The sequence below is a fragment of the Schistocerca americana genome, chromosome 2, assembly GCF_021461395.2.
Source record: "Schistocerca americana isolate TAMUIC-IGC-003095 chromosome 2, iqSchAmer2.1, whole genome shotgun sequence".
Lineage (NCBI taxonomy): Eukaryota > Metazoa > Arthropoda > Insecta > Orthoptera > Acrididae > Schistocerca > Schistocerca americana.
Window position 1 is genome coordinate 328,530 of NC_060120.1, and position 121,896 is coordinate 450,425.

Sequence of the window (121,896 nt, forward strand, 5' to 3'; positions counted from 1 at the left end):
GACTTTTCACTGTAATAAAGAAAGCAATTTCCAGACTGCATGCAATAGGTTTTAAGGTAGTCTGTGTTGTTAGTGACAACAATTCAGTTAACAGAAGGGCAATGTCATTCTTTGCTTCCCCTCCTCAACTGTCAATTGTGTACAAACACCCCTGTGATGATACTGATCCTCTTTTTTATGCTTTAGATTCTGTTCACATTTTAAAATGTGTCAGAAACAATTGGATTAATAAAAAAGATCCTGATCAGACAATTATGTACCCCCAGTTTGAAACAGATTCAGAAAATACACAGCTGTGTATGGCCAGATTCTCTTCAATTAAAAAACTTCATGACATAGAGTGTACACAGATAGTGAAATTTGCCAATAAGCTTAATTTAAAGTCTCTTTTTCCAAGTAACCTGGAGCGACAAAATGTCAAACTTGTACTTAATGTTTTCAATGAGATGACTGTCCAAGGTTTGCTAGCCTTGGGGGAACATCATCATATTGAAAGTTTTGAGAGCACTGTTAAATTCATTAAATTAATTTGTACATGGTGGGACATTGTTAATGTTAGCTCACCTGGTAAAGATATCCATTTCAAGGATGCAATGCTGAAACTACTCTCGAGCACAAGTAATGAAAATTTCAGATATTTAGAAAGATTTCTATCATGGCTGGATAAATGGAAACATATTTCTGATAGTACATTTGGATTATCCAGTGATACACATTTGGCCATATCACATACCACTCTTGCCCTTCTAGAACTGACCAAGTATTGCACTGAGGGGCTGAATTTTAAATATCTTTTGCCAGGTAAGGTTCAGACAGATGCTCTAGAAGCAAGATTTGAAAAATATCGAACAATGGCAGGATCTCAGTATTTGGTACCTTTGAGACAGGTATTTGAAATTGAATCCAAGCTAAGAATTCATACTCTGCTTTCTTTGAAAATTTCGTCCTCTGCTCTTGGTGTAGTTGGCATAGATTTAGATTCTTTTGAAAGTGATTGTGTGTATGATATTACCTTACCACCACCATCAAACTTTGAGAGCATAATGGATTTCAGTGAAGAACAAGTTCAGTCTGTTCAGGAATACTTGCCTGTTTTCACATACTTGTCAGGATACTGTGCCAGAGTTGTTCTTAAGAAGCAGAGGTGTGAAACATGTAAAACATACTTAGTGCTTGATAAAACATTATCAGTAATAGAAAGTGATAAAAGCTATGAACTTATAAGAAAGGTAGATAGAGGTGGATTGTATTGCCCTAATAATGAGGTCATTAATGGTGTTATTTTCACTTATTTGATTGTTAAAAACTTGGTGTCTGGAGAACAGAGCTCTCCTTCATGAGATGTACATCCCAGAGAAATCTAGTTATAAGATTAACTGTTGATGTAATTAAAAGGGAAGACTTTTTCCTAAGGGAGTTTTCTTGTAGTCAGGTAGATCACACTGATGACAAAGTTCTTCAGTCTGTAGTAAAAGTAGCATGTAATATATTTCTCAATAATTATGTTAAAAAATGACAGCCATATTGGCAGTAAAATGAAAAAGAGAAAACTGTCAACTGTAAAGTAGTTTAGAATAAAGTTTGTGACAGGTTAACAAACATTTACATTTGTCATTCTCTCATAATTCCTACTTTTCCCTACTTGATGTGTGTAGCTGCATTGCTTCAAATGAATGTGCGTAAAATTAGGCCTATATTCTATTTACAATGATGTCATATCATTATCAAGAATATTCTGTTACATATTTGAGAGTTTTGATGAGAGAGACAGACAAAGGTGTCAAACTTACAAAATCCCTGATTTTGGTTTGTGGGTTAAAGGTTAGAGTAGATTCAGTTTTTGTACTGTAGACTCAAAAATGATATGAGTCTCATGGGTGGGGGACATGTCAGAACGTATAACATAAAAACATAGGACACTTTAATGTAATACTCACTTCCCAGATCATTTTGCCAGTAGATTGTCAAGATATCCAGATACTTTACAGTAAACTGAAACTGCTAATATCTACAGAATGTACACAGTCAGAACGAAACATAATTATACACTTTTATTAAATATATCATACACAAATTACCTAATCTTGACTGTTGTGGCCCAGAGCTGTCAGAGCTTAAATCTAACAGACATTTTTACTTCAGCTGTTCTAACAGTCCCTGTTAAAAAAAAAAAATTCATACGTACCAAGAAGCTTTTCAACCTGTGCTTTATCTTAAATCAAGTTTTTAATGGTTGCTGGTAATTTATTGAAAATGTGTATTCCTGAACATTGGACCAAGGTAAGTGATTTTAGGTCTTTATGTAGATTGTTCTTATTCCTAGTATTGGTACTATGCATTGAGCTATTGGTTGGAAGTAGAAACATATTGTTTGCAACAAATTGCATTAAGGAATAAATATACTGAGAAGCAGTGGTCAGAATACCCAGTTCTTTGAGTAGATTTATACATTATGTTCTTGAATTTACACCACAAAGGAGTCTTATTTCACGCTTTTGCATTGGTTAAATGAGCATTTGTAATTCAACTTTTCACTGTGACAATATCTCCAATATCTATGCGATCATTGATGAGCCATTCATGCCGCAGTCAATTACATTTTTGTCCCAGTAATAAACTTATGATCACTACAATAATTTCGTCATCCTGTCTGTTAACCGTTACGAAGTATCTCCGTTAGTGTCATTTGCTGACTAATGGATCTAGGTTTCTGTAGCGACGTTTTTCTTAACAAGTAAGTCAGATTTTGCATACGATTTTAAACACAACAGGAGATCACACTGTGTTGTAATCAGTGTGCCACATTGTGCGCGGTATCATACAAGGGCGGCACAATTTCTCTGTAAAGGGCAAATTTAACGATCAGTGAATTTGTTACGGTTTCACGAAAGAAATACACGTTCATCGACTCTAGCGCACAGGCTGTCTTGCAGCGGCAGAAGGTGTTAGCCTTCCGCTGATGACGTCATAGTTCCGCCGTGAGGCCTGTGTATCAGAAGGTGCTGGCTGGTTCTGCCCGTTACCGCCGCTATCTTAGCGCTGCGAGAGCTCCCTTGTTTTCCCTCAGTGTCGTGTGTGCCCTTGGTACGTCGCATCGTTGTTTGTCTCTCAGCGTCTCGTGTTTGTGACTCAATTCGGACGTGGCGCTGTCTTGCGTCATGATGACGTCAGTGGCTCCCAGGAACATTCCACGTACTGGTACTGGCAGTTTTATTTTTGACAAATCCACACGGCATGTGCAGCCAAGTCCGTTAGAAATTCATGATTGGCTTGTAGACACGGTCAAGGCAACTTCAAAACAGGCTCACATGCTTATTTCGATTCTGAATCGTGTGTGTTTTATGTTAAATTTCTAGACCAACTTCAGGTTGACAGGCTCCTTTTGCAGCACGGCCAACACATTCATCGCGATGGATCCAAGAGTATGGCTGTTCTGGCGAACGCGGAGGGGAATATACGAATGTTAAGGTGTTTAACCTTGTGCCCGAAGTTGATGACAGCTTCCTCAAGACTGCCCTGCCTCTGTTTGGGGACATACGGAATATGCGACGGGAACGGTGGTCCGCTCAACACAGTTTACATACGGAATATGCGATGGGAATGCTGGTCCGCTCAACACAGTTTACAAATTTATAGTGGCGTTCGATCCGTGTACATGGTGGTCAAACGGAATATCCCATCTCATTTGCAAGTATATGGATACTGGGTACATATAATTTATACACAACAAAAAAGGATCTATTTTATATGTAATGAGAGTGGACACCTCCGCATAAATTGCCCAGATCGTGTCGTGGTATTAAAATACACTTACGATCAAAAGTCTGTGATAGCATCTGTGACAACGGGTCTTACGAAGAATGTTAAGAAAGTATGAACATATTTTTGCTTGGCAAGTGACAAGATACAAATTTAAGAGTATCTGACCAGTCAGCATCAGGTATTCGGTGATGGGGACGAACAAATGGCAAAAATTCAGAGGCATCGTGCATTATTATTTAGCGTATGGCTAATACAGACATATCATGATATTACATATACATATGTACATATTGACACACAAGAAACGTAAGTATGACTTTACAACTGAATATCCAGTCCTTCAATCCAGCGCACTGCACCTCGAGTTGCTAGCAGGAAGTCCTCATTGGCGCCGTGATAGGCTCGAATCCTGTATTCACTGACAATGTGGTGAACAGTCTGGTATGGAGCCCCGCAGTCACAAGCTGGATCAGGCAGCTTGTTCCACTTAAAGAGAGCATCCCTGCATCGCCCATGGCTGGTACGGATTCTGTTGAGAGTAGACCACGTCTTGCGTGGTAAGTCGAATCCACTTGGAAGTTTAGCACCTGAGAAGATGTTATGCAGGTGCACATCTGTCATTGCTTCCCATCGACCTTTCCATTCTTCAAGAGGTTTGAAATTCTTAGCAACCATGTCAGCAGCATCGCACAGAGTTGGATGACGTGATTTCAGTCTCTTGCGATTTAAAAGTGGCAGGTCGCTATGCACGGGTAGGTTAGAATTCCTGGAGATCTTGTGGAATTCTCTCATAAGGGCAGTACATCTGCGTAGATCAGGAGGCATTATACCGGTTAACAGTGGAAGCCAATAAACTGGAGTAGATCTGATTGTGCCAGATATTATGCGCATTGTCGTATTCAGCTGGGTATCTACAAGCCTTGTATGATGACTATTCATCCAAACAGGTGCACAATACTCAGCACTTGAGTATACCAAGCCCAGAGCTGAAGTTCGCAGGGTGGTTGCTGAAGATCCCCAGGTAGTTCCGCATAGCTTATGGAGGATGTTGTTTCGAGTCCTCAGCTTTTGAGCTAAGTTAAGAAGGTGTTGTTTGAAGCATAGTGTTCGATCCAGGATGACACCAAGATATTTTGGGTTCCAGTTGTGATGAAGAATTCTGCCTCTGAAACTTACCTCCAGTTTTACGTTCGCCAACTGGTTATTTAGATGGAAGCAACACACTTCTGTTTTACTCACACTGGGTTGGAGTCTCCAGATTTTGAAGTAATTGTCTAATGCAGACAGGTCATTGGCTAAAATCTCTTCTGTTGTCTTCATTTCCTGGTGTTTGACGGCTAGAGCCAGGTCATCGGCATAGCAGTATTTTCTGGACGAAGTGTCAGGTAGATCAGATAGATATAGGTTGAACAGTAAGGGTGAGAGAACTGATCCTTGAGGCAATCCGTTATTCAGCTTCCTCTCCTTACTTATGTTGCTTCCAGTGATTACCTGGAACTTCCGATCACTTAGCATGCTGTTAATCAGCCGAGCCATTGTTCTGCAGGGTATGATGCGGAGAAATTTGTAGATAAGGCCTTCCCTCCACACCGTGTCGAAGGCGGCAGTTAGATCAACAAATGCCACTGATGTTTTCTGCTTCATTTGGTATCCTGACTCTATGAAGGATGTGAGAGACAATACTTGGTCGCAGCAGCTACGCCCTGGTCTGAAGCCTGCCTGATCAACTGGAACGTTCTCTAAGATAGCGCTACTTATTCTGTTATATATTAGCCTTTCAAAAAGCTTGTAGCAGCAGCTGAGTAGGGAAATGGGGCGATAGTTTTCTACCCTGTTGCTGGGTTTGGCAGGTTTCAGAACAGATATTATCTTCACCTTTTTAAACTCAGATGGAAGTTGACCAGTCAGCAGGATGTCAGTGAAGAATTCTGCCAGCCATTTGTTAGCTTTTCCTCCCATATGGACCAGGAATTCTGGGTGGATACCATCGAATCCAGGTGCCTTAAGAGGTTTGAGGTCCTTCAGTCCAGAGTCAATGTCTGAAACTGTGAAGGGATGGGTATACTCAGATGAGGGAGATGCCTTCTTTTTCAGGTCACGAAGCTGTCGTCTGATATGTCTTGTATGTTTCTTGTCAGGAGGTACTCTTGAGGTGGTAATGATGTGGGAAGCAATTTGGTCTGGTGTTACTTCCGAATTTTTTCTGCATGCTGGTGCACTTCCTCCCAGTTTTCTCAGAAGAGTCCATGCTTTCCTGCTCGAGCGGGTAAAGTCCATAGTTTTGACTGTTTCTGCCCATTTCTGCCTCCGAGACATGTCCAAGCTGGACAATAGTTCCGTAGCTATCTCTGGGTCACCACTTTGCTGGAAGTATTGGTACAGTGTTTCACTTTCCTCATTCCATCCTGGAACATATTCTTTTCGGTATCCTCTTGGCATACACTTTTTAGCTGTTGCTGTTACTGCACAAATGAAGCGTTGATAGTTATTATGTGATGGAGGTATCCATCGAATGGTCTTATCCAGTTCCGTTGAAAACTTCATCCAGTCGGCTTTCTGGAAATTCCATCGAGCATGCGGAGTTGATCGTATGACAGGAACAGTGCAGCCAATTTGTATTATTACAGGTCTGTGTTGGCTGTGAGGAAAGGCATCTATCACTTTCCTTGTGGTGTTGATGGGGAAGCCAGTTTCGTTGCAGCTAACAAAGCATAAGTCAGGATTTGAATCCTTGTCCCAAGCAGCTGACCGGAAAGTGCCTTGATCTTTGGCATCAAACACTAGATGAAGATTATTCTCTTCGATCCATTCTGCAAGCATGCTCCCATTTACATCATTTTGAGAGTACTTCCAAAGTTCATGGTGACTATTGAAGTCTCCTATGTAAATTGCAGGATGTTCTGCTGTGTGTAGGACAAAATCAGGCCATGTTGTTTTGGGTGGTTTGTAAACATTTGTAATAGTAATGCCGTGCAATTGTATGACAACTGTATGTATATCTGCCTCCACACTTACAGAAATCAGCGAAGCTTCGTTTATGTTGTTACGGACATACGTAGCAATTCCATACACCTCGTGGTAAGTTACACCAAGTGCAGAATATCCAGGAATTCGACCTCGGCTTCGGAATATTTCTTCGCTGGAAACACGAGTTTCTTGAATGGCGACGACATCGATATTGTTGTCCAGCAAAAATTTTGACAGATAGTCACACTTTGCCCTGCTAATGCTTTCGATATTCAGTTGAAGGAGTCTGATAGTTGGTCCAATGTTTCTTGTTCATGAGCTCTGAAAAGAACTGTTTCTGCTATTTAGTTGATATGTCATTGCCAGGAGATCCTATGGATAGTCTGGCTGCCTGTAATCACTGTTGCTCAATTAGCACCACCCAGGAGGCACGTGTAGGGTATTTTAAGGTTAAACCTACGGACGTGACCAACGCTACCTCCCGGCATCGTGCAATATGCCCTAGACAAGTATGTTCTGAGTAATGTCTTAAGGGATGGGAAAGACCCACCATGGTGTAATAGCCGTATAAAAAAAGAGAACTTCATTCCAGATTCAAGAGAATTAAAAACTTAGCTGACAAACAATTGCTGAACGAAGCGAAAATGAGCGTAAGTTGAGCAATGAGAGAAGCGTTCAATGACTTTGAAAATAAAACTTTGTCAACCGACTCGAGTAAAAACCCTAAGAGGTTTTGGTCGTAAGTAAAATCAATAACTGTGTCAAAATCATCTATTTATTCACTCATTGACCATGCGGGCACCGAAACGGAAGACAACAGAGTGAAGGCCGGAATACTGAATTCGGTTTTCCGAACAGTTTCACGTCGGAAGGTCGTAACACGGTCCGTCCCCCCAATCGTCGTACGGACGTCGGAATGGGAGATAAAGGGATAACCGGTTGCGGAACAGAAGTACAACTACAATCGCTTAGTGGTGGAAAGGCTTCAGGTCCAGGTGAGATACTTACAAGATTCTACAAAGATTATGCTAAATAATTCATGCCCTTTCTAGCACTAATTTATCGTACATCACCCGAACAAAGAAGGGTACCTAGCGACTGGAAGGTCCATCGGACTGGAAGGTCCGCAGGACAGATTCGCACAGTTGTTGACCTATATCGTTGACGTCAGCCTGTTGTAGAATTATGGAACATGTTCTACGCTCAAGAATTATGACGTTTTTGGGGAATGAAAATCTCCTCTATAAAAATCAACATGGATTCCGCAAACACTGGTCCTACGAATCTCAGCTCGCTCTTTTCCCCCATGAGATCCACAGCGCCGTACACGACGGAGCTCAAGCTGATGCCATGTTCCTCGACTTCAGGAAGGCATATGATACCGCCCAAAACTGCCGTTATGTGAAAAAAATACGAGCTTATCGAATATCAGAGCAGATTTGCGACTGGATTCAAGACATCCTTCCACAGAGAACTCAACACGTCGGACATAACGGAAGAAAATTGACAGATGATGTAAAGGTAATTTCCAGAGTACCCAAGAAACTGTCACAGGGCCGTTACTATTTATTATATATATATATATATATATATATATATATATATATATATATATATATATATATATATGATTTATTAGAAAGCATCGCATGCTCTTTAAGGGTGTTCGCAGATGATGCGACTGTCTATAACAAAATAGCAATGGCAGAGGATAGTAACGATTTGCGGAATAACCTCCAGAGAACTGATGAATGGTGCAGGCTCTGGCAGTTGACCCTGAACTAAAATAAATGTAACAAGAATCAATACGCAAAGAAGTGGGATGCGGAAGTACTAAGGAATGACGAGATACGTTTGAAGTTCTCTAACGCTATAGATACAGCAATAAGGAATAGCGCAGTAGGCAGTACAGTTGAAGAGGAATGGACATCTCTGAAAAGGGCCATCACAGAGGTTGGGAAGGAAAACATAGGTACAAAGAAGGTAGCTGCGAAGAAACCATGGGTAACAGAAGAAATACTTCAGTTGTTTGATGACAGGAGGAAGTACAAACGTGTTCCGGGAAAATCAGGAATACAGAAGTACAAGTCGCTGAGGAATGAAATAAATAGGAAGTGCAGGGAAGCTAAGAAGAAATTGCTGCAGGAAAAATGTGAAGACATCGAAAAAGATATGATTGTCGGAAGGACAGACTCAGCATACAGGAAAGTCAAAACAATCTTTGGTGACATTAAAAGCAACGGTGGTAACATTAAGAGTGCAACGGGAATTCCACTGTTAAATGCAGAGGAGAGAGCAGATAGGTGGAAAGAATACATTGAAAGCCTCTATGAGGGTGAAGATTTGTCTGATGTGATAGAACAAGAAACAGTAGTCGATTTAGAAGAGATAGGGGACCCAGTATTAGAATCGGAATTTAAAAGAGCTTTGGAGGACTTACGGCCAAATAAGGCAGAAGGGATAGATAACATTCCATCAGGATTTCTAAAATCATTGGGGGAAATGGCAACAAAACGACTATTCACGTTGGTGTGTAGAATATATGAGTCTGGCGATATACCATCTGACTTTCGGAAAAGCATCATCCACACAATTCCGAAGACGGCAAGAGCCGACAAGTGCGAGAATTATCGCACAATCAGCTTAACAGCTCATGCTTACAAGAATAATATACAGAAGAATGGAAAAGAAAATTGAGAATGCGCTAGGAGACGATCGGTTTGGCTTTAGGAAAAGTAAAGGGACGAGAGAGGCAATTCTGCCGTTACGGCTAATAATGGAAGCAAGGCTAAAGAAAAATCAAGACACTTTCATAGGATTTGTCGACCTGGAAAAAGCGTTCGACAATATAAAATGGTGCAAGCTGTTCGAGATTCTGAAAAAAGTAGGGGTAAGCTATAGGGAGAGACGGGTCATATACAATATGTACAACAACCAAGAGGGAATAATAAGAGTGGACGATCAAGAACGAAGTGCTCGTATTAAGAAGGGTGTGAGACAAGGCTGTAGCCTTTCGCCCCTACTCTTCAATCTGTACATCGAGGAAGCAATGATGGAAATAAAAGAAAGGTTCAGGAGTGGAATTAAAATACAAAGTGAAAGGATATAAATGATACGATTCGCTGATGACATTGCTATCCTGAGTGAAAGTGAAGAAGAATTAAATGATCTGCTGAACGGAATGAACAGTCTAATGAGTACACAGTATGGTCTGAGAGTAAATCGGAGAAAGACGAAGGTAATGAGAAGTAGCAGAAATGAGAACAGCGAGAAGCTTAACATCAGGATTGATCGTCACGAAGTCAATGAAGTTCAGGAATTCTGCTACCTAGGCAGTAAAATAACCAATGACGGACGGAGCAAGGAGGACATCAAAAGCAGACTCGCTATGGCAAAAAAGGCATTTCTGGCCAAGAGAAGTCTACTAATATCAAATACCGGCCTTAATTTGAGGAAGAAATTTCTAAGGATGTACGTCTGGAGTACAGCATTGTATGGTAGTGAAACATGGACTGTGGGAAAACCGGAACAGAGGAGAATCGAAGTATTTGAGATGTGGTGCTATAGACGAATGTTGAAAATTAGGTGGACTGATAAGGTAAGGAATGAGGAGGTTCTACGCAGAATCGGAGAGGAAAGGAATATGTGGAAAACACTGATAAGAAGAAGGGACAGGATGATAGGACATCTGCTAAGACATGAGGGAATGACTTCCATGGTACTAGAGGGAGCTGTAGAGGGCAAAAACTGTAGAGGAAGACAGAGATTGGAATACGTCAAGCAAATAATTGAGGACGTAGGTTGCAAGTGCTACTCTGAGATGAAGAGGTTAGCACAGGAAAGGAATTCGTCGCGGGCCGCATCAACCAGTCAGTAGACTGATGACAAAAAAAAAAAAAAAAAAGATGCGCGTACATACGGAAAGAAACCTACTACTGTACAGCTATACTATTGATGACAAACGGCTGGATACAGTATCTGCCGTAACTATCCAGAGCGACCTTAAGTGGAACGACCACAGCCGGCCGGAGTGGCCGAGCAGTTCTAGGCGCATCAGTCTGGAACCGCGCTACCGCTACGGTCGCGGGTTCGAATCCTGCCTCGGGCATGGATGTGTATGATGTCCTTAGGTTAGTTAGGTTTAAATAGTTCTACGTTATAGAGGACTGATGACCTCAGATGTTAAGTCCCATAGTGCTGAGAGCCATTTGAACCATTTTTTTTGAATGACCACATAAAACAAATACCAGACTTAGATTCATCGGAAGAATCTTAAGGAAATGTAACTTATCCACGAAGGAAGTGACTTAAAAGACACTTCTACGACCGATTCTCGAGTATTGTTCTTCTGTGTGGGATCCCTACCAGAAAGGACCGATACAAGAGATAGACCAGATCCAACGGAGAGCGGCACGTTTCGTCGCGGGATCGTTTAGCCGGCGCAAGAGCGTTATGGCGATGCTCAACAAACTCCAGTGGCAGACGTTACAAGAGAGGCATTGTACCTCACACAGAGACTTACTATTGAAATTTCGAGAGAGCGCTTTGCGGGAAGCGTCCCGGCACATATGTCTCGCGTATTGGCCACGGGAAGAAAATTCGAGAAATTAGAGCCAATGCAGAGGCTTACCGACAATCATTCTTCCCATGTGCTTTCGCGAATAGAACAGGGTAGGAGGGCCCATTAGTAATACAAAAAGTACTCTCCGCCACACACCATTAGGTGGCTTATGGTGTTTGATGTAGGTGTAGATGAACATCGTACAAGGCTAACTTTAGTGGCGTGCCATTGTGCCTAAGCAAGTTTCTGAGGGGCAACACGGGTCATTGCTTGATGGTCCCAGTGCATTTCTGCCGTTAACCTCGCGTAGCGACTTCGCCACTGTAGCTTCCGCGCCACCGCCATGTCCACTTAAAAACAAACGTAGACGGACTCAGGTCAACGAGGAGTGAGACGATTCCTCTTCCCATCTCCGCTCTGCTGAAATTTTTTTTTAAATTTGTGGTAAGGTCTTATGGGACCAAACTGCTGAGGTCATCGGTCCCTAATCTTACACACTACTTAATGTAACTTAGACTAACTTACGCTAAGGATGACACACACACCCATGCCCGAGGGAGGACTTGAACCTCCGACGGGGGAGCAGCGCAGACCGTGACAAGGTGCCATAGACCGGTTGGCCACCCCGCGCGGCGCCGGAAAAATTCCGTCGGAAGAGTCCTTTCTCCTCCGCGAGTTCAGACCAGATGATAACATGTCAGCTGCTATTCAAGATTCGAAAGCGTCCAGCAACCACTCCGATGTGCCCCCGAGAACACCTCTTCAGAATCACATGAGGACAGACCATTTCCGTAGCTCTATACTATATCGACGGACTTACCGGACATCCCTGAGTCTGTAACGTGTTCCCACCCTTCTGCGAACCCAAGCTTGGGGTCCAAACCTCTCGAACGATAACCTCGAGTGAAGATGTGTTCAACATCCAGAGGAGGCGATGCAGTTTTACTTTAATTATGGTCTGCCTCATGTGCCATGATGTCCATATGGTTTTATAAATGTTAATCCACGTTTCAGATCCGACGATGCCACCTTCAGAGTGCTGAAACCGGTCATCTAGTAAACGATATTGAAGCGATCGTGGCTTTTCAATTGTTTTAAAAACAGAGTGATCGCCGCACGACACACCATGTGTTCACTGCAAAACAGTTTTACTGGTTGAGGCACATGATCTAAGATTACAGTTGCGGCACAGTCATCAGTGAAACAAGCGGGTATCACGTCTATCGCTGACAGTTGTCCACATAAAAATTCGGAAAGATAAAAACGATCGAGTTTGCTGTTGGAAGTAGCCGTAAACTGCGTATATCCGACGAGAGTGGAATAGTGACAAATCCATGCTTAGCGTATTTGCGCAGAGAGCACCGAACCTTCTAGGTTCGCACTGATATTAAAACTGGGGGTCTGATATACAGGACACAAAACACTATTAAAATTTCCGCCTAACAGAAGTTTTGCGGAGTTTTGCGAAATAAATAAAGTATATCCTATTCAAAAAACGCGCGCGGATTTTGGAACAGGCAGATCCTGAAGGGGGATAAAGAATAATGAACGTAAAGTCACAAAAGTCCAGCCTATCCCTCGTCCGTCATCCACAACTTCTAAATCAGTCCCTCTCTGTAAAATTACACAGTACCAATAGGTAATTCAGGAGCCACATTAAGGAAAGTAGGAAAGGCGGGTATATTCAAGGTAAGAAAGGTATAGGCCTGCATCTAGTTATTACCAAAATAATTCAGCTGGTTACCTGCAAGTGACATTTAAAGTCGTGTATCACAGTCCATGCTAGAGTCAAAGGATGAATCTTGTTGTAAAGAGGCTGCTCCTTCACTTCACTGGTTGTTTCTTTTTTCGCCATGCCGCACGCTCTGGTTGTAAACACCGCTTGTTGCAGCTTTGCAGGAAGGCGACTGTCGCATTGGGCAACGTGCAACGTGGGGGGGGGGGGGGGGGCGGGGAGGGGGGAGGGGAAGAGGGGCAGAGGGGGGGGGGGAGGTTCTGTGGAAATTAGTATCAGGTGCAGAGGACACACCCCCACTCTTCGACAGGTGGGCCGTGCGGCTCTGGAGAATCAACGGAAACCAAACTTGGCGGTATGTCTTTTACCGTTGCCACGTGTTCTACTGCCACGTTTGTGCCGATCTGGTACCGATACGCAACGGTCTGTGGCATACTTTCCCCATCTGTGGGCGTGAATCCAGCACCAAACGGATTGAACCATCCGGCTTTTCTGCTACCGCGAGGGGCTAGTTGTAAATGGAGGTGGTTGCTGGTTCAATAATGTCATCGCCTAGCATCCTCTTGATCGCTAAGAAAAGTTTACGACAGTAGGTCAGGTGGATCTGGTAAGGTAGCACGAAGAATTTTGTGCGCTCGTGCACTCGAGTGCATATTCAAATTTACGGACAGCTTCCGTTTTTGGCAGAAACACATCCGCGTTTTCAAGTAACATTTCTTTCAGGTCTTCCTTGTCTCTCATTGGAATGTTTTCTAGACTCTCTAACACGTTATAAATCTCATTGCGTAACTCCCTACGAGTTTGTTCATGTTCTTGCACGGTGCGACAACGCTTATCACGCCACAATCGATTACTATCTTCCTCCCGTTTTGTAGTGTAATTTCGGTTGAGGCATTCAGCAGGAATTTGTGCCCGTATTGCAAGATCAGCTAATGTAATTTTCTTGACAACATCTTTCTGCAGTCTGAGCCCTCCTTGACATTCAATACGGCCTGATGTTGGTTCAGGAGAGCCATGCTGAATATTATTTCAATTGCCAGGAAAGTGACGACCAGAAAGTTCGCTTCCAAGGTGTGCCCTTTGCAGCTGAATATCAACCATGTTTGTATCCGCGCTTCCGTGTACTTTCCTCTCAGTGCGCCAGTGATTTTCGTTTGCTTCAGCGTGAGTGCTGGACGTGGATGTTCCGCAATACATCTCTTGTATGCAGAGTCCGATATCGCCGTAACGTGGCTTCCATGGTCCACAGTTCCGGTTACATTCTGTTGCCTACGGTAAATATTAAGATGTAGATCCGGTCGTGTCATGATTTCCTTCTCTTCATACAAAAGCTCTGTTGCGTCTTCATATTCTCGCACGTTGATGTTCTCGTTCCGACTGTTCCTGCGGCTTTGTTTAGAGCCGTGTTGCAGCAGACGAGCACCAGTTTCTATTTAAACTTGTGCTTCGTTTTCTCTGCAACGGATTGGATGGCCTAATCTGAATATTATGATCTTGTTAGTTTTCTTGCTGCTGTCGACTGTTGCTCTCCCAGTTGTTTCTTTTCTGCTGTGGTTCTCCAGTACCCCGCTGGAACTGGTTGGGGTTTTGTTGTTCTCTCCAGTTTCCTTTTTGCCGTTCATTGTAATTGTCGTTGTAATGTCTCGTCTACCTTTGTCCTCCCACGGTAGTTGGTTATTCCCTCTATAGTTCACGTATTTGTTTTCCCGTGATCTATAATTTCCCCCCTTTCGTTTGCTGTCGTTCTTAGGAGTCTTGCCAAATGCGGTCATTGTATCTGTTCCTGTCTCTTGGGTTTTGCATGTTGTAGATATAGTTTAATTCACCTAGCGCGCTCTTGATGCATTCACTGGAACTGTTGCATCTTTCAATGAGGAGTTGTTGGCAGTGCAGAGGTTGTGTGAAGAAACAGCGCCTCATAATTTTCTTGGGACTGTACGGCTGCTCCAAAGACCGATTCTTCTTAAACAAGCGACTCGGAGAACTTCACTGGACTAAGGAATCCTGACGCTTCTAGATGTTGGCCCAGCATAATCTTCCGCTTGATTCTTTCTTGCTTGTCCTGCGACCAACACGTGTTACGGAACGCAACCTTGAATTCTGCCGATGAGCGACAGCACTCAGCAACACTGCGCGTGTATTTCGCGATCGAACCCTCAACAAGGCCGCAGATAAATTCCATCTGGTATTTTGTGGTCACGATTCTGGTAGCACATTATCGTCCTAAGCTATCCAACTATTTTGGATGTAATGTATTGTTATTCTCTGTGTACACTTGGAAACCTTGTATGGAAAAGAAATGTTTGTGGCCGAATGGTTCGACATTTCTTGCGAACGAATTTTCCCTTGTTTCTTCAGCAAATGTCTCTATAGATCGGTGTCCAAACGATCCTTGTTCACTGTTAAGGCCCCTTCTTGTATCGTAAGATTCACGGAGCAATGATTGCGTTCGCCGCAGACGTACACAATTGTGTTCAGGTTCGTGTCTGCCATACTTTCGTCACCGACGGCGCGCGCTCTGTCGTGGGCACTATGATGGCTGGTGTGTTCTCCTTTGTGCCGGTGACGTAGCCTCATGTTGCGCATGACATGTCGTAATACATGCTCTTCCCTCCTTCCCTGATCACGGGGGAGTGCTGGCGTACCAGACCGTGGTTCTAACTGCGCAATCCGCTGACGTGCTTGCTGGACATCTTTTGGTAGGTCGTTTTGCCGTGCGGTGATCCGAGTCTACTCTTCTTTGACCTCTGATACTTCTGCGTGTTTGTTTTCGGTCTGCTCGATGCGCTTGACGTTCTCGATAACCTTTTCTTGCGTTTCCTGGACGCTCGTTCGTCCGCGTTTTTGGAGCGTGGCGAGAATCTTTTTGATTTTGCACATCTCGATTTTGGTATGTTTTAGTTGTTCTTTAGCTAACAAGGCGTTCTTGCGTGCACCTTGGGCTACTAATGTTGCCTCCAGGGCATTGCGTTTTGCCTCGTTCGCGACCTCTTGCGCCTCCGTCGATGTTTTCTTGAAGCATTCTACCTGTTGTTTAACTCCCGCGTTTTCCTTCTTAATCTGCTCTATACTTTCTACAAACTGTTTAGCTACCATCTGATCTCCTTCGACTCCGTATTGACTAATTCCTTCATCTCCTTTGAGGTTACCTTTTCTCTCTCCTGCCTCTTCTCCTCCGCTTTTTGTCTGTCCGCTCCGCTTTGTGCATGAATCGTATGAGGGTCTCAAATTGAGAATTTCCGCTTATATCTCCAGGACTAGAGGAACGCGACTCCATCGCTCTGTGACGTTTTGTTCGTGTATCTGCTACGCTACTCTCACTGACGCTACGTCTTGCCATGCCAGCAGATTCTGTATGGCACTCTGCTACGATTTCACCTTCGTGCCCAATGTCTGACTGAGTTTCCTCGTCACAATAAGAGAATTCCGCGTTTGACATATCCGCAAGGTCAGCTACTAAATTCGCCTGAGAATTCTCCGCAACTTTCTCCTGATCAATACTACCGGTCCGCAATCGATCCACATGTGACGAGATTCGAATATTCTCGCTACCTTGGAGCAAATGTGCCTTGCTTCTAGTGAGCGTCCATTCAGGTTTCTACTTCCCAGAGATTTCAATTGCTCTTTGTCGCAATGCCACACAATTTTACCCTGAAATTTGCTCTAGCGAGCCACTAATTCTAAATCGCTGACAAAGCATATCACATAAAAACAGCCCTAACCTACGATAAAATGAAAGAGCCACTAATAATCTACCATCCCGCACGTTAACACAGCGCCATTCTCCGCCAGGAACAATCAACAAGTGACACAGAAATCACAACAAATGAATAATAATACAAACAAACAACACACATAAAATTTAGAAATCATTAATGTATTTAGCGCTAGCAATTCTTATGGTAATGCGAAACTAATTTACCACAGTGCTCCAACTGAATTTCCACATGTGAAAATAGAAGCCTTGTAACGGAAATTGCATCTCACGGTCACAGAAGATGCCATCAATTCAGGATCCTGGCAGGGGTCGTCAAACTGCAAGACCACAGTGGACTTGCAGTATGTTTTGGAAGACGACAGGAGACTCTTAGTTACCGCCCTGACACTAGTCACGGTAACTAGTAAATCTTTCACTTGGCTACCTGCCCCATGCATCTACTAAATTGATTTTGCCCTTTGACAATGTTTGTTGTTGATAGCCTGCATTAGAAGTTACCATATCTATCAGAATCCAAATGAACTTGAATGCTAAAATAATATTAATGAAATAGTGGCCCTTTCATTATTTTAGTCAATTGTTGATGGATGGTTAATACATCAACACGGGATTGATCTTTCGTAAAAGCTATGGCACAAGTTTATTGATTATAGAATGGGACAAAAAGATACATGTTAAGTGAGATGAGAAAAATAAAACATGATCTGGTGGCAGCATAAATATGCAACGAACACTTAAGCCTCCCTTGGGTGGTGGCTGGTTGGCAAAGACTATGGTTTGTGTAACTGAAGTATTTACTCTGGCTCAAAACATGGATAACGAAATCTGAAATTATCTAACATTGAACAGACTTCGAGGGATTTATTCTAAAGAGAAACTATACTACGCTGGCGCAGCTGAGAACAAGTGGCGAGATTGTGATCCTGTTTGCCCTAACAAGGCTGAGCATCAATACAAGACGCGTTTTCTCGATGTGTGGCGCTGTCTCAGGTGACGGTCACGGTTCCAGCGTCTGCCGTGCAGCGATGTGTGGCGCTTGTGATGCCCTGTCTTGGGCACGAAATATACCAAGTTGCAGCTAGGGATCAGTTAGACGGATCGCTATTATTCTCTAATGGAGCCCTGGAATCTCGCCAGATTTCAGTGTAGTACTGGTGCGAAAGCAAATTCAGGACAAGTGTCCCAAGTGCACACCATTCGTAACAAAAGTCGAGACCAGAATCCTCTCCAGACTGAAGCCTGAATCAGAACACCAGTTTTTCCTCTCCTCACTTTCCGTCAAACCTCGGTAAACTCCACAAAAGCCCTCCCGCAACTGCCCCCACAGGGGTTTCGTGCCAGTCACAAGACTCCATGAGCTCCAAGTCTACCCTCTAGCTCAGCTGCTCTACTCAACGGCCAATTCTAATCAAAGTTAACAATATTCTTCTCTTTTCAGGAGAAGTAGCCAATCCCTGACTCGCAAATTCCCATGCAGACAGGAGATGAATTTGTGCTCCTGCTTTTTTCCATGGACGCTTTAGGCTGCATGTTATTTTGAGTTTATGTATAGCTCTAAAGTGAGCAACACATTTACCTTGGATATCATTATCTGGATCGCCCGAATGTTACCTCGTGTCCAACCAGAAGCCCGGCTAAACTTAGAGAAGTGCTTTTGTGTCCCAACATACATCATTTCAAAGCCGCCATAAATGTTGGGTTCCTTCTAAAATTGTTTTGAAGGCTTGACGTTTCCCAAAAAACTCTGTAGGCTAAGGAGCAACACCACCTGATGGCTCTCTCAATAGCGTCCGGTCCGCTGTGAACATGGAAACTTGTGCATTTTTATGGCCACCATCGTTGTTCACAAAGAGCGTTTATGACACTGTAGTAACTCGTTGGTTGGGCGACATAGCTTTCTCTCACGCCCCCTGCCCCTGAGGCGCCTAGTGGGTAGGTCCACGTAGGCCATTTTTCGCCTCTTCGACCGAATGCATTGTCTGCACGTCGGTGCGAGAAATTCTTGGGCCCAGCATTCTGTACCTAGCAAGTGCTTTGAGATGTTTCTTTCCCTAATAGGTGCACATGGCTTCCAAGCCCCAAATGTCCACTGAAGGATTTGCTGTTAAATGACCAAACTGCCTACTTGTTCTCAAATAACTATTCGAAGGACAGTCACCATAAAGATCCCACAGGCAATAATAATGTACACGCTTCCATTCAATGCGTGCTCATGCTGACAATTTCCTGTCGTCTCATAAACATTATGACTTGGGTGAAAACTCGACATTAAATTGTACCCTTGAACGTGGGGAATAAGACTCGTCCCCTTATCAACCCCGTACATTACATACACAGTATAGTCACATTAATATGAACCTGCCTGTGTTCGACGCCGCTGTGCAGACGACAGGTGGGGGCACCAGCAGTGGAGGGTACATAGACTGTGTCGTGAGGTGCGGGAAACAGTGCGGTCGTTGTCGTAATGCGGAGTTGGGGCGATTTATCTGATGTCCAAGTGGGCATGATCATTGGCTTTCGGTCCAGGGGTCGGAGCATTTCACAAATGGTTAAAGTTTCAAATTATTCACATGCCGCCGTGGCGTGCATGGCAAAATGGCGCTTTAGTGTTTGGACAAATTTACAATGTAAGTTCTCATGTAGCACCGACATGTATGGATATATAAACATTTATGGTTAATTTTAGGTAAAGGTAACAAAGACGAATATGTTGTGCTCAAAAAAAAAAAAAAAAAAAAAAAAAAAGAAATACTTGACTGAACCCAGTATTATATTTTTTATGAGAGACACTAATGATCATGAAGTACCTTGGAAATGAGCGATTTAATCCCTGTTTACATTCCAGAATAACAGATAAAAACGTTATCAGATTTTAATCAATTTGTAAAACAGACGGCAGCGTTCACATGAAACATTTAATACTTAATTAAGTACTAAATGCCTTAAATACGAAATAGATAAAGTGACCAATTTTTAATTCGAAAATGAATTATAGCAGAAAGACCCGCCTAGGAAATACATCCATCAGTCAGTAGATCGAAGGAAACCTCGAGAACTGGACAGCACCATGATTGCAATCTTTTATTTATTAGTCGCCGTTGTTATGCATCACCTGCACTCTAAGAAACTATTACAGATAGTGTTTCACAAAGCACTGCAACAGCTCGTTGCGATAATACCCATAAAGGCCACTAGATCGCAGTCCGATCTAAAGATAGAGCAGAACCTGAGATTTCCCAGATTGTGTCGTAAAATGCTCAAACAATTCGAGTCGTGTTCACACACAGCCCTAGTTGTCACATTAGTGTCATTGGACAATGTACATAAATGATGTAATGAGCTGTCGATTGACGATGCTATTGATTGGTTGGTTGATATGGAGAGAGGACCAAACCGTGAGGTCTTCGGCCCCATCGGATTGGCGAGAGACGGGGGAAGGGGTCGGCCGTGCCCTTCAAAGAGGCCGTCCCGGCATTTTACTGAAACGATTTAGGGAAATTATAGAGGGCCTACACAGGATGGCTGCTCGCGGGTTTGGACCGTCGTCCTCTCGAATCCGAGTCCAGTGCGCCACCTGGGTTATGAAGCTACCAGTCGTTCTCTTGTTCACAACTGATTGTCAAAGAAGTTCTACTGACTGCTGCTAAAAATTCAACTGCGAGAAATTCTGTAATATCAAATTGAATATTTAACACTATTTATTCACGCAAATAAAAAGGGACGTATGTACAGGTATGCGACTGTATCTCTAATGTAGTTATACACATGAAGATCAAAGTTACATTAACTTCTTACAGTCTATTTCTATTCTCTTATTACAGCAGTATGTTAGACATGTCTAAACAAAGATCTAAGGGATCTACTTCTGATAGTCCATCTTCTCCTTGTGTTTTTAGCTGCTGTTAGGAAGAATTCGTCGAATTTAGTGACCAGTGATTTGAATCTAGCGCCATGATATGTGCAGCTATTATCACCAAGGAGATGAACAATATTTGCTCTGTCACGTTTATTAGATTCATGCCTAATGATTGTCGAAACGGTCTCTGCTTTCTTAGCGAAATTCTTTTAGTTTCAGCCCCGGATCACACAAATGATGTGATAACCGATTTCGACTTCCTAATGAATGATCATCAGATAGTGATACCGTTTGTGTGACCTGAAATTGGAAAACAGAATTAAATAAATTTGGTTACAAGGCGGTCACTGTGTTCCCATAGGGTAGTATGCCTTGTCTGTGTAAGTATGCTTTGTTCTTGGAATTTTCACTTTTTTTTTGCGCTGCGCATTGTTCTTGATTGTGCAATGACATGAGGAAGAACTTTGTGGCAGTGTTTGTAGTCCACCCACAAGTCTTGATTACAGCTAGTCCTCTACATTAATTAAAGCTCTCTCTTGTTGCAGGTAGAAGGTACATCGAAGAGAGATGTTAACAATCTTTTCTATAGGCATGCATTACAGTTGCCACGGATCTGTTGTAAAGGAAACCGAAGTTTACAGTGTTGAAAGAATATTTCAAGGGAAGTGCTGAATTTCTCATCTCTCTCTTAGTAAACCTATTCCCACTGATCAACCACAAAGTTCTCCCTGATTAGCGTGACTGAGTCTGCGTGTATAATTGTATGAAACTATATTTTCTCCTTCTTAGATAAACCTAGCCCAGTCGTGACTTGTTGTTGGGGTCTGAGTACCACTTCAGGGTCTCACAATTAATTCTTGAAAGCTTGGGTTAAAAAGCAGTTACATAGTTCAGTGATGAAACTCCTGCCAGCACTGTAAGACAGATAAAATTACAGAGCAAAATTTTAGAGTCCTTTGGGACAAAGACTGACTTCAGATCAAATTATGTACTTAATCCGCTTGTCTTCAATTGTATCTTAAGAAGTATCATTCGAGAATGGAGAATATCGCTGAACAAAGAAGAAGGAAACGCAATCAGGTTCGGTTAGGACCCAAACTCAGTGGACTCTATGTTACCTGTCTGGCTTTTGCGGATGAGTTGGCTACTTTAGCAATCAGGAAATAAATCATCTTAAAGGAAAAACAGAGAGAGAAAAACTATAAATGTGAGAAGGTGAATTACATGATGAACTCAGTGATGGGCCAAAATTGATGGTAACTGACTATGGGAAGGTTGGAAGAATACCTGGGACAAGCAATCCAGCAGAATGGGCTAAAACAAGAAGCGAGTAGTATCCGTTTCTGGATATTTGATCGGGTGTATCAACTGAATAACAAAGTTTCTTACTGAAAGCACAAGTTTGTCGCTGGCATAAATCATTTTTGCAAGGCAGAGAACATGTTGATGATGAACCTCGCTCAGTGAAACCTTCATCTTCGAAAACCGACGAAATCGTCGGACGTGTGCGTGCTCTCGTGAGATCAGGCCGACATTTAAAAATAAGGATGAGTGAGCTGTTAAACACTTTCACTGCACTTCAAATTTTGACCCAAGATTTGCACATGCGAATGGTTAAAGCAAAATGGTGCCAAGAAACCTCACAAATGAGTTGAAAGTCAATCAAAGAAAGGTCTGCTAGATGTACGTGAGAGGATTGCCAATGACGACAAACGATTCAGTCGTGTAATTTTGGATTTTTTAGTAGATCCAAAGACCAAGCACACTGAGACATCTTCTTGACCAAAAAAAAAAGCTCGGATGAGCAAATTAGAGATCGAAACAATGCTGATTTACTGTTTCAGCAGCAGGTGTAACGCGCATAAAGAATTTGTTCCTCCAGGACAAACTGTCAACCAAGTGTTTTACAAAGACGCCCTTGAAAGGTGCATGAATCTAGTGAGGCTGGACATTGCAGACACGTGGATACTGTTTCAAGACAATCCCACATGCCACACAGCCACTTCCATCACGGAATATTTGACCACAAAAGGCATTTATGTTGATCCACAGACGCCCTGACCACCTGATCTGAGTCCCTGTGAGTTTTTTCTTTTCCTGAAAATGAAAAATGTCATAAAAGGACGTCGTTCTGAGACTCCGAAGAACACTCATAAAATGTGAGCGACATGTTAAAGGCTCTACCAGATAATGCCTTTCAGCGCTGCTACCAAGACTAGGAACGACGACTCCGCCGGTACTACTTCGAAGGGGACAATATTGTACACTCCTGGAAATGGAAAAAAGAACACATTGACACCGGTGTGTCAGACCCACCATACTTGCTCCGGACACTGCGAGAGGGCTGTACAAGCAATGATCACACGCACGGCACAACGGACACACCAGGAACCGCGGTGTTGGCCGTCGAATGGCGCTAGCTGCACAGCATTTGTGCACCGCCGCCGTCAGTGTCAGCCAGTTTGCCGTGGCATACGGAGCTCCATCGCAGTCTTTAACACTTGTAGCATGCCGCGACAGCGTGGACGTGAACCGTATGTGCAGTTGACGAACTTTGAGCGAGGGCGTATAGTGGGCATGCGGGAGGCCGGGTGGACGTACTGCCGAATTGCTCAACACGTGGGGCGTGAGGTCTCCACAGTACATCGACGTTGTCGCCAGTGGTCGGCGGAAGGTGCACGTGCCCGTCGACCTGGGACCGGACCGCAGCGACGCACGGATGCACGCCAAGACCGTAGGAACCTACGCAGTGCCGTAGGGGACCGCACCGCCACTTCCCAGCAAATTAGGGACACTGTTGCTCCTGGGGTATCGGCGAGGACCATTCGCAACCGTCTCCATGAAGCTGGGCTACGGTCCCGCACACCGTTAGGCCGTCTTCCGCTCACGCCCCAACATCGTGCAGCCCGCCTCCAGTGGTGTCGCGACAGGCGTGAATGGAGGGACGAATGGAGACGTGTCGTCTTCAGCGATGAGAGTCGCTTCTGCCTTGGTGCCAATGATGGTCGTATGCGTGTTTGGCGCCGTGCAGGTGAGTGCCACAATCAGGACTGCATACGACCGAGGCACACAGGGCCAACACCCGGCATCTTGGTGTGGGGAGCGATCTCCTACACTGGCCGTACACCACTGGTGATCGTCGAGGGGACACTGAATAGTGCACGGTACATCCAAACCGTCATCGAACCCATCGTTCTACCATTCCTAGACCGGCAAGGGAACTTGCTGTTCCAACAGGACAATTCACGTCCGCATGTATCCCGTGCCACCCAACGTGGTCTAGAAGGTGTAAGTCAACTACCCTGGCCAGCAAGATCTCCGGATCTGTCCCCCATTTAGCATGTTTGGGACTGGATGAAGCGTCGTCTCACGCGGTCTGCACGTCCAGCACGAACGCTGGTCCAACTGAGGCGCCAGGTGGAAATGGCATGGCAAGCCGTTCCACAGGACTACATCCAGCATCACTACGATCGTCTCCATGGGAGAATAGCAGCCTGCATTGCTGCGAAAGGTGGATATACACTGTACTAGTGCCGACATTGTGCATGCTCTGTTGCCTGTGTCTATGTGCCTGTGGTTCTGTTAGTGTGATCATGTGATGTATCTGACCCCAGGAATGTGTCAATAAAGTTTCCCCTTCCTGGGACAATGAATTCACGGTGTTCTTATTTCAATTTCCAGGAGTGTAGTTTGACCAAAATAAAACAGTTGTTAAATAAAAGATCTGTCTCATTATTTTTCTCACACACCACCTACATTTATTCATTAGTTTTTCCTCGATCACCGCTAATTTTTCAAAATTTCTGTGGTTACTGTGATGATGTTCACACAGCACGTGGCAACAGTCCATACAGACATTCCCACTTAATACCTCCCACGCTCGAATATGATTGTTGTCTTCTGTCCGAAGGCTGGTTTCATGGAGCTCTCCACACCATTCAGTGCTGTGCAAGCCTCTTAATCTCTGAATAACTGCTGCAAGGCGCATTCATTTGAACTTGCATACTGTTCTCGTCTCTTGCTCACCATCTATAATTTTTACTCCCCCCCCCCCCTCCCAGTACTAAAACGACGATTCCTTGAGGCCTTAGAATGTGTCCTACCAACTTGCCTCTTCTTTTAGTCAAGCTATGCCACAAATCTCTTTCTGATCAGTAACTCCTCATTAGGTCCTTTATGTGATCTACCCGCTTAATCTCCAACATTCCCCTGTAGTACCGCAATTCAAAAGCTTCTGTTGTCTTCTCATTTTCCAAGATTCATTTCTGTACAGGACACATACCAGAAAAATTCCTTCAGAACAGAATTCCGAAACCTTAAATTTATATTCACTGTCAACATAATTGTATTCTTCAGAAACGCTTTTCTTGCCGTCGCCAGTCTACATTAAATATCTTTACTTTGCCGGTCATAATAAATTATTTTACTGCCAAAATAGCAAAACTCTTCTATTACATTACTATTACTCATTCCCTAACCTAATTCCCTCAGACTCGCCTACTTTCCTCTTATTTTGCTTCCCACCTTTCAAGATACACTACGTGATCAAAAGTATCCGGTCACACCCAAAAACATACGTTTTTCACATTAGGTGCATTTTGCTGCCACCTATTGCCACGTACTCCACATCAGTGACCTCAGTAGTCATTAGACATTATGAGAGAGCCGGATGGGGCGCTCCGCGGGTCTCCGGACTTTGAACGTGGTCAGGTGATTGGGTGTCATTTGCGTCATACGCCTGTACGCGTGATTTCCTCACTCCTACACATCCCTAGGTCCACTGTTTCCGATATGATAGTGAAGTGGAAACATGAAGGAACACGTACAGCACAAATGCATACAGGCCGACATCGTCTATTTACTGACAGAGACAGCCGACAGTTGAAGAGGGTCGTAATGTGTGATAGGCAGACATCTATACAGACCATCACACAGAAATTCCAAACTGCATCAGAATCCATTGAAAGTACTATGACAGTTAAGCGGGAGGTGAGAAAACTTGGATTTCATGGTCGAGCGGCTGCTCGTAAGCCACATATCACGCCGGTAATGCCAAACGACGCCTCGCTTGGTGTAAGGAGCGTAAACATTGGGCGTTTGAACAGTGGGAAAACGTAGTGTGAAGTGACTAATCACGGTACACAATGTGGCGATCCAATGGCAGGGTGTGGGTATGGCGAATGCCCGATGAACGTCATCTTCCAAGGTGTGTAGTGCCAGCAGGAAAATCCGGATGCGGTGGTGTTACAGTGTGATCGTGTTTTTCAGGGAAGGGGCTTGCACCCCATGTTGATTTGCGTGGCACTAACACAGTACAGGCCTACACTGTTGTCTTAAGCACCTTCTTGCTTCCCACTGTTGAAAAGCAATTCGGGGATGGCGATTGCATGTTTCACCACGATCGAACACCTCTTCATAATGAACGGCCTGTGGCAGAGTGGTCACACGACAGTAACATCCCTGTAACGGGCTGGCCTGCACAGAGTCCTGATCTGAATCCTACAGAACACCTCTGGGATGTTTTGAAATTCGGACTTCGTGCCAGGCCTCACTGACCGATATCGATACCTCTCCTCAGTGCAGCACTCCGTGCTCTATGTAAACATTGAATAACATTAGGAATGTCTACAATCCTGTCTCATTTCCTTCTCAACAGCTCTTTCGTTTTCACGCCCCTCGACTCTTATAACAGCCGTCTGGTTTCTATAAAAGTTCTATAGACGACAACCTTTCGCTCCCTGTATTTTATCCCTGCTATCTTCAGAATTTCAAAGAGAATGTTCCAGTCAACATGGCCAAACCATTATGCAAGTCCACAAAAGCTACAAATGCAGGTTTCCCTTTCTTTAACCTGTCTTCTAACATAAGTCGTAGGATCAGTATTGTCTCGTGTGGTCAACATTTCTCCAGAAAGGAAACCGATCTTCCACGAGGTCAACCTCTACCAGTTTTTCTATTCTTTTGTTAAGAGCTTGTGTTAGTATTTTGTAACCATGTATTATTGAACTGATAGTTCAGTAACATTCACATCTGTCAGCACTTGCATTTTTAGAATTAGAATTATTGCACTCTTCTCGAAAACGCGTAGAATATTATAAATCTCGGAGACTCTTTTACCGGTCACAACGTTCCGTAAAATTTTTGTAGCCGTTTCGGAATCAGGACTGATTTCTTTCTTGTTTACCATTCTTCTCATAATATTTGTAGTTGAATCACCGAATGGAAGCCGCAGTATGTTTAGATCACTCCGTTCAACTAAGACGGAGGACGAGTACAAAGTGTGATTTTCAGTCTGCGGAGCCACAAAAAGTAAGTTAAGGAGAGTCAGGGAGAGTTTCAAACACGCAGACCTGGCTTCCGGCTCCTTGTATAGTTGATGCCCCACAACTTTTATCGAAAACCATGTTTTACCACCATCAAATGTTATGGTAGCCTTTATTACTCGTATTACTGTCAGGTAACCAATCATCATCAGATACAAGAATTTTTTTTTGTTAATTACAATAGCGACGTGGAACGTGATGTTCCGTGCTAATCTACATAACGTTAAAAACACGACAGAACAACTGCAATCGTAGCAGCCGACGACGGTACAACATGAATTTCGACAAATATCTACAAGTTGTGGGGCAATATATACTGAAAATGTCTTTTCAGTTATTATGGGCACCATAAGATCTTGCTTAAACGGTGGAACAGCGGAAAACCGTGGGTTAATGTGTGGTTTTTATGGAGAATAGCATGAATGTTGTGGATTAAATTGGCGTAATTTACGTCCAGCTGCATCTCTTTATAATTGATGTCAGTCGTCTCATCCGTCCGTGCCAAAATCCAGAATAATGCTACAGGCTTGGAGAAGCATAATGCCGAATTGGGAATGATGGCTTGCCTCCCAAATTGCTGCTTGTCAACCCATCTAAACATATCTGGGATGTAAGTGACTGCCGACTGTTTCATCACGAAACATATCATCGTAATAGGCAGAAACTGTGCGTTAATGCCCGCCACTATCCACTTCTCTCCATAACAGGAAACAAACCCAGTCCGCACTGTTAACGCGGGTGCTTAAACCAATATTCCCACTGGAAAACACTACGCCGCATTCACCGAACGAACCGAATAGATTTAGGGCGATTTCCTTTCCTATACCCGTACAAAAGAGCAAATCTACCGTCTCTAAAGAGTACGCCGTCGACACGATGTGAAATTCTCTGTTTTGACCCTCTTACACTGCTTTAGCTGTACTACGTCTTGTAAAAACTCTGTTACCGGGAAAGCGTCATGAGTCATACCGCACGTGATTTTATCGAATGTCCTAACCTCTTTAGGTCATCAGCAACAGTGAGATCAAATGCGCTCGTCATGTTTACAAATGAGATACTGATAGGCTTTTCTTCGTTACCAGCGGTTGTTTACAGCCTCCGGCTTTAGGCGTCAAGCTTACTGAATTTTCTGTCAACGCATCGAAGATATTAGCAGACGACTGTGATACTTCTATCAGATATTAAGAGTATTGAGAGGAGAGCGGCATGTGAATTGTGTTACAGTGGGTGGTTTCTCCTTTGTTATGAGACACTCATAGTAGATGTCGGCACCCGTGTTTAAGCATTAAGGGACGGGCATGGTAGGAGGATTTGCAACTGATGTGAAACGTGTTAAGTTTCATTCTTTCTTTATCAAAACAACTGACTGCAGTAGTCACAGAAGCTATTCGTACAGTGCGCGTTGCCGCATCGTCATGTTTAGTGATGCCAGATTTACGTGGAGCCCTTTAGTAAATGTCAACGATACAACGAATTTGTAGTTATTACTGAGGAAAATAACGCTACGTAGAGAGCTGAAACTCAAACAGCAGAGAAAGTATTCGTGCAGGAACTTCCTTATAAAGTACAGTGGAGTCAGGTACATACCGTTTCTGATGCCCAGAGATAACATTTTATATGCATCCTTTTCATGCCAATTATTGCTTTAAGATCTCTAACTGCTGACTGAGGAAATGTTTTGGTCTCATTTGACCTCACGTTTCTCGAGTCTATATAAAAATAATCGTGTGGAGTCCATTACTGTGAGAAGTTTTTGAGATTTGTATACAGTGCAAAAAATATGAAAAATTATCTATGAAAAATTTAAGTGATTTGTTGCTCTCGTAAATATACTACATTAAAATAAGTTACAGCCGCCATAGGTATAGCTGGGGCAACTTTGGGACATATAAATAAATACATTAAAATATTTACGACTATTAATGTCGAACAGCGTGATGATATGAGACGTAGGCGCCAAAATATTTATTGAATGAAACAAAATATCTAATATTTTGTATGGGTTCTACACACCTATACCAAGAGAAGATCTGTTTAAGAGTTAAGAGTACAGACACTTCCATCTCACAGTACATTTAATCTATGTGAATAATCATCTTGAGGTTAAAGCTCTTCTGTTTGTATTTGTTTCCAAACAGATTTGCTTTTGTAGAGGGCCTACTTCAGCAAAACCCAATTTTTATCTTTATCTTTATTTCCCAGACATATTTCGCTGAAGTTTCGGTATCATCAGTGAGTTTTTTATTGTCTTCGTCTAAAACAGGAAAAAATACTCTTTACTACTTGTACACATAAAAATTTAAGAGAGTACTTACATATTTGAGGAACCGACAAAGTTTTGTATATGTACCTTGTTACCACAGGCTGCAGTTTTCCTGGATTTTTACGTTTTTTTATTGCAGTTGCTTTGTTCAACAGTTTGGCATTTGCAGCCATATAACTTAATGTAGAATAGTTATTTACTTCGAAATTTTGCGACTGAGAATGTTATGGTTGTGTCTACCATTAACTAATTCTATTTTGAAGATTGTGTATGTGTATGTGAATGTGTGTGTTTGCAATATGTTTCACTTACTTTTTATGGTTTCTCCACTATCTTCAATGCGAAGGCCTGCACTAATAAATTTTTGTTGTCACTGTTTACAAACTGCAGAAACAAGATGGCCGAAAGCTGAACAGTTGAATGTATTTTGGGTGTCAGTTTTGGATGTTTGTGAGCTGTATCTACCGTTTTGTGTGTTTAAATATGTATGTAGATGAATGGGCATGAGCTTCATTTACTTAATTACTACTTTTTATTTTTATTTATTTTTAACTTTTTTTTATTGTGGTGTGTGTGTGTGTGTGTGTGTGTGTGTGTGTGTGTGTGTGTGTGTGTGTGTGTGTATGTGTGTATGTGTGTGTATAGAGGGAGATTTGGGGTATATATGGGTTGGTGTTGTTTGATGGTCCTTTGAGTGCAAAGTACAGAGTTACATTGCACAGAACAGTATATTAATTTACTACTTTTTTCCCTTCAATTATGACTTTTGTGTTTGATAGTCTTCTCCAGTTATTACTTTTTGTGGGAGACTGTTGCTGCATTTGAGCATTTAGAAGTCATTGTTGATGTTTTTCGGCTGTGTTTCATGTCCATAAGATGTAGAATGACAGATGTTACTTTTTAATGCTTTTCTGTGTTCTGTGTATCTGGTATTAAAGTTTATGCATGTATATCGTATGTGAATTGATTTGCAATCCTGGCATGTGAACTGGTAAATACCAAATGTGTTATGTTTGTCTGTGTTTGTAATGGTTGCTTTTAATTTTTTCTGTAGAGAGTTGTCTGTCGTGTGGGCTACTTTATGTCTTTTTTTTTAGTATGTTTCCTATTCTATGGGCTGCTTTGTTGTTGTAAGCCACAGTGCGCTGTTTGCTTGTTGCTATGTGTGTTTCTTGTTCATGTGTGCCTGTGTGTATGTTCTGTGTGTTTATATTCTGTGCCTTTGTGATCTGTGTGTTTATGTCCTGTGTGTCTTGCGTTTGTAAGTTGACGACAGGTTTTTATTATTGTGTGCTAGGTGTCCCCTTTATTTTCGTTTTATTTCGTGATTTAGTTTCTCTATAATGTTTATATCATATCCATTCTCTATAACTATTTGTCTGATTGTCTGTAATAGGTTTTTGTATTTGTCATCACAAAGTGGAGTTTTGTTCAGACTGTGTAGCATACATTGCAAAATGGATAGTTCGTGCATAAAGAGAGATTGTGTATAGACGGTGGCCTTCCTGAATATGGAAAACTGGGTTTGCTTGTTTTGTCTGTTCTGTGGCGAATTTTATTTTTGCGTGAACTGCGTTTATATCATTGTGGAGTTGTTGGATGCGACTGGGTATTTCATCTAGAACGCACATGATATCATCTACATAGCGATACCAATATACTACTCTTTTTGTTTGGGTCTTATTGTTGTCTCAAATATTTTGTTTTCAATGTGATTGAGAAATATGTTAGCTAGGAGTCCACTGACTGGTGACCACACGGGAAACCTGTCCTGTTGTGAGTTGAGCTGGCTGAGTAGAACAGGTTGTCAACGAAAAAGAAAAATTGTGTTTTACTCAAGGTGGACGCTTTCTAGAACCAAATGAATCTATGTGAAATTAGTTTTTAACAATTCATGCAAAACTACTAGCAGGGAAATCTCTGTCTGTGACTTCGAAATGTGTGACATACATAGGTGAAACCCTTAGATGATCTACTAACAGAAATAAAATGCTTGAAAGACGGCAGTATTTACTTGGCAATACATTCTGTACAGAATATGAATACTGGTATATAAACAAGTTGTCAGTTACCTATAAACAAACTGCATGTTTATGTAAATAGCACAACTGCTGTCTTGAGGATTATGTACAAAAATGTGTAATTAGTACAACTACAAATCAATAAAAGTACCACAACGATAATTTAAAAACTATTTATTGAATGTGACAGCAATAAAGTTGAGAGTTTACATTATCATTGTCCAGGTGTTTCACTGAGATACACTCTAGCTGCAGTTTCACAACACTATTTTTTATTTTGTTTTAGATACGAATATCATGAGAAAAGACGTGAACAAATGATTCCTTATACACTATACCTGCATCACAACATAGTTTAAATGCTGACTGTAACACTCGAAAAGGAATAACTCAATTCATATATGATTGGTATCAGTTGATTGCGCCGTATCTCCTTCTCCAAAGCCTTTGCGAAGTATGGAACGAGTTCTGAGTCATCAAGTCATGTACTGGGAGTCATCTTAGTGTCTTAGTTTGAATAGCATCCAAAAACTACCGTTATGACAAAGTCCATTATTTGTTTTCAAAACTGTTCCACTTTACCCTTTTTGCATCCGAACCATAAAGTTTCCTATACTCAAGTCAATAACTGGACGTACAATAGCGATTATCGCTTTTTTCTATGTGAACAGGGACGATGTCGGTGTGGAGGCATCTCTTGGTGCTCTGAATTACCAGTTGAACAATACTGTGAGATCTCCTTCGTTCTGCTGAAAGTGATGTACGTGTTAGGATCTCTGTCGAATGCCAAGCCACGCACCACCCTTTATAGAGAGCGACACACTATTGCCTGGATCGAGTTTTAACGGAATTAGTGTCTTGGAAACAACTTCTATATTAAACTGGGACATGAGGTACAGCAGCAAAGTTTTTGCCTCCATGGTAGCGAATCTCTGGGCTGCAACAAGGAAACATTAACAACGTTATTCTCATATCACATACAATGAGAGCAATATGATGGTAAATTTGTTCATACACCATAGATTTATGGTCTGTGAATTTCTTGCATTTTGAGCTGCTAACGGTGAGAAACTACAATTTTTGTCGGTGTGAAGTTGAAGTATTTGTAAACATGAGTCACAAGAGAAAGCATAGGACTAGCCACTTTACGCTGAGCAGGGCTCAATGTAAAGTGGCTAGTCCTATCCTGTCTGTTGTGACTTATGTTTACAACACAGTTTAACTTCACACCTACAAAGATCCATGCTGAAGCGAGTCTGAAACATTGGTACATAAATAAACCAGTACATGAAGCACGAATGATGACCAGAAATACACAAAACAGGAAAATAGGTTTTGTTAGTGTATAACATTTTACGATACAGACTCAAATTTTCTCTGAATCTAATTACTGTTTTTTAGAAAAAGATGAGTAAATTTACTTTTGCGGCTACACCAGCGTCAGTCCTTGGGTGAAGTGCACGTTTAGTCGTTCAGACAGCTAAATGTATTTACGTTGCATTTTTTTTACCAACAGTTCAAAAACAGCCATGCATCAAATAAGATTGGCGGTGGCGTAACATTTATGGTGTACAAAAGGTCATAATCAACTTTTTCTAGGAATAACAGCAAACAAACGTATCACCTTACGTACTCAAAGTAGGTACAATACAGAGTGGAGTAGTTGCGAATTAACGCGGCGCACAAGTGTGTTACAGGACGGATTTGAACTTCACTGATAAAGCTTCAGAAGTAGTTTAGAGCTGTTTTGCGAAGTAGAACCGTAACACTTCAAAAAATGGTTCAAATGGCTCTGAGCACTATGGGACTTAACAGCTGTGGTCATCAGTCCCCTAGAACTTAGAACTACTTAAACCTAACTAACCTAAGGACATCACACACATCCATGCCCGAGGCAGGATTCGAACCTGCGACCGTAGCAGTCACACGGTTCCGGACTGCGCGCCTAGAACCGCGAGACCACCGCGGCCGGCGTAACACTTTACTTAGTAATTATTTCTTCTTACTGATCTGAATTTGGCCAACTCTGGGCCATGTAAAGCAATATTTATAATTCAAATTGCTTTGAGCACTATGGGACTCAACTTCGGAGGTCATCAGTCCCCTAGAACTTAGAACTACTTAAACCTAACTAACCTAAGGACATCACACACATCCATGCCCGAGGCTGGATTCGAACCTACGAGCGTAGCGTTCTCGCGGTTCCAGACTGTAGCGCCTAGAACCATACGGCCACTCCGGCCGGCAAGATTTATGATTTAGTCTTTCGGTTGCTATTTATTTTCCTTTTTTCAAGTTTTTTTCATTATTTCGCTGTCATGGCTGATTATTTGCATTTTTTTCTTCTTATTCTTTAAAATCCTGACTGTTTTTCATTATGCTCTTAATATTTCTCTGTTTTGAAACTCTTAACCCCGTAGAGACATTTCTTCTAACTTTGGTCTTTTGACGGTTATTGACCCACATTTTTTTTCTTTTTGTTACTGAAATAATTGTTTGCTTAATCAGTGTTATTCCGTTCCTTTTACGTAGACGAATACGTGGGGAACTGCTTACTCTCCAACAAGATCGGCGGTGGTGGCTACTTTACTACCCCTATCTGTACTTCATAGACATCAACATCCTCTCTGATAATGAGTATAGTCTCCTCGGCCTTTACATAACGCATCTACAGTGACCTCTATACCACCTGAACGTTGAACTTCCGCTGTCTGATCGTGCCAGCCATAGATGATTATGTTTCGTTTCTTGCCGAACTACAACATGGATGCTAGGAAATGTCACTAGAACACGAAAAGGAAATACTTTAAGATTCCGCTCTCATATCAACCTGTTATATCACAAATTGACATAAAGTTCAAAACAAGAAATCGGTCTGCAATTCTTTGTCACGCACAGGCCGACCGATATTTCTTGCCAAACTGCAACATGGCGGACGATGCAAAGCACATGAATTTGCATACTCGCTGCAGTTCTGTACTCAGAGACCAGACTTCTACATCCAGGTTGTATAGAGATCTCTGTATTCGACCAATAGAATAGAAATATCTCTGGAGTGAGCATTCAGATGCGCAGAATTGATTTTCTATTATCAACATACTTTGCCACCATTGTCACGGGACGACGTAGATTTGTACGTAATGTGTCCTATAAATTTCGAATAGCGTCATATCACTCGTACCGTTAGTACAAACAGATTAACTTCGTAGGTGCCATGGACTTGGTATAGGCGATTTGTAGACACCATAGCAATATAAATTTGATGCCTGGAATAAGCTGGACTCGTAGTTTTGACCAGCAAAATGAACGGGAATCACGTCACGGTATCGTCACATCAGTTCGCTTAGCCCAGTACCGAAAGACGTAAATATATTTATGAGCCAACATCTGTGATACAAAATGTCAAAGGAATTGAGGAACTAACAACGTCAAAGGTTATTAATGGCCTAAACAAAATTCATAACGTATGTTCTTGACAAGTTTTGTTCGGTAATGTGCTGAAAAGTGAAACATCATTTAAAAACACCGACATTTAATTGCTAGAGGAAATATACACATACAAACACGTCAAGCAATAGCTATAAACGAAGAAATGGAGCCTGTTTACCTCATCCGTTATGTTTTTTTCTAACGTAGCTAATAACGTCATGAACAACTACGTTTTCTCCTTCATTAGAGTTGACGTTTTCACTTAACATGTTAGGTAGTGGAAATTGCTTCGTTAACTTATGTTCTTATTTACATGCATGTCAGCTCTGTTCTGTTATTGTAAAAACTGAATAATTTTTCGCTTTGAGATATCTGACATCGCTGGTGTAAGAACACTCAATATAAAAAGTATCCAAGTCGTCACGGAACATTTGCAACTTTCCACGAATGCAGAACAATAAGAAAATAAATATTACTATATTACGACACAAAAACACAGCAGCGAAAATAGGTTAACTTACGATGTTAGCAGGCGAGGACACCGTCAAAACTTTCTTCGCGAAAACTTTGTGCCGTGATGTAACGGTCCGTTGACGAGCAGTGTGAATGCCTCTATTTGAAATGCATTGTGGAATGTTTACACGTGACGAGACGTGACGCCCATTGAGAAATGGCCTTAAGAAAATAGCGTCGTCCCGAGAGATCACGTGACACTTAATGCTGACAAGATGCTCTGAACGCAATGCTCGAGATATTTCTACTCAACGATTCGACCGACCTTTACATACACAACGCTCCTGCAGCACGAATTACGACAGTCGTTTTCCTTCGATGACGCAGGAGGAAATCACGGAAAACTTGAGTTCTCATTTGAACTTGACACGACACAAAAACCGAGGGAATTTCATCAATGATATTGCACTACTCGCTTGCAAAATCTCTGTAGTGTCTCCTCATACTTTTTGTTTTCCATCGTGTGTTTAACGTGTCTTTAATGTAGTGATGCTGATCCTGCTTTTCTTTAAGAACTGACATAATTCAAAATAAAAAATAAAGTACAGCTTACCTATACAAACACGAGGTCCTGACCCGAATGGAGAGTATGTGAACGGTACGATGAGCTGCTTGTTCTCCGGAGTGAAGCGCTCAGGCCTGAAGCAGTCAGGGTCTGCGAAGTATTTGGGATCGTTGTGGATTCCGTGAACGGGCACCCAGATCCCGTCTCCAGGTCGCAGTTCGACGCTCGGGCACGAATCCGTGGCTGGTAGGCGGTACGTGCGGACGCATTCTCGGTCCAAGAAAGGCGCAGGAGGGTACATGCGCAGAGTTTCTGCAATGTTCATTAAGAAAACCATTGGATATTGCAGCTGTTCCACAACAGTTCTTTTCATTAATGTGAAGCAACGATCCCACAGGATTTACACATAGTAAGTAATAGTATACTAACAATCAGATCAGTTTGTAATTCGTTGTGTTTTCCCTGTGTTGTATTTGACTTTACAAGTGTGCAGTGAAGTTACAGTGTCTTTCTGCCGTTTATATTTTATTTCTTGGAAACTGCATAATCTACGTACTGTATAACCCGTTGCAGCAGTGGATCGTAACATTCTATAAAGTTGGTAAGGCTCTTGTTTTCCAAATACATCATTTTGTCACGAAGAATATTGTTTGACAGATATCCGAGAAGTGTTTAGAAAGACAAAGAGAAGCAGTACCACGTAGGGCTAAAAAGATGTAGAGACCGTCCACTACGTCAGCCATACCAAAATAAAACAACAACGCAACAAAACATCATGTGACATTCCGGTGACGGATTACACTGCAATCATCATATGGCACGCGAGATATCATCTGATTACGAACATGACGTACGTCGCCGAGAAAGTGAGCCTACAAGAGACTATCACCCGTTACACACCGAGGAATGGTTCAAATGGCTCTGAGCACTATGGGACTTAACATCTGAGGTCATCAGTCCCCTAGAACTTAGAACTTCTTAAACCTAACTAACCTAAGGACATCACACATATCCATGCCCGAGGCAGGATCCGAACCTGCGACCGTAGCGGTCGCGCGTTTTCTGACTGAAGCACCTAGAACCGGTCGGCCACGTCGGCCGGCTACCGAGGAATCATTTGAACAAGTTCCTGATGTTACTTGATCGTTGCTAGGAGTAATTCTTGCTCTAGGATCTCGAACAATCGAATTTTGTAACAGTGTGACTCGGGCCACCACAGATCCACTTGACGTTTCGCATCAGGAATTAAGAAGTCAGAGTTCTTCACATTTAAGCGGCCGTGACTAGAAATACGTGTCGTTTAGCCAGATTCCTTCTTTTCACTCGGCAACGAACCAAATGTCATACTTCACGAATTATCTTCTCTGTTATACTTTGTGTTCTGTGATTGTAACTGGTTTAGATGTTGCTTTGCTACAGTGAGGTGGCAAAGCTCATGCGATATGTCGTAAAATCGTGTCGGAGCTCCTTCTGCGCGGCGTATGGTGGTTCAAAAAATGGTTCAAATGGCTCTGAGCACTATGGGACTCAACTGCTGAGGTCATTAGTCCCCTAGAACTTAGAACTAGTTAAACCTAACTAACCTAAGGACATCACAAATATCCATGCCCGAGGCAGGATTCGAACCTGCGACCGTAGCGGTCTTGCGGTTCCAGACTGCAGCGCCTTTAACCGCACGGCCACTTCGGCCGGCGGCGTATGGTGGTACAGCGTGCAATGTGTGGTTTTCATGAGCAATAAAAATGGAGGAAATGATGTTTATGTTGATGTCTCTTCCAATTTTCTGTACAGTTTCCGGAACTCTCGGAACCGAGGTGATGCAAAACTATTTTTGATGTTTGCATTTACCTAGAGAATGCTGCTGCTGATAGTCTGTTCTCTGACATTGCTGCTGTGTGATCAAACCAGGTCAACCTTCGCTCCTTTAGCACTTCTACGATATTACGGTGCTTGTTCAACTACCGCAGTTGTTCTTTCTATCTTATTCTCCGTCCCATGTTATTTTCGTCGAATACAAGCTGATTTTTTAAAAATGTTTTCGTTTTGGATATTAATAGTTTTTGTTCATCTCAGTTTCATTTTCTTCTTCTCTCAGTTTACAAGACGGGGCCTGTAGGAGTTTTTTAAATATTTTTTTGTCTGACGTCAGTTGTGATCAGTAGCCTCATAATTTCTCATGTAGCCTGGGGTAGCATCTTGCATGAAATGGGAATATGGCGACTTAGATACGAGTCAGAAGCAGTTCCTTACTTTTATTCTTGAAACCTAGGGAATGTTCGCCGGCTGCTTTTAAACCTAGCCGGTGGGTACGAATTTCAACTGCAGAGGTGTAACTTCGCGCCTACTTAAAAATCAATCAAGCAATCAAAATCAAGCCTTCGAGAAAATTCTGTAAGTTTTTTCTGTTAAGAAAGGACTTTATTACAGTTTCTGGCGTGCTCTTCCTGAAAACCCTGACTGGGCGAGCAACTGACGCTGTTGTGTGTTGGCCTCTAACCCCCCCCCCCCCCCCCCCCCCCCCACCACGCTCCCCTCCATAACATGTACAAGCAGAACGTCGCGTCAGGGAAGAAACGAACAAGAGATTCTGTGGTCACTCTTCTCAGAGTATCTGGAGAGTACGGACATTATGTTGTAGGGAGGAGACGTAACTTTGAGTCAGCTCTCAGTAAACCCTGTTGGTGTCAGCACCTTTAGCAATAGGTTGTGAATGACGATCGTTAATTTATATTTTGCCGTGTAAAATTTGCTTTCTCGTGTGAAACTTGGTACCATGTACTCAACATGATGTAGAGACTTGCACCCACTCATTTGGACGCCCCTACCGTCTCTGGTAGTCAATCTTGTAATTAGTTATCAGCTACTATTACTAGAGAGATTATACGCCCTCCACCTGTTTATCAATTTTATCGTCCGTATTCTACAAATCCTTCTAGAAACCGACGTGTCCGCCAGTCACAGTTTTCTCTTATTATCTTTCACTGTGCAACTAGGCCTTCATAACTGGTGCGTGAGTTGTAATCCACCCGTACGTACATCTTGATCCCACATAGCGAAGGAGGCTCCTTGCTGCTGATCGTCACCCAAATTGTCATTATCCTCTCACCACATGTGAAACCTCGTGACCTAGTCACCTACGTTTGGTGATAAGATTGCTGGTTATAACTACGAAGGGTTCCGCGGCCAGTGTTATAATGATTAAGATTCTTCTGGGTGTTGTACCGCTTCGTCGAATAAAATACTTTAATTACAAACTTAAAACCGATGTTTCGACTGCATTACAACGCCCTTCCTCAGGGCAAGACTGGCTTTTCTGGAGGAAAGGTGGTTCTGTTTATTGCAGGCGGTCGGTGTCAGTATGACTTATATTTGAAACTTTAATGGGTCGAGTGTATAATAGGCTAGTCATGACGGAAGGCGAAGCGTAGGAAAGAAGCTATTGATTGGCTAGCCTGCTTGTCAGTGGTTGACGACAGTCTGCAAATCAGTGCCTGGCTTCTGGCGAGCACGTTTTCTTCATAGTGCGCGCGTAAATGCCCTGACAGTTCCCCTGTAGCTGTTTGTGTAGGCTGTCCCGATGCATGACTTCAGATTTTTCTATTTGCATCCAGATATTCTGTCTTCTCTTCATTAAAACTTAGTATAGTTTTTTCAGCCATTTTTTATTCTTTTGATTAATTATGTTTTGGAACTACGTATTAATACTATAACATCTACATTGGCAAGTGTAATAATGCTTACATCCCGCAGTTGGGTCCATTAGGGTCACTTTCAGTAGATTATCCATCGATCTTCTGTAAGGCGAGGTTAATATAAGTGAAATGGCGATCCCTTGTCTCAGCCCAGTGTAGACTTTGAAGAGCCTCAATAAATCTGAAGAAGGGCATGATTCCAACAAGCCTTATTTAAATTACTGTATTTGCACTACTAGTTTCAGACACTTTTCGTTTTCAAATGCATCTACATGTGCAGATATGGTCTCATCGTTATCAGTTCGTCAAAAACTCGCGCGTCATGCAGATCTGTGCTCAGCACGGTCGTCATCGATCATCTTATCAAATCACATTATATGCACTTGTGTGATTTGTAGTAAAAATTACTAGAAGATGACCGTTGACGACCGTGCTGTGCACAGATATGCATGGTATGAGGTTTTGTTTAACGAACTGATAACGATGTGTCCATGTCTGTTACTGTAGATGCACCTGAAAATGGGACAGTGTCGGAAACTAGCAGTTAAAGTAATTCAAAACACAGTCGGAAAGAATCATGCAGTTTTTCATCATCATCATCGTCATTGCCGCCGTAGTCGTCATCAATATCTTCATCTTATACTGCTTCTTACTCGTCTTCCTCCTAAAGCCTATTTCCTTCACTACTCCAGAGTCTACCCGACCGGTTGTCGATCCATCTTTTCCTTGGACGTCCAGTATTTCCTTTACCTATTAGTGATTTATTTCTTATGGTTTTCACAATCTTCCGTTTATCCATGCCATCTGTTCGTTCCATTCATGATTTCTGTTATGTACCAACTCATTAAAGGAGCCCAATCTACGTTCTTTTCTAATTCTTTCTCTTCTCTCTCTGTTTCTCAGAGCCTTCCCTGTAATCCTTCGAAGAATGTTCATTTCTGTGGTTTCCAAAAGTCTTTGTTGATGTTTCAGGTCTTGTCTCAGCTGTGTATGCCATAACTGTCTCACTATTGTTTCATTTATTCCTGCCTTTACATCTTTCCATATATGCTTACCTTTCCAATTTATATATTTAAGAGCCGGCCGAGCGGTTCTAGGCGCTTCAGTCCGGGACCGCGCTGCTGCTACGGTCGCAGATTCGAATCCTGCCTCGAGCATGGTTTTGTGTGATGTCCTTAGTTTAGGTAGGTTTAAGTAGTTCTAAGTCTAGGGGACTGATAACCTCAGATGTTAAGTCCCCCAGTGCTTAGAGACATTTGAACCATTTTTATATATTTAAGCACTCTGACACTATTTTTGCTTTTGTTACTTGTTCTCTAACTTCCTTCACGACATTTCCACTGTCGCTGGACAGCCTCTTTCTTCCATTAGCCTATTGTGCCAGGCGGCAGCTTTGAAGGTCTGAGCTGACGAGAGAAAAAGAAGTACTCCCTCGGGCCCCGAAACCTAATGCCGTTGTGGTCGAGAACATAGGAACTGACCAAGAGAGTCCGGCAGGAAAGGCAACGGGAGGGGCTTGACGCCAGTAATTTCAAGTACCGTCGTCAAACTCAGCTCACGGACCTACGGTCGCTGACGCGTGTATTCCCGTAGTTCTTTTTCACATTTTTTTGATATTTTCAGTTTCTCCTACCGGTGTCTGTACATGACATAAAGTTTTCTCTCTACCAATTTCAACGAATCTGGTTAATTTTGAGGATATTTGAAATTTACAAATCGTGCTTAGACGTGTCTAACGGTGTATGCTATCACAGGCCTTTTGAAATATGGAAACATAGGAACATCTGCATTGTAACTTTTCTCCCCGTGAATAAATGATCCAGTGTGAATTTTTTTCTCCGGAAAACGTACTGTTAGTCATCAATTAGTTATTCAGTTAAGTGGAATAGCCTGTTTAACAACCAAATAAAAGATCTAAAGATCTAAAGATATCAGGAAACAAAAATAAGAAATAACGTTCAGAAACGACCGGCTGCAATTACTCGGCTTCGGTGTCATCCCGACTCACCGGAGAAGACCATGTCGAGGTACTGGCAGCCCATGACCTGCTCGTAGCTGGGCTGCCCCCCGCTCTTCTGCATCAGCTCGTCCACCTCCTGCTGCAGCCGCCTCTGGACGTCCTGGTGTGTGGCCAGCAGGTAGCTGCAGAACGTCAGTGCAGTGGACACGGTGTCGAAGCCGGCGAAGAAGAATATCATCGCCTGGGCCGCTATGTCCTCGTCCGTGAGATCTGCCGCAATGAGAGGAACACTGTGGGCCAAGTAAGGAAAAAATAATGCTGTAATAAAGATTCCGTTCTTTATTTACAGCTCTCTCTGGTAACCACATTGCAGAAATAATGAAAGTGAGGTCCCCTCTTATCGTAGAATGCCAATCTTTTTTTCATCTATACGTGTTTCGGGACTTACGGGACAAAAAACGATTCTTTATTTAAGTTTAAAAGAATAAAAATAAATTAGAAAAACAGAAGTTACGTCTTCGCGTTTGCTATTGTCGTCTTCTTATTCCGAGAAGATATTTTGTGTTGTTCAAACCATGTTCAAGTTTACTCGGGCCTCAGAAAGTCTTTTGTTTGTAATGGTGTTTTCGATTTAGTTAAACTGGTCTTTGCATGGTAAATAAGTTCATAAAAGTACTGAGTCCCACTTCTGTACAACAGCCAGTCCCAACTCTAATCCACGTCAATCCGACACTAAATCTTTTAAGATTCTATGGAAAGACCACATCACGACAAAAGACTGTCTCGTTTTAAATATTTGTGATGTGGACCCCCAGGCCGCAACCTAGAAAGCTGTGCATAAATTCGGCCCTGCAGTGTAGAACTGTACTGTGCAAACCAATGTGACGTGCACGGCAGAGGGCACGCCTCGTCGTATACGGCTAATCAGTGGAAACTCGCAGAAAGTTTTACCTGACCAGTGCTGTTCTTAACATAACGTTTCCTCCTGCCGGCTACTTACACCTGCGTTTCCCCTCGGCGGTGCCGTTCTTCTGCCCGTCCTCATGTGCCAACTCGCCACGGCGCGCCTGCATGAGCAGGTGGATCATGTCGTGGCGGATGATTCCTTGCTTCTCTCGAGTCTGAATTGTCTCTACCACCAAAGACTTGAAGAAACTCACCGCCTTCTGACTGAAGAAGGGAATACCCAGCATCTGAAGTTCATAAAGTAAATTAAATCATTCTTTTGCTACACTGTAACTAAAGTGCCTCTACATGCCTGCGTAGTTTACAAACGGTACATATTACGAACCTCCATCATCCTTGCAGATATAAAATAGCCGAAACTGACGAATGGGCTGATATTGGACAGATCTCGGCCCGTGGTGAAGAACTCGTTGTCAGGTTCGGACAATGAGTCCACTTTGACACCAAACGCTGTAGTCGCAATCACGTCGTTAGTGACACGCCTGAAGAAGTCCCTCAGCTCTAGTGCTAGGACCTTCTCCTTCTGGGAACAAACTGGACCAGAAAGAGTAATGATTACATAGAGACAATTCTTACGAGTTGAAATCATAAAAATTCTTGTCAATAGTAATAAAGAAACAAAAATAAAAAAAATCCAATCGCGAATGAATAATGTGTAAGTAGGCCGTTTAGGTTTCTATGTTGGTAACGCCATGTAGCGCTCTGTATGAAAATCACTGGCTGTGCTGTGTGCAGTCTGCGGCTGGTTGGCATTGTTGGAATGTTCGCCATTGTAGTGTTGGGCAGTTGGATGTTAACATCGCAGTTGGAGGTGAGCCGCCAGCAGTGGTGAATGTGGAGAGAGAGATGGCGGAATTTTGAGAGCGAATGATCTGGACGTGTGTCCATCAGAGACAGTAAATTTATAAGACTGGACGTCATGAACTGCTTTTGAACACTATTAAGGTAAATACATTGTTTGTTCTCTATCAAAATCTTTCATTTGCTAACTATGCCTATCAGTAGTTAGTGCCTTCAGTAGTTTGAATCTTTTATTTAGCTGGCAGTAGTGGCGCTAGCTGTATTGCAGTAGTACGAGTAACGAAGATTTTTGTGAGGTAAGTGATTTGTGAAAGGTATAGGTTAATGTTAGTCAGGGCCATTCTTTTGTAGAGATTATTGAAAGTCAGATCGCGTTTTGCTAAAAATATTGTGTGTCAGTTTAGTGTTGATCAGAATAGGTAAAGAGTGAAATGTCTGAGTATGCTCAGTTCTGCTCAGCTGTTTGAAAATCAAATAATGTAAGAGGTTTATCAGCACAGTACTTCACTAATTTTTCTAAGGGTATGTTTCATATGGCGACTTTACCAGGATACCTCACTGGAATCTTCTGATTTTTCTTGTAGTTTCTGTAATTAGTGTAGCTATTGTTTATTGCTAGCACATAATTATAGAGAGAAATTCCTTTGTAGTTGTAGGTTTTAGTTGTTGTACAGTAAAGCAGTTGTGGCATGCATGTACATTTGCACCAAGTATTTCGCAGCTGCGCTTGCAGTTAATGAGATATTATTTTCAATGCTATGTTAATGTGTTTTCTTATTTTGCTCTTCAAATTGTGCTTTTCTGTGTTATCATGTGAAATATTGTGACAATAATGGCGTGTGAAAAACGTAATACTAGGCTCCAAAGTAAACTGAGAAATGACAGTGAAGACGAAAGCAGTGTGTTAGCGCCACCATGTAATGAATCAACTAATGTTCAAAGTAGCAATTTGGTAATTGTGCATAGGGAAATGGAGCGGGCTGCAAATAATGGTGTAGACAGTGAAACAATTAGTGAACAGGGAAGCATTATCGATCGATCGGTCGGCAGCAGCTCGCCTCAGGAATCCGAAATGACAGGACACAATCTCGCAAATACTGTAGATTCAGGTTTTGGGTCCTCACCGTTTTCTCAAATAAGTCAAGACACATTTTCTGCTTGTCCAAATGTGAATGTTGTTGGTGCAAATTCACTGCCAAAAACATTGAGGAACATGTTTCATACACCAGTGCATTGTTATTATAATTAATACAACAAATGGGACAAAAGCTTCAAAAGTTAGACACAATGGAACAAAATCTTCGAAAGTTAGACACAATGGAACAAAATCTTCAAAAGTTAGACACAATGGAACAAAATCTTCAAAAGTTAGACACCACGCTTGAACAAACACGTGAAGATTTAACTACTGAGTTACATAACATCGAATCGAAATGTCAAAAAGTCTGTAATGACGTAAAAACACAAATTTGTGAGCATTTTCAACCTATTTTCTCGCGGCATGAAAATGCATTACAGAATCACGAAGCAGCCATAAAAGAACTGCTAACTATTATTCATGAAAATCATGAGGTTAAGCTACTTGCAAAAACTCAGGAAAACTTAAAGGACACAGTAGATACTCTGAAAATTGGTTTAGAAAGACACATGGAGGAAATTGGTTCATTATCAGAGGAAGTAGTCGAACTTTCAGATCAGCTAAATAATTTATCTACGAAGGTAGATGATAATCTGAATGACACAAGACCGGTAGTCTTTGATGACACAGAAGAGTACTAACAAATTAGGAAATTCAAACAAAATCAGAATCAAATTAATATGCAACACCAAAGAGAAATCTGGGAAGTAAAAGATCAGTTGGCACAGGCAATACAAGTATTACATATTTCAGAGGACACTCGCGATCCAATACGGGAAGAGGGGCATAGAAATACGGAACAGCCACAAAATAATAACACAGGGCACTTCGGAAATTATGAAAGAAATTGGTAAGGTACACCGAATTTTGAGATGGAACCGCCGAAACGACGCAACAATGACCGACATGCGACTCGCCGACATGATTTTAACTATAAGCTGTTTATTACTACACATAAATTCAAAACATTTAAGAATTCCGGCAACGACATTCGTCCACAAGCGTGACTTCATTAATTCTCTCATTGTTTTCCTCCCAACTGGTCACTAGAGCACAGATTAGAACTGATATGTGGCTATTTAGAGACTGAACCAGCTGGAAGAATGCGATCGGTCATTTATGATTGTCACAGTGAAGGAGAATTTTATCATGCCTTCCTCTCAGCATATTGGTCTCAAGCTACACAAGACCGAATAATACATAGCATCATAATGATGAAACATTTCGAACAATCTGAATTTTCCAGTGTTGTGAAATATTTTGAAGACATGTTGCACAAGAGTCAGTACCTGTCAGACCCATACAAGCCCCTCAGAACTCATCCGCATTTGCTTAATCAATTTGCCTGAACATTTACGACATATTATTTTGGCAGGACGTTGCAAAAACGACATTGAAGTTTTTCAGGGACTGTTATAAGAACTGGAAATTGATACTGACAATCGCGGGACGCGATAACAGGAACACAACAATTACAGGTCACATCCGTCACAACTCCGCGATGAAAGAAATAATAACTGGACACGACAAGGCTATTCTTACAACGTAAATCGTGACCAAAACAGACACAACCCGTATGACAACTGTTGGCAGAGTAGTAATAATTACAGGGAAAGATCACCTCTCCGCGGTAATTACTATCACAGAGACAATCAGAGAAACAGACAATATGGGAAAATAATTATTATCAAGAGAGACAGAATAACGTCAGACGCAACGGTTACGGTTACGATTCTGGGAGAAATTCTCCGCGGTAATGACTATCACAGAGACAATCAGAGAAACAGACAATATGGGAACCAAAATAATTATTCTCAAGAGAGACAGAATAACGTCAGACGCAACGGTTACGGTTACGATTCCGGGACAAATTCTCCACCACATGACCGACAAAAAAAAAAAACTATGTAAACTACCGACAAAACGACAGCCCTGAATTTCATCAGAACTGGCGGGATTCAAACAGGGAAGGGCCCTCTTGAAAAGGTGAATTTGTAGAAGTTAGATCTCCAAATCCCAATAACGACGCGCGCCAACAAAGAGACAATAGGCAATGCCTCAGACCGCTGGCAGCCACAAAACGTACTTATGAAGCTGACGACGTAGCTGACGTGGCTAGTAATTACATATAAATGGAAGACATTAGGGACATCTTACGCCAGAAACATTACGTAAAACATAACAACATTGCATATCCTGTGATTCACATTACAGTAAATGACGTAAAATTTATGGCAGTACTTGACTCTGGCAGTCCCGTTTCAGTAATTAGTGAAACAGCCTTTAGCAAATGCAACAAATCGAACGATTGCCCCACACTTCCGTTGCGTAAGATTAAATTACAAGGTGCAATCTTTGGAAAAAGTGTAGATGTACGCCAACAAACCAATTTGAATTCTTTTGTCAAAGCCACAGCTTCTCTATGAACTTTCTTATTGTTCCATTATTGTCGACGAAAATTATATTGGGAGTAGACTTTTTGAATGAATACAGAGCAATCTTAAACTTTCACGATGCTGAAATAAGTTTAGAGAAAGAAGGTAAGTCAATAGCTTTGAAATTTGAAGATTGTCTCTCAAACCATGACGAGGAAATTAATCAGCTTTACCTTCTGTTAGACAACAGTTCGGAATTTTCGACGGAACTAGTCACTAACAATCACTCTGCAAGTACTGACAGGGATGATATCGACGGCATATTTGATATTAATGAGTTAATTCAGTATAAAATTCAAACAATTGAGAACTGTAATGACGCTGATAGGCAGGACCTTTTTGAGATTTTACAAGCACATTCCACAGTTTTTTCTCACAAAACAGGAACAATCAAGGGATTTCAATACCAATTTCGTGTTCGTGAGCATACTAAATTTTGTGTTAGACCATACGTAATTCCAGCACATTATGGGGACCGTGTTAGAACAGAAATACAATCTATGCTTCAGGAGGGCATTATTGAGCCTGCAGTAAGCTCATACAACAATCCATTACATGTTGTTGAGAAGAAAAATGGATCGATCAGGCTTGTCTTAGAATCGAGACAAATCAATACTATCATCATTCATGAAACAGACAGCCCGCAAACGGTGGAAGAACTTCTTCAAAATTTTAATGGTGTAAAAGTGTTGTCTTCTATTGATCTCAGTTCCAGCTTTTATCAGATCGAACTTCATCCAGAGTGTAGAAAATACACAGCTTTTCTTTGTTTCGGCGTTTATTATCAATTTCGGAAACTTCCTTTTGGTTTGAACATTTCTTCGGCATCGTTCATTCGCGGGCTAAATTCCATATTACCTGATTTCTTAAAACGTCACATCACCTTATATGTGGATGATATTCTAATAGCAGAAGCCTCATGGGAACAACATAATCGCATCCTCAACAGTTTGTTACGTATTTTTGCAGAATCTGGAATTACAGTTAACTTGGAAAAGTCTCAATTCAGTAGGTCAAAGGTGAGGTTTTTGGGACATATTATTTCTTCTGAAGGCATTCAGCCAGAGCCTGAAAAGTTAGAAGCAATCAGAGCCATTCCAGTTCCATCCACAAAAAAACAAGTCCGCAGTTTTCTAGGTCTCGTAAACTTTTACCGTCGTTTTCTGAATATGCAAATTCTAGTTACACCAAAACTTTGTTCTCTCACTGGAAAAAATACTATTTGGAACTGGAACGAACAAGCACAGTTGGAATTCAGTTCTTTGAAAGAATTGCTACTTAACGTGTCAATACTAGCTCATCCAGATCTGTCACAAGATTTTCTGCCTTAGCACGGATTCTTCTCAAGTTGGTCTTGGTGTCCATTTATTTCAAGAAGCCATATAAAATGACACTACTGTTCAGAAAACCATTGCTTTTGCTAGCCGAGTGTTAACAAAATCTGAAAAAAATTATTCCGTTACTGAACTAGAAGCTTTAGCTATCGTTTGGGCATTTAACAAATTCCGTTTCTTTCTTTCTGGTAAGTACGTAAAATTATACAGTGATCATCGCGCACTACAATTTCTTATGTCTTCAAAATTAAATTATGACAGATTAAAACATTGGGCATTGTTTATGCAAGAATTCCACTTCACAATAGTCTATATTCCCAGCAAGGAGAACGTTGTTGCGGACGCACTGTCACGCGCACCAGCTGGGCTTGAGAAAAGTAACACAGAAGGCAACCTAGAGAAAAATTTCAGTATTCTTTTCATTCAGAAAGTCGCCTTTGAAAACTTCATCACCACACCTTTAAAGGACATTGCCCATGAACAAGATAAAGATCCGATTTGGAGAGACATCAAAAGTAAATGGCATGAAAAGACACACACCCAGATTCGGCATTATTATCTGGTTAGAAACAACATATTCTTCAAACGCTGCACTGTTGAGGACAAGCTATGGGTACTTTATGTCCAGACGATTTTGTTAATAAGCTTATTTGGTACATTCATTTCAGCTGCGCACATTTTGGTCCACGAAAATGTCATATTGTTCGAACGACTTGTTATTTTAACAATATGGAAAAGAGAATTCGAAGAGTCTTGTCTATTTGTAAACTTTGTCAAAAGGCGAAACCATCTACTATCTCACATCGTGCTCCGTTGTTTCCTATCATTCTATCTCAATTAAAAGAATTTGCTACTGTTGATCTCTTGGGACCCCTTGTCAGAACATCGAATGTATTTTCGTACGTTCTAGTCGCTGTTGAACTTACTTCAAAATTTGTTTCTTTCACTCCGTTACGTAAAGCCACTGGACGGTCTGTATCCAACGCCTTTGTTAAAAATTTCTTACGTGAAGTTGGACATGGTAGTAAAGTCATTTCAGATAACGAACCACAATTCAAATCTGCTGTTTGCTCCCGCATGCTTCGGAACCATAAAATCAAACCTGTTTCTATTTCATTGTACTCACCACATTGTAACCCGTCTGAACGGATTATGAAAGAAATCAATAATTTTTGCAGACTTTACTGTCACAGAAAGCAACAGCATTGGGACAGATATTTACACTTATTTCAAAACGTGCTGAATGAAATGCCTCATGACTCCACTGCTTTACCACCTACTCTTGCACTGAAGAATGAAGAACCACCGAACAGATTCAGAGAGCTTGTACCTTTCCCGAATACACGTAAACTTCGACACAAAGACATAATTGATTTGGCTATTAAAAATATAAAATCTGCAGCAGACAAAAGGAGAAAACTACACGGTAAAGCAAATGCAAATAAATTATATGTTGGTCAGAAAGTTCTCATTAAAGCTCATTCATTGTCATATAAGAAGAAACACTTGAGTCACAAATTCTTTCTGATTTACAATGGACCTTACAGAATCCGATTTATACCACATGATAATTGCGTCGAAGTTGAAACTCTGCGTACCAGGAAGAGTAAAGGATTGCACCACATTTCACACGTAAAACCGTTTATTGAAAGATAATCTGCTTTTTAACTTAGTCTTTGCCATAAAATTTTTCACTTCACGCTACTAGTACGCTTTGTCACACTTAGAAACTGTTATCATGCAACAATGTTTTGAAGTTAACTATCCAGTCTAGAACATAGGGAACATATTTAGACAGTTATTACCACTGCATTGTGATAGTGAACAGAGGACACAGTGTTACTGTGTATGTGTATATTCTTGCTTATTAGTTGCACTATTACGTAATGAATATAAGGCTTACATACTTAGAACATATACTGCTAATGAGATTTTAATGCAACGTTTTGGTCTACTTGAAAAGACATTCTTTATTTGAAGTACTTTCTGTGAGATTAAAGATGACTTAGTATTTGGTTTCTTTGACAGCTACATGATTATATCACGAAAATACTAATGTGTGACACAATTTACATTGTTGCTTTTGTGCTGTATCTGCTTTATATCTGCACAGTTTTTCTGAATTCTTCTGGAATGTAAAACATGTTTTAGTAGTAACTTTTGTGGTATTGCTACAATGAGACAGCCTTTTTTGTAGCACAACAATACGTTACAGTGTAGTACTTTCTTGATCACGGTACTGTATGTAATAACTACGAAATCTATACGCATAGCATTTCGCTTTTGTTTATTACGAGGTAAGTACATTGACTTCCACAGAACTTTGCTTACGGACGACGATAATTACGACACTTGGCACATTTTTTACCCTTAAGTAACGACAGAGAATATGTTACAACAAGACGCACAATTTAGCGCGGCAGTACACGTATTTGAGTGATTAATTTTGTACTTAAAACATTTATTTTTAAAGATTTTTGAATTACAAAGAAAGTTTTTGGTGATACATTTCATTCCATTGCTGTAATCTGTAACACCTGAGGGTATAATTACATTAATTCTCAGGGGGTACACGCTTACTTTGTGTACCATGTGTGTAGCAAGCACAAGGAGCCCTAGCTAATATGGTATTTGCTTATACAACTTTACACATCGGTACCATATTTCTCTAACACATAAATTACACAGCTATCTGATCATTTAACTGAGAGAGACAAACATTTTCTTTACTACATCATTGACAGATGTTTACGTAATTACACAATTGGAAAACTTCAGACTTATGAAATTGTATATAGTCTGTACTGTGTGAACTGTTCATATTTTTTCGGAACCATTGTGATACTATGAGAGCTTTGAATGATGTGTTTGGTATGGGATCACGATTTCAAAGTATGATTGAGGAAGGTGACACTACTGAAATGAGCAGAGAATTTTTTTAGATTTTGGAATTATTGCAGACAGCTACGACGCTTTTGAGATTTGGCTGAGTTTTTATGATGTTATTATTATGATGACAATGTGTATTATGCTGTTGACGTATGTTTATGATCAATAAGCTGATGCTATATGAGGAATTTGATTATGCTATGTATTTATTATGATGAAATATTGAAGTGTCTACTAATATGTATATGTAATAAAGTAAGGAATAATGAGTAGTGGTTAGGGACACTGGTTTGTGAAAAAGAATGTTGGAAACCAAGAATCGTACTTTAAGAGTTATGAAATGTGTGTATATGTGTGAATCTATCACAATGCTGGCGAAAATTTTTTGTACACTGTTAAATTTACAGGATTTTGTTTCTACACATTTGTAACGCAAATTCTCGACCTGTGAAATTTTTATATGAGGCTGTCACTGTAGCGGAAACTGCTGTCGTAAATATTTCGGTGAGAAAGGTAAGTGACGTTGACGTAATGCGTTTTGCGCGCCCAGCTGAGAGATAGTTGCCTGAAAAAAAGAAAGCCATTAGGTGGAGAAAAAAAGAGGCCATTATCCTTGCTATTGACATTTCTTTGTAGAAAGCATCACAAATACGACATGCTCAAACTTGAAAACACATGATTACACTGTGGAGCTCTTAATTTATGATATTTACTAAAATGCCTAATGAAATGATGAGAAACATATTACATCTATTATCTTTCTAGATGAGAATTTTTTTTGCCTTTGGAGACGTCATTTGCCTAGTGAAGACGTTTCATATGTTGCTTTATATATATATATATATATATATATATATATATATATATGATCTACTTAAAAAAAAAGACGAGGGAGCACAAAAAGACACTTCCCTTCATAGGAATTGCATACATAATTTTTGTCAATGACTGGGTAACTTGTTTTGTAGAGTAACTTATCGTGATGCATCAGCCTAGTGTTAAGATGTGACATAGGTATTAGACATGGCCATATTTACTGTAATATTTTCTCTGCTTGAGCTTTGTCATGATTAGATATAAGTTATTGCATTTGCTGCTGCTGTTTTCCAGGCATAGTGCTATTGAAGTTCACTTTGTAGTACTCTGTTAAGCCAGTTTCACTACTGATTTATTTATCTTGTTTTCTGCACATTGCCTTATATTAGTTGTAAAATTGCATTTACTTTGCTAATTTAGATTTACTGCTGCTAGCTTTGCCAATTTGCATTTTTTTCATGCTGTTTGTATAATTGTTTTGTGCTGCTGCATTGCCTCGTCCCTTAGTTTATGCATCTGAGCTCAGTAGATTTACGTTAGCTTAAGAGGGGGTAGACTGTATAAGAGAATGAGTTGCGATGAATTGGAAGAAATGCATTGAGAAGTTATACGAAAAAAGTACAGAAAGCAGGTATAGATAGGACTTTTTGGAAACAATGAAGAACGAAGGGAGATCTCCAAGAAGTAAAGAAAGTTTTGTTTGCAAAATACTGCAGTAAAACAAACCCTGTCCTTTCCTTTTATGTTATTCCGCTATGTGTTTGTGTACCCTTGTGTATTTGTGTTCTTCCTGTCTTTATGTGTTTATCTGATGAGAGTTATGTTGTAGAATTTTTCCAATAATATGTCATTTTCTTTGTAAAGATGTTTCACATTATTAATTCTGTTCTGTTTCAATTCTTATGTGTGAAATTAATGTTTCAAAAAGTATTCTCATTATTTTATTTATTTACTTATGTCATAATTCCTGTAACACTGATGTATATGTCTATTTATATTCTTTTGTAAAGCCTGTATTAGTACAAATGTTATCTGTGTTGTTACATTCTTTAGTGATGTATATTTTACCTTTGTAACTATATTCTTATGTTGTAAATTTATAATTATATAGACACGAGTTCTTCAAATTAAGTTTCCTGTCACTGTACACATTTCACATGTCATAGTATATGAACAATATGTGAAAAAAAGAGGACTGTTAGTGTTTGGACGTGTGTTAATAATTCGGCGAGGGACTGATTAACAGCATTGCTGGTTCTAAGGACATTTCAAAAAAAAATTTTTTTGTGAGTGGACAAGTGGTGGTTTATGGACTTGCTGTATTCTCCGCAAGACTCTTTGATGGTGATTGTGCACCTGCACAGTCGCAACAGATGGCTGCTGGCCGTCTCTACAAGGACTACAGTGGGTCTGCACCTTTGATGACCCACCAATACCATTATTTCTGCAAGGACTGCAGTGGGTCTACACCTCTGGTGGCCCACCAATACCGTAATCTCTAACAGGACTACAGTGGTCTGCTCTGTGATGACCTACCTACCAATATTCTTCAACTCTGACTGACTCTGCTGTGGATTTGCTCTGTTGTGGCCCATTACCTGTCTGCATGTCAAGAGTCAGCACTGTCTTTCTGTTGGAAGGACTACACTACTTCTTCAAGACTGCATGGAAACCCACTACTTCTGTGTGCATTTTCTTTTACTACTCAGAATTTGAGAAAAACACTGCAATTTTACTGTGATGAATGATCAGGACTGTCTTTCTGGACTGTGAGAAAATTTTAGCTCTTGACCAACATTGTATCAATAAGTGTGTGCATTTGATATCTTTGTTATTGTAATTATGAAAAATTTTTTCAAATTTGTATTGGCCACTGCCCAAAACAATTTGTAAAATATTTTGTGGGGAGCATGTGGGCTATGTAAGAAGGCTGTTTAGGTTTTTATGTTGGTAACGCCATGTATCGCTCTGTATGAAAATCACTGGGTGTGCTGTGTGCAGTCTGTGGCTGGTTGGCATTGTAGTGTTGGGCAGTTGGATGTTAACAGCGCGTAGCGTTGCTCAGTTGGAGGTGAGCCGCCAGCAGTGGTGGATGTGGGGAGAGAAATGGCGGAGTTTTGAGAGCAGATGATCTGGACGTGAGTCCATCAGAGACAGTAAATTTATAAGACTGGGTGTCATGAACTGCTATACAGGGTGTTACAAACAGGTACGGCCAAACTTTCAGGAAACATTCCTCACGCACAAAGAAAGAAAGAAAATATGTTATGTGGATCTCTGTCCGGAAACGCTTACTTTCCATGTTAGAGCTCATTTTATTACTTCTCTTCAAATCACTTAAATCATGGAATGGAAACACACAGCAACAGAACGTGCCAGCGTGACTTCAAACACTTTGTTACAGGAAATGTTCAAAATGTCCTCCGTTAGCGAGGATACATGCATCCACCCTCCGTCGCATGGAATCCCTGATGCGCTGTTGCAGCCCTGGAGAATGGCGTATTGTATCACAGCCGTCCACAATACGAGCACGAAGAGTCTCTACATTTGGTACCGGGGATGCGTAGACAAGAGCTTTCAAATGGACTTGGACTGAAATGTGCAGGAGCTCCATCGTGCATGAACCACATGTTGTGTCGTACTTGTAAAGGCACATGTTCCAGCAGCACAGGTAGAGTATCCCGTATGAAATCATGATAACGTGCTCCATTGAGCGTAGGTGGAAGAACATGGGGCCCAATCAAGACATCACCAACAATGGCTGTCCAAATGTTCACAGAAAATCTGTGTTGATGACGTGATTGCACAATTGCGTGCGGATTCTCGTCAGCGCACACATGTTGATTGTGAAAATTTACAATTTGATCAAGTTGGAATGAAGCCTCATCTGTAAAGAGAACATTTGCACTGAAATGAGGATTGACACATTGTTGGATGAACCATTCGCAGAAGTGTACCCATGGAGGCCAATCAGCTGCTGATAATGCCTGCATAGGCTGTACGTGGTGCGGAAACAACTGGTTCTCCCGTAGCACTCTCCATACAGTGACGTGGTCAACGTTACCTTGTAGAGCAGCAACTTCTCTGACGTTGACATTAGGGTTATCGTCAACTGCACGAATAATTGCCTCGTCCATTGCAGGTGTCCTCGTCGTTCTAGGTCTTCCCCCGTCGCGAGTCATAGGCTGGAATGTTCCGTGCTCCCTAAGATGCCGATCAATTGCTTCGAACGTCTTCCTGTCGGGACACCTTCGTTCTGGAAATCTGTCTCGGTACAAAAGTACCGCGCCACGGCTATTGCCCCGTGCTAATCCATACATCAAATGGGCATCTGCCAACTCCGCATTTGTAAACATTGCACTGACTGCAAAACCACGTTCGTGATGAACACTAACCTGTTGATGCTACGTACTGATGTGCTTGATGCTAGTACTGTAGAGCAATGAGTCGCATGTCAACACAAGCACCGAAGTCAACATTACCTTCCTTCAATTGGGCCACCTGGCGGTGAATCAAGGAAGTACAGTACATACTGACGAAACTAAAATGAGCTCTAACATGGAAATTAAGCGTTTCTGGACACATGTCCACATAACATATTTTCTTTATTTGTGTGTGAGGAATGTTTCCTGAAAGTTTGGCCGTACCTTTTTGTAACACCCTGTATATATTATGACTTTTGAACACTATTAAGGTAAATACATTGTTTGCTCTCTATCAAAATCTTCCATTTGCTAACTATGCCTATCAGTAGTTAGTGCCTTCAGTAGTTTGAATCTTCTATTTAGCTGGCAGTAGTGGTGCTCGCTGTATTGCAGTAGCACGAGTAACGAAGATTTTTGTGAGGTAAGTGATTTGTGAAAGGTATAGGTTAATGTTAGTCAGGGCCATTCTTTTGTAGGGATTATTGAAAGTCAGATTGCGTTGCGCTAAAAATGTTGTTTGTCAGTTTAGTGTTGATCAGAATAGGCAAAGAATGAAATGTCTGAGTACGTTCAGCTCTGCTCAGCTGTTTGAAAATCAAATAATGTAAGAGGTTTATCAGCACAGTAATTCATTAATTTTTCTAAGGGGATGTTTCAAATGGCACAGTTTCAGAATCACCAATTTCAATACCGCAATGCCAAAGTTTGCTAGCTGAGACAGTATTGACATGAAAGCCTCAATGTTTCACTTCAGGCTCTGGAGAGTGCACCAAACAAGGTAGTTAAGACAATGTACTCGTATTTTAGAGGAGGGAAGACCAAATAGCAGTCTGATAACCATGAGCAAGATTTCTGGCGGTTCCCGCAAATCGTTTGAGGGGACTGCTGGGATGCTTCATTCATCGAGGTTATGGCAGACTTCGTTCCCACCTACTGGGCAAGGTAGCGCGTGGTTAGCAAACTGGTCTCGCATTCGGGAGAAGTGGGGTTCAAATACCTGTGTTGGCCATTCAGATTTAGCGTTTCTGTGCTTTCCCTAAATCGATGAAGACGGAAACCAGGATATTTTTTTTTTAAAAGCCGATGCCAATTTCTTCATCCAACCTTGTCGTACCAGAACAAGTGCTCCGTCTGTAATGACCTCATCGTTTATTTGACGCAAAGCTACGAGCTTCCTGAATTTTAAAATTTTCTCTGCTAAGGGAGCGTTCGGAGAAATTTCTGGCTTACAGGCGGTCATCGTCACCTACACTCCACGATATTTGAACTTGGCACCAGGTAGTAATCCACACGTGAACCATCGAAGACTGACGAAAACGTCTCCTTCATTCCGCAATATATGTCAGACTGTGAGTATTCCGCGCATGCGTCTGAATCACGTTGACAGACGGACCGCAGCGCCCTCGCTCCTGCAGCCGCAGAACTCACAGTCGGCTGTCCTCGGGTCGCCGCTCGCCGCGTGCGTCGGCGCGCTCTGTCGCCTTCAGTTTGAGCAAATTGTGGAGAGGAGGGGATTCCACGCATTAGCCAGCTGGTAGCCGCTGCCGCCGTTCATCAGATTTTCCGCCATGCGTATTTTCAGTAGTGGGATCCCAAACAGACGTTGCCGTGGCCAAAAATTATTTTTTTATGACACTCCCTCGAATCTATGTTAAATGCAACATTCTTCCACAGTGCATGCGGTCTGACCTCTATAAACCGTACCACACTGGCAACGTATTTTGTAAACTCCATTCTTCCATAATAACAAATGTCCTTGCTGAGGACACTGGTGGGTAAATGCTTACATTTTATACGAAACTCGGCCTGTTTAACCAACACAATGCGGATCATCTGTCTAAATAGTTCGCACCGTTTAATTAACTTTGGTATTATATCACTTTTTTGAAAGGCCCCTCTCGCAAATTCTTTCTACGAATTGGTAATAAGTTTCAGGAGAACGTCCAGGCTTTGTTCTTGTGTGATTTTCCTCACTTTTGTTTTGTTTCCCTCAACTTTTGCTGTATGTTCAACCATGAATATTTTGATCAGACTGACGGCGTCGCCATGGGTAGCCCCGTGTCTTCCCTGGCGTTCAACATTTGTGTGGAGATCATTGAGGAGAGAGAGCTTGAATCAACAGATCTTAAACCAACTTTATTTTGTAGGTACACCACGTGATCAAAAGTATCCGGACACCCACAAAAACAAACGTTTCTCATATTATGTACATTGTACTGCCACTTACTCCCAGGTACTCCATATCAGCAACCAAAGTAGTCATTAGACATCGCGAGAGAACAGAATGGGGCTTTCCGCGAAACTCACGGACTTAAATCGTGGTCAGGTGATTGGTTGTCATTTGCGTCATACGTCTGTACGCGTGATTTCCTCACTCCTACACATCCCTAGGTCCACTGTTTCCGATATGATAGTGAAGTGGAAACGGGAAGGGATACGTACATCACAAAACCGTACAGGCCTATCTCGTCTCTTGACTGACAGACACCACCGACAGTTGAAGGGGATCGTAATGTGTAATAGGCAGACACCTATCCAGACCATCACACCGGAATTCCAAATTGCACCAGGATCAACTGCAAGTACTATGACAGTTAGCCGGGAGGTGAGAAAACTTCGATTTCATGGTCGAGTGGCTGCTCGTAAGCCACATATCACGCCGGTGAATGCCAAACGACGCCTCGCTTGGTGTAAGGACCGTAAACGTTGGACGATTGAACGATTCACAGTACACAATTTGGTGAACGTCATCTGCCACGGTGTAGTGCCAATAGTAAAATTCGGAGGCGTTGGTGTTATGGTGTAGCCATGTTTTTCGTGGAGGGGGCTTGTACCTCTTGTTGTTTTGCGCGCCCGCCACTATCACAGCACAGGCCTACACTGATGCCTTAAGCACCTTCTTGCTTTCCACTATTGAAGAGCAGTTCGGGGATGGCGATTGCATCTTTCAACACGATCGAGCACCTCTTCAAATGCACGGCCTGTGGCGTAGTGGTTACACGACAATAACATTCGTGTAATGGAGTGACCTGCACAGAGTCTTGACCTGAATCCTGTAGAACAACTTTGGGATGTTTTGGAACGCCGACTTCGTGCCAGGCCTCACCGAGCGACAGCGATACCTCTCCTCAGGGCAGCACTCTGTGCAGTTTGGACTGTGATTCCCCTAGAAAACTTCCAGCACCTGATTGAACGTATGCCTGCGTGAGTGGAAGCTGTCATCAAGGCTAAGGGTGGGCCAACACCATACTGAACTCCAGCCTTACTGATGGAGAGCGCCACGAACTTCTTTTCAGCCAGGTGTCCGGATACGTTTGATCACATAGTGTATGTAGAAGATACTTTCATAGTGTGGCCTCATGGAGACCATATATTAATGGACTTCTAACATCACCTCCTTTCATAAGAACCTCTGGTTCACTATGGAATTAGAGAAATGTGGTTGTTTACCTTTCCTGGACATTTTCGTTAAACAGAAGAATGATAGCTCTCTGTGGTATTCAGTTTATCATCGAGTTGTCATCATCCATCGCAAACTATGAGCGTTCTTAAAACATTGTACACAGAGCTCAAGCAGTCTCAGATGCACATAGTCTATTGAAAGTGCTCGCCCACCTAAAGACTGTTCAGGGGAGTTGGATATACTACCCGGCAGATTAACAGGGCACTATCAATTAAAGCCAAGAACCAGGAAGTGGATAAAGAGGAGAGCGCACCTGAAAAATCTGAAATATTATTCCCTTTGTTGGCAATATTTCGTGTAAAATAGCAAGAATCCTCCGTAATTTTTAGGGTAAATCGGTTTTCCCCCCACCATTTAAGGTTGTCTCCCTGTTGCTACGAGGATAATTTGTCGTTGTGGAAAGTTAGAATTTACAAAATACGTTGCCAGTGTCATATGGCGAGTGGAGGTCAGACCGTATGCACGGTGAAAGAAAGTTGCATCAACGTTGCACTCGCCTTTTGCAACCGAGGACTCTGCTGTTGCTGAACATTGCATCTCCACCGGAAATTCAATGGCGTATGATAAAACACCAATTCTGACCACAACAACATATTTTAGTGACCCAGTATTGGAAATAGGCAAGGCGGAAAATCTGATAAACCGTGACAGCAGCTAACAGCTGGATAATGCGTGGATTCCTGTGATCTCCTCGTTTTTCTCACAAGGGGAGGCCTCAACGTTGTCATTAAGGATTTACTTCAAACTTCGCACACCTTTTGTAATCCGACTCCGAGGAAATCGCAAGAAAAGTTTTTAGCCTCTATTATGTAACTGATATATCTATGTGAAAGAGCCGAACGTAGGAAGTCAGTGTGGTCAAGCGGTTAGCGTTCGCGCTTTGCGAGATGGTCGTGGGCGGGGCGACGGTTTGAATCTCATTAACGCTTATGTCTTATGATAATGATTTAATCTGAAGATATGTATTAAAATTTATGCTACGGCCAGGACTTGAAACAAGGTCTCTTTGCTTTTTAGATAGGAATGCTTAGGATTACACCAGCGCACAACAATAGGTAGCATTGTTGCACCGACTACCCAAGTCCCTGTCCCTCTTCAACACAGACTTCATACGTTTAGCTTATTTTCCCCTTGATCGTCACTATCGCCGAGGCCCTCTCGGATTGGAATAGCAGTCCACCGTTGGATGTAATGGGGAAATCCTGTAACACAAATGTAGGCGATCTCTGGTTCTTACGATTAGATTTGAGTCTCATCTTTATCGATGATAACGATGGAAACTGAAGATATGCATTACAATTTTTGCCACAGCGGAGACTTGAACCCTAGTCTCATAAACATACTAGGCAGGAACGCCACGACAGCACTCTGCCGCGCGTTGTTGTACGCACTACCCATTAGACTTAGGTACCACGTGCATTTTCATGAAGTAGTGAATTTAGTATGTTATCAGACTATTTACTATTTGTAATTAAATTTTCAAGGACGCGGTACAGGCTTGGAAAGCCCAAGTCAAACCTCGATAAATATGATACGAATGACGTCATTAAAATCAGTAATATACAGGGTGATTCAAAAAGAATACCACAACTTTAAAATTGTGTATTTAGTGAAAGAAACATAATATAACCTTCTGTTATACGTCATTACAAAGAGTATTTAAAAAGATTTCTTTTCACTCAAAAACAAGTTCAGAGATGTTCAATATGGCCCCCTCCAGACACTCGAGCAATATCAACCCGATACTCCAACTCGTTCCACACTCTCTGTAGCATATCAGGCGTAACAGTTTGGATAGCTGCTGTTATTTCTCGTTTCAAATCATCAATGGTGGCTGGGAGAGGTGGCCAAAACACCATATCCTTAACATACCCCCATAAGAAAAAATCGCAGGGGGTAAGATCAGGGCTTCTTGGAGGCCAGTGATGACGTGCTCTGTCACGGGCTGCCTGGCGGCCGATCCATCGCCTCGGGTAGTTGACGTTCAGGTAGTTACGGACAGATAAGTGCCAATGTGGTGGCGCTCCATCCTGCTGAAATATGAATTGTTGTGCTTCTTGTTCGAGCTGAGGGAACAGCCAATTCTCTAACATCTCCAGATACTGTAGTCCAGTTACAGTAGCACCTTCGAAGAAAAAGGGACCAAAAACTTTATTGGCTGAAATGGCACAGAAAACGTTCACCTTAGGCGAGTCACGTTCATACTGAGTTGTTTCCCGCGGATTCTCAGTGCCCCATATACAGACATTGTGCCGGTTGACTTTCCCGTTAGTGTGGAAAGTTGCTTCATCACTACACACAATCTTTGAAACGAAAGATTCATCTGTTTCCACTTGAGCAAGGATAAAATCACAGAAATCGATTCTTTTAATATTATCAGCTGCAGACAGTGCTTGAACCAATTTCAGACGATAAGGTTTCATAACTAACCTTTTTCGTAGGACTCTCCATACAGTTGATTGTGGAATTTGCAGCTGTATGCTAGCTCTGCGAGTCGATTTTCCTGGGCTGCGAACAAATGCTTGCTGGATGCGTGCTACATTTTATCACTCGTTCTCGGCCGTCCAGAACTTTTCCCTTTGCACAAACACCCATTCTCTGTAAACTGTTTATACCAATGTTTAATACACCACCTACCAGGAGGTTTAACACCATACTTCGTTCGAAATGCACGCTGAACAACTGTCGTCGATTCACTTCTGCCGTACTCAATAACACAAAAAGCTTTCTGTTGAGCGGTCGCCATCTTAGCATCAACTGACGCTGACGCCTAGTCAACAGCGCCTCAAGCGAACAAATGTACAACTAAATGAAACTTTACAGCTCCCTTAATTCGCCGACAGATAGTGCTTAGCTCTGCCTTTTGTCGTTGCAGAGTTTTAAATTCCTAAAGTTGTGGTATTCTTTTTGAATCACCCTGTAGTAACTCACAATGTGCCAGACCACAAGAGCAACGTACAATTACTCGTGAGACGTGTTCTCGACATGACACGTTGCTGGATGGTATTTGACATACAGACATGGGAAACATAAATTGAAAGTTGATGCAAATACTGCATGCAAATACCGTGATTTGTTTCGTTAAATTACTTCTCGAATGTCATGAAACGTAAACAATATGACCAGTGATTAAAAAAAATGATTCGTAATTACTTTTCAGCGGGAGTCGAACCTTGGCGTCGTATTCATTCATCTTACGAAGCTCGAACACTAATTACTTGACCAACAGTAACTCTAACGTCCGGCTTCTACGCACGGAGAAATAAGCACAAAATAGACGCGTGAAACTTCTCTTGAGATTTTCTCGAAATTGCCGCAGTAGAGCACCTTACTAATTGCACATTACTTTGTTTTAATGGCCTCCTAAAGGTGTACAAAGTTTGAAGTAAATCCCAACGTCGTGGCCGGCCTTTGTCAGACCGAAGACGACGGTGCGGCAACTCTGACAGCCGAGTTCCGCCGTTGAACGAGGCGGCGCGCTGCCACGGGGCAGTGGGGGCGAGACCTGTCTGTGTGCGCCTAGTACTGCGCAATACAGGGCGAGTCACTGACTGTTGCCACCAAGAACAACTCCGAAAGTATGAGAGGAGCTGAAAAGCTTGTGGGACAAAAGTGGCATGGGACAACGGGGGCCAGAATATGACGTTGGTGTTTTGTTGCTAGGTGGGGTCGCTTCAGGGATATGAAGGTCAACTTTGTTTTTTTAAATGGGATGCTACAGTTTGGTACTTATTTTCTGATAGTGGCTATCGAGACGAATCCAATGATGTGCAACAGTAAGGTCTTTGAACGCCAACGAAGGTCACAAAGGTGGCATGAACGTCCATTTACAGAAGGTGTTCGAAGTGCTGACCATTGGTATCACGTCTTATCACGGATTGAGTGGTATTCCTTATCACATCGGCACTTATCGAAGCACATGCTCTGACAATTTTCTCTCGCATATCTTCTACATCTACATCTACATTTATATTCCGCAAGCCACCCAACAGTGTGGGCGGAGGGCACTTTACGTGCCACTGTCATTACCTCCCTTTCATGTTCCAGTCGCGTATGGTTCGCGGGAAGGTCGACTGCCGAAAAGCCTCCGTGCGCGCTCGAATCTCTCTAATTTTACATTCGCAATCTCCTCGGGAGGTATAAGTAGGGGGAAGCAAAATATTCGATACCTCATCCAGAAACGGACCCTCTCGAAACCTGGACAGCAAGCTACACCGCGATGCAGAGCGCCTCTCTTGCAGAGTCTGCCACTTGAGTTTGTTAAACATCTCCGTAACGCTATCACGCCTACCAAATAACCCTGTGACGAAACGCGCCGCTCTTCTTTGGATCTTCTCTATCTCCTCTGTCAACCCGACCTGGTACGGATCCCACACTGATGAGCAATAATCAAGTATAGGTCGAATGAGAGTTTTGTAAGCCACCTCGTTTGTTGATGGACTACATTTTCTAAGGACTCTCCCAATGAATCTCAACCTGGTACCCGCCTTACCAACAATTAATTTTATATGATCATTCCACTTCAAATCGTTCCGCACGCATACTCCCAGATATTTTACAGAAGTAACTGCTACCAGTGTTTGTTCCGCTATCATATAATCATACAACAAATGATCCTATTTCTATGTATTCGCAATACATTACATTTGTCTATGTTAAGGGTCAGTTCCCACTCCCTGCACCAAGTGCCTATCCGCTGCAGATCTTCCTGCATTTCGCTACAATATTCTTATGCTACAACTTCTCTGTATACTACAGCATCATCCGCGAAAAGCCGCATGGAACTTCCGACACTATCTACTAGGTCATTTATATATTTTGTGAAAAGCAATGGTCCCATAACACTCCCCTGTGGTACGCCAGAGGTTACTTTAACGTCTGTAGACGTCTCTCCATTGAGAACAACATGCTGTGTTCTGTTTGCTAAAAACTCTTCAATCTTGCCACACAGCTGGTCTGATATTCCGTAGGCTCTTCCTTTGTTTATGAGGCGACAGTGAGGAACTGTATCGAACGCCTTCAGCATCTACATGAGAGCCTGCATCTAATGTTTTCTGGGTCTCATGAACAAATAAAGCGAGTTGGGTTCTCGACGATCGCTGTTTCCGGAATCCATATTGATTCCTGCAGCGAGATTCTGGGTTTCCAGAAATGACATGATATTCGAGCAAAAAACATGTTCTAAAATTCTACAACAGATCGGAGATATAGGCCTATAGTTTTGCGCATCTGCTTGACGATCCTTCTTGAAAACTGGAACTTCCTGGGCTCTTTTCCAATCATTTGGAACCTTCCGATCCCCTAGAGACTTGCCGTACACGGCTGTTAGAAGGGGACAAGTTCTTTCGCGTACTCTGCGTAGAATCCCGTCAGGTGCAGTGGACTTTCCTCTGTTGAGTGATTTCAGTTGCTTTCCTATTCCTTGGACACTTATTTCGATGTCAGCCATTTTTTCGTTCGTGCGAGGATTTAGAGAAGGAACTGCAGTGCAGTCTTCCTCTGTGAAATAGCTTTGGAAAAAGGTGTTTAGTGTTTCAGATTTAAGCGAGTCATCCTCAGTTTCAATGTCATTATCATCCCAGAGTGTCTGGATATGCTGTTTCGATCCACTTACTGATTTAACGTAAGACCAGAACTTCCTAGGATTTTCTGTCAAGTCGGTACATAGAATTTTACTTTCGAATTCACCGAACGCTTCACGCATAGCCCTCCTTACGCTAACTTTGACATCGTTTTGCTTTTGCTTGTCTGAGAGGTTTTGGCTGCGTTTAAATTTGCAGTGAAGCTCTGGTGGTGGTTAGTGTTTAACGTCCCGTCGACAACGAGGTCATTTGAGACGGAGCGCAAGCTCGGGTTAGGGGAGGACGGAAGGAAATCGGCCGTGCCCTTTCAAAGGAACCATCCCGGCATTTGCCTGAAACGATTTAGGGAAATCACGGAAAACCTAAATCAGGATGGCCGGAGACGGGATTGAACCGTCGTCCTCCCGAATGCGAGTCCAGTGTGCAGTGAAGCTCTCTTTGCTTTCGCAGCAGTCTCCTAACTTTGTTGTTGAACCACGGTGGGTTTTTCCCGTCCCTCACAGCTTTACTCGGCACGTAGCTGTCTTAAACCCATTTTACGATTGCCTTGAACTTTTTCCATAAACACTCAACATTGTCAGTGTCGGAACAGAAATTTTCGAATTGATCTGTTACGTAGTCTGAAATGTTCTTCCTATTACTCTTGCTAAACAGGTAAACCTTCGTCCCTTTTTTTAAAAATTTCTATTTACTTCTATATTCACGGATGCTGCAACGGCCTTATGATCACTGATTCCCTGTTCTGCGCTTACAGAGTCGAAAAGTTCGGGTCTGTTTGTTATCAGTAGGTCCAAGATGTTGTCTCCACGAGTCGGTTCTCTGTTTAATTGCTCGAGGTAATTTTTGGATAGTGCACTCAGTATAATGTCACTCGATGCTCTGTCCCTACCACCTGTCCTAAACATCTGAGTGTCCCAGTCTATATCTAGTAAATTGAAATCTCCACCTAAGACTATAACATGCTGAGAAAATTTATGTGAAATGTATTCCAGATTTTCTCTCACTTGTTCTGCCACTAATGCTGCTGAGTCGGGAGGTCGGTAAAAGGAACCAATTATTAACCTAGCTCGGTTGTTGAGTATAACCTCCACCCATAATAATTCACAGGAACTATTCACTTCTATTTTCACTACAGGATTAACTACTACTAACAGCGACAAACACGCCACCACCGGTTGCATGCAATCTATCAATTCTAAACACCGTCTGTGCCTTTGTAAAAATTTCGGCAGAATTTATCTCTGCTTTCAGCCAGCTTTCCGTACCTATAACGATTTCAGCTTCGGTGCTTTCTATCAGCCCTTGAAGTTCCGGTACTTTACCAACGCAGCTTCGACAGTTTACAATTACAATATCGATTGCTGCTTGGTCCTCGCATGTCCTGACTTTGCCCCGCACCCTTTGAGGCTGTTGCCCGAGGCCATCTAACCAAAAAAAACCGCCCAGTCCACTCCACACAACCCCTGCTACCTGTGTAGCCGCCTGCTGTGTGTAGTGGACTCCTGACCTATCCAGCGGAACTCGAAACCCCACCATCTTCAGATGTAGTTGGAACGTCTTCATAAAAAAATGTCTTTTACGAATATCCACAAGAAAAAAATCCAGAGGCGTCAAGTCTGGTGAACGAGCTGGCCACGACACATCTCATCCGAGTCCACTCCAACGATTTGGGAATTGTCTCTGCATCTCATTTTTAGGTATCAGCGAAAAATGTGCCGGACACCCATCGTGTTGATACCAAATTCTGTCCCTTGTTCCTGAAGATATTTCTTCCAATAACAGACCTGATGTTTCTTGCAAGAATGTGGTGTACTTCCTACCATTAAGATTTCCTTCGATGAAATAGGGGCCTATAATTCCATCCGCCAGAATCTCACATCATACATTCACTGACCACGGTTTTTGGTGTGCAACTTGCCGGAGCCAACATGGATTTTCAGTTGCCCAATAACATAACATTTCCATGGTTCGTGAATGTAGCTTCGTCAGTAACTAAAATCAAATTAATCTGAACTTGAGCCCATCGGCAGAATTCAATGCGACGCATACAATCCGTACCAGTTAATTCTTGGTGGAGACGATACGGTAAGGATGATATTTTTGGCGACGCGGAACACTAACAACACTACTCTGGCTCATGCCAGATTCCCTTGCAATCTCATTCGAACTAACACAAGGATCTTGAACACAGTGGGAAGAGTACCAATTTCCGTTTCCTCTAGTAACTTTCCTTCGCCGGATATGTTTCCGATGCGTTAAAGATCCAGTTGTTCTCAATTTATCATACACATATTTAAATGTACGACGTTCATGATGAATACGTTGAGGATATCTTTCAGTGCACAAGTCTCTACCTCTCACTGAATTTCTTTGGTATTCTCTGTAAATGAGAAACGTACAGGCTTGTTCTTCGATGGAATACGTCATTCACATTCGCTTGATTCGACGATACTAGTCTAGTGTTGTATTGCGAAACTGTCGAATGGTGTTTACATGTCAATGGCACGTTAGATGGATACGCCGTATTCGGCGAATATTTACTATTTGCACGATATACGAGAGAGAATTGTCAGAGCATGTGCTTCGATAAGTGCCCAAGTGATGAGGAATACTATGCAATCCATGATAAGAAGATTACAGCACTGCATTGATACCAATGGTCATCACTTCGAAGACCTTCTGTAAATGGACGTTCATGACAACTTTTTGACCTTTGTTGACCTTCGAAGACCTTACTGTTACACATCATTGGGTATGTCTCAATAACCGCTATCAGAAAATGAGTACCAAACTATAGCATCCCTTAAAAAAAAAAAAAACAAAGATAACCTTCATATCTATGACGCGACCGCATCTAGTGAAAGGTCTCTGTTGGATTCCTTTCATGTTTGATTTCTTAAATCTGTTGTCATTTATGGAATAAATTCCTCTTCTAAATTTACTGTGGCGTTTCTGACTATCTGGGAGGAGACTGAGTAGTGGAACGTGTTACCTTTACATGTAAACAAGAACGATCTGTCACACTACTACACTTTAAAACACAGTTTATATGTAATTCATGTCACACAGTCTCATACGGAACCTACATCCGCTTTCTTTTATATACTGTATATGATAAGATACTGTCATCCCCCTTCCCTTCTGTGTGAGAGTATGAATGAGCAAATGTATTTGTAGTTGCATGCTTGAGGGTAGCAGACAAGCCTGTCTGCTAGAGAACAGTAGGACCAACGTCGGAACAGGTAGCTACGCTTCCTAAAAGCAAAGAGGTTTCTATCCTTAGTATGGTTCTGTCCGTCCGTTGTCATGTTGGTATAGGAAGCTGCCCCTCTGGCCACTTCCGTTGGTCTTGGTGAGCCACCCTCAGGAAGCACGCTCGGCTGTAAGGCAGTTGCTGTGGGACCGTGGCGAGCGTCTGAAGTGGTAAGATCTCCGGCTAAGTGCGTGTCTGCTAAGTCCGTAGGACAATGGATTTGTTAAGTTCAGCCTAACTGAAAATTTAATCATCTTTATTTCGGGTTTAGCTCTAAAATATCTAAGGTTATCTTAAATTGCAGCGTAGTGTAATTATAACGTCTCGTCTTGACAACATTTTACAATATAGCAACTTTTCTTTATGCTTTTCGTTATGTTCAACCCACGTGGAGTGTACTTTGCGAGACCAGTACCACGTGCTTATATAACTGTTTGACCCATCAGGTTAATAGTAAGACGTTAGTAACCAGTTCAAGGTTTTTCTTTTGTCAATTGCTTTTCGATCGAACTTATTTTAATTATCAAAATTACTGTGGAGTTATACGCTTTCTGTAAACCAAGTTGACCACGTGGAGCATGTGGTGTAATCATCAAAGTAGCCTTCAGCTATTCCTTTTGGGAAGATTTTACAAAGAGTTGATATGAATTTAGTATACCAGTGTGTGCTAATTACATGACGGACAGGATTGTGTTACGAACGTAATTTCTTTGGGTGAAAACTGAATCTGTTGGTTGTGGTTAATTTCTCCTTGCTTATGTTTCAACGTTCTTTGGGTGTTGTTTTGTGAATGCAGGGTTGTATGCAGTCTCCCAATCTTGGCTCCATATTTGATGTGTTCCATAAGATTAAAATCTCACATTTTTACAATCCTTAAACAAGGCACCAGCTCAGTTATAACTCACGTATAATATGCTGAAATTTCAATGAACAATCTTAAAATAAATTTCCAAATATAAACTGATTTCTTTCTTTTTATTTAAATTCTCCTTTTTATATATAGATATATTACCGGTTGTTGTATGACTGTAAAAGATTATAATCAATGTTAGTCTGTTTGGGAATTTGGTAAACTTACACTAGATACCTGATGAAACAGTTGCTTAGTAATACAAGATTAACTTCGCCAGACAGCTCACAGCTTTTAACCCGCTTTTATTCTACTATTAGCACCCGATTTCAGCATAGCAAATTCATGTAGCAATATTACACATGGCGACCCTGTTCTGTGATTCCGCTAGACTCTGGAATCTCTGAGACGTTAGATTGCAAGCGTTGTATAATCTTAATTTTTTTTCCCTACAGCGCTCAAACAACTTCTGCGTTGTTTCTGAGGAGACTTTCTAAAGATTCACTGCGTTGTTGAGCGGCGTTGTGTTGTTTGTCTTGTTGTTTTATTTTCTATATTTGTGTGTTTTATATGTGTGTGTGGTTTTTTTTCTCGCTTATAAATTCCACTGTTTCGATCAAAGATAAAAATTTGTTTTGCGTGTGAAAAAGTGAGTACTAGGTTGGGTACCTTTCGTGTAACTGTCGAAATTTTTGGGGGATACATTTACTGTGATTAGTGTGTTGCGTACTGGGTATAAATTGAACTAATGCAGACACGTAACCAAACTAAAAGTAAGTGGTCCGACAACTTAAGCAACATGGACCAAGGGGATAATTTGATTTCGAATGTTAACGCGTCGGGCGGTTCCGAAAATGCAATGGGAAATACTTCAGACGAAATGCAGAACAGCACGAACGGGCTCACATCAGAGCCACAAATTAATTTGCCTCCTACTAACCAAAATGATTTGGCAGAACTCATGAAAGCCTTATTGCAACAAAATAAAGAAAACGCACAGAAATCTGAAAAATGGATCCGCGAGCTAGGGGAACAAATGACGCAGAAATCTGAAAAATCGATCCGAGAGCTAGGCGAACAAATGACGCAGAAATCCGAAAAATCGATCCGCGAGCTAGGCGAACAAATAGACGAAAAACTAATCCAGCAGACAAATAAAGTCGACAAGTCGATGCAGAGAGTGTCCGATGATATCTCACAAAGAATAAACAACCTGGCAAGTGAAATAAAAAGTGATATTATGAAAGAATTAGGCCGTACATTTGAACAAATCGATGATCGTCTGCAAGCCTTAGAACAGAGCAAGCGGAGTCGCGATGCCGAATCTAAAGAAAGCGAAAAACGGCTACTTAGGAATTTCCAAGAGCTGAGGGAAGAATGCCAAAGGGAACATCAGCAGGTACTCTCGAGGGTCCAAGATGCGGAAACGCATTGTCCCACGTCCGTTAGCAACACAATAACGGACAACAGTTTAGCGATCCACGCGTTGGAACAGCAAGTAGAACAATTGAAGCAGACTGGGGCGGAGGACAAGAGACAAGTAGATGATAAGATTGCGGCATTAGCGGACATTGTAGGCACGATGAAGCTGACGGAAGGCGAGAACAATACTACACCGGTAGCGGCCGCAGAGACCGAAGAAGTGCGTTCGCTTCTGAGATTTCAGAAGGGACAATTCGAAGTGAACAGGCAACACAAGGCTGTAACAGGCGAATTACAAGAACGCGTGGCGCATCTGGAAAACCGCATGGCGTGTGATTCCGAACTCGCCAATAGCACTAAAAATAGCCGTACGAACAGTGCAGAGAGGGACTCCGGCCACGAGGGAGATTTTGACGACAGGGAAGAATGTAATTTGAGGGGCAGACATGAGAAAAATAGAAACATTCAAGGGCCTCGACAGGAGGAAATGCGGGGATTTGATTTCAAACATTTCCTTACGGTAAGAAAGTTTGAGATATTCCGAAATTCGCAAAAAGGAATACATCCACGAGCATGGCTCGAGCAATTTGAGATCTGTCTTCCTCCCGACTGGGCAAGTTCACATAAGATAGAATATATGTGTGGCTATTTGGAAGGCGAACCGGCGATTCGCATGAGGTCGGCAGCGCGTCACTGCAACTCCACTCGGGAGTTTCGACAAGCCTTTCTCTCCGCCTATTGGTCGGAAGCGGCACAAGATAGGGTCAAACATGGCATAATTATGCTGCCAAATTTGACCCAGTCTGGTTTCGGCAGCCCTGCACGCCTATTCGACCACATGCTGCAGGCAAATCAATTTTTATACGATCCACACCGGCCTGCGGAACTAATTAGGATATGCATCACCAAATTGCCGATGCACTTGCGGCACGTCATTCTTGCGGGACGATGCAAAGAGGACGTCGAAACGTTTAAAACACTTCTCCAAGAGTTGGAATATAATACAGCAGAATGCCCGCCTAATCAGCCACAAAGTTATTACGGGGCACAGCAGCGCGACCGCAGTCGTGGCCGTATTACTAATCAACGGCGTGACTGGTCGTCGCGACGCGAACGGAACAATAATCGGGACCGGCCGTATAGAAACTGGGGTGACAGTCGCGAACACAGGTGGAACAACGGAAATGATCGAGGACGTGGACAAGATCGTGAACGCTACAGGTACGGCAACCAGAATCGATACTACGATGAATACGGTGGGAATATGACTGTAGGCGGAGCACCTCATGATGTTGAAATTCGGCCGGCCAACCCTAGACATAATCCAGCAAATGGAAATGAACAAAACCGACAATGATAAATGATCAGCGCAGAAGGCGCCCAATCGGAACAAATGAGTGACATGGCAAATGAGTAGAAAGGACAGTCAGAAGTAGAGAGGACGGTGAGGAGAAAGAATTGATTAGTTTAAATTTGTGACATGCATTTTGAATAATATGTTGGTAAAAATTAATGATAAAGATGTTTTTATGTGATTGATTGAAGTGATGTTGTTAATTTGTTTTCTTTCCTTGTGCAATTAGGATTTAGTTTGATTCAAACGTAAAGATAAAAGGTTTCCTTGTGAACGAGTGAAATGCTGTTTATGTTTTTTTTGTGTAAATTGAAAAGAGTCGCTCCTGAGGGAAGCAAGATCTGTGTTGAATTAATGCAAAACTCAGGGGAATATCCGATCTGTGGGTATTATGGGTCTGGCAAACCCAGGTCCCCAGCTGATAGTAGCCCTGTTTCCGATTTTCTACTTTCAGTGCTACTATCTATCTATTACTATTCTATATCTGTCAGTATAAATGAGGATCTCTTACTATAGTATGCGTGCTGTATGAATATTTTAAGATAGGAGAACTCTGAGAAAGGAATGAGTAAGTTCAGAATCTTGAAAACAGGATGCGATAATACGATTGTTTAACCATTGGCTTCCCAATATGCGATGATATGTTAATATTGATGATATATGTACTTTTTTGTTCTTTATAGCTGAGTACGGAAAGTGCTGTCTGTGGATTTCGTAAGTAGATTGATTCCCTTCAAGGTGAAAGAAGAATTGTGGTTTGTGTAATTTACGTGGCCCTGAAATATTATTGTGGTAGTCAAATACGAGCAGTTTTTCAGCAAATGGAGACTGGTACAGAAATATGGATCCTTTTTGTAGTCTTCACTGATGTTGAGCCAAAGCCTAAAAAAATTATTCTGCGTTAATACTTGTCCTAGAAAAGCGACGTTTATGTGTTTTGCTGATGCTGTGAGCATTACAGCTTACTGTTTTCGCTGGTGCGGGATGCACTGCAGCCTATATGATTTGTACTGAGGAAATTTCCCTCTTGAAGGTAGAGGATGATTAAATAATTTTGATTATGGGAACGAAGGAAAGCTTGGTTTAAGGTAATAAGGATAAAGCAAAACATTTGTCATTTAAACTACAGGAGGATTCGGATCTTTTGTGTCTGTTGTAAGTTCAATATGTTAAGATGATACTGTTTTACAGAATAGAGGTGACCACAATTTTGCCATTCATGAGAAATGAATCCAGAATAACCACCACAGGCGAAATGACTGATTTGGAAGCGAGAGGTAACTTAAAGAAGGAACGAAATCGCAGCAAAATGGGTAAGAAAATGTAGTATAACCTGTATAGTGCAGACATTTTTACCGTTCTCAGAGCCATCTGTGTGATTAATTCTTGTAATAACGTAATTTTAGATGAAATTTTCTTACTGTTTTATGTGTGAATATATGAGTATGATAAATGTATAACTGCGAGTCTCTTTTCAGGTGTGCGAACTGGTATAAATGTTTTGGTGTGTAAATAACCATTGTTCTTTTTACTGTGTATGTTTAAGGAAAGTTTCTCCATATTTATCATGTGACAAGACGTACGCCGCGAGCGTCAAGAAGAGGACGAATTAGAACAATGTTGTAGTGGTATATACACGGTGTTGAAATAGCATTGAAGTAGCTTATTGGCTTAACTAGTAGTGGATAGAAGTAGAATATTGAGTAATGCATGTTTATGGGTAGTTAGTTTCTAGAATAGACAACAGGTGTGCATGTATGTGTGTGTAAATACCATGTGAACCCTATGCTGTCCTGACCTATACTTGCACAAGGCATAATCCTATTCATTTTAGTGAATTAATAAGTAGCATTGGATTTATTAAAACGTAAGTGAACCGCATTAGTGATGTGGATTTAAATATTATATTGTCAGTACATTTAATTTTTTATTTTTTTTTACATTGTTAAGTCATTTCACTTTTATTTTTTTTACATTGTCAAGTCATTTAAATTTTATTTTATATTGTCGATTCATCTAATTATTTTTATAAAAAAAATAAAAAAAATAAAAAAAAATAAGTCTCACTTTGTTCTTAAAAATTGTGAAAGACAATACTAAGTGGTATTATGTATGACATTGTGTAATCACATAAGGATGATGAAAAATTTCTGTGAATGCAGTTGAGAACGTGAAAGCGAACCGGCAAAACTCTTAAGAGACAGCGGGAGCAGCCGGACTAGTTGTAAACTGGCGGGTTTCCCAGCAGGACACGCTGTCAACCGGGCCACTTCGGGAGCGCGGCCGACAACAAAAGAAGGTACGCGGCAAACACTTTCCCTTGCACCTGGAGCTAATGGGCGGCCGCCCCGTGCGACCCTTCCTGAAGGCGATGACCTGAGATGGGCGAGCGGTCCACCGCGCGGAAATCCATCTGCTGGCAACGCACCACACGCACGCGACCGTGACGAGACGGCCGCGGAGAAACAACACAAGGGGCGTGGAGCCTTTTGACACATACTGTCCAGAGAAACTTGCAGACGTCAACGGCGCCTATCGACATTTCCTGACGGATGCCTACTGTCAAGCGACAGTAAATCGTGGTTCGATGTTCTCTGGTCGCTAAAGGTGGAACAAAAGAAGAGCCATTAAGTGTCATCCTTGCCCAGGAATATCAAACCGGCGAGCCAATTGAGGATAACTCAAGAATGTAACAACACAAAGGGCGTGGAGCCTTTTGACACATACTGTCCAGAGAAACTGGCAGACTTCAACGACGTCTATCAACATCTCCTGACGGATGCCCACTGTCAAGCGACAGTAAATCATGGTTCGATGTTCTCTGGTCGCTAAGGGTGGCACAAAAGAAGAGCCATTAAGTGTCATCCTTGCCCAGGAATATCAACCTGGCGTGTCAGTCGAGGATACCGCACGAATTTGACAACACAAACATGGAACCAAATCGAGATGTACGTGACACAGACCACCAAGAGAAACTTCATGAGAGGGCAGAGACGGCGGGATTGCACGCAACAGATGGACAAAAATCCCTACTGACAGCTGCGGCGACGAACCCCCTCCCCCACCCCTTATACTGTGCCTCGGAACAGTGGAACTAGTGAGTGTATCAGTGAACAGTGATTATACGGTTCTTAGTTCAATGCATATACGTGTGTTTCTGTAACAGAAACTTTGACTCGTGTGTTTTGCAGGGATTCGATTTATTGGTGTTTACTAGACTGACTCTTGTATTTTGCAGGTGTTCTATTTATTAATTTTTTTTAGACTTTGACTCTCGTATTTTGCAGGTGTTCTATTTATAGTTTATTTTAGACTTTGACTCTTGTATTTTGCAGGTGTTTTATTTATTGGTGTTTTTTATTAGATATTGACTATTGTACTGTTTTATTGATCAATGTTTGTTCTTGTGTGATGTATTAGATTTGTGTTATTTTGTTTCGTAAATTCATTCATGTGGCATTGCTTCGTTTATCAGTCAGATTGCTATTCATTCTCATTGGACTGTGATCGATTAGCCTTTGCATGGGGCATATTTATAGTGAGGAACCCCTTAAGGGTAACAATCACATAATTAATTGTATTTTCAGTATAATGACACAGTGCTCATTGTTTGCTAACTAACTGAAATATAGTAGAGTGATTAAATTAATGCCACATAGTTATGTTAATTCTACAAATTATTAGTTTTATAAGATATAGAATTTTTTTTGCGATAACCACTTTGTAAAACATGTTTTTTTTTCTTATCAATTTTTGCTTTTGCGGATTGTGTATTGTAATGTTCTGCTTTATAATACTGATGTTATTTCATGTTCTTTTTTAATTGCTGTGGCACCTTTGCTATTTCCATAAATTTTGCTTGTTAATAAACAGTCATAAATTTGCCTGTGATCAGTTGGCTCTTGCAATGAGCAAACACTGGTGAACTCCATAAGGGTAACAACCAGAAATTGTTTTCATATTAATGACACAGGAACCATTGTTTTTACTTGCTGACCGAATTAGGTCTACACTATCTTTTAAATAGGTGTCACAGATTGTGTTTTTTTTTTGTTTGAAATTAGTAGATTTTAAAGATTTGTTGAAATTATTGTGTTTTAGCAAGTAGCTGGTGACCTTTTGCCTTTTCTTTACACTTTTGGTTTAAGTAGGGTGTGAGAAGCCTGCTTGGGAATGTCCTAGCATGGCCAGAAAATTCCCTGCACAGTCTTTTCCCGGAGCGTTGGAGTTATGAAAGGTCTCTGTTGGATTCCTTTCATGTTTGATTTCTTAAATCTGTTGTCATTTATGGAATAAATTCCTCTTCTAAATTTACTGTGGCGTTTCTGACTATCTGGGAGGAGACTGAGTAGTGGAACGTGTTACCTTTACACGTAAACAAGAACGATCTGTCACACTACTACACTTTAAAACACAGTTTATATGTAATTCATGTCACACAGTCTCATACGGAACCTACATCCGCTTTCTTTTATATACTGTATATGATAAGATACTGTCATCCCCCTTCCCTTCTGTGTGAGAGTATGAATGAGCAAATGTATTTGTAGTTGCATGCTTGAGGGTAGCAGACAAGGCTGTCTGCTAGAGAACAGTAGGACCAACGTCGGAACAGGTAGCTACGCTTCCTAAAAGCAAAGAGGTTTCTATCCTTAGTATGGTTCTGTCCGTCCGTTGTCATGTTGGTATAGGAAGCTGCCCCTCTGGCCACTTCCGTTGGTCTTGGTGAGCCACCCTCAGGAAGCACGCTCGGCTGTAAGGCAGTTGCTGTGGGACCGTGGCGAGCGTCTGAAGTGGTAAGATCTCCGACTAAGTGCGTGTCTGCTAAGTCCGTAGGACAATGGATTTGTTAAGTTCAGCCTAACTGAAAATTTAATCATCTTTATTTCGGGTTTAGCTCTAAAATATCTAAGGTTATCTTAAATTGCAACGTAGTGTAATTATAACGTCTCGTCTTGACAACATTTTACAATATAGCAACTTTTCTTTATGCTTTTCGTTATGTTCAACCCACGTGGAGTGTACTTTGCGAGACCAGTACCACGTGCTTATATAACTGTTTGACCCATCAGGTTAATAGTAAGACGTTAGTAACCAGTTCAAGGTTTTTCTTTTGTCAATTGCTTTTCGATCGAACTTATTTTAATTATCAAAATTACTGTGGAGTTATACGCTTTCTGTAAACCAAGTTGACCACGTGGAGCATGTGGTGTAATCATCAAAGTAGCCTTCAGCTATTCCTTTTGGGAAGATTTTACAAAGAGTTGATATGAATTTAGTATACCAGTGTGTGCTAATTACATGACGGACAGGATTGTGTTACGAACGTAATTTCTTTGGGTGAAAACTGAATCTGTTGGTTGTGGTTAATTTCTCCTTGCTTATGTTTCAACGTTCTTTGGGTGTTGTTTTGTGAATGCAGGGTTGTATGCAGTCTCCCAATCTTGGCTCCATATTTGATGTGTTCCATAAGATTAAAATCTCACATTTTTACAATCCTTAAACAAGGCACCAGCTCAGTTATAACTCACGTATAATATGCTGAAATTTCAATGAACAATCTTAAAATAAATTTCCAAATATAAACTGATTTCTTTCTTTTTATTTAAATTCTCCTTTTTATATATAGATATATTACCGGTTGTTGTATGACTGTAAAAGATTATAATCAATGTTAGTCTGTTGGGGAATTTGGTAAACTTAGACTAGATACCTGATGAAACAGTTGCTTAGTAATACAAGATTAACTTCGCCAGACAGCTCACAGCTTTTAACCCGCTTTTATTCTACTATTAGCACCCGATTTCAGCATAGCAAATTCATGTAGCAATATTACACTAGCAACAAAAAACCGGCGTCATATTATGACCCCCCGTTGTCCCATGCAACATTTGTTCCACAAACGTTTCAGCTACTATCATACTTCCGGAGTTATTCTAGGTGGCAATAGTTAGTGGCTGTCCCTGTATATTGCGGGACGGAGGACGTCTTAGATGGCTTGCTTGACGGTGATTGGCAGGTGACCAGTTGAAATATTATGGAGTTTAGTTCACTACGACCGGGCGGAAACGTGAAATTTCTTCAGAAATGATCTTCCTTCCGTCCTTTAACCCATGTGTAACTCATTTAGCACTCTCTAATCACACTGGCACCCATGGAAAACTTAGTGTCTTCAATAGGAGTGCGATCAGCGATATCAGTTTCATAAAGTGAAATTTTTAATCTCGTTACATGAAAATTGACTCTCGTTTTATGCCACATACGGTCTTCGTTCATGGAAACATCACCAGGTCATTAGCTAAACGGCTAATTTTTTAACTCTTGGAGTGATAAGGCAAATGAATGCAATTCTGCGCTCCACAGGTACGGCAAGAAAGAAGTGATTTTTAGGGTCCGGAGGGGGTTGGGGGGGGGGGGGGGTGGTAAAGGTCAAGAAATGAACCACACAAGCACCTTCATGTTCGAGGAGTGTTCCTCAAAACCCTTACACAATATGGGATCGTTGGTGTGGTGCAGTGGCTTGTTGAAGGTGAATGTCACCTGCAGAGCTTTGTAAGCGAATAAACATATGTACATGATCAGGGCAGAGGTTCCTGCATCGTTCTCCTGCGAATATAGCAGAGGATTAGGGGCCCTCATACATTGCCATGTCAAACCCCACACAGAAAAATATGTCCACCGCCCGCCTGAACAATGAGCTGTTGGAATTAATTCCTTCTGTAGTTTCTGAGACTCCGCATCCTGCAATGGATGTGGACTAACTTATACATCAACTTATTTGTCCGGACAAACTCGTCCAGTGGCAGTGTTCCTGCACCCCTGTTAATCACTGTGCTCTGTGACAGAGATAAAGGTGCAGAATGGTGGTGGCGTCGGTATCCAGTAAGGGGTATGTTTCTGGATGATGCGGCAGCCTTTCAGTTGTTGATGCTCGAGTGCTCAAATGACCCGTGGCTAAAACGATGATACCCATCGGCTAGACAGGCATACGCGTCTTCCTGTCGTCGTAGCGTAGCACAGCGAGAAGGGACGGGGCTTTTGGCTGCGTAAAACCCTTTCAGACCATTTGGGGAGTGGTGAGCCTCATAAACTGTAGAAAGAGCGGAAGGCATATTTCCATTTGTGGAAATAATTATAGAAAAATTATACAGCGTATACTGAATATGTTATATTCGAGACTCTTATGCGTTATTTCTCTGAATAATTTTCAGGATGAAATTGGTGTAGAAACTGAGCTACATCCTTCTGTTAGTGAAATGTTGTTCTTTGTAATCTGAGAATCAGTATTTGATATGGATAGTAAAATGTTGCAGCGGCTTTCATCGTATTCGCATAAATTCTGTAAGGACCTAATGAGGAATATATTCTTATGTTCACACCTCCACATGTACGTGGAACCGAAAGGCTGGGGATTAACAGTGGTCTAAATTACCCTCCTCCAAGAGTTGCACACAGTGCAGTTACTTCCCGAGTGCATATCTTGTTTTAGATGTTGGAAGTGATAAACGATTAGTAAGTGAAGTAAATCTGATTTATGTGTGCGATCAAAAATATAGTGGCAAGTCTTTTCGAAAGCTGACAGTTGGATCAAAGCAATGTGGTCTCTTAAATCCAATGCAGAACGATGTCTTCGTCAACGATCGTATCTTCATTTGTTCAAAGTAGGCTTTAATTTTTTTTTTACGTTGAGAAGACAAATGTAGGACAATAAAGTGACGACAATAACATAAACACTGCACATTATTGCAACAGGATAACAGTCTTGTTTTGCTACTAAGGGCAGTGTTGCTGTCTGACTTAGTCAGCGACACTGCACTAGTAACAGAAGAGTCAACAGTTTAATATGACACATGCAATTGCACTAAATACAACGTGTAGACACTCACTTCTCAGCTCTGCCATTTCTTTCGTTAGGTGCCGGACCATCTGCTGCCCAATCTCTGATATAAGTACGAACATGTTTTTCATCTTCATAGAGGTGAAGGCTGGGCTCAGAGTAGTCCTCATGTCGTGCCACTCCTTCCCTGCAGAAACGTGTTGTACATGGAACTTTCATTTAAAAAAAATTGTTTACTTTAACATAGGTCGGAAGAACAGCTCAACATCGATTAAAAATAACGTATTTGATGACAGATTGAATGTACAGAGGGCTCCCTACTTCATACTAAAGTACTTACCGGCTTGAATCATATCCAGAAAAGATTTAGCGTAATGTTGCAATAAATTTAGCTGCACAGTTACAATGTCAATAAGGGACGCTTATGCTTTTATTTATTAAATGCTGTGCAAGATTTACTTAAAAGCGAAGAGGGGAGGAAGGGGATGGAGTGGGTAGTTTGTTAGAGCGAGTTCAAGCATCCTGCTGGAAAAATCTTTTAGAAACGAACGAACTATGGATTGTGCAGTCATCACAGACCCGTTCTACTCTTCACAAACACCTCCCCATATTTCCGTATCGTAAGCGCTTTTCATTATTGAGTACTGCCTAGGTGACCAGATAGGCGATAGTTTGGCATTTGAGCTACCAATGATAAAATTTTGAGCAAAATTTTTGAAGGAGTGGAGACGTCGTCGTTTGGGCGTTATTTTTGTTGATCAACGCGATTTTTGGACCACACAGGCCAATCCAAGAGTGATTTTATGGACTGATTTTAATTTAATGTTATTTTCAATGAAGTTTACCGCTCCGCAACCTGCTGAAATACTGAAATACGACAAACCCAAAGTTCTACTAGTCTCCAAATTACGATTCCAGCTGCTATAGGTAGGTAATTAGGCTATTACAGTAGTGCATACATATTTTTAACTTACCGTCAAAATCGGTTTTCCTCTTCTTCCTTGTAACAAACCTATCTATAATTAGACAGTATCACAAAGGCAGACAGCACAGAAACGACAGCACTTAACTTGAACTCAACTGCAAGTAAGAATTGAACTGATTATCAAACCAACGGCTGAGCTCAAATAAACCCAAAAATGTACAATGGTTGGTCATGGCTAAATTAGGAATGGGTGGCAGTTGGTAGTGCTATCGGTAGCTTAAACCTACTGACGGCCTGTTGACTATCGCTCGTTGTATGACCGAAAATCAAAACATCTTTCAATTGCGGAGCACGGCAACAGCAGTACACCAGTAGAGAAAACAGCTGAAACAACGCAAAAGAACTTCTTTTTTTGAGAAACTTAATTTAGCACTCTCACATAACTACTCCTCTTTCAACAACAAAATTTACAAGCATGTCCGCGCGATGTAGCCGCGCGGTCTAGGGAGCCTTGTCACGGTTCGCGTTGCTCCCCCCGTCGGAGGTTCGAGTCCTCCCTCGGACATGGGTGTGTGTGTGTGTGTGTGTGCTGTCCTTAGCGTCAGTTAGTTCAAGTTAGATTAAGTAGTGCGTAAGCTTAGGGACCGATGACCTCAGCGGTTTGGCCCCTTAAGAACTTACCACAACTTTCCAGTTTTACAGGCATGAACTAGGGCTAGCAATGCGACGCGTTCTTAGTGACCTGATAGCAGAAATATTATCAACCATATAGTGAATAAAATATTGAGACTGAAACGTAGCATCACAATTTAAGTTAAATCTCATAATAGGTACGTGGATTTGATAGTACAGATCATGACGTAAAAATCCTTGTTAATAAGTTCAATAGCGTGCTTAAAAATATCTAGTTTATCCTTGAGCATGAAAAAAACATCATATCTTTTCTTGATATGAAAATATCAAAAAAGAACTAAAAGTTGCCTTCCAGTATTTACAGAAAGCCTGTTGGTATAGAAAACACTATACCAAACTCCTCTACACGCCCCACCTCTCACAAAAGAACTGCATGTAGGTCAATGCTATACGGAGCCCAGAAATTTCCTGTTCGACACACAGAACACCACCAATATATAGAAACCACAAAATGTACTGAAATATGCATTAGATATGCTCCTACACCCATTAATAGGACGTCACAAGAGATAAAAAATTAATTGAACGAACAACATAACGTACACTCAAAAGCGACAGCACCCCAGCACTTAAATATGTAAAAACGCCTTATCTTGGTATAATGGCTGACAAATTAGCTAGGCTGCTCCAGTACACAGATGTAAAAAATTAGCTCAAGCACCAACAACAACCTAAGTGTGAAGCTTACTCACAACATAAAACCGCCAGATACAGATCTTGATTCACTTGGCATCTACAAAATTACCTGCAGCCAACGCAACAAATATTATACAGAGCAAACACGCAGAAATTGCAGAACTCTATTTAAAGAACATATAGACTGATACAGTCTAGGTAATTGTAATAAATCGGAAGTAGCAATACACATTAAGGACACAGGCCACCCTTTAAAAATTGAATTAGTCTTGAAATTTTGCACGAAATGAAAGTTTACGCTATTAATACAAAACACGGAGGTAGTATTCTTAATGAGTTAAGCGAATTCAAAAACTCGAAATTCTTCAGCAGTCTTAAGCCAGTTTCAACGCAATAGATTTAAGATGTGTAAATGCGAAACAAATCATTACCAGCATCGTGAATATCGCTGAAAAATACGATAATCGATAGGCCTACTCATTCACACGCTGCACGACAGCCGTATTGTATTAAGCGTACTGTGTTTAAATGAATGTAGAAAATTTTGTGCACTGAATTATGTCAAAAAACGGCGACGAAATAAATAATACAATATCGTAATGTTACAAACAACTCCGCCAATGTACTAAGGATGCAGAACAAAGCTCTAATACCCCAAAAATCATAAATGAAGAACTGTCAGGTAAAAAAGTGTATCATACGATTTTCGCAACGTAATAACTGATGCAAGATTCTTCGCATCAAATACCGGCTGTGGTGCAGACAGACAGCTCTGTACCAGCATAAAACATCACTGGACACCAGTTTCTCGCGAACCATTGCCCCCTTTCCCTCCAGTTACCCCAACAGCCACTCCAGCAGCGACCAGTAAACAATGTGTGCTATGTTAATTAAATTTAAGACAATTTGTTTTCAAGTAACAATTTTCTGTATACTTACAAGCCTGGAGATGGGCAGAACGTGCTCGAAACGTATTACAATTTGTTAAATTAAACATAAAATAAATTAAAATAACTTGTAGCAGAAAATACCAATTAATAATAACGAGACAGTGTGTAATTTCATTAAGGCGCAGGGGAGGGGGGGAGGGTCCGGACCCCTTTGACGCCTCCTCCCGCTTTGACGACGACGCTACGTCCTTGTACTGCCGCCCACGTCCTAGCTGGCAACGTCACATTCCTTCGCAATATTCCGGATCTTCAGTTCACATTACAACATGAGAAACTAAATGCTGTAAGTAACGGGTATAAACCACCGCAAGCGGACTTTCAGATTATTTTGTGGAAAGCATGGAATTTGTTCATGCCCCTTTCAACAATACAGCTCGTGGCGCAGTATGAAGATTTGGAGCATTGGCTGAAATACGACTGTGGAGTTGTGAACCGAAAATGTTGCGAGTTTAAACTGCGAGTTACTTCTGTGTTATTGTTGATCTGTTTTTATTAAGGCGAAATAACGACACTGAGCAACTAGGAGCAGTGATTTCCGAAATACGTCCGTCACTACACTACCTTGTCAATTTTTTCGACTAGTAGCTACGATCCAGAGTAGAAGTAGGTGTGACACCGCCGTGTGGAGTATCTCCACAAATATACGATTACCTCGAAAACTGTTGACTAACAGAACCCAGAACGTTATAATCTTGATCATCTTGTGCTACACAGATGATTCACTTTAATATTAAAAGAGAACCACAAAACTTGTGGTAACTCTACGACGCTGTGACGGAACATCCTCCTCTAGCATTACTTTTCCGCAATAGTAGTTGTCGGTACCAATATTATTTTTCAAACTTTGCAGAATTCAATATTATCTCAGTTGCTTTTCTGAAAACTTTCATACAATTTTATACACAGTATGTTATGTTTCAAGCTAAGATTTATGAAAAGGAATTACTTTATAAAATATTTTAGTTTCGCTTTTATAATCGATAAGTACTAGTTCTGAATGTACAGTTAATTGTTTTTAGAAACATTTGAAGTTAAGAACTATTTGCACGCTTAAAATTTCTGTTATTAATTACACAATCCTGTACTGTTAACTATGTTTATTTCTGGATTTATTTATGAAATAATAATCGAAATTAATAATGTAACGAAAACTAGTAGGAATTCATTTGTTAAGAAAAATTGTAAACCCTTTGAAATATTGTTATTTCCGCAGGGTATGATCGGACGTATTTTTGTATAATAGGCGGGAACAATGAAATTTCGACTTTGTTAATGTGAAAAATCAAAGTACTGTATGATATACCAAAATGTGAGAAAATTGTTTAATGCATACAATAGATGGAAGAAGGGAGGAGGGAGGAGATTACAACGCCCAGGCTTTTTTGCGTCTGTAACGGATGCCGAAGGGGGCGCGGGGTGTCGGTGAACTCTCTGGCATTAAAATAATCTGCTGATAAAAAATTATAACTTTCAAGAGGTTTATGTATTATAACTAAGGCAGTAACTTATAAATATTGTTAATAGCTGTGGATGCTAGGCGAGTCAATAAAAATTGGCAAGTTGCAATAGAAAATACAAATGACTGTGCTGATATATTACACAAACTACTCCTCAGCTTCGTGACAGGAGACACACTTCACAATTCTTTCTGAATGTGTGTTACATACGTGATTATGACTCGGTCCACAATACTGTTTTGGTGAAAACCAAAACAGTATTGTGGACCGAGTCATAATGTTGTATGTCTTCTTGTTTGTTTTAGCTTGTTACGCACAAAAAGGCTACAGGCCTTTCCCTACAGGAGGCTGATCTCCAGGTGTTGTCGTTTCTTCGATTTTATTTTGTGGAATACTTTCCACTGACTGGACGATTTGTTTAAAAACCTGCTTACATTGTCAAAATGAAGCAATGGGAACTCCAGATTGGAATATGAACCCTGTAAGGAAAAGACAGTTGCTGTTTACCATAAAGGTGACAGGACGAGTCGCAGACAGGCACAACGAAAAGACACAACATTAGCTTTCTGCCGAAGCCTTCTGCAGAAAAGGAAACGCACACGCACACACAACGTATTCATTCGTAGAAGTAAACACAGCTCACGCTCACATGACCTCCTCCTCTGGCAACTCTGACCGGAATACTTGTTCCTGCTACCTGTCGATACACTGGTTCCAACCTAGCACGTTGAAGGAAAAGTTTCTGATTGCTATGAGTCTTCTCGTTCCATCTTGGATATTGCTGGGTGAAGTTTGTGGTTTGCACTGATAGCAAAGATATCGATGAGAGAGTAAAACATTGATAGAGGCCATATCTTTGTTCTCCTCTCGCAGGCGTACACAAGAGCCATTTGATCAATGGCATCAGTTCCACCTTTCGTGGAATTGTAATATGAATTTACGTGGGTTTTGTACCTCTTTCCTCCTTCAGTGCTTTAATCTTGGCGCGCTGTTGATAATATCAGCAATTTTAACTAGGTTTTGTTTTTATTCTGTAGGATACCAAAATAACTGGTGGACTACCAGTTGTTAGGTCTTGAACAATAACATTGATGAATATAGATCTCGATTTGATGCGTTCTTCATTGTACCTGGAATTTGCTTCCTGTCTGAGTGCAGAGTTCCTGCTGTAGTAAATTTTTATAGCCTTGCTGTAGCTCTTCCGTCAAATCCACCGATGTGTAGTATCGATCTGTAGTAACATTTCGACCAGTATTTTTCACAGACACTGCCAGACGTTTAACGACAGCTGCTGAAAATCGTTCTTTCTCGGACAAACTTTGTACTTTAACTGCATAGCGTTCCATATTAGTGACGTGTCTGTCTATTGCGTCTGACATCACGCGTACAGTGATGCCACACTTGCCCGGACTCTCCTCGTTCTCAGAGGGATTAACGTCCTGTAAACAAGCCGAGCGTCTCATCAATGCTGGGGTGCACTCCTGGTTTATACAGTAGTGGAAACCTATCGTTCACTTCGTTGGAAATGGTTTACTATGAACTTGTCGCTTGCTTGCTTTGCTGGTGGGTAGTTTTGTCATGAAACCTAATGATTCTAATAAGTTTCTTGAAACGTTATCTTGGCATAATATCCCTGTAAACAGGCCGATACATTGGGTTTGATCGGAGATAGTGTAAAGTGACTGAATTGTCCTTATTTGCACCCTTTGTATCAGTATTCCTATAAACAAGTACAATTGTTTCTCATTAGTAGAAGTGACACTCTGCCTAACTACCTCTTCATTTGAATGTTTTAGTATAACATTCAGCATGTTACGTGTAAACGCCAAGGCGTTTCCAAGAGAACACCAAAAGTTACTCCAAGCTCCTCCCTTGCCACATACATCAAAAAAAGTTTTGCATAACCCCGATTCCCAGAACTCCTAAAGATAGACGTTGACTGTGGATATTGTATCACACAGTCCCTTTGACTGTTCAGAGATGTCATTAAACCTGCCCAAAGATATAAACAACCATGCATGAGCAGCGCCTGTTAGACGGAAGGGATTCGACGGCTGATCAGTTCCAGTCATTCCACCAGGAATGAGGTACCACGTCTCGTGTTGTCTGTAGTTCAATTACGCCTAAACGCTCAATACCGCGGTTAGATCACGTCCGTATTGTTACTTTACGCCACGAAGGGGTCTCAACAAGGGAAGTGTCCGGGCGTCTCGGAGTGAACCAAAGCGATGTTGTTCGGACGTGGAGGAGATACAGAGAGACAGGAACTGTCGATGACATGTCTCGCTCAGGCCGCCCAAGGGCTACTACTGCAGTAGATAACCGCTACCTACGGATTATGGCTCGAAGGAACCCTGAAAGCAACGCCACCATAATAAATAATGCTTTTCGTGCAGTCACAGGACGTCGTGTTAACGACTCAAACTGTGCGCAATACGCTGCATGATGCACAACTTCACTCTCGACGTCCCTGGCGTGGTCCATCTTTGCAACCACGACACCATGTAGCGCGGTACAGATGGGCTCAACAACAAGCCGAATGGACCGCTCAGGATTGGCATCATGTTCTTTTTCACTGATGAGTGTCGCATGTGCCTTCAACCAGACAATCGTCGGAGGCGTGTCTGGAAGCAACCCGGTCAGGTTGAACGCCTTAGGCACACTGTCCAGCGAGTGCAGCAAGGTGGAGGTTACCTGCTGTTTTGGGGTGGCATTATGTGGGGCCGACGTACGCCGCTGGTGATCATGGAAGACGCCGTAACGGCTGTATGATACATGAATGGCATCCTCCGACCGATAGTGCAACCACATCGGCAGCATATTGGCGAGGCATTCGTCTTCATGGACGACAATTCGCGCCCCCAACGTGCACATCTTCAGAATGACTTTCTTCAGGATAATGACATCGTTCGACTAATGTAGCGAGCATGTTCTCCAGACATGAGCCTTGGATAGATTGAAAAGGGCTGTTTATGGACAATGTGACCCACCAACCAATCTGAGGGATCTACGCCGAATCGCCTTTGAGGGGTGGGACAATCTGGCCCAACAGTGCCTTGATGAACTTGTGGGTAGTATGCTACGACGAATACAGGCATGCATCAATGCAAGAGGACGCGCTACTGGGTATTAGAGGTAGCGGTGTGTACAGCAATCTGGAACACCACCTCTGAAGGTCTCGTTGTATGGTGGTACAACATGCAATGTGTGGTTTTCATGAGCAATAAAAAGGGCGGAAATGATTTTTATGTTGATCTCTATTCCAATTTTCTGTACAGTTTCCGGAACTCTCGGAACCGAGGTGATGCAAAACCTTCTTTTTATTAGTGTATATTAGCAAGAGACTTCCTAGGTATTCTGGACTGTGTAATTATACACTTTATTCTGAGCTGTGTGATTACATATCTTCTTTCAGACTTGGTCACAGTTACATGCCGATGGTCACTACTTTACGCTGCATTACCTTCATCGTCTTCATCATCTCTAATGTCCACATTACTTTCCCGATCTGAATCATACTCCGTAACACCATCTTTCACTTTCATTCCCTGAGTTAGAATTTTCATCTAAAATATCATTCAAAAATCTTTCCAAAGATGGTTCACGTATTCTTTTAAACATTGCTGAGTCTCGATGTGAACAGTAGTGAATTGAAGCAACTTACTGGAAATATACAAGATAAATACAGCCGAATGTCATCAACAATCACTTCCTCTGAAAATAAACTGATTGCGGAAATTATCAAGAATTCCAGCTAACAAGAACATAGACTTGCATTGTTTCAGACATTGGAAACAAAAAATCTTACACAGAAAATTTTTCTGTATCTTGGAAACCTAATTAGTGGAGGAGAGTGCGGGTTGTTGAACGCATATTAAAAGTTTCATTTTTCTTGTTTCAAAGGACGAGAATCCTGCAAAATTGGCCGGCCGGAGTGGCTGTGCGGTTCTAGGCGCTACAGTCTGGAGCCGAGCGACCGCTACGGTCGCAGGTTCGAATCCTGCCTCGGGCATGGATGTGTGTGATGTCCTTGGTTAGTTAGGTTTAATCAGTTCTAAGTTCTAGGCGACTGATGACCTCAGAAGTTAAGCCGCATAGTGCTCAGAGCCATTTGAACCATTTTTGAACCTGCAGAATTGATGGCCAATTAACGTTTCGTACAATGTTCAATAAACAATAACTCAAAGGGAAAACTTTCTATGAGTAACCCGGGCAACATAAGCAGTAAGGAATATTCCCCCTCCAGCGTCCTAGGGTATGGTCAACACAAGTTTCATTCAGTGAACATCAGGTGACACTGCCAACAGTGAGAATCTGTTATGAAGGCTGTTGGTAGTATCATAGCATGATGTTCACTTAGCAGTGTATCCTCTCCTAGCAACGTGATCGTGGTCTGCCGAGAGTGTGGTTTATCATTCAGTGATATTGATGCTCTCGTTGATCGGGACCTCACCACTGTCGTGTGAGTAGGGAATCGATGGGTTCAAGAGGATCGTACTCAACCCCATGCTGGTTCTTGAAAGCTCCACACGTCCAGTGCTTGGGTTGACAGATATATTGATCGCTTGGACATGCAGTATCGCACAGCCACATCACATTTCCTTGGTCAGGAAATGGGCTTGGCTGTAGCTAGTCAAGTATGCACACTGACAGTCCGAGGTAGTCTGGAGCACCATGGAGTACCAGCGTCGCGATCGCTGTTGAGAGGAGAGAGGGGAGCGTCTACAGTGGTGCGACCAGCAACAACTCTTGACACCAAAGTGGCCCTGCGTCGTCTTTAGAAAAGTCCCAGTTCTGCGTGCAGCGTCACGGCGGTCATGTCTGTGTGTGTAGGCTCCCAAGAAATCGAACACTGTCATGTTTCTGTCGACATCGTCACTTCGGCTCAATACGTTGGCATGATGACACAGTATACAATGTGGTCACCTCTGGTTCATGCAAACAGTAATTTGGAGAGCATGTGATACATTTTCGACTTTTAGAGGCTGGTGACATGAGTCCTACTATTGAGATCTCCGTGACGTTGCCTTCCAATAAGATATTGTTGTTCTGAACTACATTGCTACAGAGGATTTTCTGCTGTTGCCCTGGGCACAGCTTTCTCTAGATCTTTCAGCCACTAGCCGAGAGACTGGCATGTCGCCATTCACCAGCCTCTACAACTGATGAACTCTGGCATCGAGATGAAGCAGCATGGAATCTATTATCTGAACAGTCCGGCTCAAAGCTAGCTGGGTTTGAGCCCTTTTTAGCTGCCGGAGGTTGCTCTGTGATATTTTGCTTCCTATGTTCTTTCAGATCACCTACAAATTTAATCATCACATACACCAGACAGCGAGGCCCTTCAAAGTTAGATATGAAAAGGACCTGCTAAATAACGGTGGGGCAAATGTGCACAGTCCCACCTGTGCTGAACCCATCAGCTTCTTTTCCAATGGACATCATGGTGACTAGAAGACTTAGAACTTTTGTATAAAAGAAAGTACAGGTCACAGGCTTGACCTGTTAGAAGAACGGGAAATTATTAAATATTTTGCTCACAAAGACGGGTCAGTTTCAAATGAATAGGTGTAATTGAACGACAGGAATTTTGTGGATATTTTCAGAGTCCTAATCTCATTAACATACCAGAGAGATTGCTCGATATTCCGGATGACTATGTATATGTAATTTTCCTCGTCTTTTAATGCTGGTGTTCTGCTTATTCTTTGTTACGCTGTTAATGTATTCCTTGAAGTTTTGATGTTCAGATATGTATATTTTTTAATTATATACTGTTTTGTCATCTTCGTTCCCCCTCCCCCCTCTTTGCAGCCTCCTTTTTCTCCCACTGGTTTTTGCTGCCTACCCCTTTGATTTGTTCCCCCCACCCCTTTTTCCCCTTCCTCCTTTTCTCCCCTCCCCTTCATCTTCTTATTGTATTGTTTATTATTTATGATATCTTACAGTATATATGCTTAGATTTTACCACAAGAACTTTCCTTGATGGTAACTTATTAATTATTTGTCATGTTGTAAATTTTACGTAAGTACGTAGCCAAACATGATATGGTCTCAAATGCCATAATTTTAATTTTTAATGTATTAAACTAGTTTAGTGTAATAAAGGTCATCCACTACTGCAAACTCTCCTCGCCTGTAATGTCAGAGTGCCGTTTCTAGCCAGAAGCTTTCCTTAGCCCAAGCGTTACGTAAATGAAGCTAGTGCATTAGCTGTACGTTGTTGAAGTACTGTTCAATGACGAGCACCATGTTGCGCAAGTTTTTAATATTGTTGAATTTTATATTTTACTGACACCGTTCAGCTATACAACGTACCTCCTCTACTACATCCAACACAATAAGGCTGAATAACATTTGTATTCGCAACGAGTCATTAGTGTAGTATGTATAACTTAACATGTATTCAGTGTTAACCGGTTTAGTCACTCTTTTTCTCCTGAAGAAGATATTTTCATAAACTTTGAAGCCATAGTGAAGGGATTTATTATTTCTTCACAAATATTTTATCCTACGGTTGCTGCATCAACCATGTGCAAAATTTTAAAATGTAATCATCTATTGTTCCTACTATATGGTAAACATACAACACGGAAAGTTTTCTTATTTGCTATTTGATATTGCTGTTTTAATGGTTAATAGGGTATGTGAGCGTATTACCTTTCAAAGCGAAAAGCATTCTCGTTAGCAGGGGATTGGCCTTGTCAGTCGTAAAGAAGTCCATGTGGTCGGTGAAGTGGTCGAAATCCTTGACGGTGACAGATCGGATCAGTTCGGGGTCTCTGACCATGACTGCCGGGATCGTGAAGGAGAAGATGCCACCGTACGGAAACGGGTCGAGCTTCTGGTACAGGTCTTGGACGATGTCGGTGAAGGACTTCCTGTAGAGCACCACGTCCAGCATGTTGCCCACGAGGGGCAGCGGCGGCACGGACGGCACCCCGAGGCGGGCAAAGTGCTGGCTGTGACGGCGCCACCAGAGGAAGAGCGCCAGCGCACCGACGACGGCCAGGGACGCACATAGCGTGAGCCAGTCAGCCGTCATGTCCTGCAGGGATCACCAGCAGTCAATCGTTTAGGCAAAAATTAAAATGCACTTTGATTATAAATCAAATGATGATTTTAAAAGGATGTATTTCCGTCAATAAATATAAAAACACGACACTACCGCTGTTACAAAGAGGGAAGTTTGTCCCGATGCTGCCTTTCGTCTGTGTACGTGGTGTTCTCATCAACTCACTTTCTATAATCGAATATCAGCAGCAAGGACGCAGTCTCCAGGGTTAAAACACGCACTGACCAGCCAGAACACTGGGACCACCAACTTAGTACCCGGTACGCCCACCTTTGGCACGGATAACAGCGGCGACGCGTCGTGACCTGGAAACAATGTGGCCTCGGTAGGTCGCCGGAGGGACGTACCACCACACCTGCACACACGAGTAACCTAGCGACGATCAGCTGTCACACCACGTTAAATCTCATCCCGGATGTGTTCAGCCGGGTTCAGATCTGGCGAGTTGGGGGCGCAATACGTCAGTGGGAACTCGCCACTGAGCCGCCAGCTTGTATCCGTCTCGTAGTACAGGTGTCAAGGAGCCGCTGTCCTGGAAGACGACAGATTCGCGCCCTTCCACGGCAAGACGAAGAAGGTGTCGGAAGTCATCAGACTATGCAACGCATCCAGGGAGGATGGTGACGTGTGCATCTCAGCAGTAGCTGCCGATGTCGTGGTGTTAACACTGGCACACGCGTGGGTTGTCTGCTGCCGAGTCCCATCGTTAGGAGTGTTCGGTGCACTATCTGTTTAAACACACTTGTATTATGCGCAGCAAAGTCTGGTGTTAGTTCCGCTGCAGTTCGCCCCCCTGTCATGTTTAACCATCAGAGTACATATATTCGCTAATGAAATTCGTTATAAATAATCCATCTCAATTCGCGAAGAACAGTGATGTTCATACGTAAAACACTAGAGGAAAAAATGACCTTTCCTATCCGTTATCGAAGCTGTCAGTTGCTCAAAAAGGAGTACATTATTCAGCAACATAAATCTTTGATCATTTGCCCAACAACATAAAGTGTCTGGCAGGTAGCAGATCAAGTTTTAAATCTAGCTTCAAATCATTTCTTTTGGACAACTACTTCTACTCCATGGACGAGTTTCTGTTTCAGAACTGGTTAAAAAAAAAAAAAAAAAAAAAAAAAAAAAAAAAAAAAAAAAAAAAAGAGAATTTGTACCTCTAAATGTAGTTGCATGTGTAGAAGTAAAAAGTTCAGTAACACTATTAGCACTATTCGCGTGTGTATGTATGTATCTTCTAATCTGACTCGTTCCCCAGTCTGCCCAGCCTGCGACGTCCGACGTCTTCAATGAGCGGTGGTCGCCCAGCCTCACGTCACCTGGACGTGTTTCCACCCCGGTGTCCCCAGGTGCTGAAGACGCTCACCACAGCACTCCTCGAACACCCGACAAGTCGTTCAGTTTCCAAAATGCTCGTGCTAAGCCTACGGCCCATCACAGTCTGTTCTCGGTCAAACTCAGATAGATCGCAAGTCTTCCCCGTTCTACAAGCGGACAGCACGCTTATGTTATACTAAATGCAATGTATTTGTGTCTGACTGGCAGTCATACCTCGCCAGATGATGCTGCTATCGCCTGGACAGGTTTATATCGACAGCAGGTCGTTGGTCATAATGTTCTGGCTGATCAGTGAATGATAATAGAAGCAAGTTGTTCCAGTAAATATGGGCCCGCAAACAAGCTCTATGCTAGATAATTATGAATATATAGCGCTTTAGTGAGTTAGGTGACTATGGACAGTGTACTGAACATTATTTAATTTACTAGCACGCTGATAATTGTAGCTATTAAGAGTAATATATTTTCAGATTAATTAGTATCTCCAAATACATGTGGCAAAAATAAAACATAGTTCCTTATCTTCCCATAGGCAGCAGGTGGGGTGTTGAAGTGTGCAAGTATGGACGCAAAATGGTTAGTCTATACTGGCAGGCGTAGTCCAATTACAAGGGACACCATTGACCTCGAACGCTCGAGGCCGTACGAAACCATGCCTAGAATAACACTCGATCATGAGAAAACAGTGGTATGTGTCATTTCCAAGCAAAAGGTTGCTTTCCGCCACAAGTGCCATTTTAATACAGAGAAAAAAAGGAAAAAGATATTAATACCATTGGAGGGAAACTATATGTAATTCAATGACGTCAGTACATCATTACATTTTCATTCAACAGTGCCAAAAACCCCCTGCTTAAAATAATTATAATAACGGAAAACACACATATCCTACGCACCTGTCAGTGCTTATATTAATCCTCATAGCGCAGTTTCGTGTTTCCGATTAAGTGGTTAAAATAAAGTGGAAAAGAACATAGTGCACCTCTCGTTAAAGCCACTGTTTTACATTCAAAATCACTTTCGCTTTAAGCAGTCCAATATCAAAAGCCACACTAATTACATTTTCAAATGATGCATGGGTATGTCAATGTCATAACCTGTCTTTCATCAGGTAGGATTCGTTATCAGTAGGAAGGTTTTAGAGAGCGTTACTGTGAACAGTTTAGTGATAGGGTTGGTCTCATCAGAAGCGACAGCAACCTAACACAACATAGACGTATACTTCAGTCCACAAAATTGTTTGTAAATCACAGAGTGAAGTCTGATGATGAAATAACAATCACGTAAATCACGTATCTTCACTTGCGGTGTGGCACATTGTAGCCTTACAGAATTAGCAGTCCTGATACAGAGCTTATATTACCGGAAGAAGTAAACATCGAGAAGTAGGCAATATTTTGTTGTTTTCGGTGGCATTGTCTTCGGCATAACATCTTTATTTGCAAAACTTGCGTTGAGAAGGGTAACATCGAGAAGGGTACGATCTGTGTGACCTGACCAGGAAGCACACAGCAAGAGTCTCTTTTCCACTTGTTCTCCAAGGACTGAAGTTGGAAAACGTTTCATGCGTTCTTTAATCATTTTTCCATTTTTGCTTGCCTCCACGTGAACGTTCCGTGGGTAGATTGTTTCAAGTTTGTTTAAAATATTTGGGCGGAAAGTGTCTTGTGCCTGTTGAAAACAGATGTACAACCTGTTTGCTAGTCGACCTGTCATTGATGAAGCCGCATCAGTTGTGTAGCTGTGGATAGAACTATGTACAGACTTCAGCACACTAGCTGTAGTTTTCTCTCTTCTGTGAGGCAGTGTTGGTGATGAAGACATTGAATTAACTCTGGTCACTGTTACACACATTCTTTATCGCCACACCCAGCTTTATCAAAACCAGTTCACTTTTTCCACAAACCGTTGTGCGTGCTGACATATACTAGTCTCGTCTTCTACGTCCTTATGAGTGACAAATGTAGTAATATGTCTGTACGAAATGCCATATTCAGCCTTAAAACTGTCGATAAAAGAAACTGAAGCTATGAAATTGCCTACGTCAACCATTTTAGACGCATCTAGTGTTCGTATTTGCAGATACCAATACTGAATTGTAGATCTGTACGACCTTGCACAATCGAACTGCGATAATCGAATTAAGAAAAGTGTACAACTGAGACGGAACAATAAATGAGAATTATCTAAAATGCGTACTCCTATGCAGCTACTAAATTCACTCGAGACTATTATATCGGCTGTAGTGAAGACACATTTGTAACGTAGCTATATCATTCACGCAACTCGAGCATTTGTTAGTGCAGCTACGACATACGCTGTGATGGTGCTAGCAGGTAAGTGCGAAGTTTTGTATGGAAGTCACACAGACCACTGTAGTTTTTACGATCGAGTTTTAGTATAAGCATGGTTTCGTGCGGTTCCGAACTTTCGAGCTCCAGCGTGTCCCTTGTTAGTGGTGCTGTTACGATGGTGCAGAAAACACCAAGTAGTAAATTATTATCGTGATATCAACAGCAACAGAGAGTGGTATAACGAGAGTAGGATTCGTTATCAGTAGGAAGGTTTTAGAGAGCGTTAGTGTGAACAGTTCAGTGATAGGGTTGTTCTCATCGGAAGCGACAGCAACCTAACACCGACAACAATAGTGCAGGTATACTTGCCGACGTCGCAAGCAGAAGGTGGAAGAGATAGAGAAAGTACATGAGGATATTGATCGGGTAATTCAGAACGTAAAGGGAGACGAAAATCTAATAGTCGTGGAGGATGAGAATGCAGCTATACGGGAAGGGGTAGAACAAAGGATTGCAGGAGAATATGGGCCTGGGACAAGGAATGAGGGAGGGGTTGCTGTTCCCTGTGGAGCGGTGTGGCGGTGCGTGGCGTGTCGGACACGCAGATGGACGGGCGAGCCTGACTACTTGGCGTGCAGCAAGTTAACACCGTTCGCCACTGGGCTGTGGGGGCCCGAGTTTTCCTGCAGCGTTGACGGTTGCTACCGGCGGCTTTAGTGGACAAGGAGCGGCTCTCGTCGCGTGCAACTGGTTACGACGTGCACCAGTCCACTGTGGAGTGCTAACTACGCCGAGATGTAGTGAACAACCTGTTAGCAGCCACGAGCAGCAGGGCAGTATTATCCAAGGGTTCTGCAGTTCTGAAGCTATTGGCCTCCTTGATATTTGTTTGAAATTATCTATGAGACTGTTTAGTAAGTGTGAGGTGGCCAGGAATCCAGTTTCTTATGCCTTTCGCTGACCCCTTTGGCACTGTGTGTCTCAATCTGGAGGTTTATGTATGTGCCAAACTAGTATTTTGTAATGTTACCTTGTATTTGAAATCATGGTTTGTTATTATTGAGTATTTAATAGTGCTGATTGTAATTTCTGTCTGTTGTAGACCTCATGGCCCTTCCTGGGGCGAGTTGTAGGATTTGGCCTGTAACTGAAGTTGTGTGTGCTCAGCGTAAAGGTACGTATTTGTGGGTCATGTGCATGTGCGTGCTTGTATTTGCACACTCTCTTGCTCCGTGTTGTGAATCACTTCGGGTTATAGATGTAACCGGCCGTCTGCCATTTGGTGCCTATACCAATTACAGCATCTGTTAGCCCCTGAGAGACCCCAGTAAAGGTATACCCTGATTTTTTAAATCTTGCTTGAGTTATTATGTAATTATTCTTTTAAATGACCTCGTGCATTGCTTCTTGTTATGGCTGGTGAGGTAAACTTGCGATGTTATGAGCGGGCCCCTCCATACTGAAGTTCTAATAGTTGAACTATCGATTGCCCGTTTCAGTATTACTATGCACGCTAATTTTCATCAGACATGTTTTGCTGTTTGTTGTTGTTCGGTGTATGTCGGCAGCAGTTGGCGCGTTTCTGCGTCGCTGCTCCGGGGCAGGGACGCATTTTCCTCCTGCTTCGGCGGCTTCCCCGTCGTCGCAAGAGGTCTGAGTACTGGAAGGTCAGACGCGATTCTGCGGTTCTCCAGTTCCAGCCCCAAGTTGAGTGGTTTGTTGTTATTCTTTTGGTATCGTGCCACGGCGGGGGTATCACCGGATATGCAGGTAATTGACTCAGTAATTATGTTATTGTAAGGCCCTTGTGAGAGTGTGATGAAAGCCTGCGCAAACGGAACACTGAGTTTCTTGATTTCTTAAAAAAAAAAAAAAAAAAAAAAAAACTGAGGGTTTCATTGTGATTGTCATTTTAATTGCGTTTTAGGGGACCAGTAGTTTAATTAAGTACTTAACGTGATTTATGTGGAACAGGCTTGTGCCCAATCAGTGAAGCACTTCTGTTGCTTCGGTTTTACATAAGGGTAGCCCTTGAGCAGCTTGGCTGTATCTTGTCCATATGAGAGCAGAATAACCAGTGGACATGTATGCATCTTAATGGTTTTTATGTTCGAGTCCTGTTATGGTATTACCCCACAGCTGTGATCTAGTTGCGGGGACAGAGTACCGCCGCAGGTCTGTTTATTTAACTGTTTGTAGTTTGGCCGCCATTGTGTTGCACAGTTGACATTTTTTGAGTGCTGTTTGTAATGTTATGCGTAATGTAAAGGAACTTATACTTTGTGAATTTAATTTAAGAATCGTAACTATTTGCATGTATCTCCCAAGAATCTTGGTAACCGTCAGTTGACTCATGATTGAATTGTTATTAAATAAAAATACTTGCTTGGGAATGACATTATGACGCATAGAGGTGGGCCACCCTTCCACGTGTTATCCTTAAATTAATCCCGTGCCTTGTTCAGGATATCAGGATCGGTTAGAAAAGTTTATTGAAGACCTCTGTGAGGAGGAGGAATTCTGATTACGTGCAAGAAGAAGAAAGAGGAGTCGATGGGGAGAGACACGGGATCCAGTACCAGAATTAGATTTTAAAAGACTTTTGGAAGACTTAAGATCAAATAACGCAGAATCGAAAGATCACATTCCATTGGAATTTCTAAAACCATTTAGGAACTGACAACAAAACGATTACACACGATGGTGTATAGAATGTATCAGACTTTCTATGGATCATCAGACATGCGGAAGAACATGATTAACACAATTCGAAAGTAATTTTTTCTGTTTTCCCTCTTTCCCCTAGTTGCTTCCCCCTTCCCTCCCCCCCCCCCCCCCCACCCACCCACACACACACACATGAACACATATTTATATATATTACTACAAAAATAAATAAATAAAATAAAATAAAAACATTTATACACAGCAAAACACACACACACACACACACACACCCAAACAAACAAACAAATATCCATATTAAAAAAAAAAAAAAAGAAACATATTGTCAGGAAAGAATTACACACAGGAAATACACACACACACACACACACACACACACACACACACACACACACACACACAAAAACAAACAAATATTCACATTTAAAAAAAAAGAAAAACATACTGTCAGGAAAGAATTACACAATTACACACAGGAAATACACACACACACACAACAAATGGAAAAATTAATCAAACCACAACACAAACAAAAGAAAGAAAAACAGACAACAACAGTTGGCAACACTACACACTGAAAACATATATATCTTGATCACAAAATGGAAAGTGCAAGTTATATGCAATGTGATAAATGTCTGTGAAAGGACGCTAGAAATCGGGCAGCTGGAGTATGGAAACTAACGAATACATCTCCTTTCCAAATAAATGTAGCGAAAACCGTATGGGAACAAACAAACTGCCTTCAATTGGTTGCATAGACTGTACATACCTCCAACAATTTGAAAGATTACAAGAACTGAAAAGTGGGAGAATTGTCACACAATCAGCTTAACAGCTCATGCATCAAAGTTGCTGTCATGAATAATATACAGAAGAATGGAAAAGAAAATTAAGGCTCTGTTAGATGTTGCCCAGGAAAGGTAAAGGCACCAGGGAGGTAATTCTGACGTTTTACTTGACAATGGAAGCAAAACTGGAGAGAAATAAAGACACGTTCATAGGATTTGTCGAACGGGGAAAAGCGTTGGACAGTGACTAATGGGGCAAGCCGTTCGAAATTCTGAGAAATATATGAGTAATCTATCTATAGTGAATGATGCGTAATATATAGTGCGTACAAGAACCAGAAGGAACAATAAGATTGTAAGATCAAGAACGAAATGCTCGAATTAAAAAGGATGTAACAAGGATGTAGTCTTTCGTTCCTATTCTTCAATTTATACATGAAAGAAGCGATGACGCAAATAAACGAAACGTTCAAGAGTGGTATTAAAATTCAACGTAAAAGTATATCAGTCCTAAGATTCGCTGATGACATTGCTATAGTCAGTGAAAATGAAGAATAATTAGAGGATGTGTTGAATGGAATGAGTAGTCTAATGAATACAGAATATGGAGTAAAAGCAAGTCGAAGAAAGACGAAAGAAATGAGAAGTAATAGAAATGATAACAGCCATTAACTTAACATCAGACTTGGTGGTCACGAAGTAGACGAAGTCAAGGAACTCTGCTATCTAGGCAGCAAATTAAGCCACGACGGACGGAACAAGGAGGACATAAAAGGTAGACTAGCACTGGCAAAAAGGGCATTCCTAGCGAAGAGAAATCTACTGGTACCAAATTGACGACTTAGTTTGAGGAAGAAATTTCTGAGAATGTACGTTTCGAGCTCAGCATTGTTTGGTAGGGAAAGATGGACTGTGGGGAAATGTTACGAAACACAATATTCAAATTCGAGAGCGCCATCCACCTGCATCAGTAATTGATCTTAAAATTACGAGTGATTGTTACCTGTAGTAGTATAAAATTGAATTTGAGAGCTATTGGGAAGTAAGGAAACATTTGCAAGCACACTGGGCGACACGGCCAATGAACCGAGCGCCTGAACGGCCAGGTATCCCGTTAGTTAGTTACATGTCCCACGGATTATTGTGCACTCCTCGAGAGTTGGCACCACAAGCAGTGGGTAGGAAGCGGCAGGCAGGGCCGGCCTTCTCTGACGTCTTGTGGCGCCTCTGACCGAATTCTGCAACAGGGAAAGCTGCCTGTGGCATCCAATCGCGAAAAAGTTTAATCAAGTTGTTTGAGGAGGAACCTCAGCAGACAGCGCTGCCGCCGCTCGCACATAGACACGACGTTTGGGGCGGACAGTGGAGGTTGCTATCGGACAGGTGAAAAAGAGAGCCCCTAATCTGTCAGAAAATGTGGGACGTCGCTGAATGCGCAGGACCTACACAATACATCGGTTTAAGGACATAAGTACGATGGACGTTGTATATGAAACTTTCCTCAGAGTGACTGAGAGCACGGCAGTCATGAAAGGAAGCACCCTTATTGGCTGAGGGAAGACTGTTAGGAAGAATTTCACTGGTTAACCAAATTAAACATTGTCCACGAATGGAGACTTGCCTGTTAGAGACCCCATGTTAGTGGTCGGAGATCGCAAGAAATAGAATCCAGCCAATCTGGGCTAGCTCGTAACGAAAAATGCGGTAAAGCGAGGATTTATTGACGGAGTCCGTCGTACGGTACACACAGTTCTCATCTGACTCTTCTGGCCGCCTGGTCGCCCCTTATGACGTCAACTTAGAAGGTGAGGTTGCAGCATTTCTGCCACCAACAGATAGAATATGGCGAGGCCGAGCCACTGAAGCGTGGCAGTAACGAAAGTCAAACAGTTACATCTTAGAGTTTGCTTCCAAATTCCACAACGAGTGAGAGGCACTTTCTTCCATGATACTGCGTGTTACCCTCAGCAGTTCTGTCCTTTAGCAACTCATTACATGACGACCACTCAGTACTTACGTACTTTATTTTCAGTTTCTTCCCCGACCCCCACGTCGGATTAACAGATTTGCGTTCACACAGGTTGCCTTATCGAGATGTTACCATAGGATGCCTTTATGAAATATTATTGAGAAATAAACTTTTTGTCACAGTTGTGAAGAAATAATAATTAATAATACAATGTCATTCATTTTCAAACGACCCACAAGAAACGGAACAGAAGGGAACTGAAGCATCTGAGATGTGGTGCTACAGGAGAATGTTGAAAATTGGGTGGGATGATACGGTACGGAATGAGGTGGTTCTTCGCGCAATCGACGAGGAAAGTAATGTGTGGAAAACACTGATAAGAAGGGACATCTGTTAAGAATTCCATGGAGCTAGAGGGAGCTGTAGAGGGCAAAAATTGTAGAGGAAGACAGAGACTGGAATACATCCAGCAGATAGTTGACTAAGGACGTAGGTTGCAACTGCTACTATGAGATGAAAAGGTCGGCACAGGACAGGAATTTGTGCGGCCGCATCAGACCAGTCACAAGACTGATGACTTGGAAAATACAGTAAATTATGTGACGTGGTTTCGGGAAGACTGACAGAGGGCAGAGAAAGAACAACTAACCCAATGGAGCAGGTATGTATCAAGGTGCCAATGATGACAATGTCTGCACTTATACTCCTCACATCCTGTGCTCTTACGAACCACCATTGGCTTCCGTATAAAACGTTGCTTCAGTCAGTATTTTAAATGTAAACTTTCTGATGAAGTCCCCATCTAAGCGGGCTCAAATTCCACTCATGCTGTATCTTAACAAGGAATACAGTACTGCTTCAGTGCGTCACATGTCACAGTTTACTGTACACCCGTAGCTCACGGAGGAGGAGTTCTACATGTCGTCCTCACATTTGTGTGCGATGCTGCTCTCGCCTCTCCATTGAGTGCATCAGGATCATCTCGTAAATCTTGGCAAGACTGTACAGCTCGCTGCCTCCAGTTCTGCAACTATACCAACAGGAATGTTAATAACAGCAGCGAAATGTGCGGTGCGCCACCGTGCTTGTATCACATTCCCCAAAGATGGGTTAGTAGTGAAATTTGATTCTGGTCAGGTGGGGATGAAATCGAAAAATTTTCGTTTATGATACATTTGCGCTATGTTGGACAATTACTTCCATGAATAATGAAATGCCACTGTATATGAGGAATACTCTTTTCTACTATTAATCACTAAATTACATAGCAAATTAGCCTTAGCATAAGATAATGATGTAGTAAGTATTAGCTGACGAATTTCTCATGTTGTCGTTGTTATGTACAGCCTCTATAAAGCACGAACTGTGACGTGATGAGCCACAGTGGCTGCAAAATAGCCTGCCTCAGCCGGAGTCAATATGCGTATGTTGAAACACGATGTGTGCGGTGTATGTAACTAGAATAGTTGCGTAAGACAACTCTTAAACTGATAACACTTCTTTCAGCCTTGCTTATACAGACTGGCGCAGAGAAACTGGATAATTTTAAACAATTAGCAAACATGAACGATACTTACAAAACTGTATTTGATGCTGAAATGTATTTTGCACAAGAGTGGAAATTTTATTATGTAACACGTTTCAAAATTACGTCATTAAGTGCTGCTCATTTCACCATAAACATTCAGAAGTCGCTGGAGATTTCAAACAATGCGACGCAATGGATTCTCTGCGATGTTGGCGATGTTTTCCTCAATGTGAGTGTTGAGCGGAGTAAGGTTTTTTTTCCCATAGAAAGCTATCACACACAGAGAGGTCTGGAAATCATGGCGGCCAACCGATGTTAGCATTTCCTGAAATTATGCGATCCCCAAACAAAGTTTCACTGCGTACGTGAACAGTCTGCCACTGTGTGATGTGGCTCTATCCAGTTCAGACCATGTGTGCTGAATATCAATATCTGGGAGAGAATGGAGCCTTGGGCCAACAATTTCTCTCTGATATTCAGATAACATGGAGACGTTACACTGACAGTGGGACCTTCTTCACCGTCAAAGAAGTCAAGAAGCATCACCCCACGACACGACACTGCACACCGTACAGTAACTTTAGCACCGCTTAACCGAAGCTTGTGAAGCGCAGTTTTGTGTCCAGTAACGCATGTTCTTTTTTTTCGCTGATGTAGTTAGGTGAAAACGGCTTCATTTGACATCCAAAAACTTTCGGTAAAGTTAGCATCCTCAATTATTTTAACCAAGAGAATTTCACAGAATTGTACGTGCAACAAATGCTCATTGGGATGAATCTGAAGATTGTGGAGTATACTTCGCGCTCTCCGGCGTCAGAACCCCGATGACGAGGCAATTTTCACACCGAAAGACGACTCCTTACCGTTGCATCCTGCGCAGCATCAATGACTTCCGAGCTACGAACGGAAAATAAGAATCTTGTAGGCTTTATTTTTCAGAGCCGATCCATTCTTTTCAAAGAGGGATGTCGAATTAAACATCTTTCAGCCGTCTAGTTTCCAAACTTATTTTATTTGGCTACCAGTTTCACCGATTTGCTACGCCATCTTCAGGCCCGTGACCGACGTGTAGGAAGATTCCACCTCGATTCAGCAGTCCTGCTATTAGCAGATGTCTGCTTGCTATAGCGATACCTGCAACCATCATCTGCCTGCAGCCTGAACAGCCGCTGTAACGAGCAGAAATCTTGTAACACCTGTATTGGTGGCCCCCCGTTTTGATCACAACCGAGGTGGAATCTTCCTACGTTGGTCAGGGGCCTGAAGATGGCGCAGTAAATCGCTGAAACTGGTAGCCAAATAAAATAGGTTTGGAAACTATACGGCTGGAAGGTTTAATTTGACATCCTGTATCGAAAAGTCGAGTCCCGCAACCATCTCTGAAGAGATGGATATACAGAGATTCTCTGCCAAGTTACGAACCCGCGTTTTGATCGTGTGTGCAGAAGGAACTTGACCACAGGCCGAGATCTTATAGAGGCGACGAAACACGCTTTTTGCAGCTGTCACACTGTCACTCAAGAAAATAGAACGGTCCGCGCCGCTCCAGTACTCGACTACAACTAAATATCCATTATTATTCGGCAGTTTGGCATTTTAGCCCCATTTATTGAAATCTATGCTGACGCCAGCATCGGCTTCAAATATTCCCATTTCTCTGAGCCACCCAATATTTGATGCAGTGTCAGTGGTAATGTCTGGTGTTGGTTCAAAGTGATGACAAAACAGGTATATATAAACTGAACCAAGTATTTAATTTACTCGTTAACTGTAAAAGGAAAGATATCTCAGACATGAACAGGACCCGAGGATCTGCAGCCGTAGACATTTTTTTCGTTCCCTTGTTATCATACCATTGCCTCATCCCAGAAGGGCAAGTGTGAGCTGCCTGTGGAAAAATACTCCACTCTTCAGCCAAAGAAGTTTAAGAGACACAATAACGGAAAAAATTTTCAAAATGGTGAGGTGGTTCAAATGGCTCTCAGCACTATGGGACTTAACTTCTGAGTTCATCAATCCCCTAGAACTTAGAACTAATTAAACCTAACTAACCTAAGGACATCACAAACATCCATGCCCGAGGCAGGATTCGAACCTGCGACCGTAGTGGTCGCGCGGTTCCAGACTCTAGCGCCTAGAACCGCTCGGCCACTATGGCCGGCTGTGATTAGATTAGATTAGATTAGAGTAGATTAATACTAGTTCCATGGATCATGAATATGATATTTCGTAATGATGTGGAACGAGTCAAATTTTCCAGTACATGACATAATTAAGTTAATTTAACAACGTACATAAGTTAATATAACAACTTTTTATGTTTTGTGTTTTTTATTTTTTTATTTTTTATTTTTATTTTTTATTTTTATTTTTTTATTTTTTATTTTTAGTTTTTTAAATATTTTTTTTGTTTTTTTCTTTTTCTCTTAATTTACATCTAAAAATTCCTCTATGGAGTAGAAGGTGTTGTCATTCAGAAATTCTTTTAATTTCTTCTTAAATACTTGTTGGTTATCTGTCAGACTTTTGATACTATTTGGTAAGTGACCAAAGACTTTAGTGCCAGTATAATTCACCCCTTTCTGTCCCAAAGTTAGATTTAATCTTGAATAGTGAAGATCATCCTTTCTCCTAGTGTTGTAGTTATGCACACTGCTATTACTTTTGAATTGGGTTTGGTTGTTAATAACAAATTTCATAAGAGAGTATATATACTGAGAAGCTACTGTGAATATCCCTAGATCCTTAAATAAATGTCTGCAGGATGATCTTGGGTGGACTCTAGCTATTATTCTGATTACACGCTTTTGTGCATTAAATAATTTATTCCTCAGTGATGAATTACCCCAAAATGTGATGCCACATGAAAGCAATGAGTGAAAATAGGCGTAGTAAGCTAATTTACTAAGATGTTTATCACCAAAATTTGCAATGACCCTTATTGCATAAGTAGCTGAACTCAAACGTTTCAGCAGATCATCAATGTGTTTCTTCCAATTTAATCTCTCATCAATGGACACACTTAAAAATTTGGAATATTCTACCTTAGCTATATTCTTCTGATTATTGTCTATATTTATTAATGGTGTCATACCATTCACTGTACAGAACTGTATGTACTGTGTCTTGTCAAAATTCAGTGAGAGTCCGTTTACAATGAACCACTTAGTAATTTTCTGAAAGACAGTATTGACAATTTCATCAGTTAATTCTTGTTTGTCAGGTGTGATTACTATACTTGTATCATCAGCAAAGAGAACTAACTTTGCCTCTTCATGAATATAGAATGGCAAGTCATTAATATACATTAAGAACAACAAAGGACCCAAGACTGACCCTTGTGGAACCCCATTCTTGATAGTTCCCCAGTTTGAGGAATGTGCTGATCTTTGCATATTATGAGAACTGCTTATTTCAACTTTCTGCACTCTTCCAGTTAGGTACAAATTAAACCATTTGTGCACTGTCCCACTCATGCCACAATACTTGAGCTTGTCTAGCAGAATTTCATGATTTACACAATCAAAAGCCTTTGAGAGATCACAAAAAATCCCAATGGGTGGTGTTCGGTTATTCAGATCATTCAAAATTTGATTGGTGAAAGCATATATGGCATTTTCTGTTGAAAATCCTTTCTGGAAACCAAACTGACATTTTGTTAGTACTTCATTTTTACAGATATGTGATGCTACTCTTGAATACATTACTTTCTCAAAATTTTTTGTATAAAGCTGTTAGAAGGGAGATTGGACGGTAATTGTTGACATCAGATCTATCCCCCTTTTTATGCAAAGGTATAACAATAGCATATTTCAGTCTATCAGGGAAAATGCCCTGTTTCAGAGAGCTATTACACAGGTGGCTGAGAATCTTACTTATCTGTTGAGAACAAGCTTTTAGTATTGTGCTGGAAATGCCATCAATTCCATGTGAGTTTTTGCTTTTAAGCAAGTTTATTATTTTCCTAATTTCAGAGGGAGTGAGATTTCAACTGTATGAAATTGCATTGGTATGGCCTCTTCCATTAACAGCCTAGCATCTTCTAATGAACACCTGGATCCTACTATATCCACAACATTTAGAAAATGATTATTAAAAATATTTTCAACTTCTGACTTTTTGTTCATAAAGTTTTCATTCAATTTGATGGTAATACTGTCTTCCTCTACTCTTGGTTGACCTGTTTCTCTTTTAATAATATTCCAAATTGTTTTAATTTTATTATCAGAGTTGCTGATTTCAGACATGATACACATACTTCTGGATTTTTTAATAACTTTTCTTAATATAACACAGTAGTTTTTATAATGTTTGATAGTTTCTGGGTCACTACTCTTTCTTGCTGTCAGATACATTTCCCTTTTCCGGTTACAAGATATTTTTATATCCTTAGTAAGCCATGGTTTGTTACAAGGTTTCTTACGAGTATATTTAACTATTTCCTTGGGGAAGCAGTTTCCAAATGCATTTACAAAAACGTCATGAAATAAATTATATTTTAAATTGGCGTCAGGTTCACAGTACACCTCTTCCCAGTCTAACTGCTGTAGGCTTTCCCTGAAATTTGCAATTGTTAAATCGTTGACTGAATGTACTACTTTGGAGGACTGTTTAGCATTGCTGAATGGAGCTATGTCATATATTGTAACTAGCTGTGCACCATTGATCAGAAAGACCATTCTCAACAGGCTGAGCATTTATCTGGTTAAACTTACCTTGGTCTATAAAGAGTTATCTATCAGTGAGCTGCCATCCTTTACCACCCGACTAGGAAAATCAATAATGGGTGTCAAATTGAAAGAACCGAGTAATACTTCAAGGTCATTTTTCCAATTACCCTCTTTCAGAGAATCTACATTGAAGTCCCCACAAATAATAATTTGTTCCCCCTGTCTGACAGATAGCACAACAAGGAGTCCAAATTTTTCAGTAGTAGATGAAAATTTCCTGATGGGGACCTATATACAGTTACAATTATAAATGTGCCTTTATTTAATTTAAGCTCACAGGCACATGCTTCTATATGTTTCTCTACACAAAACTTTTTTGTTTCTATACTTTTTGCACAATGATAACTTTTGACATATATGGCAGCTCCTCCTTTCTCCATATTTTCTCTCATTACATGTGCAGAGAGCTTATATCCACTTACATTTACCTTATCCATATCAGTAACAATGTGATGCTCAGACAGGCATAGTATATCTATTTCATCCTCAGCTTCTAAATCTTCTAAACAAACCAGAAGCTCATCTATTTTATTCTTTAAACTCCCAATATTTTGATGAAATATACTTACATTATTTTTAATTCTACTTTTATGAGAACCTTTCCTTATTCTAACATTTGCAGTACTCTCCTGTCTGAGTTTCTCATTGTGCGTAGGCCTAGTTGCTATACCAGTGGTCACATGGTGTTCAGAGAGGCAGATTATGTCAACTGGGTTGGGTGACTTTAATTCATCAATGCAGTTACCTAGGACTGAGATACAACTTGGTGGAGATAAAATTTCTGGTGATTGGTGAAAATTTATAATTGACAGCTGTGATTGGTGATCCAATGTGCTAGAATTGTGCTGTTTAATGTCTTTCCTAAACTAAAGATTTGTTTCAATCCTGACCTCTCGTAGAACTTGACATCTTTCTGTCTTACCTATCCTAAAAAAGGTGCTGCTCCAACACCTGTAACCACTGGTATTTTACCATTCATGGCAGTGCCTCCCCCCCTTAAATTTCCTGCTATTACCCCAGCCAGTTTCCCCTTCCCTTTCCTGTTGAGATGTAGGCTGTGCCTGGTATAGTCCCACCTACTGAGAGAATCAACAGGAACCACACCAATATGAGCCCCCGCACCCGACCCAAGCAGCCGTTCCAACTCCAAATTAACTCTCCCAACAGAAGAGTTCAAATGAGGCCGGTCATGGCGTCTCGGGACAGATACAAACTCAACATTGGTGTGTCTCGATGCCGACGCAATCTTTACCAGGTCACACTCTATACTGTACCCAGGATCTCCGTCGATGCTGTTCCGTGGCCCTCCCACAATAACCACGGTGTCTTCCCCGGTAAATCCTTTACAGAGTGAACCTCAATCCTCTGTCACCTGATCCAGACTAGCACTTGGTTTGAAAAAATTTGTGACCCGGTATTCTGGTCCTAATTCCTCCTGCAGAAGTTGGCCTACACCTCTGGCATGAGAACTGCCTAACAACAAAACGTTCTTCCTTTTCGATGACTTTCCTACATTCTTTTTCAATTTCCTATTGAAAGCTTGTTGTGTCCTGTCTACACCTACCTCTGCTTGAGGCTCATCAGTTTCTAACTGAAGCAACAGGTCAAACGTATTTTTGACATTCACCACAAAACTGTCAGACTTAGTTCTAGGCCTGTTCCTTCTGCTACCTGTTGCCACTTCCCACCTCTCTTTGCCCATCTCCCTCCTTAACCTGTCCAGATCTTCCCTAGCCTGGTCTAGCTCAGCCTGAAGGGCAGCAATTTCCCCCTCCTGTTCCACTATCTTCCTATCTCTGCTGCAAATCCTACATAACCACTGATGAGCCTGATCCACTTTCCCGACACCCACGCCACTGCAGTCCCCCCAGTGAAAAAAACTACTGCATCCATCACACCAAACCCCGGAACTAACAATTCTACGGCAAGTCAGGCACTTCTCACTCATGGCAAAAATAATACTTTAGCTAGAATAAATCAATTAAATTACCGAAAATCAAAACAATGAAGGTATACGCTATTTATTATATATTTCACTCGATGGAATGAAAAAAAAGGACAATTAAACGAGATACTTTAAGTTTGATTCTCCAAAAACGTTACGAGAATTAGGCCTATAAACAAATGTATATAAGCAAGTTTCTGATATAAAGTTACGCTGTTTATCTGAAATATGTAGTAAAACAATGAAGTTATACGCTATTTACGGTAGTTTACTTATTTGTTACCGAGAAACTAGTTAAATTACCGTGAAACAAGAAACAAACACGTTTACAAAATTTAAGCCTAAGCGCGACTTCGCGAAGTTACGATCTTTTCGTGTTTCTGAAAAAATACGCAAAGAAAAGTCAAACCTTTAACGGCAAGACTAAACGATACACTAATGCACGTATTTAATTTGTTATCGGCGTTAAACTAAATTATATTCCTGTCTAAATCACTTAACTTTCTTGAAATGGTTTTTGGTGTCTCTTACTCGGCGGCGGCCATCTTGGAACTCCTGTGGTGAGTTGTATACAGATCTTTAAAGTCAGTACCACCATTAGACGTTGTTTATTTACAGTGTTACATTTACACTTACACAATCATAATTTCGGCTTCAAAGTGCCGTTATCAAGTGTTTTAAGAATTATAAATTGCCTAAAATGGCATACTGTCGTTATAAATTGCCTAAGATGGCATACTGTCGTATTAAAATACTGTCGTTATAAATTGCCTAAGATGGCATACTGTCGTATTAAAATACGGCAGTATGCAATCTTAGGCAATTTATGACACTTAAAACACTTGATAATGTCACATTGAAGCCGAAATCATGATTGTGTGAATGTAACACTGTAAATAAACAACAGTGTAATGGCGGTACTGACTCTAAAGAAAAATATTATGACTGTGGCCCCGCATTATGAAAAAAATTATTAAGTGTAACCAGCTGTTTTAAAAATATATTAAAAGACGCTTATCACTGATTATACTTAAAACAACTCACGAGAAAACGTCGAGTGACACTCAGAAACGGGAATACCGCAATGAGTTTCGAGTACTGCAGCTTACTCCACTACCACCGAATTGGAAGTACCAGAATTTGGTAGCAATAATGAGGGGAGGGAAAGTGTATTGGTCCTTTGGGGATTATAACTATTTTGGAGGTTTGGTGTAATGTGGGAGGAAGATAACTACGAAAGCTCAGGATTCGGGTGCATGTAGCTAAGATGGGGGGCATGCCAATCTCAAGAGGAGGAAAGAAATGGGAGGGATAGATGAAGGGCAGGGGAAAGGAGAGGGCACCTCTGAGATCGGGAAGGGATAGAAAAGACATGGTTAAATCCAATAGGAGGGACGGATGCCAGGACCAGGGAGGGGTTGATATAGACGATGCAGAACGGCAGGACTGGTAATGATTGAGGGAAGCAGCTGTAGGCGAGACATTGACGCTGAATATCAAAACATAGGTATTCTCTCCACGAGAGTTATGGATCTAAGTTTCTCCTGTTTCCGTATACTGGCGCTCGCAAAACTTGTTAAAGAACTTACGTAAACCACAGTCATAGAGCGCTGATTGCAGCTAGCGTGTTTCTGGATACGCACAAAGAGGCATTGTTAAGTGCTGTTCTTAGGGAACCTGCACGGTGTACATTAAGAAATTTACGGAAGACGAATAGAAATGCGAAAGGAAATAGAAACCATTGCTAAAGTACTAAGATGAAGTACAAGGGTCGTCTTTTTTTCCAACCTCCGATTAGTCGGGAAACGAAAACCATAGTGAAAAATCAAAAATCTTTTATTTGCAATATTTAGCAACACTTCCAGCTATCTCTAAGCAGTCGCCTCTCTGACTTAGACACCTGTCGTAGAGTGGTGCCAGCTTTCCTATACCCTGTTTATAGAAAGCAGCCGCCTGTGATTTGCACCAATTCTCTGTATTGAACTGCAGCTCCTTGGTCGTGTCAAAATGTTTTTCTCATAGGCAGCGGTTCATGTGAGTGAGGAGATGAAGAACAGAGGGAACCAACTCCTGGCTGTTGGTGGATTATCAAGCACATCCCTTCGTAAAACGTTGCAGGAGCATCTCCATTGAGCCTGCAGTATGTGACCGAGAAGTGAGAAGAAGGAAACCCATGAGAGTTACATTATGTGGGCTGCTTGAAATCAGGCGAAAGCCCTTAGCAGGACTTCACACTTGGCAGGGGACGCTATTTTCTGGGCATCTTTATGTGCTCACTGTGCGCTCAGAACTGAAAAGTGTGGTGTGACGCAATACATGGGCATACAAGAGACTCTTCACGACGCATATGCACAAAGCTTCACCGGATTTTGCCCTCGTAGTAGCTGTGACCGAACGTGAGGAAGATTTTGAGTTGTTAACTGGAATGGACAATTTATGTAACATAGTCTACCACTCCAACTGTTGTTATTAATAGTCAAAATAAAAATATTAGTTACAGTGACAAATGTATTGCGGAATATAAAGCTATCTTCAACCCAGGCAATACAAGATGTTTATGAAGGAAATGACAAAGCCATCGCAGCTGCTATTTTTTGGAAATGCTGGCCAGACACGGAAATGAAATGAATGAATCAACCCACGGGTCGATTAAAACACTATAGTGCGTTAATATGAACGGTGCTGTTGGAGATGATATGGACTTGCCGCTTTCCTGCGACCCTTCAGCTGCCAGCTGGTGGAGGAACATACAGTTTAATTTGAATGAGTCTTCTCTTCTCTCAATGTTACATCAATTTGGGTTGGGAATTGGAGAAAATGTTCTTCCAACAGCCACATTCAGCAGAGTTTTGACTTCAATGGAAAATAGACACATGACTTTGACTCATTTGCTAATTTCATCTAAGACTTGAACATCTCTAGCTTTTTCCGTGAGATTAGTAGAATTTCACTGTGTAACTCGTTAAAAAATTTCTTATTGTTCTCTTTGGTTTATGTTATTAACATGGCATTTGAATCCGAGACAATTTCTCTTGCCTTTCGTAGCTGTCTATCAATAAGTTTTTGGACCAAGAGTATTTCCCCACTTCACAAGTTTGTTAGGCATACACTGATTAACCAGGACATCATGACCACAGACCTACTATCGATATAAACCCGTCCACGCGATAGCAGCATCACCTGGCGAGGAATGACTGCTAGCCAGACACACGCAACGTGCATACACTATCACTGAGCGTGCTTTCCGCGTGTGGAATGGGGGAGGTGCACGATCTGTCTGACTTTGACCGAGGGCAGATGGTGATGGCCCAGAGGTTCCTGCACGAGAATTTAGGAAACTGAGCGGCTTGTCGGGCGTTCGAGGAGTGCTGTGGTGAGTGTCTTCAACAGACTGGAGATTAGATTAGACTAGATTAGATTAGTACTTGTTCCATAGATCATGAATACGACACTTCGTGATGATGTGGAGCGTGTCAGGTTAATAAAAGGTGTCTGTACAAGATATTACATTACACAAAATATTACATGACACTTAATATTTTTTTGGGGTGGGGCGTGGGGAAATTACCCAGTTACTATATCCAAAAATTCATCTAATGAGTAGAAGGAGTTGCCATTCACAAATTCTTTTAATTTCCTTTTAAATGCTATATGGCTATCTGTCAGACTTTAGATGCTATTATGTAGGTGACCAAAGGCTTTTGTGGCAGCATAATTTACCCCCTTCTGAGCCAAAGTTAGATTTAACCTTGAGTAGTGAAGATCATCCTTTCTCCTAGTGTTGTAGCCATATACACTGCTATTACTTTTGAATTCATTCGGATTGTTAATAACAAATTTCATAAGTGAATATATGTATTGGGAGACTACAGTGAAGATCCATAGCTCTTTAAATGTCTCCAGGATGATCTTGGATGAGCTCTAGCAATTATTCTGATTACACGCTTTTGTGTAATGAACACTCTTTTACTCAATGATGAGTTACCCCAGAATATGATGCCATACGAAAGCAGAGAATGAAAATAGGCGTGGTAAGCTAATTTGCTATGACCCTAATAGAATAAGCAGCTGAACTCAAACGTTTCAGCAGATCCTCAGTCTGTTTTTTCCAGTTCAACCCCTCATCAGTGCATACACCTAGAAATTTTGAATATTATACCTTAGCCAGCGATTTCTGATCGAAGTCTATATTTATTAATGGTGTCATTCCATTTACTGCATGGAACTGTATATACTGTGTTTTGTCAAAGTTTAATGAGAGCCTATTCGCAGAGAACCATTTAATGATTTTCTGAAAAACATCGTCTACAATTTCATCAGTTAATTCTTGCCTGTTGGGTGTGATAACTATACTTGTAGCATCGGCAAAAAGTACCAGCTTTGTATCTTCGTGAATATAGAATGGCAAGTCATTAATATATATTATGAACAGCAGAGGACCCAAGACCGAACCTTGCGGCAACCCATTCTTCATTGTTCCCCAGTTTGAGAAATCACGTTTTTTTGCATATTATGTGAACTGTTTATTTCAACTTTCTGCACTCTTCCAGTTAGGTATGATTTAAACCATTTGAGCACTGTCCCATTCATACCACAGTACTTGAGCTTATCTAGAAGTATTCCATGATTTACAAAATCAAAAGCCTTTGAGAGATCACAAAAAATCCCAATGGGTGCCTTCCGGTTACTCAGAGCATTTCATATTTCATTAGTGAAAGTGTATGTAGCACTTTCCGTTGAAAAACCTTTCTGGAAAGCAAACTGACATTTTGTTAAAACTTTATTTTTACAAAGATGTGAAGCTACTGTACAATACACTACTTTTTCAAGAATTTTGGTAAGGCAGTCAGAAAAGGGATTGGGAGGCAGTTGTTGACATCAGACGTATTCCCTTTTTTATGCAGTGGCATACTTCACTCTGTCGGGGAAAATACCCTGCTTCAGAGAGCTGTTACATATGTGGCTATGAATCCCACTTATCTCTTGGGAACAAGCTTTTATTATCCTGCTGGAAATGCCATCAATTCCATGTGAGCTTTCATTCTTGAGAGAGTTTATTATCTTCCTAATTTCAGAAGGAGAGGTGGGTGGAATTTTATTTGTATGAAATGGTGTGGGTAAGGCCTCTTCCATTAACTGCCTTGCTTCTTCTAATGAACATTTAGATGCTATTTTCTCTACAACATTTAAAAAATGATTATTCAAAATGTTTTCGACTTCCGGCTTGTTGTTTGTAATGTTTCCATTCGCTTTGATGGTAATGCCGTCGTCCTGTACTCTTGGTTGTTCTGTCTCCCTTGTAATAATATTCAAAATTATTTTGATTTTGTTATCAGAGGTTTTAATCTCACACATGATGCACATGCTTCTGGACTTTTTAATAACCTTTCATAATGTAGCACAGTAGTTTTTATAATATTTGGCTGTTTCTGGGTCATTACTCTTTTTTGTTGTTAGATACAGTTCCCTTTTATGGTTACAAGATATTTTTATTCCTTTAGTAAGCCAAGATTTTTTACATGGTTTCTTATAATTAGATTTAACTACTTTCTTCGGGGAACAGTTTTCAAATTCTCTCACAAGTGTATCATGATATAAGTTATATTTTAAATTAGCGTCAAGTTCATTGTACACCTCATCCCAGTCTAACTGCTGAAGATTTTCCCTGAAATTTCTAATTGTTGAGTCATTAATTGAACGCACTACTTTGGAGGGTAGTTTTGAATTACTGAATGGAGCTATGTCATATACTGTAACTAGCTGAGCGCCATGATCAGAAAGCCCATTCTCAACAGGGCAAGAACTTATGTTTTTAAACTTATCTTGGCCTATAAAAGTGTTATCTGCCAACACGTGGCGAGACCACGTCCTGACGTGGTGCGGTTGGGCGGCCGCCCCTCATTACAGACGTCGGGCGTCGTAGGCTGGGCAGACTGGTGAAACAGGACAGGCGGCGAACTGTGGCGGAACTAATATCGGGATTTAATGCTGGGCCGAATACAAGTGTGCCCGAACACCCAGTACGCCGAATACTCCTAACAATTGGCCTCAGCTGCAGACGTCCCATGCATGTACTGATGTCAACACCACGACATCGGCAACTACGACTGAAATGGGCACGTGACCATCGGCACTGCACGATGACGCAGTGGCAGAACGTTGTACGTCTCTGATGAGTTCCGATACCTTCTTCATAATGCTGATGGGAGGGCGGGAATCCGTCGTCTTCTGGGGGAACAGTTCCTTCACACCTGTACTGAAGAACGGAGACAAGCTGGCGGCGACTCCACTGTGCTCTGGGGAACATTCACGTGGACATCCATAGGTCCAGTGGAGCTCGTGCAAGGCACCATGAGGACCAAGCAGTATCGTACACTGGTTGCAGAGCACGTTCACTCCTTCATGACGATCATGTTTCCCTGCGGCAGTGGCATTTTTCAGCATAATAATGCCCCATGACACAAGGCCAGGAGAGCGATGGAGTGGTCTGAGGAACACGGTGGTGAATTCTAGTTGATTTGCTGCCCCCCCCCCCCCCTCCCAACTCGCCAGATCTGAACACGATCGAACATATGTGGGATGTGACTGAACGTGTCGTCAGAGGTCAGCGTCCCCTCCTCGGAATTTACGGAAGTTAGGTGACTCGTGTGTGCAGATGTGGTGCCAGATCCCTCCAGCGAACTACCAAGGCTTCGCTGCTTGCAAGCCACTACGCGTCGCCGCAGTTATCCGCGCAAAGGTGGAAAAAGCGGCGGTCACAATGGTCTGCCTGGTCAGTGTATCTGCTACAATGCGTGAGTGTAACTGCCTCTGTAACAATGAGACACGCTGTTGACGTAATTTGTCTAGAAGAAAAAGGCAGGAAGTAGCAAATGAAGTCTTATAAGACCATGCATCACTAATTTCAATTAGTTATCGGTTGAGATTAAAGTAGCGCTCTCAGTTCTTTTCACGTTTTTTCACACTGCATCATTCTCATTACGAGAGAGAAGTGATGTGGCGGTGATAAATGTAAATTATTGTTGATGTTTATTTTTTACCATACTCGTGTGTGACCTGCAGGCAGTGCGATTTTTTTTAAGCGACTGGTGTCGTGAAAAGGCAATTTGTAGTTTACATCAGGAAATTCGCTTTAAGAAGCGTTATAAACAACTATTATTAAAGACAGTACTTAATAAGAACAGTGAAAAGGGTGCATTACAGAAATCGAATTTTCTCTGAAATGCCCCTTTTTTTAATGGACTGCAACGTTAGTGTCAATATTACACATGTAGTAAAGTTGACTAACTTGAATGTTTTAGACAGGGACTACTGGTTGGAAACGAGTATTTTTTTTTTAAACAAGTAATTTACACTTTGTAATAGGTAGTTCAGCTCATAGCAAATGATAAAGGTAACGGTTGCCAGTCTCGAAGAACCCATTAGTATATAATAAGTTTACAGAACTGAGTTATTGGATCCAAATAATCTGGCCGAACCACGCGTTGTTTGTGACATGGGCGTAACGATGCTCCAGAAGTGCTCTACATACTGTTTTCGTCGAAGAGTACACTTCACGGGAAAGCTGATGGATACTGTTTAATCTTTTTGTTTACTTTCCGCTGCTTATTCATCCGGGTTTCCGGAAAATGCACGCAGCCGCATCGTACAATAACTGAATGTAAGCAAATTCGAGTAACGAGTAATATATCATCTTTAACAATCAGCCAGGACCAGTAAATAGTGATAAATTCCATTATGCGCGTGTAACAGACGATTGTGGATTGTTTTTCAAGTGAGCGCCATTAACGTTAATGAGGGAGACAGCTGTTTATTGTGAAAAGTGTCTGGAAAGACGCGCTTCGCACACATCACTTATTCAGGATCTCGTTCGGCCTGAAATTCATGCAGGGGTTGGACAAATATGTGGAAACACATCGCGTTGCCATACCTAATACAGCGGAGAAAACCTGTTTGCTTTCGAAACAGCTTGTAGTCGCCTAGGACTGGATAAACACAAGTCTGGTATGGTTTTGAAGAGGACCGTGCGCCTGTCGTTCTCCCTACAAAATGGTCGCAGGTTCAGGTCACGACGGTGGAGGTGGATGGCGAACACGCACACGCCTCTCGACAGTGGACCACGGGGGCTCAGCGATGTTGAGGTCTGGTGACAGCGGTGGGCAGGGGGACGCGGCAGTTCATCCTCGTGCCCGCGAAAGGCAGGCAGGTTTTGTGGCTTCGGCACAACGTTTTCCTGTTACGGTCATTGCGATAACTGAAGTGTGGGTTTGGAATTGCAGCCCGCCCTGCACTTCCGCGCTTACGGAGCTCCCTTAGTGTTGTTTTACTCAGGGGATGCGAGAGTGAGACATTCCGATCTGCAGAGACTTTTGCAATTATTCCATGTTGTTACTTAGGGGATGATGTTTTTACAGTTTCCCAGCATGCGGTATAAATCTTCCATACTGAGCCTCTTGTATAACTAAACACCTTCGGCTCCCTGGTAACGGAAGTGGCCACCAAACAAGCACCAGTAAATTTCCCCGTGTTTGAATTCACTCAGCTGCGACATGGTGCACTCACAACTACACAGAAGACGGCTGACACGTGAAACATACTGAGGACACTGCACAGCCGCCGCTCGTGCTCCAGTAAAACGGCGCAACCTGTGGGCTCGGCTAGCATCTGCATTTATGTTCAAGCATGCATTTCTCGAGGTGTTCCCATATTTTTGTTCAAATCCTGTAATTTAACCACTGGATCCTTACCTCAAAACTTTCAGTTTACAATCTCTCTTCTGCATAATTTACACACTATAAAGATTTATAACCCTATGTAACGTAAATTTATGCTTCTGCGGTTCTGCCTTTCGCTAGTGTTATGGTGAAACTTGGCTTAAAAACCAGTGGCAACATAAAGCCTTACTGCGACAAATGAATGACAATGGCCTGGGTTGACAGTTTTTCTGCATTAACGTTGACTGAAAACAAAACCTCATCGATGTTATTGGAAATTCCCTTTCGATCATCAACTTTTGGATGTTGCAGCTTTTGTTACTTTTACGGTTTGCAAATGGAAATCGGAGAATTTCTATCCAATTTTCCTATGGTTAACTATGATAGAAAGCAATGATATAGCAGTACTGCCTTAAAATTCATGCTATTAGGACATGGGCTGTGATTGAGTCTGCCTCATTTTATAATTTTCTTACTCGTTCGGATTTCTGTGATTTCGAACTCTCTCCGTTTATTTCTTATTTTTACCATGTGATAAAAGTACACGTCGCGTGCCGGGTAAACAGGCGTGTAACTTGGTAGTGTAGCTTAGACGGAACAAATTGATTGTGTTCGTCGATAAAAGCTGTATCATAGAACCTGGTGTGTACCTGGCCTCTCTGTAAATCCTCTACCACCAGTAAACTGCTATCGTAGATCGAAGGGTACAGAAAACGGCACAAATATATAAGGTAAGAACCAAGAACACCGGCTCAGCTCGCAATATTACAATTTTTGTGTCAATCATTTTCGCTACTCCAAACATAACTTCAGATCAGAATTCATGCCACTTGGGAACAAGCATATAACTCACAGCTTCAGCTCACCGCACTGTCGACAGTTGAATTAAGTACTAATTGACTTAAAAACTATAAACTGACTTGTCCCATGCCATTATGATATATCGCACGGGTTAATTAGCTTATCACATTTGCGAAGACAGACGTATAAAAATCGTTGACGATTGTTCATTTGCATAACGTTTTTGTTAGAACTGTGCATTTAGTCATTTATGAAATGCTTTTTTCTTGTACAATATGTTCGAGATGGAAGGATTTTCAGCATTGTATCAAGCTCGAAGACAATACCAGGTTACGCATTCTGTGCGAAATATGCGCTGCCCCTGTGCAGCTACCAAGGGCAAGAATTATTCAGCGTTGGAATTACTTCACGGAGCGATCAGATATATGTCTAGCTGTTGGTGGAGATTATGTGAAACAGTGAAAAAGCTAATCGTTATTGAATAATAATTTCCTGTTGCCTTTTTCTCAATGGTTACTGAACGTGTCTTGTAGCATAACCGTACACTTACAATACAGTTTTGCGAATCTTGGTAGTACAGGTGTTGGAATATGGCCACTTAATACGACACTCATTGCTGACTCAGCCGGCATAAAGCATATTGCCATATCTCAAAGGTTCTGCTTTAACAAGTTAAGTTCATCGTTGTATTAAAAGTACGAATAACGTGTTGTTACGGACTTTCAGATCCGGTATTGTCAAGGATTTAGATGTTTAACGGTTCATTGTACAACTGTACTTTACCACACCGACGATCAAGAAATGGTTCGTTGCGAACAGTATCGGTGATAGCAGAAGCTTACGACGTTAGCACTCACCAGCGTAGGTGTGGCAACAGCAGAGGGCTGCCAGCGCTTTCCTGAGAGGCACTTCTGTCGACAGTGAGCGCAGAGACTGGCTGTTACATGAAGCGATGCTCTAGGGTTGGGGGAGGGGAGGGGGGGGAGGGAAGGGGAGTAATGGCCTGAGGAAAGTCCGTGGAAGGGGGGGGAGGGGGAGGGGCGGCCACCAGTGCAGTAAACGGTGTTCAGGGTCGACCTCATACGCTCCCATAAAAAGCGACGCACTATCTCCTCTGATAAGCGGCGTAGCCTACAAAAACAACTTGTTCGAATGAAATGAGACAGCAGTAAACTGTAGTCCTTGTGTTTGCAAAGAGCAGGATTTGGAGCCTCGTCATGTGATCTAACATCTACCTTACATGTTTTCGGAAATTCGTGTTTGGAGAACGCTTATCAGTCCAGTGACAGAGCAGTCCTTATCGCAACGTTCCAGCGAGTTTCCTGCTATCTTTTGGTTTCATGCGACAGTGCAATGATTTTACCTAAACGAATACGTTTTCTGAGAAACGGCCATCACAGCAAGATTTGTGCGCTTAAAACACAGCGTACGTTCATGTTTCACCTGGAAGAATCCAATTTTGAAATGACACCTCGATAATGTCACTGCGACACGGCTATTCATATTACTTCGTTCGTTAGACCGAGGGAGGTGCTACAACAACAGTTTCCTAAACTGCTGAACAAAATTGAATCCTGGTGGTTTTGGTGGCTGCTGAAAAATCGAAGTGTATACTGTGTCGAAGGAAGCATGGACATCGGGGAGGGAGACGCGTGGAGCGTGGCAGGAGGGCAGGAGGTGCGTGTATCTACCGCTCCCCCCTCCCCTCGCCCCCCCCCCCTTCAACCTCTGAATTGCGGATTACAGAGTTATTGTTCATTACAGAATTCTCATACACTTCAACTGTCTGGGACGAAATAAGCTTTTTTGTGTTACCTATGAAATTTAGTTCATGTGGGATGACACATCTCGTAGCTGAGCAACTTATATGCAGGATGTCCTAGGAGGAATGGGCAGAATTCAGAGTTATGACAGGAACTATCATTCGAGGCAAAAATATGTAGTAAACATGAGCTCTAAAATGCGTACCTTGAGAGATATCAGCACTTCCTCATCTTTGAAGTTGTGAAACAAATGTCTTCTGCTGCAAGTCCTTTGCATTCCATATTTTGAAAAGGCGTAGTTTGAACTAAAAGAAAAGGTCCAGTAAACATGGACTCTAAGATGCATATCTTAAACTGTGAAACAAATCTCTCCTACCGAACTAGTACTCATAGTTCTTAAGGGATGCATTTTAGAGCCTATGTGCGCTAGACAGTTTTTCTTGTTTTCGTTCATACTCCCTCCTCCCAAAATATGGAAAGCAAAGATTTGCAGTAGAAGACTTTTGTTTCATAGTGTGGAAGGTGAAGAAGAGCTCACGGCTCTTAAGGTGTTGATTTTAGAGGCCATGTGTGCTGGACTTCTTGCTTCGATTAATCGTTCCTGTGATATCCCCTAATATTTACCATTCTTTCTTTCACACATGTATTTAAAAACGGCAGCTTCTGCATCTACATCTACACCTACATGGATACTCTGCAAATCATATTTAAGTGCCTGGCAGAGGGTTCATAGAACCACCTTCACAATTCTCTGCTATTCCAAACTGGTACAGCGCGCGGAAAGAACGCCTATATTTTTCCGTACGAGCTCTGATTTCCCTTACTTTATCATGGTGATCCTGTCTCATGTCCCTCTTCATCTTCTGGATCAGTCTTTATGGACGCCCATGAAACAAAGCATAAGAATGTCAGATGCACTTAACCTCCGAAGCGATCGTGACATCAGATATGACTTTTGCTCTCCTCTGCCTGCAGAAAATTTACTAGCCTCGATTCCTGATGTATAAAATAAGCTACACTACTGGCCATTAAAATTGCTACACCAAGAAGAAATGCAGATGATAAACGGGTATTCATTGGACAAATATATTATACTAGAACTGACATGTGATTACATTTTAACGCAATTTGGGTGCATAGATCCTGAGAAATTAGTATCCAGAACAACCACCTCACGCCGTAATAACGGCCTTGATACGCCTGGACATTGAGTCAAACAGAGCTTGGATGGCGTGTACAGGTACAGCTGCCCATGCAGCTTCAACACGATACCACGGTTCATCAAGAATAGTGACTGGCGTATTGTGACGAGCCAGTTGCTCGGCCACCATTGACCAGACGTTTTCAATTGGTGAGAGATCTGGAGAATGTGCTAGCCAGGGCAGCAGTCGAACATTTTCTGTATCCAGAAAGGCCCGTACAGAACCTGCAACATGCGGTCGTGCATTATCCTGCTGAAATGTAGGGTTTTGCAGGGATCGAATGAAGGGTAGAGCCACGGGTCGTAACACATCTGAAATGTAACGTCCACTGTTCAAAGTGCTGTCAATGCGAACAAGAGGTGACCGAGACGTGTAACCAATGGCACCCCATACCATCACGCCGGGTGATACGCCAGTATGGCGATGACGAATACAATGTGCGTTCACCGCGATGTCGCCGAACACGGATGCGAACATCATGATACTGTAAACAGAACCTGGATTCATCCGAAAAAATGACGTTTTGCCGTTCGTGCACCCACGTTCGTCTTTGAGTACACCATCGCAGGCGCTCCTGTCTGTGATGCAGCGTCAAGGGCAACCGCAGCCACGGTCTCCGAGCTGATAGTCCATGCTGCTGCAAACGTCGTCGAATTGTTCGTGCAGATGGTTGATGTCTTGCAGACGTCCCCATCTGTTGACTCAGGATCGAGATGTGGCTGCACGATCCGTTACAGCCATGCGGATAAGATGCCTGTCATCTCGACTGCTAGTGATACGAAGCCGTTGGGATCCAGCACGGCGTTCCGTATTACCCTCCGGAACCCACCGATTCCATATTCTGCTAACAGTCATTGGATGTCGACCAACGCGATACGATAAACCGCAATCGCGATAGGCTACAATCCGACCTTTATCAAAGTCGGAAACGTGGTGGTACGCATTTCTCCTCCTTATACGAGGCATCACAACAACGTTTCACCAGGTAACGCCGGTCAACTTCTGTTTGTGTATGAGAAATCGGTTGGAAACTTTCCTCATGTCAGCACGTTGTAGGTGTCGCCACCGGCGCCAACCTTGTGTGAATGCTCTGAAAAGCTGATCATTTGCATATCACAGCATCTTGTTCCTGTCGGATAAAATTCGCGTCTGTAGCACGTCATCTTTGTGGTGTAGCAATTTTAATGGCCAGTAGCGCACACACTGAATAACTGCTACTAGCTTTATTGTAATGTGTGTCCTAAACACGTTGACTCCCACCACTTCAGTTGCGCTACTGATCGACTGGGACTCATGGGGGTAACATATCTTTCAAATCTCCCAATAGACTCATTGGTGAGGCCGCCGTGTTGAGAACACACGTGAGAGACGGGTGACGGGAAGGCAGCAGACTACATCAGCAACTGAGGGCGCATGGTCAGTGGAAATACTTTTCTCTGTCTACCACTTGACGGGGCTGTAGCGCTCCCGTAGCTGCACAACGTATTACTTTCCCTATCTCTGTTGTCCACAGTTCGTTCTTTC

The 121,896-nt window shown here is 41.8% G+C and overlaps 1 protein-coding gene across 1 annotated transcript; it reads right to left on the reverse strand.

Moving 5' to 3' along the window:
- Positions 1–31,364: 31,364 nt before the first annotated feature.
- LOC124594879 (cytochrome P450 9e2-like) lies at positions 31,365–118,329 on the reverse strand. Its single transcript, XM_047133351.1, has 8 exons — positions 118,265–118,329; positions 90,192–90,579; positions 78,920–79,057; positions 42,597–42,805; positions 42,306–42,498; positions 41,354–41,575; positions 35,702–35,965; positions 31,365–32,143 (listed from the first exon to the last, which is right to left on the reverse strand). The coding sequence occupies exons 2-8, from the start codon at positions 90,574–90,576 to the stop codon at positions 31,974–31,976; spliced, it is 1,581 nt and encodes a 526-aa protein (XP_046989307.1). The 5' UTR covers positions 90,577–90,579; positions 118,265–118,329; the 3' UTR covers positions 31,365–31,973.
- Positions 118,330–121,896: the final 3,567 nt, after the last annotated feature.

Excerpts from the sequence above, each read along its gene's own strand:
- LOC124594879 (XM_047133351.1), bottom strand. The coding sequence starts at position 90,576 with ATGACGGCTGACTGGCTCACGCTATGTGCGTCCCTGGCCGTCGTCGGT. Across the intron at positions 79,058-90,191 it reads AATGCTTTTCGCTTTGAAAG|GGAAGGAGTGGCACGACATG; the intron begins GTAATACGCTCA and ends ACGTTTCTGCAG. Across the intron at positions 42,806-78,919 it reads AGAAATGGCAGAGCTGAGAA|TTTGTTCCCAGAAGGAGAAG; the intron begins GTGAGTGTCTAC and ends TTTCTGGTCCAG.